General features: G+C 38.9%; 1 long non-coding RNA gene across 1 annotated transcript; it reads right to left on the reverse strand.

Annotated features, from left to right (window-relative positions):
* Positions 1–526: 526 nt before the first annotated feature.
* On the reverse strand, positions 527–107085 carry LOC145429452 (uncharacterized). The gene is made up of 12 exons (XR_013909685.1): positions 106948–107085; positions 106412–106559; positions 78955–79061; positions 39826–39917; positions 30531–30644; positions 28571–28716; positions 25763–25846; positions 23047–23096; positions 4765–4821; positions 3881–3956; positions 3609–3702; positions 527–689 (listed from the first exon to the last, which is right to left on the reverse strand). It is a non-coding gene; the product is annotated as an uncharacterized LOC145429452 (long non-coding RNA).
* Positions 107086–132080: the final 24995 nt, after the last annotated feature.

Raw genomic sequence — 132080 nt, forward strand, 5'->3', positions numbered from 1 at the left:
GCTGACCGCAGACACAGAGTTTTAACACAAGAGAATATATAATACTGACCTGACATTTCAAATCAAGTTAAATTTCATGCTGGAAGGAGTGAAGCACCCTGTCAGATGTTGTTGGCGAAACATAATGGAGGTCTGAAGAATAGTTTGCTGTTAAACTTCCTATCTTTCACATCCTTGACAGCGGAGATTATTTTGTACCAAAGTGCAACAATGTACGTCTGAATGCAACATCCGACTTTCAAGGATGCAAAGCTTAAATGTTTCTGAATGTACCACTGATGAAAAGAGCCTCCGACCACTGGCTTATAGGTGACACAGCTGCAGTTCCTCTTAAAGCAGAAATACTATTATGTTCTCAAAAGGAGGTCTTTGGGTTAAGGCTTGAAGGTCCATAGCACTCCTAGCCTTTTTCTAGATATCCTATTAAAGATCAACCAAAAGAAATGATTAACTGAGGGTAAAGGTACACATGAGCACTTGTACATAGTGGCAAAGCCTTTGCTCTCTACTGAGGAAAACAGTCACGCGAGTGTATGTGTATTCACATATGAGTGTGCTTTCGGTCAATAGGAGGGCCAGCGACCTTTCTTTGCACCACTTGCCTCTCATCCTCCAGCAGTATCTTTGGCCCGTCTAGCTCCACCTGTAGCTCAGAAATCTCGTCTTTGTTCTGCCTCTTTTGCCTCCTTCTGCACAACAACACAGACAGGAGAGAGGGAGCAGAGGTGAGGCGTGCGGGGAATTGAAGCTGTCTGTTTTTAAAGGTGTCAGCACACCTAACTTTTGCATAATACATATCACACCTCAGAGATGATCCATTAGCAGGTTACAGCAAAAGAGCCGAGCAATAAACTGATGAGATATGGCTCCAACAGACACACAAACGCGTCACACACAAATACACACACACACACACAATATCCTCCATTTTTAGAGCCAGATGAGAGGGTGGGATTGTCCCTGCGGTGTAGCCTCGTGTGTGGCTGCATTTAAAACCCCTTTTACTTCTGGGCTCTGACCCTACACTGCCTCCAGAGAAAGTGCAAAAGACAAAGTGTGCGATAGAAGGAAAAAAGAGAGAAATAGAGCAAAAGATGAAGACAGAGAGAGAGCCAGACTGAAAAAGGGAAAAAGCAAGCCACCACACCCCTCTGTACTTCCAGACACTGATTTATAATTTTAATATCTCTAATTTCCACAGCAGTGCCCATTTTCCAAATGTCATTTTCCAATTTATGTCAAACCGTGTGACCATTTTTCTTAATACAGCTTATGACAAGCTCGGTGGCAAGGCGGATATGCAATTCAGATTGAGTGTTTTACAGGCACAGCAGCAGACACACTAGGGTGTTTGTGTGTTTATCTTTATCAGTGTCTGCTCAGTATTTTGAAGGGGAAGCACTGAGAGCGTTATACACTCGGGAAAAATTGGGTTTGCTACAAAATATGTGCCTTCGGGGAAGAAAACCATAATTCTGCCATAAATCTAATTATTACAGTTATCATAATAAGAATTATGATGGTGGCAATGATAATGTATTAAAATATGCATTAACGTTAAGAGCTTGAAATGGAATGTGGGCTGGCTTTATGGCCGTTACATGAATATTGATGTTAATTAAAACAGAACCTCTCTTTTTATGTAACACTCCATCTTGTTGTAATGGTAAGAGTTGTACATGGTGGCGAGTCGGATGGAGATGAAGTCATTACTGGCTGGTTTGCCCCACAGAGGCAGTCTGGAGCTCCTCTTTGATGTGCTAGGGTCTTTCCAGGCAACCTCTAATCTCTGTGTGTTAATCTGGATTTTCCCATCATACGTAGAAGACTGCAACTGAACATTAACGGTTGGGGGAAAAAACCCTCAAAAGCAAAACTAACTTTTCTCGAGGTTGGTCACAAAAATTGCTGCAAAATATTTAAGCAGCCACACGCATGATTTTCAATGTTTTGATATAACATTTAGCAGTTTTAATGATGGCTACGTCACTGATCTATGAGCCATTCAAGCATTTAACTGAAGAGATGAACCAGTGTTGTGTCTCCACACAAAACAACTCTACTGTTTTGTTGTAAGCAGTCTGTCAAAGAAAAAAAACAAAACACAAACTGGTTCATGTTTCTTTAACTGCCACAAATGAAAGAATATGAGGTATAAAAAAAGAACTCCCAAAGAACTATTACTTGAAAACTTGGCATGTCTTGGCTTTGAGTTCAGTCTGTTCTTAAAGAAACTGAGGGGATTGGACAAGTGTCAGGCTTAAATCAATCCATCTATAGCAGATTAACAGTATCTGAAAGTCATGTTGTTAAGAAAGAGGAAAAAATCCAAATGCAAAAAGACCTGATACAGGACCAGAGGGTTTATCTGACCCTTCAGATGATCCATTTACTCTTCACTGATGCCTCATCAGAAATGGTCTCAGTGGAAGGGTTGCTATTTCCATTCTTAAGGAAGGAAGCAAGTAAAGGCTCAGGCCAAATTACACAAGAAATGTAGGTCTCATGGATTGATAAATCCAGATATGAAGTTTTCAGTTTGTAATCATTATTAATATATATACAGAGAGGAGGTTAGGAGATAAGTACAACAGTGAGTATCTACAGACATCTATAAAACACCGCTCTGTCTTGGTTTTCCGTGCATTTCAGTCAGTAGTTTTAGAGATCTTGCGACTGTCAGATTTGATTCACCATGTAGCACCATCTAAACACCATCTGATTTATAAAGGCTTCATTTGTAAGTATAACAATGATCCCAAACCTGGATAAAAAGTCATGGATTGGCCTCCCCACAGCCCAGACCTCAGTATTACTGAAGCAGTGTGGGATCATCTTCAAGGAGAACAGAACAAAAGGCAGACAACATCCAAAGAAGCGCTTTGAATGCCCTTCAAGAAGCCCAAATAATTATTTCTGACTACAAGAAAGCTTGGCTAAGAGAGGCTGTGCTCATCGTACCACACATTGACTTTCGGGCATTTTAAAATTGTATGTTTTAAGAAATTGAGCTATATATTTTCCTGGGTGGCTCAGGAAATATTCACAGGTGTGTAGGTCTAGAAAGTCAATCCCATTTAATAACTGTTTTATATGCATTTTATGTTTTAACAATAATTCTGGGTTTTTATGGTAATAGTTTTAGTTTTAGCAGTTTTAATACTTTCTGCTTTTTCTAGTTGTCTTACTTTCTTTCATTGCATGTACTTCTTTGACTTTATATAATTAAAGAAATTCCTTCTCTATTTTCTAGCCACCCTTAAACCCACTAAACTGTGAATTAAAACACAATTTCATGTTGGGGTGTATAGTGAATATTAATATACTGTATGCAAAATAAATGTGCTTACTGCCAGCTGCTTGTTGGTAAATTGACATGCGTGTGAAAAAAGGACATTTAGTGAGCAGAAATAAATAAAATTTCTTCATTACGTCTCATAATTCCTTCAAATGGTCTTGCAGTTTTGATACGTCATGTAATGATGTACTGGTACTTCCATTAAATGATAAAGGAGAAAGTAAATTGCTTTTATAATAAAACCAGCTTGGGGAATCTGTAACAACAGTGTAAAGAGGCCACAAGACAATTAAATGCTTATGAGAATTACCTCATTAAGGTTGACATTCTCCACATCCAAGACTACTTGTATATACATTCCTTGAAATGACACCTGACTCCAGGCTGGTGGCTCCTCAGTGTTGCTGGGTTAAAGACAAGCCCAAACAACAGTTCTTGATCAGTCTACAAAAGCCAAAGAACTGCTGTGGCTTCAAGCATGTTTAAAAGCATTAATAATAGGTGGGATCTAAGTAATAGAATAAGGACTTTCTATGGCATTGTGGTGTTACGATCTGCTTATGGTAATCTAAACAGTCTCACCTCTATCCCTCATCTCCCCTCTGAGCCAAACACTTATCGACTCTCTGAGTAGCGGCCCGCCAGCACATGTTCCCAACTATTGAAAAAAAAGGGTAAAAATAACAGGAACAAGTTGTCGGAAATGAAATTTCAATTCATCCAGTCCCTTTATACACTGGTGCGAGAGCCTGTCGTTGAGAGGGAGGGATCAATAGTGTTTAGACAGCGGGGCAGATTTTCTAAGCGCTGGATCAATAGGAAGGAGAGAGGAAAAAATACCCTGGCTTTTCTCTGGCTGTTGTAGTAAATACGAACAAATCAGTGGCCTTAGGCTAAATGGATTGACCAGCTGTTTCCGAGTTCTGTGTTGTAAATAAAGATCCATTCTGAGGTGCGTAACTGAGGCTCAAAGGCAAAAGTGTCACTATTCAGGTTGGGCCTGCACAGGTTGTGCTGGACCACACAAGTGTCCTGATCAGAAGGTGAGGAAGGCCAGGGAACAGAGGACAAGCCAGAGAGCCGAGGACAGCGAATCACAATAACTTATTAGGGTGGCTCAAACAACCTTTCATACGATTTAAACTTCAATAATTACATACACGGGGAGAACATAGTTACTTTCTTTCTTTATTTTATACATCTGGTTAAGTTTGAAATGTCCAACTTTTGCCACTTTTTATCTAGACCTTCACTGCATTACATAGCACTGAAGTGGGAGGCATTTTTCCACATGTGTTGCACATTTTATTGCCTTCTGAGAAGCATAGCAATACTCCGCTTCACTAATTTGAAATTCTATTGGTGCATTTACTCTTCCTTTCAATCACAAATAAATGTGGGAATGGCAATTTTATTTCTAAAGCACATTTTATTACAAACAAGCTCAGAAGACGTGAAATTTTTACCTCTACTTGCATGTGCCAGCGTCTCTCTCCCATCCGGTAATAAACATTGTACTGCTTCTGCAATGGAAATAGAACATATATTTATAACACAAGTACATAAATATAATCCAAACACCACACAAGTTTGTTGCACTCGTTGGTTTAGCTCTAGAGACAGTGCGGCCATTTTTTATTTATTCATTCATTTATTTAACTGTAGGATCAACAACTACTCGTCCTACATCATTTTACTTACATAATGAAATAAATAAATAACACAGTACTAGTTCTTAATATTATTTTGCAAACCAATAAGTTTAAGCAGGTGTACTGTTTCAAGCTGTATATTCACATTTCCTAGGACATTTACATTTCAGTTTCAATAAAAACGGGTGTTATGCAACTTTGTAACACTGATGATATAAAATGGAGACAGAAAGCAGCACTTCTACAAAAAAAAAAAATCACTATTATGCTTTGCAAGTATATGACTAACAAAGAGTGACAGAAGAAAACATAAAAACACAATATTTCGACTGATTAAAATAAAAGCTACTACATGAGGAATGTACAGACTGGTTCATGACCTAGGCATCTATGGCAGGTTAAATATCTCCACCAATATACTGAGCTAATCAAGGGGGTGAGATCCTGACAGGATGACTGATGGCCCGATTGCTTTGCACCACCTCTGGACTTATTAAAGAAAAACACCACAGGCCATGCTTTCACAAAACTCATTGGTCAACCACAGTGGAGAAAGTGATGGGTGAAATTCATCACTAAAAACTATCGAGCCCAAACAAAACACACATTGGGGCACAGAACTACACAAGAACCTCTGGTCATCAGGGTACTGATTGCCTTCAGACTCGGGGAGAAGACACTTTAAAGGACATGAGTGTAGGGAAAAGGATGGCTGCCGAGTCTCGCCGCAGGGTTCACAAGGAAAAATAGAAGAAAGAATTCTTAGACTTTGCTCTGCAGCACTTGGAAACACCATTCGTTCCTCAGAAGAAATGTGGCTCAAATTCCCTTCCTCCAAACATTTTCTTATGCTCAGAAGAGTAACTGTTGAAACTTTATCAAACCGACGCCTGGAGAAAGGAAACCATATATAACCACATTCTCTTTCACTACACCAATCATATTGTTTACTAAGGTATCTTTTTACTGTAAGAAATGCACAAAGACATCACAGAAAACATGCTGTAGAACCGCTGGAACGTAACAGTCACACAATCTTCACGAGAATACATAAACAGAGCAGCTAGACATGTTGTACAACTCATTTGAGGGTAATTTCACAGTGTAATTGAGGCTTTGTGTGTATATGCGCCTGTTTGCAAGTGCTGCCTTTCACTGATTAAGGTGACCTTAGATTGTGCACTTACCGAATCTCGGGCTGAGCAGCAGAGGTTAGAGCACAACTCATTGGCTTCCTGAACACATTACCTTAATGATGCCATTCCTCACGCCTCCATTTCAACACATTTAGAGATGGAGCAGTTACATCGTCTATTAAGACATTCAAATGTCTCCCCTAGCTATTTACCCACTGCTCGAGCACAAAAGGGTAGCCCGAATTAACTGTGACAGCGCTGACTCGTTTCCCTTTCCAAACAGACAAAATACATAGAAAAAGTCATCATGCGGGAAAGGTCATTAAAAATTTAGATTACAGCTTCCTTGCTTTCCCGAAAACCCTTGTCTTTCTCTGCCTGTTAATGGGATTGTTTTAATATTAAAGTGTTCATTATGACAGATTGTGAGGCTGACTCTCAATGCTGCTTGTTTTCCTGTTCCTGGCATGTGATCAAACCTCATTTACCCGACTGGGGGATTGAATGAAATGTGCGATTATTAACCCTGTGTCTGCCTCTGGAGGAGGGGGTGGATGTTTGCCTCCTACACATTTTATCTTTTGGTGCACCTGAGTTTAAGCTGTTGCCGTTTCCTCTGTTCTGTGAATATTTGTGAAAGATTTTTTTTTTTAAAAAATGCTTTTAAACACACAAAATGCATATAAAGTCTGCCAGAAATGTATTTTTCTTCTTCAGTTCTTGTGGAGGTTACTGTCCAATGAGCAGCACATCCCCAGTGAGTGGTCTTTAATGTGCTCATGCCCCAGCAGACTACCTGCTCCATATTCTGGCCCGAGTAAGCAGCTTCCCCCTCCTGTTTTGAGGTATTTGGGGGTATTTTTGGGAGGAGACAAGGGCTATTGAAAGTGTTTATGTTCCTGGCTTGTACAGAGGGGTCTAATGTGTAACACAGAGCACTTCAGTATTCAGACGCCTGGGGCTATTCTCTAAGTGGTCTTTACTTTGAAAACACAGGTGCCCTCCAGGGCTTGATGAGTGGTTGTTGTGTGCATGTGTGTCCATGTATGAGGAAGCAGTAAGCTGGGAGGGCAGATAAAGGGGCCGCACTGTTTTATCCATACATCATCACTCCATGTTATAATTTGATTCAGTATGGTGGTCTTGCAGAAAGCCCTATGCTATTATCTTTAATAATGCAAGAAGGGATTAGGTACTCACTCTCTTCTGATAAATACAGACAAATCAGTTAATTCCACTGACACTCCCCACCAACTGCCACAACGCATGCACCAGTCCAACTCTCTGATTTGTTTTCTTTTGCTCTATAAAGCAGAATAGTTTAGTTTTTATGTCCTCCTCTAAACCAAAACCATACAGTGCACAAAAGATTTGTTATTGTTACAGAAAACTGTAACATAACTTAGATTTTGATATTTGAAAATCTAATGAGGTCTGGAGGGATCTCATAAATTAGAAAAATAAAGCTGCGCATGCTTCGCTGGTGCCGCTGCATAAAGAAACAGCAACATTTTTCATAAAATTAATAGGAGAGGTTTGACACGTCTCTCGCTATAATTACCAGTCAGGCAACCATGACCAAACAAGAAAATGCATTTTATGCCATACTGTAATATAAACATGCAGCTGTCGTGTAAATACAGCATGACTGCACACATATTCTGACAGTGCCCTAGCGGAAAAGTAGTTTAAATGAGGATAATGAAACAAAATATGAGTTGGCTATGCATTTCACAGAGTTTATGGTGTCAGTGGGTGCAATGCTGATGGAAAGGCCTCATGGCCATTTTAAAGGCAATAGACCACTTAGCAGATCTCAGCTGGTCCTGATGCCGGCAACCTTGATAATGAGGAGCAGCTGGAGCAACAGTCATTAGACCTAGCCATCTCCACCTTCAGGAACTATCTTTTATTTCCATAAAACCTTTTATCCATTTCTGTCGCTGCTGCTATACTGTCTAACACCGACCCAGGGCCATTAATGACTACAGCAGTATAGTAAATGTCATTACATAGCTTGTCTCATCAATACTTCTAAAAACAGAACATCAATGGCAAAAAGAGGCAGAGCAGATATAATATGTTTCTGGTGGTGTCACAATCTTGTAGGTCTAATTAAGCTGGAGTTCAGCAGAAAGGCAGCATGAGAGGAGAAGAGGGAAGGAGAGGGTGACCCAATTAAAACCAAATCGAAACTCAGATTCACTCTTCAGTGTGGCTCACGCACAGACTGAGTGGGAATCTGTGAAAACAAGGAGAACAAGCTTTATTAGTCCCTAAAAAGCTCTGTTGCTACATTAATATTCCAGTCTAATGAAAGCTTAGTTTTCCCCATTTCCCTACACTTGCCTGTCAGTGTTCAGTTCATAAATATTTTCTTATTATGATCGTGACGGGGTTTTTTTCCCCAGATATGAAAAAAATAAATAAAATTCAGAGCCAATTATCAGAATGACAGGTGAAATGGGAGCGTGCTGAGAAGAAATGAAGGGTTGCCATGGTGATATAGCAAAGAATCATAGTGGATACTGTATGTGTGGTCACGTGACCGATGTCTGGCTGAACTGCAGCTATGCTCGGGCCCCTGCACACCAAAGGACACTTAACCTCAATCGCTGGTAGCAATCACAGGCCGATCAAACTGAATTTATTGGCTATTTCTGTCTCCGGGTCAGACCGCCGTAGTGCCTGCAGACTCGACCGCATCCAAATTCAGAACGTTCTCAAACCTTTTGACTAATGACAGCTTTAGAGGGCTGGGTACAGAGCTAAGGCATGTTCATGTATGCATTTATAGAATCTACATGAGGAAAAAAAAAGTCATCTGAGTTTTTATATAAATCACAAAAACCTCTGCAGAGATGTAAACTATAAAATTATGGTTATGGTTTTGATGGAGTTACATTTAGGTAAAAAGAGAAAGGCTTTTGTCGGTGAATTTTGTAAAAATATCTGTATGTTCTGATTTAAGAGACTACAGTCCTGAGATAAAGTATTTGCTGTATTTCTGAGTTTGTCACACTTAAATGTTTCAGATGATCAGAAAATTCTGATATCAGACAAAGAAAACATGAGTAAATACAAAAGCTGGTTTATAAATGAAGATTTCATTTATTAAGGGGAAAAAGTTATCCAAACTTTCCTGGCCCTGTGTCAAAAAGTAACTGCCCCCTAAACCTAACAACTGGTTTTGCCACTCTTGGCAGCAAAAAGTGCAACAAAGAGTTTGGCAGCGCGTTATTCACATTGCTGTGGGGGAATTTTAGCCCACTCTTATTTGGAGACTTGCTTAAATTTGGCCACATTGGAGGGTTGTAAAGTATGAAGAGCCTGTTTAAGGTCACGCCTAATCATCTCAATCAGATTCAAATCTGAGCTAGACTACTCTAAAACCTTCTTTTTGTTTTTTTAGCCACCAGAGGCAGACCTGCTTCAGATCAGTGTCCAACTGGAGAACGCAAGTGAGTTTGAGCTTCAAGGCACAAACTGATAGCCAAATGTCTCCTTTAGGATTTCCTGATAGAGAGCAAAATTCATGGTTCCATCAATTACGGAAAGTCGTCTCCTTCTTGAAGCAGCAAAGCAGCTCCAGACCATCACACTTCCACCACCGTGTTTGACTACTGGTATGACGTTCTTTATATGAAAATAAATTAACTGTAATTAACCACATTTTTTTTGAAAGCTGAGTTCAATTCCACTAGCCAAATCTACACCTGCTTACTACCAGACCAGTTGAATCAACTAATCACTTAAACAGATCCTCTCAGACAAAAAGGAAGAAGGCTAAAAGATCTAAAAAAAAAACCTAAAAAAAAAACCCCAACACATCATCCTATGATCTAAAGAAACTCCAGAAAACACGAGAAACAAAGTTACTGACATCTATCATTGTTGAAAGGGATATAAAGCCATTTTCAGGGCTTTGTGACTCCAGCGAATCACAGTGAAAGCCTTTATCTACGAATGGAAAAAACTTGGAACAGGGGTAAATCTTCCCAGGAGTCGCTGGCCTACATTTATGCACAAATGACTCACCCAGGAGGTCACAAACAAAACCAGAACAACATTTAAAGAACAGCAGGCCTCACTGGTCTGAGTTAAGGTCGGTGTTCAACAATTAGAGAGAGATTGGGGCAGCAACGGCATCCATGGGAGAGCTCCAAGGTGAAACCCACTGCTGACCAAAAACAAAACAAAGGCTCGTATCACATAAATAAAAACAATAAATTTAGGAAAATATTCTGTGGACTTACAAGACAAAGGTTAACCTTTTGTTGAAGGCTTGAGTCCTGTTACATCTGGCATAAAAATGACACAGCATTTCATAAAAAGAACATCATACCAACAGTCAACACGGTGGTGGTAGTGTGATGGTCTGGAGTTTCTTAAGACCAACACGGCTAACTGATGGAACCATAAATTTTGCTCTCTAACAGAAAGGTTTTGGAGTGGTGTATTCAAAGCCCAGAGTTAAATCATATTTACTCATATTTAATTGACCTTAAATAGGTCGTTCGTAGTTGAAAAACCTGAAATAAAACAATTCTGCAAAGAAAAGTGGGGTAAAATTCCTCCACAGTGATGTGAAATATTCATTGCGGTTCTTGCTGCCAAGGATCACACAACCAGTTATTAGGTTTAGGGGGCAATTACTTTTGATACAGGGTCAGGTAGGTTTAGTTTGAGCTTTTTGTCCTTAATAAATGAAATCATTGTTTAAAAACTGCACTTTATATTCACTAAGATCATCCCTGTCTAATATTGGAATTAGTTTGATGATCAGAAACATGTGTGACAAATATGCAAAGACATCAGGAAGGGGCAACTACTTTATCACAGCACTGAATATATGTGTGTATTTGTGAACTGTGTCCCACTCTGTGATCCCCTTATTAAGAATACAAACCTCTATGCATGGACAAGGATTAATATTTGAGAATGTGTAAAATGGAATTGGAAATGAAATGACTTGGATCAAAAGTTAATTAAGAAGCACCTTGCACAAATATATCTTTTTAGATTGCGCCTGCTCTAACGGTGCTTTAGCATGTAAGGCTTAAACCAGTCTAACTGAACCAGTCACCAGCAGACTTGCATTAAAACTGCTCTAAAACTAGAACAGAACCACATGCTGGTGTTTCAGTCTTTGTATCTGCCTCAATGGAAAGACAAAGTCTGCTTGAGGATGCACTTAAAGTGCTATTTTTTCATACTGAATCACTTAATACAAAGGAAAAGAGTGAAGCTCAGAAGCAGCGTGGTAGGTTTTTAAAAATAACTCATTATTACCATATTTATAATTTTAGAATATGTATGCACTTTATTAAAAGTCATTCAAAAGTGAAATTCAACATACAGAAATGCAGATGTGCCACTGATAATGATGCCAGAGTGAAGTGTGTGGAACAGAAATTATACAAATAAATGAATAAAAAAAAATCATCCAACCAGAGCAATTATGGATCTAATCAGAGCTTTCTGCATGAAGGTACAGTTCTCCTATCTCGCTCCCATTTGCATCATAACACAGTGTGCAATATTAATTTCCGAGTTTACTGCTTATTGGAAGTGCAAACTATGAAAGCCATTAAGGCTCCAAATAGGAAAGCAATTTGCTGTCACATGGATTCGGCTCTATTAAAAAGAAAAATCTTGTTAACCATTTGGAATTAGAGTCATTTGGCAAAAGGCATTCTGCAGCACTCCAGTAAAATAAGTAATTATGCTTCTCTTCGTTCTGTCCCTCTCTTTCATTTGCACAGGCAAGGTGGGGAGCGGTGGATGGGGAGAGCGACTGGATGCAAAGGTAATTAAACTTGTTGGCTATCTGTTTGGATAATGTAAGGATCAGGCCAGTTGAGAGCCTTGGAGGCAAAAGCAAGATGAGAAACACATCTATTTTTCTTTTTCAGTCTGCCAGCCCCCAGGTTTACTTTCGTCTGGTCCATATATCACCTATCCCACAATCTAAGCAGGCAAGCAGCCATTAAGAAGAAAAAAACAAACAAACTAGATGTGACTATTCCTCAGTTTACTTCAGTTTCATTCAGGTTCCAACTGAGTAAAATCTCAGCAGTTCTCAATTGTGAGTAGCTTACTATTTAAATTAAACCATCTCCACAGGTCTTGATGTGTTTGCCGTAAACATAATGCGTACTTTAAATTCTGCATGTTACATATATTTGTCATTTCTGCCGTAACTTTTCTTTGTTTTGAGAAAAACCAGCGCAGCTAAATTGGGATCCAATAACAACATAGTTGGAATTCTTTTTTGCTGTTGTGTATATATACCAAACAGCCATGAGAACAAAACTATCCTTTTAATTAGGTCCTTATTGTAATGCCAACATATGATCTCTGGGATGCCCTGTGGGTTCTGAGGTGGTGCTTCCATAGATCAGACTGGTTCCGACATGTCCAACAAATGCATAATAACGTTGCGATCTGGATAGTTTGACTGCTATTACCGAGTCTGATTGTATGTCCAATAGAAAATTTGGGCCCATACAGGTTACACAAATCTGAGTCTGAATACAGTAGAAAAAAGCCCTGCAGGTAGCTCAATTGTGGAAAAGCTCCAACACTATGAGTCTGATGTTGCTTTTCTATAACACGCAACTGTCCAAAAAAATACAGCAGCACTGACAAAGAGGAACTGAGAAGCCCAATGACGGATCAGATAATTGGAACTGAAATCAGTTCTCGCTTCCCACCTCCATCACTTGGGCCCTTTCTTGTTTTTCAACAGTTTTTCTATACGCTACTCTTGGAGAGTCGGAAAAGGATCCATTTATTTGATAATGATGATGGGTGGAGAGCACTGTTGGTCCAAAATCTTTTCTTTGAGTTCTCTTGGTAATTGTGATTGTCACTGCAAATATTCCCCGTCGTTTTGATATTAATGCAACCATTCACCCCATGGTAGTTTTTTCCTGTAGAATGAGGCATCATTACCCTGAACTTAAGCATTACAGTTAGTTCTGCTGGGTTGTATCAGTGTCCAGTAGACTTATTTTTGCTTTTAGTAATTTTTTATCCCCCTGCTATGATCTAAATACAAAAATTCCTAGGTTTGGTTTAGGAAAAGGATTCTGGTGAAGTTTTGGTGTGAGACTGGGCAACTTCACTTATTCTATCAAATCATTTACACTTCAAAACATGTAATCTGCCCACAGGTTCCTAACCCTTTGCTTGGCTGATCATCAAGAGAAGCTCCAAACGCTGTAATTTCTATGCCAACCAGACTCATTTCAAGTCAGCTGTTACCCTGAACCTTTGGTTTAGCAGTATTTTCTGGATACTATCATAACCTCTTAATCATCATTATTCCAGTTCAATAGTTACTCTACTGATGGCTCCCTCACTCCTCCATGAGACTGAAAACAAAAAATAAAAAAATAAAATAAAGGCGATTTATGGGGTGGCATGTTTAGCCTCAAAGGTGTTTTATGGTTGGACCTGGAGGGCCTATTTAGGAAGCACTGCGTGCTCTGTCCTGACCACAGGTATTGATCGTCAGCAATGGCCATGGCGTGGCTGACTAGTTAAAGCCCTGCATGTGCCCTCACGGGGAGATGAAAATGAGGCCTTTGTGTGTAATGATCTGTGTATGAGCAGGGAGGGGAGGCCACAGAGACAGAGGAGGAGAAATTAAATCATTCCTTTGCTCTTTCAGGAGAGGCACTGCACCAAGCCATGCTTGGCTGCTTAATGTGGGATCTGTTTTTGAGAGGAAAATTAAAAAGAGCGAAAGAAGGGAGTTAGAGAGCAGAGAAAAGAGAGATAAATGGCTGGATGTGGAAAAAGTAAATGAGAGCATCCTGATTCGGGGAGCTGTGTGTGGATGTCCCTAATGGGGTAGGCTGATGTGTGTTGTCTGGTAGCTGACCACCACAGTTACAACTACGGTTACACTGGCCTCTACCGATCTCACACCAGGCCCTGCCAGCATAGAGATGAACGCACTCAATGGCAATTAGCAGAAAACGCTGGTGCATAACAAGTGCAGTGGAGACGCTGGTCTAATTTGAGAAGGGGTGAAACGATGGATAAAATGCTTTTAATCATATGAGGCATGTTCTTGTCTGTGAGGCTCTGGAGAGCCAAGAGAGAAGATACACATGGTTGTGAAGCCACACAAGTCTCACAATAGAGAAAAAAAAGCACTTCCTCAAATTGGTCAGTTTGCAAACAGCCAGGTTGGGAGAGCTGTGCTACATCTCTACGTTACTGTGAAGTCATTAGTCACAAAAAAAAGAAAAAAAAAAGAACAAATATTGATTCACTCGATTCCACTGTGAATATGACGTTTATTGATGGGCTAAATTCATGAGTAGTCTACAAGACATGTGAATTGGACAATCAAGCAGTGTCAAAATGACTGGAAAAATAGGCGTAGTTTGGGAAAAGAGTGGCACTTCCTTTACAACAGTTGAATGAATCACCTTAAAGCACAGTGATGGTAGGTGTGAAGGCGCCAATCATTGACAACAACTGACACTGTACTGTATTCACTGCTGTAAGTAAAAGGATTCAAAAGATTTTTGTGGCACATCCTGAACAAACAGAACCAAAAAAGGCAAGAAAATAGGCTGGAAAACTTTATCCTCTTCCTTGAGTGAAACACTACTGATGTGGGGTTTTTAACCTTGTCATCTCTTAACAAAAAAAAAAGAAAAAAGAAAAGAACAAAACAACAACTGTGGAAACTGAACTGCTAGGGTTGCACAAGACCCTCTGCATGACCCCCATCCTCAAAGCCTCTAACATCCACCCCACAGGGGCGAGTGCCTGTTCATTTTACCTCACAGGCCTCATTAACGCAGCCCTCTGCCATCATTAAGACGTTTGTGGTTAAATTAATTGAAAGACAGATTAAAAATAAATTAAGAAAAATGCGTTGCAGAATGCCTACGTGCACTTCATAAATCACCGGGGCAAAGCCAGGAGCCGGCTTCCCATAATTAACTGCAGACTATTTATTTTATCCTGACGGTATAAATTAGAATTCAGACGCACAGATTATATTAGGGCTGTCTGCCATGCGGAACTGCTGAGGGGTGTGCAGAATATTTTAAGGATACAAAGAGGAGAACAGAGAGAGAGAAGAAGAGAGGGAGAGATAATACGTAGAAAGGCAAACAATATGTAAATGCATACAAAGCAGAAAGATAACATTTGCGTCCCATAGAAAAAGAATTTACTCAGGCAGTGCATAAAGAAACAGCAGACAAAGCAATTAACAACGGCAATCAAATGCATGATTAAATGAAACAACAAAAGCCTGATTAAATGAACTGTGCCAATTGTTCCATCGACTCCTCGTCAGTAAGAGCAGGATACAAATTCAGCTGCAAGTTTAACCAACGCTCCTTGTATACACCGGTGATCAGTAATAGAGATTGTGACATAATACTGGCTAGCCCTTCTCCTCATTCTTCCCTGCCGTTTTCCACCCTCCTGTACTCCAACCTGACCACTTCATATGCAAATGAAAACTAAACCTCATCTGCCAGTCAGTCTCAAACACCCCCCACAGACGCACTTGTGTCTTAGTCTCTCTGTTGCTATCTGTTCGTCTCTCTATGCTACAGTCAGTACTAGCCACACACTGCCTCCTCGTGGGCACAGTGCCCAGGCTGGCATGAAGCCAGACCTGCTCTGCCACACTGGACTGGCAAAATGCTGCCCCTCTCTCTCTCCACACTCCAGATTCCCCACACATCCTTTCATCAGAATGCCTGCGGCCCTCTCCTCTTCCTTTCCCCGTCTTTATTCTGCACCACAGCTGAGATCAACACTTTGAAAGTGTGCCCTCCAACCACCCAGAGAAAAATAATGCTACCACTAGCACTGCCAGGGAAGAAATAAAGAGCTCACACATTTGAATGCTTGGCTATTATGCAATCACATTGAAGGCAAAACCTAGTTATCTATAAACAATATTACATCAAGGCAGCGTATCAGGTATTAGGTGCATAGTAGGGGGATATGAACAGGCAGTGTGAGCCCTGAGATGTATTCAGCTTTGTACGTTTTTATGAATCAACACAAAGAAGCAACTTGATCGTCCTTGTTTGGTTTGACTGTACACTTCTAGGTACGACAATATGATGCGGGACTATTTTTGATTAAAAAAATAAAATATAATGTTCACAGCTGCCCATAGCCAGTGGTATATAGAGGCTGAATTTAAAGACAGAAGATATTTAAATAATGATAATAGCCCATGTAAAAAAAAAAAAAAAAAAGTACACTTCTTCTAATAAAAAGTGGCAAAAGAAAAATTTTATGTCAGCAAAAGTGTATGCAAGTTAGCAGCTGCCATTTGATTTCACAAGTGGTGCAATAAAAACTGTCTTTTCTACAGTCAGCTTCAAAAATCAATTCATACAGACTGGATCATACTTTTATGTCATGTCTGCAGCGGACTCCCTGATTTTGTTATAGTTATTGTAGTTTCCCACTGCACCTTCAAATTTCCTGCTACCCGTTTCCCACTCGCTGTTGATGTTTTTAAACTCATCACAAGTGAGCGAAGAGGAAATTCTGGCATTTATAACTGGACACAATAACAAAATTAGGTAGTGCATCTTTAAGAGGGTTCCCCCCCCCCATTGTCTCTGCAAGTCTGCAAGTTTCCCACTGTGACAGCCTCTCAGAGGGAGACTTGTGCACCGTGCTGCTCTCAGCACAGAATCCATTTAAATCCTACTGTTTCACAGGGTTAGATCTACTTCCCCTCTGAGCATAATGTCAATTTCAGCCGTGTGTGTGTTGTATATTTGTGTTTTGATTTTGGAGAGTTCTATATTTTTCCAGGACTACTGGAGGGGGGGAAGGCGGGTAGAGGTGGAGGGGGGAAGGCGGGTAGAGGTAAAGGTAGAAAACAGCAAGTCGTGATCAAACTGTGCCGATGGTGGCTGGTTTGCTGGCTGGCTCGGTGTCAGTTATGCGAGGTGTATTTTAAGTGCACACATTGCACGAACCAATCACTTGATCAGCTACCAACATTGCTGGAAATGCTACATGAATTACCGAAACTTTACCCGGTCGTCGTTTGCAAGGCTTATATCCCAAAATACTAAGAAGGGTTTTAACAGTCATAGCACGAAAAAACAACCAGTCTGCCTCAGATGTATAATTTGGTTTCCCCGGTGAGTAAAAAGCCTTGGAGGCGAGTGCATACGCAGCAGTCATGTTTGTTAAGATACATGGCTAGAGTCGGCCTTTCTTCTTAAGCACCAGAAAAACCAGTAAATCACCAGCAAAGAAAATAAATATATACTTATTACATTCTGCACACTGCATATATTCACCTCCTTAACATATTGCACAGGCACAGTATAAATGTGCAGTGCTGCACATGGGCAAAAACATGCCATGAAAAATGACAGCAGGGAGGGGTAACTGCAGACCTGGAATATAATGGTGCGGTGGAGCGGAGGAGAAATAATCATACCTAGTGGTGGGGGGAAAGGGGGTGGGGCGGCGGGAGGAGCAATAGGAAGATGAGCCTGTGCCCTGTAGCAGGGAAATGGAGTTCCACTGCTCTGCTGCTAGACGCCTGATTCCCCAATAACGCTGCAAAAGAACTCCCTTTAGCATAAAGCAACAGCAGGCAGCATCTGTACTCAAGAAATACATTTCCCTAACACTTCATAACCACACGACGCACATATTCATGCTGCAACACAGACCATGTATTTAAAGCCGATACTGCGGTGTCATTTGAAAAAAGACAAAACATGCTTAATACAAATCAAAGTAAACTATCAGACAAATTGCAGCAGTGACACTGATATTCCAGCTGGCATCAATCCTTCATAGAAAGATACAAATCAGTCAGCAGTTCCCTCGAAGGCCTTTAGGTGTCTCTCTTTCACTTCGCATTGCCCAAGCACTCTCTCTCACTGAACGGGGCTCCTCTACTCCCATCTGCACATAATATATACACCATCATTTGAAAATGGCAGCTTTTTGAAAATTCACCTTGATTATCAGACATTAAAAGTGACTTCTCCAGAGCTGAGTGTCTGGCTAGGGGGATGGCTGCAGACAGCAGAACAATGCAGCAGGCTTGGTATTAATGCCTGGCTGTGGTGTGCAGGGAGGAGAGAGGAGCCAGCCCTTTGTTCTCTCCTACAGCCAATTATTTTTTACGTGTGCCTCTTTTCACAACAACAAGAGAGAATTTAATTTTAATGCACTCTCTGGAAAGAAGGGGGGGGGGAGCATCTAGCTACACTATTCTTAAACAGAGATGGAGACTAGCGTCAGCAGTTAAGTATATATGCACACAATTCTGCATGAGGCAGAGACGGATGACAGGGGCAACAAGAATGACATCAACCCAAACACGCACAGCAGCATGAATCCTCTCATGCAATATGCTAAAACACACACACAGCCTCAGTCCCGAATCCATACCAAAACACAAGCGTATGCAGCCCCACCCTTACGAAACAAAGACCAAAATAAAAATACCCTAAAACACCATTATTTCATTATACAGCATAATGGTGCCGCTGGAAGGTGGGGAGGGTTGCATATTAGCATGTGCATACCCAGGACATGATGATAAAAAAGCATGCTGTAAAAAAAAATATATATATATATATAAAAAAATATAGCAAGGATTCCTGATCAAATGGCATGAAAAATAAAAACCTAGGATCGTTGTTGGAAGGTATGTGGCCAAATATTTTTCTAATTGGAAGGGCACTTTATCTTGCTGTCAGAGAAGCAGTAAAAAGCAGCGCTGTTCCCAGAAGGAGAGGAGCACAGCTTGCTGGCCTTTTATTAGTGCTGGAGCTCTGATATATGCCTCTGCTGTGGGCTTTCATCAGGAACCTGCACCTAAACACATAAACAGACGCGCACATACACGCAAAGCATAGTTACAAAGCAGCCAGTTTGCGGAAAACCCATCTCAACTACTGTTAAAGAATTCAGCTGTTATATTTTATAATGTCCAATCAGCATACACTCTAAAGTAAATTACAGCCAAAAACTTTTCTACAACTAACTGATGATGCCAACAGTAACTGGGAGCATTGTTCAGGTTTACAGTGATAATCAAAAAATAAATAAATAAATGAGTTTAAACAAAAACAAAAAAACAAAAATGAATTCAAATCCAAAAACAACAGAGCAGTGTGAGCACATAAACGTCTCTGTGCAACCACTGTAAAATGGTAGTGCAGTAACCCAGCAGTGTAAAAATGATTAAGTCACTAGAGAATAAAAGATCACAAAATAAAGCAAACACACAGAAGCACTACAGCACAAACTCTTAAATATGCAGTTCATGCATATTTTTTTTTCTACACAGAAGCACTAAAAAAAAAAAAAAAAAACCAAAACAGACTCATACTGACAGACGCACGGGCACATACAAAGACAGTACGACGGGCGCACACACACACACACACAAACAGAACACATGCACAGGCACGCACATACAGCCACACTAACACCACACTGGCTAAATTAAATTTCAGTCCTTGGGCAGACAACTAAACTGCTTGTGTGTGGGACCTACTCTACAGCACAGCAAAGCCAATTCTCAGGAGACGGCGAAATTAAAGGGCAGAATCCTGCCTGTTTATGGTTCTCACTCTCTTCTTCTCTCAATCAAATGTTTTATTAGCAATCATTGGTCCTAAAAGTCATGTTCTTGGGAGGCAGCTGGCATGATGACAGCAGCTGCTGGACAGACAATACCACTTCAGCACAAACCGCTCCTAATTATTTACAACTGCGCGAGAAGCCAGAGAAAATCTCTAATTAACCACAAGACAGCCGTGTGACGAAGGGTTATCCATCCTGGTGCTTCTGTCATGTAAATGTTTTCAGAGAATATCAAATGCAGTTTAAATAATCGTCAAAACTGAGTGTGCATATTAGCTGCAAGTAGCAGCTAACCAAGCAGAACATGTATAGCAGTTCATACAAAAGCCCAGCAGGCCAGAGAGTGTCTGGCTGAGCCAAGAGTAAATATAAAAAAAACCCAACAACAACAACCCGAGAAACCGCAATGGGAATAATAATGTGAACAAAACACTACAATAAAATAAGGCTATATGGAGGATGCCCTAACACAGAAAATCACTATTTTGACTCTCTTGTGTAAGCAGCTGGGAGAACTGTACCTGCTGAATAAGGCAGCCTTGTTGGGCACTCTGCATGTCATGCTAAGGTCTTTGCTCAAGTCTGAAGTCAGAAGAAAGCAAAACAATTAGATTTCTACTGTCCTTGCTTTACAACAACAACTTTTATTTTATATTTTACTTTCTTACAAAATGCATTTATGGAGATTTTCCAATCCCTGTTGCATTGTTAGATGCTATAAATCTATTTAAATTAATTCAGTGGTTATTTTCACTTAAAGGAAAAATAAAGGAAAATGAACATGCGGTATGAAAAAAAAAAGAGGCAAACACAGTGGGTTATGTTTGTTATGTTAACCATCTGTATGTGAAAGTACATACATATGTATGCACATTCACATGCACGCGATGACCTCCTCGATTTGCCTGTATATTGTATCACTGAGGCATCTCTTTCCCCCTCCAACCCCCACCTTTCACTACTCTTCTCTCCTTTGGTGTCTGGAAGCAGTAATCTGTTCCTGAGCTAGCGCTGCTGGGATTAGGCAGCGACTGGAGATAGGATATATGCGTCATTAAAGCAGGAGGGCACAGTGTTGCAGCAGCACAGACAAAGTCAACAAAGGTGACACGAAGACGGAGGAGACGAATACCAGAAACCCACATGTGCCCACACACGTGTAAAGAAAAAAAAAAAAATGCACATGTGCGTGAATGAAAACAAAACCTCTACTGTATGCCTGCAACAGTGTGCACGCATAAAATCCTCTTTTCTCTCACATACAATTTCCTAAACCTCCAGTGAATAAAATAATGCAGTGTTGCCATAATGGATAACTGAGAGAGAGGCAATGCACTAAACCTAAGGAACTAATGTGAAGACATGTACAGTATGTATTGCTGTAGACATCACAAATAACTATGAATATTCTGTGCATGTCCAGGATGACGACACAGGAAAAATATTCAACATAATTTTAGATGCCAGAATTAGATTTATGACCTGTTTAAGTAAAATATAACACATTTCCTGTAAAATTAGCAGTAAAATTACAATTTACCTCTGTTTTAAAATGCTTTTTTAATAAGAAAATTGCTCCCAATCTGTCCCTCTTATCCTGGCACTGTATAACTCCGTCATATCTTTGCGGTAGCTAATCCTCATCGTCCTTACATTCGAGCCCCACTAGGGGACTTTCTGCAGTCTTTCTCCCAAGCCGTTACAACTGAACAACAAACTCACTTAAGTGCAAAATGACAGTTGCAGTTCATAGTCTGTGATCTATTTGGAATTACTAGGACTTCTTAGGATGTTTATCTGAATCACTTAAGCTGTGCCATATCATATTTTCCGCAAAAATACCTATATAGTTTTTTTTTGCAATAGGAAAATATTGTATTGCGAAATCATCATAGTAATGGCATACCCTTAAGTTCCCTAAAGCATACAACAATTGAAAAACCCAGGCATGTCTGAGAGAGCCACAAGAGCCACGTCTCAGCCTCCAATGACTATTCAGAACCTAACAATGAGCTACTTCCACAATCTCCAACAAAGTACTTTGCAAAATATGCAAGAAAACCGTTTCTACTGAAGGTGGAAACAACAAACTTGTTTCACCAGTTGAGGCAAAAACACACCGTCAAGTACAAGCAGGCTATGGAGGAGGAGATGCTAACAGCTGGTGATGTGCAACCTAAATGTGAACAAATGACCGACTGTCGCTGTGGCACTCACTAGCTGCACTCCATATGACAGGAAGCGCAAACAGAGTATGGAAATTTATGATGTGGGAACGTGGTGGAAAAACAGGGCTTTAAGCAGCTGGTTAAAAAGCTCGACCCAAGACACGGCATCGCAGGTAGAAAATATTTTTCTATTATTTTATTATGTGACAATACTGTGCAGCTTCTGAAGAGATACAAGGTTAAGTTAGTTATTGTTAAGCAGTTCATTTATATTTTTACTTAAAACTTAGAGGGAAAACATTACTTAGGCTACTTTTACGCTTGACTTATGTTCTGCCACCAGATATAATGCTGTCGCCACTATTGCACTATAATGCAGCTGCTGCTGGCACCTTGTTTCAATAGATTCATATTTCAAATTAGGAAGTGTGTCGTCAATGACAGTAACTCAATGGAAAAGAAAGATACACTTCATTTACTCACACTGCTGCTGCCTGCAAGCTGCGAACATCAATAACATTTTTTGTTTTTTCAGAAATATTGTATCTCGAATTTTATTCAAATATCAATACGATCTTGAGGTTATATCGTCCAAACCTATAAGTCTAGCTATAAGTCTAAGACTTATAACTATATAAGTCACAATCATAGAAAGTGTTTCCTGGAAGTCATCACTTAATGAGTACTGACAGCGCAGGCAGAAAAAGCATGTGAACTTCTCTCCTGCTGTTTTCTCCAAAAGCTATTTGGAGTAAGGTGTTCCAGTTACTGAGGTGCTCTAATAGAAAAGAATCGGAAAAGAAATTGTTTTGGATGAATTTCCCTGAAATTCTAACTGTTTAGGTCTAATCTCATTATACGTTTTAACATGATTTACTCCGTGGCCAATTTTTCTCTTACAAAATTGCTTCCTTGAATTATTTTGATTTCTAAAGATAACTGAAGTAAGCATGACTTGTATGAGAAACATGCAACTTGGGATGGGATGGGATGTTTTCATTGAGTAAATCATAGTATTCCTATGTGATATTCAACATGTACATTTTATTAAGTTTTTCTATTTTTCAAGTGTTCAAATGTTTCAAATTTGTGAGACCACTTAAATGTTCTACAACACGTCTGGAGTTATTTTTTATGGATCAAAGAAAAAGATTTACCTTTAAGAAAAAGAGCCTGCAGATCACCAGCCCCACCAGCAAAACACCACCTGTTAAAGAGGAACCACCATGTTTTAGAGCTCCTTTGCTATCTTATCGCCTGGATGCCCTGCAATCAGCGAGGGAAAAGTGAATATCAAGAAATTTTTACAGGAGGATGACATAGTAGTAGTCCACGGCCAGAAGGTTGGAGGAGGTTGGTGATGCAGTAAGACATAACAAAAATATAAATATAATAACATTTTTTTTAAAAAAGAGAAAAGAATAGAATGGATAAAAAAGAAAATTTGTGTTTTGAAATGTCAACTCAGAGTTCTGACCTTAAACTAACTGAAATGCTGTGGCATGACCGGAAGAAGGCTTTTTGGTCAAGACACCCAGAAATATTCATGAGCACAGCTGAACAGTTTTGTAGTGAGAAATGGTTGAAAATCTCACCATGTCATTGTTTAACTCTGATAATAAGCTACAAGAAACAAATGATGGCGACACTGCTGCTAAAGAAGGTTAAAAAAAACCCCACACTTTTTACAGATTGCACTGCAGTTGCTTGATGTATTCACTAAAGAACAACTATTTGTTTTACAAGTTTACTCATACTACATTAGTCTATAATCGTGATTTAAATGATAATCAGACCCGATTTTATCACTAATTACTGGAGAAATTCTGGTCATTGTAAAATGTTCTCAAAAACTTCCTTGCAGTTGTCTTTAAAAACTGGATGAAAAAAACATGGCTGTCTACAAACAGAAAGGCGGGGGAATACTGTATTATTCTGATATCCTGAGAGTGCGACCTGGTGATTTACTCCAGTCAATGAAAATTAATGGCAATCTCATCAATGTACCTGCCAGTTCCTGACAGAGTAAATGCCTGTTTTAAATGGAAAAAGTCACAAACATTACACTCATGTGTGATTTAAAATCTAATTTCAGTGTAATCTTCCTCAATGAAAAACCAAGGGCATTAAAATGAAGTTGTCCTGGTCCTTTTCATTACAACAGCACAATCAGACAAACAGTGAGGGAAATGACAAATAGATGAGGTGGAAAGTGGAAATGCTGGTTTTTCTATATCTTATCTAGTAGCAATGGCTGAGGCGTTTGAAGCCACCAAGAAATACAGAATACATACAAAAAGGTGAATATTTTGTAAGTATTTTGCAAAGTGTGCATTATTTATTGTTTTTCAACCCTTACCACATTTTTTATAACAATGGAAACAGTTTTAACCACGTGTCTCAAACTGTGAGCTACTAGAATTTTTTCTCTTTTTTTTAAATGTATGAATGATGAATTGCTGCTACAGTTTTAAACAAAGTAAAATAAAGCAAACTGATTATTATTGCACTGATAGCTTCTCTTCAACATTTTAAAATACTCGTGTTTCACACCCTGTGGAAATTCTGTCATTACCGTTTGGTCTACAGAGAAACTAAAACTTCTATTCCTCTGTTCAGACTATCATAATACATCTAGAGCCGATTGGAACTTTGATTGCAAGCACCTCTTTGAGCTACTCGTGCAAAGGTTTGGCTAATGCATATCTGCACAGCTGACAATGAATCATTTTGTTATAGGCTTCACTGAACGAACAGCTTGGCTGCTGTTGCTGAACTTTTTGTTCGTGCTCAGGGGATACTTTCTGTAAAACAGCTCATGTTGCTATACAGGTTTTCACTGGCAAATGAATGCAACAGGTTAGTAGAGAAAACTGGTAAATGTAGTTTTGCAATGAAAGAGATGCAAAATCCCAGATTAAAAATAACCAGAAGAGAACTCAGTGACTAAAAGTTTTCTAAAGAACAATACAGTGCATGGTCAGCATCCTGTTAAATTACAGGCAGATATTAGCCTCACTTTGAACCTCGTATGTATTACCAATAGATTCAGGTATAACCATCCATTCACCACTTGCAACAATTTTCATTTTCAGAATTTGGCAGGAGAGCAGATTGCACTGCAAAACTCGTGCTGAACTTCTTTCTCAAAAATACTATAAGGCAGGTTTTTAATATTTCCTGTATGCTCATGCTGCTGCAAATAACCTAGAATCTGTGAGAAATTCCATGTATTCATTGATGAGATGTACTGAGAAAAAAAAAGTATTAATAGAACAAAAAAAATAATACAAATAAGAAACTCCCAACTTCTCACTCTAAAAAAATTTCACACTCAGTCCTTGTCCTTGACAAGAAATACCTGTGATTGGTCAAAGACTATTGTGAAAGGCCACATTTTTCTAAAGCCTGAAAACTGATGCAAGAGGAGATGCTGGAGTCTAAAACCAAACACAAAAAAAGATCTATCCATGTTTTAACTAATGAAAAAACTGAAAAATATGGTGAATAGTAAAAAATCGTTTGTAAGTCTTTTGTAATTAGCAACATTTTTATTCTTTCAGCATTTTGAAAGTAACATCAGAAGAGCAAGTAAATCTTACCCCTGTAACCCAAATCTATGCTAATACATGCGAGGCTCTTACTAAGGCTAGACAAGCACTAAATATTGCCAGATTCGTCTATGAAAGTGTAAGTCCAATGTTAAACTAGCCAAGTATAAAACAGCTAAAGCAAGCAGTATAATCTCATATCACAGCCTGTTTTCTGAAAATTGTTAAGTCTGTGTATTCCTGCACAAGGGGATGTATTCAGAAGCATGTGCATGGAGCGTGCTGGTCAGAAACTATGGTGGTGAATTCTTCAAGATCTGACCTGAGAGCTCCACTTCTGCTGCTTACACTCCATTAGTGCTTCGATTCTCTGCTCCCATTTGCACCAGGCACCCATTACCTGCAGCTGACAAAGAGAAAAGATGGTGTCAATGTACTGCAGAATATTACAATTCAAATGACCTATACAAAACAGCACAAGTGCATGTCTTTGACATTTGATATTTGGTTCTCATCCTCTGTATATGACTGACAGCGTTTGTTTCAAACGTTAATACAATTAAATCCGATTTGAAAACAAACAAACTTAGCACATTTGCGTTTGGTTGATTATTTCTTTGTTGTAACAATGCTTCTTTGCAAGAATCTGGAAAATGCATTTGTAGGCATAGAGCAGAGTTGAGTATGTGGGTTGTGCCCATTAAAATCTTCTCTGCCAATGCCAAACAGCTTGTTTGGTGTCATTTATTGGATTAGATGATTGACGTCTGAAGAAACGGAACATAATGGCAATTTAATATTTTATTCATTTAACAAACAGGGACATATGGAAGAACCATACATAGCCACAACAGTCTGGCACCTCCTCCACATGCTGGTGACCAGCTTGGTCACACAATGCTGCTCGATGACGTTTGTTGCAAGTCAGCGAATGTTTTTGTGCTAGTCACTATGGCTCAAACAGCATGCCCAAGCTGATCCCACAAGTGTTGAGTGGGGTTGAAGTCAGGACTGGAGACAGGCCATTCAATCCTCTTCACTCCCAGATTCTGGAGGTAGTTTCTGATAAACCCTGCCCTGTGGGGACAAGTGTTGTCATCTAGGAAGATAGAGTTCGGTCCAAGACTGTGGAGATATGGGATTTATACTGGTTTCAGTCTCTCATTTCGATAAGTCTCTGCATTGAGATTGCTGCCGAAGATAGAATTTGGATTCGGTGCTGAAGTTAACGTTCCCCCCCATGTTTAGGTGTCAGTGCACATGTTGGCAACACCAGCACAAAAGGGCCAGATAGTGAGAGGCAATGGCAGACCTCCTGGCAGTCCTGTGAGACCGGAGTTTGGCTGTGTGCACTCTTTTCTGGATTGTCTGGGTGGAGACTCGTCGGCCATATTATCTTGCAAACCTTGACTGTAAATCTATAGAAGTCTGCCTAGGGTTCCCAAGTTCTGAGAGGGTGAAGAAACAGTCTTGTTGTAGTGCTGTCTTCTTGGGACACTTTGCGGCTTGTCTCTGACATCCCCTGTTATATGGAACTTAGCCTTCATTTTGGAGATGGTACTAAAGCTTACTCCAAGTAATGCTACAACTTGGTTTTGAGGAACTGTAGCTTGAAGTTGCCTTATGGTATGGCCCTAACCAGGTCAGTCAATATGATGTTAAGATGTTTGGCAATGGCAGAGACGATTTGGCAAGTTTTTCATGAGTGCAACCCAAACACTCAACTCTGTTGCTTAACCCATAAATGCATTTTCCTTACAAATGTGGCACCATTTACGGGGAAATAAACAGGCCTTTCAACAGTATAATATTTATTCCCATGAAACATTTTTACAACAAAGATAAAAAAAATTCTTTACTTTTTGTGCTAAGCTCATAGTATTGATTTCTATTTATTCTACCGTAACCCTATAAAAACTGATTTCAAGTTTAATTCAGTTTAGTTCCTAATGGACATAATTAAATCTACAGCAGCCAAGAATCTAGTGAGCAAAAAACGCCAGAATTTCAAAATAGACAGCCTGCAGTTCCCCTACACCACTAACAGATCAGCCCAGGCAGGTGCTTAATTTGACTAAAATTGAATTGGTGGTCAGATTTCCTTCTTTTTTTAATCCAGTCTTCCAGATGAAACTAATCTGCTTAATCAACTGGGATAGGCCAGTGTAGCAAGTCGTGACTTACACCGTCTAAAACCTAAAAACATACCCCAGAGGAGCTGCTGGAGTCCGGATTCCCTCTCAGACTACATGAATTAAAATACGTTTTATCTTTTTTTGATGAAATGATGAATGTGTTACATGTTTTAATTCCAGAAACAAATGACAGTATGTTACTCATATTGTGTTTCAATGAGAGAGACTAAAGGATTTGATAATCATGAGTGAAATGGTGGGGGATTATTATGGTCAATGATGGCTGTAAGAGTAGTATGAAAACAAAGAAATTACGGGGAGCAGGTAAAACAAACAACAACAACAACAACGTTTCCAGCTGAAAACACTTAAAGTATGACCATACAATACAAACAGTCTGTCTCCTGAAGATTAGCAACAAGTGAAACAGTCCCCTCAGAACAGTCAGCGAATAAGATTTTTTTTTTTTCTTAAATTTGTATAGTTTTTTATTTTTAGAGGTGGCAAGAAGCATTTTATTCTCTATGGCTTAGAGAATAAAACCAAAGGCATCCATAAAATCCAGAAAGTTGGCTGCATATATTTGTGAATTTGACTATTTGCCAAAATGCTTGTTGATTCCACTGCTACGGTATATATCTTCTATATTATATGCAACTGTTTGTGAGAAAAATTGCACTCTGCATGAATACATTTAAATTTAAAGTTAAAAAAATTTGCATTCTTAAAATAACGTGCTTTTTAGTCCTATAAATATACAAACACTTTATTTCCACAGCAAAGCTACACAAGTCTAGGTCAGATGACATCAGAAAACTGCATTTAATCAATATGAAGCAACAATGGGATGCAAATTATTCAATGTGCTTATCGAAATGTTGTTCTTCTTTAAAAAATGACACAGATAGGTACATGAAGCATAATGGGTTTGAGTCTGAGGCCTACTGGGAAAAAAAATTACACAAAAAACCTTTGCTTAGCAGGGAACACTATACCTGACTGTGCCGCTCCTGGGCCTGCTGAGTTGGACTCTGTAGCTGCTTCTAATTTTGCTGCATACGACTGTTCCTCTCGAGATCCAGTCAGCTCTCGTGTAGGTCGGGCAGCAACTGAGAGATCCTTGCTTCAGGATGTCCAGCTACTAAACCACAAAGGAGGCAGGGCGCCGAGAAGAAGGGAAAAATCAATCGAGTGCACAGAGACTACACTGTCTGTGCAGCCAAACTGTTCACTCTGTAGCTAAGGCTAAAATGCACCATGGTTCCGATTCTCCAAGGTAGATACTCACATGCAGGCAGAATCCTGTGCTTCTTGGGCAGGCCTATGGCTTTGCTAATTCTGTCATGACTATAGCAGAGGATGAAGCTTCATTTTCTTATTTAAATCTAATGCCTCTTTAAACAAACATTTCAAATGCACACACCGAATTAGTAAACAATGCAATCCAATGGCTTAGATGGAACCTTAGTCGCTGCATTGCCTTAGTCTTCAAAAAGGACAAGGCTAAAACTGTCTGAGCAAAGATTCTTTCACACAAAAGATTTCTGAACAAAATAACTTTTAGAAGATAACACAACAGTGTTTAAGTGTAACAATATGTGGAAATCCTGAAGCAACACACAAAACACAACTGCTTCAGCATGAAGTCTCGCAAGGATAAGACAGACTGTAAAACAGGACACAAACAAACATTTCCCTGACCAGTAAGAGTGGCAACCATATTAAACAGGCCGCTAATTAGTATAACCTTCTTGTGCTAAATCACAAGAGGTGAAGGCAAGGAGGGGGGAGAGAGAAAGAAAGAGAGAGAGCGAGAGAGTGAGAGAGCAAGAGAAAGAGAGGAAGAGGAGGGAGCTTGGGTGAAAGGAAGGGAGGATAGCAAACGGAAGACAAACAAACCTAGATCGTAGGCTTTAGACCAGTCTGCCTGATGCTGCTGCAGTGTCGCTGATGCAGAGGGAGTCCCAAGCAAGATGGAGACTCAAACAAGACCCAGGACAAACCATACAGAATACTCCATGAAACCAATCAAATACAAGAATTAAAAAAAATATTTTATCCCCATTCCTTTTTCTCGACGTAGCTCTGATCTCATCTCACTGTCCATTATTGCTTCTCGGAACAAGTCAAACAAGTCTGACGGTTATTCCTGAATTAAAGATAAAAATTATGCAGAAATCCATTTCACGAAATCGCTTAAAACGTGTCTCATCCGTTAGCACTCTCTTTCTGTGTGCGATCCACACCGATAACCCTGGTCTTGCTTTCTTTCTCTCACAATCGCTCCCTCTCTCTCTATTCTCCCCTCCTAAACTGATCAATACTTCATTTAAATCATGACATTAGCACACTACTACAGGAAAAAGAGGGCGAGAACAAATACAAACGAGCATCTTATTTTAAGCGACACAGTAAAGGATGTTTTATGTCCGAGGACTTCAAGATATGTTGAAAATATAATGCGAAAAACCGAGTACATGCAAGAGTATGGGTTGTACTGCTGTTTTGATTTGAGGTCCAGAGCCTCACACTGATCAATACACATTTAAATTGAGGCTGAGAGAACCATCACAATATCTCATCTCATCAGAACAAGGCAAACATACTATCCCAATTATCATCTCAAATGACTAGTGTCAGGGGACACCAGTCGGATGCTGATAGAAGCATATTTCATATTTATTCAGCAGAATTTTTACATTAGCACCTGAGCGCATAATTGCCTAATATATATGCACACTCACACTTTTATCTATTCACATAATTCACAATGAGCACAATCAATACTGCCCTTTCCATACTGCACCACACTCATAAAGTGCGTCTGCATTAGATCATATAATAAGCCGTTCACAAAACCCCAAGCAAGACTGACTAATTTCCTGGCGCTCACTGAAATTGTGAGCCATAGCAACTGGCTAATCTTCCCGTGCGTCATTAAACCCGGATATTTACCTGAGCAGCCTCGGAGTCACGGGCCTGATGACAGGAGCAGCACATGCTGTTTCAGTCTGTGGACAGTCTCATCCCTGCTGAGTGGCTGAGCAGGGGACGACCAGATCCGGATTTCTCCATTCCGAACATGGGTGAAGAGAGCCGAGAACACAAGAAAAAAGAGAAGAGACAGAGGCATACCGTAAGCCCAACACTAGGCGGGATGTGGTAGAAAGCCAAAGTCGATCAGTCAGGCGAACAGCACTTACATATAGTCTGGCGCCAATGTTGACCAATGAGCAATTAGGTAGACAAGACTAAAGTTATTGATCGGGGGTTCAGGCGCTTTTCTCTGGGCTAACTAGCCTGCCTGAGGTTGTGTGATGGCTGCTACAGATGTGGACTACAACACAGAGAAACACAGTACAAGAGAAAGTGGGAGGAAGGGCAGGGCAGGTCTTTTCCTCTCCAGGCCTTAAGCCTTTGAGTTAGACAACAGACATAATCATTTAGACTGCTATTGATTGCCACAGGCTTAATAAGGCTTTGCATCAAGCAGTCACATACAAAAAGAAAAGGCACTTAGAAGAATCCAAACATCCAATCAAAGATATTATAGAAAGCAAACAGCTACTGTCACTGATAGTTTGCTAACACTGTGAGTGTTGTGTTTCTAATTTCCAGGATAATGAGAGAGATTTAAGTCAAGAAACCGGAGATCGTTCCCCAATACTTAAAGTTGGGAGTAAAGAAACAGAAGAGAAGTTGCATTTTAAGGTCTGTAGGTTCTGATAAGTTACCTTCAAAAGACTTAGCTTCAAATTGATAACATGACAGTACACCTTTACCACATTCAGGATAACACCGCAAGATGTAAATGTATTTTATGAACTTCATAATATCAGTGGAGCTTTCCCACAAAAACAGATGACATAGAATCTCAGAGGTATTTCAACAATGATATAATTTTGGCCTCTGTACACCACCGCAGTGGATTTTAAATGAAATTGCCAAGATGTGATTAAAGTGCACTTTAAGCTTTAATTAAAGGGATTTAATGAAAGTATTACATTAACTGTTAAAAAAAACCTACAGACATTTTATATATAATCCTAGAGTTTCTAATTTTTTCAAAAGTAAAATATAAGGATTGTTTTAAGTAACTAGATTACAATCTTTTGCAGTCAATGACTGCCTGAAGTCTAGAACCCATGCTGGATTTCCGCCAGTAGTTTTCACTTGCTATAAAACCTCTCTATTTACATTAATGAAGACATCTACTAATCGTAGACAATTGTGATAATTATATGCCTTAAAGTGTTCTATACTTTGACGGATGTTGTAAAGGGATTTTTCTTAATCAAGGAAAGAATTCTGCGATCATCTAGTTTTTAGCCGTTTTCTCCACTGTATCTTTTCAAGAAGGTACCAGATTGTTGATTTGGGTTTTCAGCCTAATCATCTCTGCCATCACTTGCATCCACATCTATATTATAACCTCCTACTGAGGGTTCCAGTGTAAAGCTATGAAAAACAAGTTCAACACTTTGAATCAACTCTAAATATTCTAGCATCTTAATTAATAACAGAATAATGAGGGAACCGGTCATATGTTGCCATAAAGCTCTCAAACCCCTTGAACTGGGGCTGGACCATATCACAGCTACCAGGGCGAGAGGTGGGGTACACCCATGGCCATCTTGACTTACTGATCCTAAAATCGATCTCATCACTCTCATACCTTTCTGATCTTTTAAATTGGTACATTCCTGCAAGATCACTGAGGTCTGCGGATCAATTGCTCCTGGCTGTCCCGAGGTCCAGATTAAAGCACAGAGGAGATCGGGCCTTTGCTGTGACTGCTCCTAAACTGTGAAATGAACTGCCCCTTCACATCAGAACCTCCCCAACATTGGACACTTTTAAAACCCATTTGAAAACCCACTTTTATTCCCTGGCTTTTAAATCAGAATGAGTTTGTATTACTATTTTTTTTTTTTAAATTTCTCACTCAAATCTTCTAATTTTATGATTCTTTTTCTTAACTCTTATCATATCTCCCTATGTTTTTATTTCTTTTGTCTTAATTATACAGCACCTTGGTCAACAGTTGTTGTTTTAAATGTGCTATACAAATAAATCTGACTTTGACTAAAATCCATTGGAGACAAAATGACAAAAAAAGTGTCATTGTCCAAAAACCTGTGAGTGTATGCTAACTGTGTATGCTAACTGCTAAGCAAAACAAAAACAAAACATTCACGCAACATCTGCAAAAAAAAAAAAAAAAAATCACTGACACAGGTACTTTGGCTTTTATTTATCTGTATGAGTGTCTTTTATGTTTTTCTTTCTTTCTTAATTTTTTAATAGAATTTACCAGCAAAGCTGTTAAGCAAGGGAAAGTTAGAGCTAATGGTATTATAGCAAATACCACTATCCAACAGTAAGGTAATTCCATTTGCTCAGCCCATATAGCTGTATTACCACAAAGCACTTTAATTCACTACATTGAAAGCAACCAAAATCATACTTTGCCTGCTCACTTGAGTTTGTTTTTCCTTTCTTATACAATTTCAGCAGCAGGGCATTATAAACCTGTTCACTGCCATATGTGTCTTGCAAAGAACTAGGAAACACATTGAAAGAAATGATTTCAAAAACACATTTCTGTCCAACTTCCCTTCTTAATAGACAACAAGACTATAAAGGCTGATCCATCCCTCTCTTTTGGCATTTGATTTAGCCATATTATTAGATGCCTTTATTATTTTATTATTTATTTCTATCCATCAATCCATCTGTACATCTTTCAATGCCAAGGACAAATCAAGACTACTGAACAGGATTTTAAGAATGAGTATTTTAGGAAGAGGGGTACGATTGAAAAACATAATTGTAAAATATGGCCATACAAATGTTTCTGTTATCCTTTTAGCAGATAAGATTATCATGTTCATTAAGAAGATGATACTGAGTGGTTGTTAAATATTTGCCAGAATGAACAAGCATTATATGCAGAGGTAATGTTTTCCTCTTTTGTTGTCGCGTGTGCCTTTATATACACTCCTTTCTTGCTTTTTGAAAATCAATTCCGCTATTTCAAAAGAGAGAGGCATGATAATGAAAGGGCACATAAAAAAAACTCTGAGGCAATTGCTCATTCCTCACACCTTCCATTTCCTCTGCATCAGAAGGACACCTTTAATATTTGGACTTTCAACGTCACTCTAGGCTAAATCCCTAGCAACCACCATAGCAACATACTCTCAGTTCAACGTGAAATGCATAGTAAGTTCCCTGCTGCCACCAGCCAGTGGAAAGAAAAAGAAAGCTGAAAAAAAAAAACATAGATATGGTTGAAAGACCAAAATTAAGTGGTTCAGAAAAGATATAACAATAGCACAGAAATATTCATATCAATAATCACACATGATCAGATTGAGTGAAGTCAATCCCCCCCCCCGCATATACCAGTTCTTAAGTATAGCACTGCTGCTAAGCAGAGGGTGCTATGGTTTGTGTGACTGTGTGTGTGCTTTTGATTTTTGATTGTTTTTTCCAGCTCATCTGGATAATCATCAGACACTTCCTCAAAAAATAAATAAATAAATAAATAAATCCCCATGTATGCAATGTGTGAGTAAACCTGTATAAATGTAGGGTATTTAATCCGTATTTTATTTGTGCATAGCTTAAAATATTCATATCATATGTTAATTAAAATATAACAATATGATATAAGAATATTTTTGTGTACAGATATCGTATCGATACAGAGACATCAAATATCGATATGGCTGCATCTCAGAGAGACTGCCAGAGTCTTCATCAATCAGCACAACTCAAGGGGACGCACCTGGGTGCCAGCTGGTTCTATTCTGGTGATATTCACAGATCACAGACTGCTTAACAATCTCATTCTGCAGCAAAAAAAAAGTAACTGCTATAAGATAATAACCTTATCTTACTGGACAAAACAGATATTGACAAAGATTATCTTTGCAGACATAATTTGCAGTTTAAAAAAAGGTAATAAAATACAATATTTTTCATTGCTATGCTTAGCATTTTGCAAAAGGTTAAAATTGTGTGTTGAGTCCCACCTCTATGTTTAACCTCTAGAACTAGTATATCACCCTGAACAATATTTTTAAATTTTTAAACTTAAGTTGCTGCTTGGAGATCCGATGCCCAAAAGGAACATTTTTAAGGGACGGGGCTAAAAGTCCAGTCAAGGGGTAACAGGAGCAAAACTTTCTGTTGTTAATCAAGAAAACTGATTCCTAAGGGTGATTTGTTCTATGATACGTGTCATCAACACTTCAGTAAACAATAATCTAACCAACATACCATGTGTCATTCTTCTACAGCCACTGTACTTTCACACTATGCAAAAGTCTTGGATAAAATAGTTCTGCTCATGACTCTTTAAATGGACCTTTAACAAAATTAGATGCTTTCCTGTTTCCTATTTTCTTTAAAACTATGTACCTCATCTTGTTTCTTATCAATCACAAGTTGTTAACCACTGAGCCCACCTTGGATAATCCTCCTTTCTGAAACATAGATTTACAAAACTGAGTTAATTCTTTATTTCATATGGCCCAAAATAAATGACCGAGACCATAAAACTCAACAGGAAAGTATTCATAGAGATCGTGTCAGGAACCCTGGTTTCCCATGGGCTTTTATAGGACCAGAAGAATTTTTTAACCCCCTGGTGGCCTTTAAAATAATCCATATTTAAGGCACTTCAACATTAAACCTTCTCAGACCCAAAAACTACTTCCATCTTTTATACAGTCTTTGATTTATGTATACATCTATAAACTACCACTTCCTCAGAAACACGTTAGTATCACTATACCTCTATATAAAAGATTCTATGTCCTACAAGAAAGGCCCCTGAGCATTTATTCTAAAGCCCTTATGTAAATGATTAACTCTGACATTGCCTTTTCCAAAGTCCAGGATGAGAAAAGGTGGGTTGGGCCTGAGTCTAATAACCACACCATAAATATTTCTATAATACTAATACAAATAATACTATAAATACTACTACAATACACTGATGGCAAACCACCAGCACAGAGACCTGGGTGAAGAAGGGAGCTCTGTAAAGACAGCTGTCCATGGCAGTGCACTAGGAGGGGCAAAGGGCCTAGCTATCAAAATAAATGATTAATACACAATATATTCTATATACTATAAAATCAGCAGAGAAATCTGATAAAACAAAAATGTAAAAATTTTGATTTTCCCCAAAGTAGTGTTTAAAAAGCATTAAAAATTGCAAAGTTAATTAACATTATAGAAAGTGTCATCAGAGAAAACTGTTAAGTACACTTGCCTACTCTTTAACATGTTGGTTGATGTTTCTCCCTGTTTAACTTGTGATTGTTTATAACCATAATCTCTGCAATTAGGATTTTTTTTTCTTAAGATGTCAGGATTCTTTGAGGCCATATCTCCTTCTTTTGGTGTCTCTGAGATTTATAAGTGTCACTTAGTGTTAACTTGAATCCCACCTTCTTTAGCACAACATATTGTCAGCAATATAAATGTTTACTAAGAGAATAGTGAATTATACCACAGGAGTTGTTTTAGAGGATTACCGTTGAAACCATCTATATAACTACTGTCATTTTTAGGCACAAGGCTTCCCTGGGTGAGAGTTTGGTGGTGCTTTCTTCAAAAGAGTTTTCCCTTTAAAACACTGAAAAGGATAAACCCAGCCATGTCCATAAGTATTTATGGCCGGCGAGGGCAAAAACACACTCACCAAGGTGCTCTAAGTAGCTATTAAACAAGCGTGGAGGTGACCCCTGGTTTTAAGTGGCTCTGTATCTGACAGTCAAAGCCACAGAGGCCATTCTTTAAATGGATTTCCTAAAGTTTAATTCATGAAAATATGAAGTGCTATTCATGGGCAAACTTGTGCAAGAATGCACCCTGGTCTCAGGTTCGTCCAAATTCCTGCCGTTTCTCTATGGAGGGCTTGATTGGTTACCATGGTTCAAAAAACTCAGCAAACATAAATTAGATATGGAATGCATCCTAATCAACCGTATAGTGATAGTGAGATATTATATGAATATACACATTTGGAGTGAATCTTCTACAAAACTCTAAATATTTCAATGCTATCTGGAGCACAAGAATTTCAGTTTATAGCGTCCTATTATGTAATGGTGCAGTTCCAATACATTGTATTTAATGTACACTGTATTTCGATTGATAGGTATATTACTATAAGAGCCAATCATTACTGTTTCAAGCTTAACAACATTAGCAGCTGCACTTCGAAGATGGCTAGCTGTTAAATTCATTTTGCCATACAACACTGAGCCACACTGCTCTGAGTAGAGATCTAAATGAAAAAGCAGTGTAGATAAAGATAAAAAGCACCCTTTCCCCAAAACCTTTAGCCTTTGTAGCAACGGGGGCTTTGTGAACCTAAAGGTGGCCTCAAAACCGAGACCTGAATCAGCTAGATTGCATCCTATCTTTAATGAATCTCACAAAGGAGGATTATACTGACAGGCTTATTTCCACTAACAATGCACACCCGCTGCCAAATACAGACATGGATGCTATTCATGCGACTGCTGACCCCTTTAATCCAAGCACACAACAGCTCTTTAATAAACCCTGTCAGTACAAAGATAGGTCAGTGTCCATAAAAGTGACCACCAGAATATTTTCATGGTGTCAGTAACTTTTAGATTTCTTGTTGATATAGTTCCACTGCATACTGAGAAACCATTTCTTGTGTTTTTGACTTGGTAACTCATCTTTGTATCTCAAACAACGCGATGCAAGGAACTCAATCAAGCCGTGTGAACTTTGCAGAAGAACGGAAATATTTGCCTTGCTCCAACATTTGATCTCGAGCCCCTGACAAGGATCTCAAACTGTCTGCAGGCAAATGAGAGCTGTCTGGTATTTCTTGGGCCAATGCTAAATCAAATTAGTTAAAGCCATGTTAATTTCAAGCAGCATTTCATTAAAAAGGAAAGGATAATCACCAACAAAGACTCCATGTCCTTCTGACTAATCTAATAATGCTTCGTTTGTTTACTTTAATCACATATGGCGATTAAGAAGCAGAGACGGGGCTAAATCATGTAGACAGAGGGATTTCATAATCTGCCTGTCATGGCCACCGTCTGATTTCCTTCCATTCGTCACAGTATGTGGACGGATGGGCGGGAAGTGTTTCGACCCTTGGCTGGTGTTTAGAGAGGTGCTCTAACCTCATGATGGGACTGCTCATCTTTAGAAGATGAGGGGGTTCAGGTATCACTTTACCCTGAAGGGACTCAATACTGGAGCCAGGCCACTGGCTCTCATGATATTAGCTTTGCATTTTGGAGCCAGGATGCTAATACAATCTTTACAGAGTTTTGAGCCAGAGACAGAGGACATCTGTATATTGTTAAATTCTGTCATGTCACTTTCCCATCTTCAGCTCAAAGTAAACTCCTAAATTGATTTACTACATAAGAACAACCTTTACATTACATGTTATTTCTAACCATCAAAACATGCTTGCACTGAACCATCTTTACTTTTTTACTTAACGTTTATATTTTTATTGCCACTATGGTAGATGCAGGAGTATTGGAAAAACTATATATTTATTTATAGGGTAACCATTTTATTAACCAAGAAATTGCATTGTGGATATTTCTTTATTTGAGCTGTTGTAAACGCCAGTTACTTATACAAAGCAGCTTCAAGATTTGCTCCTTTATATAGTTTACTGTATTTCTTTAGAAATTCTACCAGATTTTTAACCAGGTTTCTGATTCTTCTGAGCTTGCCGTTTTGCATTGCTACGTAAGAGACATTTATGGTGACTAATTCTGCAACTGGGACTGCAGATGGGGAGACTTTGCTGAATAAGGGACGGGCAATGAAAACACTAGAATTTTTAAAAAGCTCATCAGATCGTTCTCCCTCAGAAAAAAACTCATTCCTCATCAGTGGGTACGATCACTTGAATGGAATCAATCAATTGTGTTCCGCTTGGCTTTGCTCTTCTTTGCTCTTCGTTTCCAAATCCAATCTCTTCCATGTCATCTCAGAGCACATTTATAAGGGCCCAGCCTCTTGATTATCTCCCTCCCTCGCCTCAACTCCCCCGCTGCTGCATGCTCCAATGTATTAAATTAAATGAGGTGTCTGTCCAGGTCACCCTCACCACAGCCTCCCCCCACCACACCACCCCACCGCCCCCGTTCTCACTGCTGGTAATCAAGGGAGAAGACCCTCCCTGCTAGTTTTGTGCCAGCCAGGCTGCATAAATTAGCATTAATGAGAGCTGGAAAGACCGGCAGTAAAAGCAGGGAGGAAAAGGACTGAAAGGAGCAAAGCCAGAATGGGGCAGAGAGGGAGAGAAATGCAGCTTCAAATTGAACACTCACAAAAGGTTACATTTCTCTGTCGTCTCACCATCTTTCTTTTTATGCTCATCTCTCCATTCTGTACCTTAGCCTCTGTCTTTCCGCTGGCTATCTCCCACAGACAGACTCAACAAAGCTCTGAGGAGTAAAACAGCAGTGGCTAGGGTTCTGGCAATAAAATGAATCATAGATGAGGCTGTGTGAACACTTAACATAATCCCATGGCTCAAGCTCGAAAATACTGCAGGGCGCTAACGTCTTTGTTGTTCATCAAATATTGATGCATACATAATTATTTTTAAGCATAAGTGTGCAGATTGTGCAAATATGTAAATATATCTCAGTGGCAAAAGGCATTTTTAGTATTGGTTTTATGTAAGCAAATTTGATTCTGGTGGATCGTATTAGTCTTACTTACCTAGGGGATACATATAATTATCTTGCCATGATACAGAAGTGCATGTGTGATGTGTTTTACATTGACTGTAAACCGAACACATACAAATACAGCCAAAGTATGCTATGATGATCCTGATGATACGGTTGCTGTTAGCTCCTCTTTCTTATTGCAACAACAATGACAATTACAAGAGAAAAGAAAATCACTGCATCACGTAATTCCTCTGCTCCCCAACTTTAATTGGTTAATGCATCCTTTACTGCTGCACCACTCCACTTCTCTCAGTTTCCTCCTCCACCTCATGATTCCTTTCTTCTCCCCTCCACCCTTTTTCATCTCCTTCCACTCCCACCTCATTTAATATCAAGTTCACCCTGGTAATTAAAGTTGAACTACATGTAGGTCTCTAGCTTCAGGGTGGCAAATTGGCACAGTCAGCCAATAACTGCCCAATGTAGTGTTGTCTTTAAGTTTTAACGCCAGCTGGGAGTTTATAACATCTCACCTGCAACTTGGTTTTGTTCCATCTTCTGCAAGGTTCACAGTATAACAGGAGTGTTTTGTCTCTGGTGAAAATCCTGTGACTTTTGGCTTCAGCTGCAGAAGATCACATTGGATACGACTCATGTCAGAAATTTTGAGGCAAGAATTCAGACCAAAACTTATTCAAACAGTAGTATCAGACTTGGACATAAGCAACATGAAAGCAGGATTCAACATGGTTGTATAAATGTTTCAGGCTGCTGGTGATGTTGGTGTAATAGTGTGGTGGATATTTAATAGCACAACTTTGGTCTCTTAAGCATCATTTAAACATAAAAGCCACCCATATCCTGATGGGTGACTTTTCTGGCTTCCACTGTCAATTCAACAGATCAACTTTGTGATGCTGATGAATAGGAGAGATCCATGCAGTCATCAAACTTTGTGATGCCATCATGTCAATATGGACATAAATCTCTGAAGAATGTTTCAAGCACCTTGTTGAATCTCTGTCACAAAGAATATTAAGATACTAGCAAGATTTACCTAATAAAGTGTTGAGTGAGTGTATATATCACTTCTCCAACATGATCTCAAATCAATCTCAAAATGCTAGCTGAAAGTCAAATTAACAATTTAAAAGTAAATACAAAAATCACAGACAGTAATGAGACAGGACAGCTGTGGACGGGACAAACTAACAGTAAACATTCAAGTCGTGCTGACAGACAAGTAGAACCTGTAGTGTGTGGGCTGCATGTGTAAACAATCTGGAAACTTTGGTAACAACAGTCAAACATGCCAAATTTACTAACCTGTATATTCTAATTATTCAAAATAAAGGTCACACACATTCGTGAAGTCTCCTGGGAGAAAGCCAGGAGAATCCAGAGACTTGAGTGTTAGCAGATATGTAAAAAACGGTTGCTGCATACAGAAACATACAGAAAAAACTAAACACACACGTTCTGGTGGTCTTGCATTTGTGAATTGCTAGATTTTTAATGACTTAAGCTGCGTTCATACTGGAAACAAGCTGCAGTAATGTGCCAACCAACCAAACCATATACATCAACGAAAGAAAAAAAGAAAAATAAGTGGAAAGATCATGATATGGTCTCCTTCTGTGACCTATATTAACCATTTCTTTCTTTGACATCAGATTTTGGTAAAATATATGCTCAATTTAGCTAGTTCACTAATACAAGATTGATGATGGCAGCTGGAACAATAACCCATCGCCCAACCCTCTACGAATGCAAGTTATGAAAGTCCAGAGAAATCAGGGGTGTTTGTTTAAGCTGCTGGAGTCACAGCCATAAGCAGAAACACAGGACTTGAAATTTGATACTTTTAATATTTGCATATAGTCACATGCATCACCAAGACAGACAGCACCTGATACAGAGTGAACATCTAGACTGGAATTCTAGAAAACATGCCATCAGTTGTTAGAGGTAGGTACTGTGCATATATCTACAGGCAGCTATTATCTGGTTACACACATCTCTTGACAGCAGCTGTAGAATAGACTGCTCTTGGACTCCACTATCGGCTGTTATTAAGCAGCAGCCCATTGCCTGTGCTTGAGCAACCAAGGATAATAAAAATTCCTTTTCTTTAATTAACTTTTATGACCAGCGAAGAGGACACAGTGACACCTGTCTTCTGCAGTGCCACAAATTATTTCTTCCCTTTCACATTTGTGCATATTGTGTGTGTGTGTGTGTGTGTGTGTGTGTGTGTGTGTGTGTGTGTGTGTGTGTGTGTGTGCGCGCGCGCTCTGAGACATCACTGCAGTAAACATCATAAAACATGGATTCTTTCCTTTAAATCTCCCCCTCAATTATCTCTATAATAATAACCAATACACATGTTCCCCAGTACATGCTGAATAAGGATGGGAATCATTATGATTTTAATGGTACACCTACTATTACTGATACTGCTTATAGATCCAGTATTTTAATGACACTATTAAAATGGGTTGTTTTTTTATTTTTTCTTTGACAAAATGTGCATTAATATTGCTTGAATATTATTTAAGGACACCCTTTTGATGACACAGTACCTTTCCCTTTATTTGTAAAAAAATATGCAGTTTCTACACTGAACAAAAATATAAACGCAACACTTTTGTTACTGCTCCCATTCCCCATGGGATGGACGTAGAGACCTAAAATTCATTCCAGATACACAATATAACCATCCCTCCAAAACAGTGGTCACAAATCAGTCCAAATGTGTGGTAGTGGGCACATCTGCTATATTGAGATAATCCATCCCACCTCACAGGTGTGCCACATCAGGATGCTGATCTGACATCATGAGTAGTGCACAGGTGTACCTCAGACTGCCCACAACAAAAGGCCACCCTGGAATGTGCAGTTTTGTCTCACAGCAAAATGCCACAGATGCCACAAGCAATGAGGGAGCGTGCAATTGGCATGCTGACAGCAGGAATGTCAACCAGATCTGTCGCCTGTGCATTGAATGTTCATTTCTCAACCATAAGCCGTCTCCACAGGCGTTTCAGAGAATATGGCAGCACATCCAACCGGCCTCACAACCGCAGACCTCGTGTAACCACACCAGCCCAGGACCTCCACATCCAGCAGGTTCACCTCCAAGATCGTCTGAGACCAGCCACCCAGACAGCTGCTGGAACAATTGGTTTGCACAACCAAACAATTTCTGCACAAACTGTCAGAAACCGCCTCAGGGACGCTCAACTGCATGCCCGCCGTCCTCATCGGGGTCTTGACCTGACTCCAGCTCGTCGCCGTAACAGACTTGTGTGGGCAAATGCTCACATTCGATGGCGTCTGGCACGTTGGAGAGGTGTGCGCTTCACGGATGAATCATGGTTCACATTGTTCAGGGCAGATGGCAGCTGAGAATGTCCCAGTTCTTGCATGGCCAGCATACTCACCGGACATGTCACCCATTGAGCATGTTCGGGATGTGCTTGACCGGCGTATACGACAGCGTGTACCAGTTCCCACGAATATCCAACAACCTCGCACAGCCATTGAAGTGGAGTGGACCAACATTCCACAGGCCACAATTGACAATCTGATAGACTCCATGCGACGATGTGTTGCACTGCATGAGGCAAATGGTGGTCACACCAGATACTGACCGGTTCTGGGTCCCCAGACCCCCAATAGCGCAAAAAACTGCACATTCCAGGGTGGCCTTTTGTTGTGGGCAGTCTGAGGTACACCTGTGCACTACTCATGATGTCAGATCAGCATCCTGATGTGGCACACCTGTGAGGTGGGATGGATTATCTCATTATAGCAGATGTGCCCACTACCACACATTTGGACTGATTTGTGACCACTGTTTGGGAGGGATGGTTATATTGTGTATCTGGAATGAATTTTAGGTCTCTACGTCCATCCCATGGGGAATGGGAGCAGTAACAAAGGTGTTGCGTTTATATTTTTGTTGAGTGTATATTATTATATAATTTTAAGTTAGCAGTGTAAGGAGTCAACATGTACGTCCACTCTTACAAAAGAACTGCACTTGTTAGCATTAACTCCAGTTAAACATAGCAATGCTATCTCATTGTTCTGGTGTGTGCTTTACGTTTGTTACAACTGCTTCCAGTACTGTTCTCAAGTGAAAGCATTGAGAGAGGAGCATGTGGTGCAGGGTTCAGCTGTAGCAACCAGGAGGAACTGAGACAAACAAGCCGTCGATGGGCTGCTCTTGCTTGTCCAGTTGTTGGTCCTTCTTGATAGTCCCAGAAAAAAGTCCTAACATAGAAAGAGCTCAAGTAAAAACAAGTGCTACAAAGAATGAAAAGTTTCCACTGCAGCAACTATCTGTGAACTCCACTGTTGCTCCTTTCCGTGTTCCACCCCACTTTTCAATCAGTCAGTGTTCAACCTAAAAATGATGTCATCCACATCAAGCTACATGGCGATGTTTTTTTTTTGTTTGTTTTGAAGAACTACAAAAAACGTTGAATATGTCGGCTCTGGGTAGTCATACATCTGTGTAAATGTACACAAATAAATGTAACTTGAGGAGGTTTTTGCACAGACACAGACCCTTAATGACAAGACAGTAGTGGATTAAATGAGACTTTGCACTTGTCATATACTCAATTTATCAGTCAGAAGAATTGAGAAGGACTTCTGTAGCTGTATTATATAAAGAGCCTTGACAATAGTAGTGCTACCATAGTTTTTACTAATAATCTACTACACAGTCATCGCATGTAAACAAATAATTTGCAGTAGATGACACTAATGAGAATGCATTTAAACAATAAAGCAAAGTTTAGCAATAGCTAAAAAACAATCTTAGCCTGACACAGTCAAAAGCATAGCGGTAATTCTTTCTTACTAATATAAAAACTCAAATGTCTTTTCATCATCAGGAACACCAACTAAAAACTATTGAGAGGAACCACTACTCCTTTTTCAGGTGACATTCATCTCTTGCACATTGTTTTGCTTTTCACGATAAAGAAAAACCTCATAGCTCGCAGAGCAGCGGAAATTAAACCTGTGAAAGATGTCAAGGCTAGGTCTGAATATATGATATGGTTTGAATGTGAAAGAACCTCAGTTTTCAGCTTGGGTACAGAAAACTTCCTGACACTAGTTAGAATATATGTTAAAGTATATGAAATAAGTGAAACATGAATTCATTGTGTTGTTTTTTTAAGGGCATCTTTTGATATACAAAGATTGCAGCATATCCAGGGAAGTGAAGTGAAACTACAATGTACAATCATGTGTTGGTGGTTTTAGAATCTAGGTTTATATTAGTATATCAATAGCCTTTAATTAAAAGGAACAATTGTGAACAACGGTGATTCCTGCAGTAGCTCTCAGTAACATATTCTAAAAGGTATGTAGGAGTACCATGTTGAATAAGGTGGTTTAAAGAAACAAATTAATGTGCATTTTAAAAATATTTAATTTACCTAACAAACTGAAAAAAGGATACAAAATTGCTCCGTTAATAGATTTCAGTTGTGTTTAAAAAGAAAAAGTCACCCACGTTGCTGTACTTGACACCAGGAGGTTGCTTTTAAAAGCCTGAGGTAAAATACGTCCCCTTGGACACTTAAACCAAGCACTGAAACCTTGAGGTTTCAGCTGGCCACAAAACACCAGATCCTACACATTCACAGAATGAAAAAACTCTTTAACTTGAGTTGATGATTGTAAGTATTCTGTGAAGCCATTTTAGAGTGTCCTTGTAATGCAGACTTCTGAAATTCTATGGCAGTGTCGAGAAAGGTAGGGGGTGGGGCCTTGATTGATTGCCAAGGATGAGTGATTAGAAATGTGAGCTGCAATAATGGCCTCTGCTGCCAGGACTGTTGAAGGAGCCAACCACAGTGTTGTAAACATTTCACTGCATCCCAACATGCTTTACTGCCTTTAAAGGGAGGGAGATGCACATTTAATACTAAAGCAAGCTACTGCCAAGGCTCATTACTATAACCCTGTCCCAGAGCATCACCATATTTAGAAAACCATCAGCAAGTCAGATGGTCCTTATCATACGGGGACAGACGTACCCACCATATGCAAGACAACCATGCACATAATGCACAAATACAGAGAAACAATAATACTGTCTACCCACTGTCTGTTTAAAAATTTATTGCATAGCAATTGAATAACATCAAGCCCTCAGAAAACTGACAGAACTGGCAAATAACACAGCATCTTTACTTTGTTAAGTTAAAGTTAGAAGAAACAAATGTAATTTATTTTAGAGTCTTAATTCCGGTAAAGATGAAATCAAAGGCTCAAGTGCTGCTCCTTAAAATGAGATAGTTTATGAATGTCACTGTGACTCATTTCTGAAGTGCATACTATATGTGCCCCATTTTTAGCAAACAGTTGAACATATCAGCTGCTTCCAATGTAGTTGGGACACTGACTGTTAATTTAAATATCTTTTGGAATCAGTTAGTCAGAGCCAGTCAGATATTCAACAGAAATCATTTGAGAGAAAAAAATCTCTTCAGCCACCCGCATGGTCCTGCGTACAGCTAACATGTACAAGCAAATATAGTGTACGTCCATAATACTCACAGTTTAGTTTAATCTTGAGAGCACAGCAATATCTACAAGCTGGTTGCTATAAATATCATCTACTTGTCTTGATGCATTCTCAATCATCCAGGAAAGTAAATCTCCAAAAGTTGATTCTGTTCATCTGGATGTAGCGTTTTGTGGGAGAAAAGTTTTGTCACTCATCAGAGTGACTTCTTCAGTCTGAGCTGACTGCAGGTTTCCCCAAATCTTATAAACAGTACATTTGCATAATGACTGAAACCAGCCCACTGAAGGAACAATGGGCTGGGAGGTCAGTTCCTTAATCATAATTATGCAAATTCTCATGACCATTGATCAACAACCACTGACTATAACCCACTGATCAAAGACCACTGATCAATGGCCATGAGTCCCATTCACAGAGAGTTGGGGAATGGCTGCAATCACAGCATTGTAAGATGGTGAAAGATGTACCCTTAGACCCCCTCCTCGATTCAGAGATGGTCTTTCCCTTTTCACGTAAATGGCCTCCTTGACTCCGCGCTCAAACCAGCGTTCTTCCCTGTCCAGGATGTGTACATCCTCATCATTGAAAGAGTGTCCACTGGCCTGTAGGTGTGAACAGTCCTGGCCTGATGAGGTAGCGCTTCTGTGTTGTGCCACCCGCTTCGCCAGAGGTTGTTTGGTTTCCCTGATGTATAAATCCTGGCAATCCTCCTGGCACTTAACAGCGTACACTATGTTACTCTGTTTGTGTCAGGGAACCCGATCCTTGGGGTGAACCAATTTTTTGCGCAGTGTATTTTGGGTTTAAAAGCCACAGAGACCCGGTGTTTAGAAAAAAATGCATCTCAACTGTTCCAATACTCCTGACACGTATGGGAGCTAGGGGTGGGGGAAAAAATCGATACTGTGTAGTATCGTGATATTTTGTTTGCTAATAATGTATCAATACAGGGACAGCAGAAATCGATATTTTGTTACAAAAAAAGTTTTTGTGCTCTGACTTTTTCTGAGCAAGAATCCTGACATTCCTTCACTGTCCAAATGTGTTTAACTTTTTTTGGCAGCAATAAACATGACAGTTTACTTATTTTAATTTAAGACATGTTTTATTTTAATTAAGTTTAAAACTTTTTTATTTAATGTAAAATTATATTTTGTTTTAATTTACTTTCAAATTCTTCAGTTGCTGAATGGGCTGCATAGTTTTCATAAATTGCATAGTTCAGAATAGCTATAATTGTACCAGATGGTTGCATTCAGTTAAGTTGGGCTAGACTGTGATACAAACCGTTCAGTTTGTCAACAATAAAACTGACTGAAATGAGAGAAAGACTGAGTGCGAGACTGATATTAGATAAAATGAATATTGATAAAGTTTACCTTTATGTACAGAATCTGAATATCGCAGATATTTTTAAAAATCGCAATAATATCGTATCGTGCGTTAAGTATTGTGATAATATCGTATCGTGGGATGTATGGTGATTCCCACCTCTAATGGGAGCACTACAGGTTTTCGCTTGGGCAGCGGTTGTCCTTCTCTCCTGGATCGGCTGGAGCTTTCTTTAGGTGCCTTTCCAGCTTTGACAAAAGTCCAGCTGGGATAATCACATTTACTAAGGGCCTTCTTGATGTGCTGTTCTTCTGCCTCCCTGGCCGCTGTGTCAGTGGGGATGGTGTTCGCATCCCAGCCCATTGTTCCTTCAGTGGGCTGGTTTCAGTCATTATGCAAATGTACTGTTCATAAGATTTGGGGAAACCAAATCTCAGCTGAGACTGAAGAAGTCACCTGGATGAGTGACGAAACGTTTCTCCCACAAAACGCTACGTCCAGATGAACAGAATCAACTTTTGGAGATCATCTACTTGTCTTTCTCTTTTTTAGCAATAAAAAAAAGTTAGCTAATATAACATGACTCTTGACTGGGAGCAGGCCGAAATCTCTGGGGCTGAAAAATGAAGCTAAGAACAGAAGTGCCAAAAGTGGTTCCTGGAGTGGCCACTGGAGGCTGGCTCCAAAAGCTACTCTACTTTCCCCAGTAGACTCCCACATTAAAAAGCCAGAGTTAAGGCAGCCTCAACTGGTTATCAGAGAAACAGCAGCCTGGCACTGGTTTCACTAGCACTACTGTCGATATGGAGAAATGCAACAACAAATACATAAATGTATGACAAAAAGGGCAGATTTCATAACTGCATACAGGAAACTAAAAATAACTAAATAGGGAATTTGTGATCGCCATATTATAAAGGACAAAGGGCATCTGCTATTCACTTTAATGAATGTGCAAGCTCTCACACATAGATTAAGTTCTTACACTAAGCACATGCACGTGGGAGTGGATTAAAACAACAGTATGCCCCCGGGTGAAATCACTTAGCTAATTATGGTAAAAGTAATAAAGCAAAGTTCATGTAAATGGAAGATAAAAATCCTGGAATAGTGCATACATAATCAACCCACAACACTGACTAACAATGGCCAGAAAACCTAGGAAACTAATAAAAACCCCTACACAGTTCAAAGCACATCTCTGTTTGAATCAAACAGACTAGGGTGTGTATATTAAGGTCAGATGTAGCAGGAATAAATGCTCAAGACCACTGAGAAAGAAGTGTGATATTCATTAAATGTAATCTAAATCAAGCAGGTTTGGGGAAGCTGCTTGATTTAGATTAGGATGGCCAGTCTTTGCTGATGTTAACCACTAGACACAATCATCTTTTACAACACAAAGGAAAAACTGTTATGGTATTGGCACTCCTGGGTTAAAAAATAAATAAATAAATAAAAAATCACCTATTCCTGAATTACTTTGGATCAACGAACTAACCTCGTACTCATTTAATATGTTTGCTGTCATCAGTCCACCCATTTGCTTTTCCAATATATTCTTCAGAAGATTGCAAGGCGAGCTGGAGTCCACCTCAGCTATTGTAAGGCAAGATGTGGGCTAAACCCTGGACAAAAATGTGCCTGACATTTATATCATCTATCCATCCATCTACCCATCCTCTTCTGCTTATCCAATTTGGCCTATCCAACCCCACTGTGACTCCAGGTGCCTCAAACTAGATGGTAAGTACTGTAATGCTTGGTCAGGTGGGTTTGCTGGTGTTAACACCGAGATGCTCAATAGTAGCACTAGCAAAGTAGCAAGGCGGTAGCCCAGTAAACCATAACCAAATGTGCTTTTCTGTCGGAGGATGCACTATTAAATGGTTAAGCTGTTACTGTAACGTACATAATAAAGGCAGTAGATTTTGGTTTTAAAGATAAGGTTTGACCTTATTTGACCTTGAAGAAGAAGTCCAAAGTAACATAACATTTAGAATCCCCATAAAACATTCCCTATATGCCTACAAATAATTCCAGTAAGAAACATACAGTTGTTTTAAATAGCTCTTTTTAGCATTATTACCACTTTGACCTTCAGACCTATTGACAATGAAGGAGAGGTCAGAGATCAAATGTAACATATTTTAAATCTTCATATGTTACATTTGATATTGTACCTTCTTTATGTTGACAATACACAACACACTTGTAAGGATCACAGTTTCTAAGGTATATGGCTTTTTGTAAATTTTAACCAATAAATCATTAAGTTGACCTTGAAGACCTCGGTGAATCTAAGGCAAATTTTAATGCATTGTTAATAGGGCTGCCACAAACGATTATTTTGATAGGCGACTAGTCACCGATTATTTTTGCGATTAGTCGACTAATCAGATCATGCGCCCATTGGACGTACAACGTACAGCTTATTGCACCAGCATGAATCTGCTCTTATATAACTATCATTAGCTTACAGCTTTAAGTGTTTAAGGTATGTGCTAACTAAAAATAAAGACAAGATGATTGTTTGTTAAATTTTAATGAAGTTTGCAGATTGTTTCGGTGGAGTTTAATAAACTCAGCCATCTGCTCCTTGCTATCTAAAATATAACACAACACCGGAGTATATTCTCGAGCATCTCACACTTCTGATAATCAGTTGTCTGCTTGACGTTTATTCAGCTGTGTAAAAACTATAACTTTAATCTCAGCCAAACTGATTTACTTAGGAACAAATAAAATACTGAAAAAAGCCAAACAATATCATTTTTAAGTTATCTAAGTGACTTATATATGTTTAACCTGAGTAGCGAAAGACGGCAGTGGGTTTGAAAACGATTTGCCGGCTAGTGAGCCTTGCCCCCGGTTAGCTATCGAGCTGGTGGGTAACAGATGTCTCCGAAAACGTTGTGCGCTTTTGAAAATATGTGGTGGCAGATATTTGAAGTTTACACAGCTGCATTCTTTGGCACTCTAGTGTAGTTACTGTGTGTGTGTGTGTTTATAAGTAGTTTTAAACCTTGTGATCCACAAAACAACATAACAGTAAAAGAAGAACTGACTGCGTTACAGTCAGTGCTGGAGCAGCGGCTTGGCTCATGCGCGATTCATTTTCTAGTTTGGACGCATAGATGGGAACATCTCCTGCCCTGATAGCAGCGGGGGGAGGACTATCCTCCGCCCGTGAGCGCTTTGGCACGGGTGAGGTGCCCACGGTAGCACCGCTGCTTGTTGAGAGTAAGAGCGATACGCGCTTTCACGTCAAAAAGTCGTCATAAATAAGTCTCCAATAATACAAGTCGCCAGATTTGTCGCTAGTCGCTTTTTAGGAAAAAAAAGTCATTAAGGGGGTCTGAAAACTCGCTAAATATAGCGACAAAGTCGCTAAGTTGGCAACACTGACTGGGCGCTAACCGTATCATTCAAATATATTGAATGTTGCAATGTTGACAAAGAGAGGAAGTGACGTAAGATTTGCGAATGCGGGGTACCGATCGGGTTTCCGGTACGGATTGGGTAGCGACAAGGCCACGCTATGAATCCTGGGACACAGCTTCTTCTTCGGGGTTTAATGGCAGCTGGCATCCTTGTACATGCAGTGCTGCCATCTTCTGTTTCAGTCCGTTATTACACTCTTAAATCCTACTACTTATTCCTGCGTCTTTTGGGATCTTACAAAGTTTCAAAACGACGCATCGACTATTAAATTGGTCGACTAGTCACGATTACGTCGACTATCAAAATCGTCGACGTAATCGTGACTAGTCGACTAATCGTGGCAGCACTAATTGTTAACATGACCTCACTCTGCACCTCAACAATGTTTTCTTTTTTTATTTTAAGTTTTCATACATCCTTGTTCACCAAAATGGTACTTTGTAGTACAATGGACGTCAGACAAGTTTCTGTTGCATGAAAATGTCACGTCATGATGAGTCTGCCCAAATGTCAGCATCTGACAAAGTTGGGGGTAAGAATTTTGTCTTTTCAGCTGATGATCAGTAAGATCGAGAATTTTACTTATTTACCATACCTATAGGACTTGGAAGTCTGGAACATTTATTGTTTTGAAAACATAAGATTGGCTTACTAACTCTAGTGTGAAATAATAAAAAAAATGCGTTGTGTAACTATGGTGAATTAACCTACACTGTATGTCTTTGTACTCTGGGTACCATTCAATTTCTTATTCAATAAACAACAGTGATAGTTCCACAGTGCTAATGCCGTAAAAATTCAGAACTGTGCATACAATCACTAAGACCATTTTGACGACTTAAGTTTGTGCTACAGATTTTCTTCACTAGAACAAAAACAACACGGTAAATCCTACAGCCCAAAATGCAGGGGCTGACACTGCTCCTGAACTCTGTATATTGTATGAGAAGTGTATCGAAAGACAGACAGAAACAGACAGCTTAATGACTGCAGATAAAAAGAGAGGAGGCAGAGGAGTGAATGAAAGCAAGAGGGAGGGAAAAGGTGTACGAGATGGAGAGAAGAAATTAGGTTGTTATGTATATTGCTGGCAATTCACACATGCACATTCCATCTGAGATCCCATCAGCTGTCAAACTGAGAAAGCGATGGGGATGTGGGAGTGGCAGGAATCTCAACAAGGCCTGAACTTGGCGCACCACTGAGACCTAATCAAAACACAATCACATTCACTGCCAGAACAGACGCACACAGGCCCGCACCCATACATTCATTCTCTCCACACACATTCACACCCAAGCAAAGTCCTAGTCACTCCCTTTCCTTTTCACACAAACACTGTTTAACAAATGTACACATAATCATTCACACACTCACAGAAAAAACATTAACTTGTAGTCACACATGGGCAAACACATTTTGTTCCATGCAATCAAACTTCAGCCTATTTCAAACTATCCACTGCTTCAAGGCAGAGAGATGATGTATGAAACTGCCCAGTTAAATACTGGCTCTTATCTTGAGCTATGACCTGTGACTTGAGTTTATCTCCATTATGCAGTGGTTCATTTCAAAAGCTTCACCTCTGTTGGAGGTTATTGGTATGGGAGACACAGACAGGAACTCTGGTTGCATATAGGGATCAGCCAAATGTGTCTCCAACTGAACTGAGCCTTCCCCCTAATACGCAATCCCTCTAGACAGTCTAGGCGCTGCAGTAGTCGAGCCCAGAGTCCACTCACTCAGGTGTGAAGGCATCACGGCTGACCAGTTCCTAGGTCAGCATTCTCATCGTTAATCCACACAGATAGGCCAAATGCTGACCACTAGGAAGTAATTGCTTGGAGTTGGCCCTGCCAAAAGCTCTCTAATGCAAGAATAGGTGTCTGAATGTTAAGAACATTTTTTTCCCTTGTGATTTATTTGGTTCTGCTAAACTTAGAGATTGCCCTGGGTAGATGTTACAGATAAGATTAGATCAGCTGTGGTACGCTGTAGTTGTGATAAAGCTCCAACTTTACACACATATTAAATGTTTATTTTTCTATCCTATCTGGGGGGGGGGGGGGCAAAGAATTTTACTGTGTGCCAAGTGCGCAAATATATTGCTCCAATGGGTAAGAAGTACTGACTTTGAAGCATTTTCCTATTTTCTACTTTCCATTGAATTTGGCATCCTTTCCTGAGAGAACAAAGGAGGTGAGTTGCCAAGGCTCGGTTGTGTCAAGAGCCCTATGAAATACTCCTGACTACAGCAGGAGAAGAGCAGACAATAGAAAACCACACTAAAGATAAACCAATGACAAGATAGTGGAGCACAACAAACTTGACTTTATAATACAAAAACACCATAAATAAAACAGAATACAGGATGCCCTTAAAAAGAAAGCAAACAAATGCACCCTCTGTCTCTTCCTTTTGACATGATTTACTTTGCTACAGTTATACTGATAAGTGGATTTGTCAGATAGTGAAGAAAATTCAACCCATTTACAAAAACAGACATCTTGTGGGGAGTTTGCATAGAGCGTTAGGCGTTTGGCACAAGTGCAGATGGATGACATATCAATGAGACGTAAGATAACACTGGAGATGTTCCCCCGCCAAATCTGTGCCACTAAAATAAATAAATAAATAATGAATACAGCTACTGTATAGAGTGTTGGCCCACTCATTATTATTGTATCTGCCAGCTTCAACCTGGTTAGAACAAGAACACACAACTATAAGTAAAAGTATAGGTTCTTCACCTCACTAAGCAGACTTTGGTATGATAGTGGAGTTTAGAACTGGCAGTCAGCCAAACTATAAGTGAATGAGCTCTGATCTTCACTGTTAGAGTTGTTGTGAAGGAAAGGATAAATGCTGGAATCACCCATTGGCTTCAGGCTGTCCTGTGGGGCCAAAGAGCAGTCTGGCTACACAAGGAAATGAATGGTAGGAGAAAATAACCAAGAAGAATACTACTTTTTTCAGAGAAGAGAGCAGTGAGTTTTTAGCACAGAGACACTTACCTGTCCTTTTCGAGAAGGATTATGGGGTTTATGTGCAACAGTGAAGCTTCAGATATACGAGTCCACAGACAGAGCACCAAAGTTTGATATCAACTTAACAGTGACAAACCGTACCATGGCTTCAGAGATTACAAGGGAGAGGGAGGTAGCAGGGGTGGGGGTGGACAATTTCTGACACAAAGTGCAGCGCTGCATACTTTAACATTGTTCTCTCTCTTAGTTTATTTTCCTCTCATCTACTCTTTCCTTCTTTGCAGTCCCTCTCTGTCAAGTGGCACAGAAGCGAACGAGCCGAACGTCTCTGTCTGCTTACTGGGGCAAGTGAACATCTGAAATGACAGAGGGTGACGTTGGCTTGAGTGCTGGAGAAGATGCCTCAGAGCTAAGTGAAGGACCATTAGGGAGACAGTGATAAGATGCATGCATGCATGCAGGGCTACTGAATGTTCACCTTGAACAGCCTGGTGTCATCTTGTGCTGAGGAGGGCTATCACATGGTGAGAGCCCAGCATCAAACTCCAATCAAACTCCATCAAAGCTGAAAGCAAAATCAAACTGATGTCTACACATGCCAAAAGGTGCTGTGACCCCCAATGCTGTTATTATTCATGCACAGTGACTAGCTATTACTGTGATGCCTTCTCACTTCAGCTAGCATTCCTGTATTGGGCAACTAAGCAAAGAGCTTTTAAGAGCTAACTGATGAACTGAAGACTGCTTGTCAAAAGAGACACTTTAAGGTCAAGACAAAGTGTGAGAAAGGTGGCATGCAGAGATGAGCATAAACATTACATCTTTATAGTTAAAGTACACCGCTGTCTCATTTTTATTCAGGCACAGAACCACCAGAACATGGATTTTTACATTTTGGAGGGAAAGTGGGTTTGATGTATGACATTTTGCCTGAGTCTATATGTCTGGTAAATTAGCATACACACAAGTAATGCAGATGATTTCTATGTCAAAGCTTTAAATAAAAAAACTTCCCTTTGAAATACCAACAATTGAAGGCCTGTAGATATCATGTATAATAGATATGCACTTTGCTGCTTTCTACATACCTAGAAAATACTGCAGAAACATATGTTTAGGTTTGTTTCAAAAGTTACTATGATGTGTACAGAGGGGGGAAAAAAAAAATCAGTGTATTTGTGCGACAAATGTTGGACCCAACTACAGGGAGTGCAGAATTATTAGGAAAGTTGTATTTTTGAGGAATAATTTTATTATTGAACAACAGCCATGTTCTCAATGAACCCAAAAAACTCATTAATATCAACGCTGAATGTTTTTGGAAGTAGTTTGTAGTTTGTTTTTAGTTTTAGCTATTTTAGGGGGATATCTGTGTGTGCAGGTGACTATTACTGTGCATAATTATTAGGCAACTTAACAAAAAACAAATATATACCCATTTCAATCATTTATTTTTACCAGTGAAACCAATATAACATCTCCACATTCACAAATATACATTTCTGACATTCAAAAACAAAACAAAAACAAATCAGCGACCAATATAGCCACCTTTCTTTGCAAGGACACTCAAAAGCCTGCCATCCATGGATTCTGTCAGTGTTTTGATCTGTTCACCATCAACATTGCATGCAGCACCAACCACAGCCTCCCAGACACTGTTCAGAGAGGTGTACTGTTTTCCCTCCTTGTAAATCTCACATTTGATGATGGACCACAGGTTCTCAATGGGGTTCAGATCAGGTGAACAAGGAGGCCATGTCATTAGTTTTTCTTCTTTTATACCCTTTCTTGCCAGCCACGCTGTGGAGTACTTGGACGCGTGTGATGGAGCATTGTCCTGCATGAAAATCATGTTTTTCTTGAAGGATGCAGACTTCTTCCTGTACCACTGCTTGAAGAAGGTGTCTTCCAGAAACTGGCAGTAGGACTGGGAGTTGAGCTTGACTCCATCCTCAACCCGAAAAGGCCCCACAAGCTCATCTTTGATGATACCAGCCCAAACCAGTACTCCACCTCCACCTTGCTGGCGTCTGAGTCGGACTGGAGCTCTCTGCCCTTTACCAATCCAGCCACGGGCCCATCCATCTGGCCCATCAAGACTCACTCTCATTTCATCAGTCCATAAAACCTTAGAAAAACCAGTCTTGAGATATTTCTTGGCCCAGTCTTGACGTTTCAGCTTGTGTGTCTTGTTCAGTGGTGGTCGTCTTTCAGCCTTTCTTACCTTGGCCATGTCTCTGAGTATTGCACACCTTGTGCTTTTGGGCACTCCAGTGATGTTGCAGCTCTGAAATATGGCCAAACTGGTGGCAAGTGGCATCTTGGCAGCTGCACGCTTGACTTTTCTCAGTTCATGGGCAGTTATTTTGCGCCTTGGTTTTTCCACACGCTTCTTGCGACCCTGTTGACTATTTTGAATGAAACGCTTGATTGTTCGATGATCACGCTTCAGAAGCTTTGCAATTTTGAGACTGCTGCATCCCGCTGCAAGATATCTCACTATTTTTGACTTTTCTAAGCCTGTCAAGTCCTTCTTTTGACCCATTTTGCCAAAGGAAAGGACGTTGCCTAATAATTATGCACACCTGATATAGGGTGTTGATGTCATTAGACCACACTACCTTCTCATTACAGAGATGCACATCACCTAATATGCTTAATTGGTAGTAGGCTTTCGAGCCTATACAGCTTGGAGTAAGACAACATGCATGAAGAGGATGATGTGGACAAAATACTCATTTGCCTAATAATTCTGCACTCCCTGTATACATAATAGTCAAACATTTGCATACCACTCCATGCTATGGACTCAATACGTTTTTTTGTATTGGTACAAAATATGCAATCCAATTAGTTTGAAACTTCTAGAATCAAAATGGACGATGTGACATATTCTTTCTTTGGACGCCAACCATGGCCATGTTCAATCGTGTTAGCTACACCAGTTCGGAGATACAGATTTAGACAGCAAATAGCCTCAGTTTATGCCTGATGGATCGAACATGCATGCTGACAGCTACTCTCTCCCTTTCTCTCTCTTTCCTGCGCCTTGTCTCTTCCGACCAGTGTTTGCAGAGTTGGAAATTTCTTAAATAATTCATGCTGTTAATAACCAGCACAGTCTCTATGGCACAGAGCAGTCCTGTTCAAACACAGCTATGCGTGTGTGCGTGTCTGTGCAGCATAGTGAAAGGAAACAGTGTTTGAACAGTGAGGTGAAGGTGTATGTATGAATGTGTATGTGATTGCAGTACGAGTTATCACAGACTAGGCAAAATTGACTGATGTGATAGTTAGGGTGGTTATAGGGTGGGCTTCTGTGTCAACACCGGGGAAACCGCAGATTTCTTCCAACAGCGAATGAGCTGAAGGTCACACACCGCACGATCATAAGCAGAAGGCTCGTTGGAACATTCATGATATTGCAGACAAATAGCAGAATCAATGGCACTCTGTAAAGAACACAACAAGTAGAGCACTAATGACAAAGTGACTTAATGAAGGTCTCATCTTCGGTATTGTGGTCATTGTCAACATCGTATCATTATCATCGCGCCCTATTCAAGGCTTTAGCTCTTCGTCTATTGTCTCTTTGTTACAACTGGACACACTGTCTGCCTGTGAGCTCGCCATCTTTTCAGCCTGTCTGTCCGTTTCTCGAGACGGGAGGTGCAAGAAACAAGTGGGGGCAGACCTTCAGCAAAGATGACCTTGGCAAAAGTCTGATGATTTGTGGAGAGCAGCAATATCAATAATAATGAAGAAATTAATAAGCTGGTGCGCTGGCCTGAGGGTTCGGCTGCGGGAGATGGTGGGGGGGACAGTGGCTGACTTTAATAGTCGAGTTGCCGGGGGGGGGGGGGGGGGGGTCATGGCTGGCAGGAAGAAGAGAAGGGAGAAAAGGGTGGGGGGGTCAGGGTGGTGTGGAATAGGGGGTGGTAAGTGCATGATTTCCTTAGCAGCATTGTGGTGCTGCAGTCCATGCTGTCACACGTCAAAGAGGGAGCAAATCAAAGGCAGCTCTTTTGATGAATATAAAACAGAGAGTCCTGCTGAGAAGCACTCTCCCTCCCTCCCATTCTAATCACAGAGCTGCAGAGGCGGCGGATTGCACCAATCCCCCCCCCCCAGCCCAGCCCAAAATGAAAGGAGAGGGGGGACACGGAGCACACACAATCACAACAAAGGCTGCTTTATAATAGCAATAAACATTTGTCCTTTTGAGACATCTGCACAGACTGATTCTACGGTGTGGTAAGATGCAAGAAAAGCTGTAACGACATCATCAAAATTTTAGAACCTACCAAACCCTGAAAAAGGTCGTCCTTCTATATCTAAAATTGTGCTGCATGCGTTTTTAAGTTGTTGTTTTTTTACCCTGGAAACATCAAACACTTCAATACTCTATCAAGCACTGAGGCACATTTGTTTGCAGCTTGTAGTGTTTTGATAAAAATGCCTGACATTTAACAGCCTATTTAAGCTTTACTTAACAGAACCTAAAGTATTAGATTGTGCTAAAAAAAAATTCCAGTGTAAAAAAATTGAACCATTATGAGGGAAAATATGGAACAAAATATGCTCATTTATTCTCAGTGTCTTTTAAAACCAGCAAAATTGTATTAGGAGTAGCTAATAATATCCCTTATGACAAAGGATTTAATTTAATTTCTTTAATGCCTTATTTTACTATTATTCTTACCCAAAAGTCCCAAATGCAGCAGTCCTAGACACTTTAACCTCCTTTCCAACCTTCAGTACTTCTTCACTTTTAAAAGTATATTCCACCTGCTTCAATTAGTCACCACTAAAGTGTTTTGGCTATGTAGACTGTGTCAAAAGATTTGTGTAAAGTACTTAGCAGTTATTCCATTCACATTAACAGCGAAGTAGGAAAAATGATTAATCCAGAATAGCAGATCAGTCAGCAGAGGACAGTGTGTTGAGCTGTACATTAGTGCTATGTTCAATGCAGCTGAGTCTACATGGACCGAAGAATTGTCATCACTGTATTCCAGCAGATCTCAGCTTCTGTAGCACTGCCTAGATCCACATCCCCTGGGCAGTGTTCCTCTACTGCTCCCCTGGCAGCATTTGTGTGTGACACCAAAGCCCACTCCCACCCAAGCCCTGAGCCTAGAAAGTGACACATGCATGGGTGTCGCTGCCGTTTCACCTCCTGCCTGCTGAAGTATGAGGCAATTTCCTGCGAGCGGTGCAGGGTGAGAGAGAGAGAGCGAGAGTGAGTAGTGGGCTAGGCACAGCACAGCTCTGCTGCTCTCTTTGATACTGTCAGGGAAGAGTAATGGCTCTCTGTAGCAACAGCCACCACCAAACTAATGTAGTGTGACTTTGGTTCTTCTTTCCAATGCATTACCAGCATAGTGAGAAAGAAGGGGACAGGAAGAAGAGAGTCAAACTGTGAAGAATGTGGGAGTAAGGTTAGGTCTACACAGGGCATGACAGAATCTTTTCAGCGTTAGCAGTCAATTTCCTTAAGTCCTAAAAAACAAAGAAGTGACAGGCATGTTTTTGTAATAAGAACATATTTACCAATTTGCTCAACTCTTGCCTTCATGCAGAATGCTATTCAGACTATTCTACCAGGAAAACAGGCACAAGCAAATTCCAGTCTTGTTAGGCAGGACAGCTCCAACTAATCTTTCCAATGATTTGAAGGTCACAGCGCTTTAGTGCAGAGAGCAGCTTAAGGGCCTCATCTAATTGGGCAATCTGCTGTCTCAGCAGCTATTATAGCCTTGGTCATTTTGTCTGACCTTGCAAATTTAATGACAGAGAATACAAAGCTGACCCATCATTTTTGCAAAAAATGTATTGTTTTCAAATAAAAACAAGAAGAATGAAAGAAAGATGCTCTATTTGAAGATCTGTGTACCCCTCTAGTCTAGTAGTTAGTTATAGATGCATTCTTAATGAAACTCAATTACAGTACAATTTGTAGACATGCAGAATTAAGAGCTGATTCATGCACAAAATTATTATTCATTAGAGCTAATTAAATGGCATGGTCTTTAGGCTGACTGCCAGATGTGTGGCGATGTCAGAGATAGTGAGTCTTCTGTGAAGCCTAGAGAGACAGGCTGTTATTCAACTTGGCCTTGGCTCCCACACTGAGCCTAACATGCACAATCATTAGAAAACCATCTAACAGGCAAGCCTTTCTTTATTTCTTTAAACATGGCAGGAAGTTTGCAAAATGAGTTAGAAATTAAAAGTATTTTTAATGTTATACACTGAATATAAAGTTTCATCGCTTGTATTATTGGTAAATGGCCTGTATTTGTATAGCGCTTTTCTAGTCCCTAAGGACCCCAAAGCGCTTTACACAACCAGTCATCCACCCATTCACACACACATTCACACACTGGTGATGGCAAGCTACATTGTAGCCACAGCCACCCTGGGGTGCACTGACAGAGGCGAGGCTCAAGGCCTCGGACACAGCGACCGAGACTGTCCAAGCTGGGGCTCGAACCGGCAACCTTCCGATTAGAAGGCGAACTCCCAACTCTTGAGCCACGATCACCCTATTATTACGACTTGTGCTGTAATTCTAAATACATTGTTTGTTCAGATGGCAACGCAGTTTGTTGTTTTATCTGTTTTAAAGACCTGTTAATGTAGTTTATTGTAAAAGCAACTTCTGAAACACATATTTAGTCTTGCACACATCCTGATTGATTACACACAGACTCATCTAACATAAATAAAGGGGAAAAAGATACATGGAAAGACAAAGAGAAGCAGAAACAGTGCAAAAGTGAGGTGTACAAGAGGTGTAACAAGGCAGGGGTTGTCTGGAACCCGTGGCCTAGGGCAGTACATGGAGAGAGATGAGCTGGTGTGCACACTGCAGGGTATTGTCTGTAAACGTTGGGGCTCCTCTAACAACTACTGAGGCTAGGTTTGCTGAACAGTGGGTCACAACCTACTAGCGTTTGGTGTGTTTATCTGTGCGTTTCAACAATGTATTTCCAAAAAACAGCAAAGCAAGCCAAAACAGCAGACAGAGAAAATAAACGGGGGACATATAACAAAAGAAATAAACCAGACCCTTCGTTTTTACTGTAACAATTACTGACACACATTAATCAATGAATGTTTCTTCTGCCTCCTTCTACCGTGAACTGTGGGGCAGATGTGTTTAACAAAGTGCAGCCCTCCCAAGTACCTTCAAAACAGGACCCTTGAACACATAGCACTGTTCACCCGTTATGAAGCCACTGTCTGTGCCTGCCCTCTGCCAAGGCCTCCCACCCACACTTTTTATTTGTTCAGCGTGCACAATGTGACCTGGCCGCGCATATACCTGTGCTTCTCTTTATCTCCTGCTTCCCTGAAGAGAGCTTGTTGAAGCTGTGTTTCCACAGTATGATGTCCATGTTTGAGGAGATTTTTATTTCTAAGGGGTTATTATACCATGCTCATTATTTCTGACCTGATGCTAGCCACAACAGGCACAGCACACTGCTTGAAATGGATGTTCTAGCTCTTCCTAAACCTTGGTATTAAGTAGCCTCTTTGATCTCTCTCCACTGTGACAAAACAGCAGCACCAGGCCTCCTAAATGAACCACTCAGAACTCAAGCAGCGCGCAACAACATCAAGTAGAGCTGGGAAGAAAATATGCAGATCCTCTAGGAACACACCCCAAAAAGGACCTAAGTATAATTAACTACAATGAGCTGGAGGCAGATGTGTGACTCCAAAACATAAAAGAAATGCCTACCTTCAGTATTTTTCACAAATTGCACTGAAAATTAGGAGTTTACTTAATGGAAGTAGAGCATTTCATCTGTTAAAGGTTATTTGTTATCTTCAGGCACCCAGAAAAGACTTCAATTGTCTTGATCTTCACAGGTTTCACTGCCAATCATTAGCATGCTAATCTTGAGTGATTTTTCAGACCTAAAGGAAGCACATGGAAAGTCTTTGTCAGCCCAGGTTCCTGAAAGACCTCTACATTACATATGAGATAAAAGCTTTTTGAACTAAATTACAATACATCCTCCAAACACGGGCTGTTCAAAGCATTCTGAAGTAGTGCAGGTGTTCACTGGACACAGGAGAAGTGAGCCCAAAGGCCTTTTTTGTGATACCATAATTCATCGCAGGTAATAAGCTCTCAAATTACAGACATAGAGCTGAATTCAGCCAACCCTTTACAAAAAGAAACAAACAAAACAAAAAAGAAACAAAACAAAAAAACAAAACAAAAAACCCACACATTAGTTTTGCCTTTCCTGAGTCTTACCAATAAGCAGATGGGGCCTGCAAGATTTACCAAGTAAAACGTAAGACTTTTAACCCAGACAAAATGTACTTTAAGAACTCCACACCAACCAAAACACAAGAGCACAATGAAAAACCATATCATATCAATATTCAATCAGTACAACCCAAAGATAAGATAAGAAGCATAATATAAATGGACAAATTAACCAATTAAATGCTAAGTGATTTAACACAATTTAGATTATTGCTGTAAACTTCCCCGTTCAGATTGTAAGCTTGATGGTGCTGGCTGAAACTCTACTAAGTCAATTTTGCGTTTAGTTTCGAGTTATATACTTCCCCAAAAAGTCTGGAATTGGATAATAAAACTTCTCTTTTTAAACTAAAGAGCTGGCTTTGGGGGACAATTTTTTTGGTACCTTTAGAAATATAGACTTTTAGTATATTTTAAGGTCTTTTTTTCCTGGAGAATAAATCTAGAATAAAACTACTATCTTCAGCACTGTAAGACCTACAAATACCTTCTAAAATGAAAAAACCTGAACCAAAGAGAATCCAGTTTGATTTGTGTTTAAAGCTACGCTAACACAAAAGCAGACAAAAATGGCTAAAAATGGCATAAAGGTAAATTGGTGGATAATTCTCATACTAGCTACAGTAAGGCTAATTTATTAGAAATATATATCAAACATTTTGGCTTGGTGTCAGTCATCCACATCTAGCTGCTACCTCACCAAATCTTTTGACTAATACCAGCTCAAACAGTTCTTCCAACCAGAGATTCACTAGGCTAATTGCTAGGGATCACTACTTTTATTTAACAAGAACTCAAAATCATAATGACTCCTTATTACAAATTCTATCTGCAAATGCACAATGGAAATATCAAAAAGTGCTGACAGGGTGACTGGGAGCAAAGATAAGGCTCCATGGTAATTCACCTCAAAGCAGTGCCTCTGTGAGGACATGCAATGGAGAACTAGGACTGTAACACGTGTGGCAAAAATAAATACGGGGCAACAGAAATTCTCATTTTCCAATTGGGATAATTCACTGCTCTGAAATTGAAATGTATTATTGGTAACCATTCCCAAAAGGAAAAAGCACTTTTTGGGGGTTGATTAGCCCAGTTGAAGGAATACCAGTGCAGATAGGATAATGTAGTTTGCTAGATTAGAAATGATAGCTACACGGTAAAATGACATAAAGGAAATAATAAAATATAACACCTAGTGGAACCACGATGAACGTACACTGAAAATGTGCACTTCAGTAAATAATCAGACAATGTCAATTATGTGAAAATGGGCTGGCTATGGAGCATTTCTATTCCGGCACTGGCACAATCAACCTTTTAATGGCAGGCTGTTAGATAATAGCTTTCTGTCTGTTGGCCTCCAGTTTGAGGACCCAACATATCCTTTTCACATGCTACAGAGTGGCAGTGGTAGTAGACTGTTACCTGAGTGTTTAACAGATCCATCACAGTGTTCAGAGACTGATGAAATCCACACTGCCTCAGGAGTAGAAGTGAGTAAGTTAGAAATCAAGAAAACATGGAATATGCTAAGATTCAAATGTGACAGCGCCAGACAAACAAAGGCAACTGCCTGCACAAAACCTTTATAAATGTACAAAACATGCACTCTGTTGCTATGGTCCAGTGCCAGACATCACAAAATATCCCCAGTTGCTGACTGAAGCTTTTACTATTTCATTATTAGCCATAGTTGCTTCCTTAATGCTATAATGGCTACTTATGCTATTGGGTAACTGCTAATAGTTAAGCAGCTAATGCTGAGGTGCGTGCCAGTCAGGTTAACACTATTTAATACTTCAAGGTCTTAGAGACCCGACTTTTACTGAAAACGGAAAAGAAATGTAAAATTCCTCATGAAGACTTGATCGGTGTCGTGAAAGTCAGCTACTTCACTCACAAGTTAGGGGTGGTTCTGCCTGCAGCAATGCTGTATAAAGTAGTGTGTCAGCTGGAGGATGTAAAGATCAATAACGGTATCAGTAATGATGCAAATGAGCATCTAATCTGACACTAATGTTTAGTATCGATTGGCATCTGAAAGTTGATTTGTTTGACAACGCTAACTGCCAAATACTTGTGACCATCAGCAACAATTTCTAAGAGACAACAGAAGAATAATGAGTTTCCTCCTTTATGCTCAATACCTGCCAAAAAAGCACAAGTTCAAGGATCCATTTTGCTCACTCACATATTTCATTCCATACTTTCCCCTCTCGCCCCTACTAACCTAGCCCTCCACCTACAAAGCCCATTCTTCAACACAACTGGGGAATTTCAATCCTATTTCACATCCTAGAACAAATTCCTTCCCTGATTACTGATGCATTTCAAAGCAGGCATCATTATATTTTCAGACCACTTTCTTTTAAAAATGTACTGAAAACCTTTATGCTGGTTCCCAGGGGCCCCCTTCTCTTCTTCTGTTATGCTCTTATTAGTCTGACTCTCCTACTGCCTGCTGGGGGATCCACATTGCTATTCATTTTCTGTATCTCTGACCTCTGTGTGGATGGAATTCATCTGGTCTATCCCTTGTTCTTTACATTACTGTGGAGACAAGCAGCTACTGTCTGGTGCAGCTATTAAAACATAAACACCATTAAATAAAAATGTGGAGCAGTGAGGGATGTGGAAAGAGCCAAAGAGAAGCATGGAGGAAAAAAATGACTTTCTGCTGTGCTTATAGTCCAGTGTAATTGAATTGCAGTCTATTCTGTAATGAGTAATGTTATGTATGAAGTTAGGAAAGAGAGCTTTTACAACTTCCACTGATACACATATTGAATGCAAATATTTAGAATCTATCAGCTGGATTATTCCCAACGCAATATTGGCTCACCTGTTTGGCTAAATTCATGTCATGGATTCTCTTGGGGGAAAAAAAAAAAAAGAAAATGTAAAAATACAATAAAATAAATAAATTAAAAAATCTTGTACAAACTTTTAAGTCCACGAGACCTTGGAAAATTCTAAAACTCTGCACTCCAAAAGACTTTTTCCATTTATAAATTTTTGAATGGCCCTGAGAGCTAGATTTCATCATTTTTTGCAACCCTTCTCCAAACCTCACCAAACTATAGGATGAGTGTTCCACCCCCAAAAAGGTAAATTTTTTTAATTGTATATTTTTAGAAGAACTATTAGTTTCAGTGACCTAAAGCTGTTGTCCAAGGGAAAGTAACTATTTATTTCAGAAACATTTAAATAATTAAGCTGTTTAAAAGACTGCAACATTAAATAAATTCAGAGAGTTTAAATTTTTAAGTCGGTATGTGTACATTGTTGACTCAAGATTGTTTTCTGTGTGTTTTTCTCTGTGTTTATGATTTGCAAAAGAGACTGAGAGACAAGTTATTCATTTTAATTGATGTGGAACCACTAGTAGCCTTTAAAGGACATTTCATTAAAAGTCAGAAAGAAAAAAAAAAGAAAGAAAAAAGTCTGAAACATTAATTAATAAAAATTCGCCCGACAGCAGTCTGCCTTTAATCAACCCAGAGCATAGGTAGGAAAAGAGCAAGAGACAGAATGATGACCAGTGGAGGTAAGGAGGAGCTTTTATTGCCAGAGTCTTTAATGCAAACCACGAGTCACTTGCCCGGCTAGGAAACCCTGCAAAGAACTGCTTGAGTTGATGAGCTCGTCCAGCTGAATGATATACATCGCCAGGCATAGGCGAGAGCTGTCCATTAGTTACAAGGGTTCCTGTAATGCTCCACTCCAGTACATTATTTCCAAATGCATCAGTCAGCGTCATGCAACACAGATAAATTCTAATGGTTAAGATCTGTAATGCATAGCCTCACCGCTGCTATATTACGCTACAGGTTAGGAGGGCAGTAAGAGAGAGGGGGGAAAAATGTAATTTATTTTTCACTGTAGCCAGTATTCTTCCCATTAGCTTCAAACGTGAGATAAGTTATGGACTTTAACGAGCACCTTTAGCCACCAGAGCACGCTGCACACAAGACTGCCGGGAGAAGAGGTGTGTTGAGGGCTAAGGCAGGAGGGACTGGCAATCTGAATGGATGGCATGGATGACCCACTACATGTGGCTCACAGTCCTCGGTGTGATACAAATGCTAATTATACCAGAAAATTAATTAAAATCATTCAACCATGAATAGCAAGAAATTCTTGTGACAACTTAACACCGGTCCCATATAACGTATCTTATATGAATCATAATTTAAAGTGGGGGGCTTCATGGAGGCCATTCACATAAAATGAATGACCACCTTTGTTTTTTTGAATCATGCAGAGGCGGCCTTGCCTCATGCCTAAATACACATATGTTTGTAGATTTGCTAATCCAATGTCATGGCTGCAAAAGGCACAGCTGTCCTGACCTTTCAAAAAGCTGTGGGATCACTTCCTGTGTATCAGACAGGCAAAGGCAGGAGGTATAAGTGTGCACACACACACACATGTACGCACACTGATGTCGCCCTAAAGCTAGGACAACCATAGTACACTAGAAAAGGTCACACGTTTCTTAATTTCCTAGATTGTGTGCTTCCGTTCATTAAATGATCAACTAAGCCTGTAAGGCTGTTTCTCACAACCTCATACATAAGTCCAATCTGATTTATGTGTTCGTTATTGACCTAGCAAATATTAGGACCGCATAACTTCAATATATAATGTATAAATAATCTACAAACTATTGTTCAGGCACTGTTACAGAGGTTCAGGTTGTTATTACTAGAAGATAGAGCTGGGCGATAGAACGATAACGATATGTATTGCGAAATAACCTTTTCTCGATAGAAAAATTAAACTATTGCGATAGAATAAAAGAAAAAAAAAAAGAACAGCCAATCCAAATTAAGTAGCGCAGAACCGAACCAATCACAGCGTCACGTCATGTGACTTGTTACATGCAGCACAAGTGCCAAGGCGCACATGTGTATTTGTTTGGGAAGCAGCCAGCCGGGCTGCCCAAGTAAAGAAGGAAATGAGTTTGCGGACTAGAGAAAAATCAACAGAGAGCGTGAGCGAAGGTTACCGAAGAAAAAAAACAGATGATGGTTCCAATGCCGGAGAGATTGTCGAACGGAAGAACCATAGAAGTTCCGTAGTGTGAAGGTATTTCGGCTATTTCAAGTCTGACAAAAAACAGAGTAGCGCGCACTGTAAATTGTGCCGAAAGCAAGTCTGGAAATACAATAAAGCGGTGCATGCGCAATCTCTGACTGGAAGCGCTAATTCGTCATTCGGCTTTTGTCAGACTAAAGTAACTGTTAAAACTGTTTGAAAAGTTAAGCTATACAACAAGGAGAGATTGAGAATTTCCTTTTAGTTCTCAGTTTATTTGATATTGACAAAAGTTAGTCAATTTTGTCTGTTCTTCTGTAAAACAAACTAAGATTTATTTTTAGAATTAAAATTTTGTTTGTAAGTGGAACTGACAATTTAGTAGTCTTTTGTTTGTTCTATTTTGAAACTTAAACGCTTTAGCGGCTGCGTTTTGTGTAGTTTGCAATATTTGCCTTTATTTATCTGAAAAAGTCTCATGTTCCTTACGTACATCTACCCTGTTGAACTTATTATGGGAAATAAATATTTAAATAAAAACAAGCTGCTAATTATTTCACATTTTACTTGTGAGCAACGGCACATTTAAATCTTACAAATATAGTTATTTGGCTTATATCGTGATATATATCGTTATCGCCTGAAATGAAAAAAAACATATCGTGATATGAAATAAATCTTATCAAGGTTCAAGGTTCTTTATTATATCGCCCAGCTCTACTAGACGATAATAGTTTGAATGATTTTAAGATGAAATAACATTTCAGCATTGCTTATACATCTCACTTGTTTCTACTCAGAGAGAAAGCTTTTTTAAAAAGTTATGTGGGAACACAGAATTATTGCTGCAATATTACATATTCACAAATGTGAAACAATATTACAATACTGTGTGTGAAATAACGTGAAGTAATATTACAAGAATTTATCATTAATCTGTGATTGCTTTGTACATTTCTTTATGTTTCTGCATTCAGCAAAGGACCATCTCACTTTAGACTTACAAGGTATGCATTCACATGCCGTCTTTGCCTTCTCTGACTTTTGTCTTTAAGTAGCCTTGAGCTACACTGTTTATCCCTCAGAATATATCTTACTGTCAGCATAAAATAAATGTATTTAAACTCTCACTACATGTTCAAATTATAGCTCTATTCAGTGAGCCATTTTTGTCAATGCTAACACATTTGAATGTCAATACTTTAGTGCTGCTCCCTCATTCCACTCATTCAAATAAACAGGTCAGAACCTTTTTGTATATGTAATTAAGTATACAGAGACAATGCATGTAGGATTCTTCAAGCAAATACATCCTTCAACCGATAACCTAAAATTCTCTCAGTAAATTTGTCGCAGTTTTCCAGATTTTAAAACCTAATTGGTGTTAGCGCATAAGAAGAGACTACACTGGCAGAGATCATGAAGGAAAATAGCTATTTATTTAATCAAAAGCTAAACCAACTAAAGTTAATGTCCAATTTCAAACTTAACTAGCTGTGTGCTCAAAAGAAAAGACAGCAAGTCTGCAGCAGGTACTACATAGTCTCGTCGTACATCCCATCATGTGCCAGCTGTGTTTATCCCAGTAAAACTGCTGAGGCTTTAATGCAGATGAATTATGAAAAAACTACAAGAGTCTTAATTACTGCACTCCCTCTACTCAGTCTGAATAATGCAAGATTCCGCTTACAATTACGATAATGTGCACTGAATGCAGTAGTCAACATAACTGCTTAACACAGCGTTAGTCCCCTTTGTACAGGTGTGCATTTCAGGATTAGACTCATCAGAGTGCATGTGCGAGTACACAGATGAGTATGCTTCTACTAATGTGGCATGTGGTGCATGCTAAATGCAACCATTTAGGGACATGTGGCAGTGGACGTGTTTACCCTCTGGCACTTGTCTCCGGTTCATCGAGGGTGAGAAGGCAGGGGGGCTGTGGTAGCATCTGCTGGTAAGAGCAGAGGGAAGTGCAATGAGGCAGAAGACATGCACAAACACATCCACACATGCACACAGACACATGCAAATACCTGCACTGCAATAACTGCCACGACGAATGTGAAAATATAATTAGACAATGACAGATAACACAGAGCTTGGCTGTCATGTTGACAAAGCAGACTTTCTGAGCTGCCGATTCAGGCACAGGCAGACAGCGATCTTATCGACTGTACATCTCACTAAACATTGACAGAAAAATTCTAAGAAGCAGCGATTTAAATTTAAAGTTGGCTAAACTCAACTATCTGACTTGTAGCCATATATAAATGTCACGTTTGGCATTTTTTTACTTGCCACAGCAACAGGGTAGTATAATTCTGCTGTTAAGAAAGGCACATTGAATTCTGACCTGATGATGTTGAGGAGGAGGCTGTATGTGTTTCACAGCAGGATCTACTCACACACTGAAATAAAGGCTTCTGTTAAGCTTCCAATATCAATGTCCAGATGCTGAAATTACACTCAGTGTCTGTAAAAATGTGGAAGCTAAGCAAATTCCAATAAGACTATATTAGATCTTTCTTTTTGATGTCTTTGTCATGACCACATTAAATATCATTTCAGCCTATCAGCCTATATTTACACAGGTACTAAATAAGGCTTTTCCTCATACACCAAAAATAATACCAAAAAACGCTACAAAAAGACAGGACTTTTAGGCATTCATTCTTTATAATGTATGCATGTACTTATGTTTGCATGCATGCGGATGAGATTGAGCGAGAGAACGAGTGAGTAAGCAAGAGAGAGAGTGCATCAGTACACTAGGAAACATGTTGCGTGGGCTTTATGAAAGCTGAGAAAGCCCAACACAGTGAAACATTCATACACATGAGGTAATAGCTAGCAGGTGACTACTTACTCACGTTTTGCTAAAACAAAATTCAACCTCTTATAACATTTTTAGAACCAGATACCTTTTCAACCCCCACCAGATCCTAAAAATCTTATTGCTAAAATTTAAACTATATTTAACACAGACGAAATGCAATTATATCCTTAAATTGAGAGAGCACACTTTCCCCCCCTCCAACAATACATGCTTTTACATAGGCTGGGTGACATTATTCATGGATGGCTGGATTTGTGGATAGATCCATTTGCGTCTCTGTGATTTCAGATGCTGTTAACCAGAATGCTAAAACCTTCATGTTAGTGGAACAAGATTGCCACTTTTATGGGAACGTCTTGTGCTGAAATAAATTCTCACCTCCTAATGTGTGCTGAGAGATCAAGGGGTGCACTGAATGTGGAGGGAGCTGTCAATGAAAGTAACAATCTAGCCTTGCTTCTCATTTATGCTTTTCCTTTAAAACACAATCACTCTGTACCATCATACTGTGGTTGCAGGCTACAGCTATGCTATCACATTCACCAAGCTGATAAATATTCAGGATTATAGTGTGCCCAAAATTCATTTAATTTCATCAAACAATCATATTTTAGGAATTACGTGTATTAAAAGATCATTTTACACAGATTTTAGAGAGCCAACCTAACTGTGTACGATCTAGAAGAATGCATTACAACACATTATCTTGTTCTTAAAGACAGAATATAGTGTTTGATTATATCTGAGTCCAAAACTTATTTATCACAATTATAGTGAAAAAAATCTGGCAGAAATAAATCCACAACAGCAACAGAAGACAAGTTCATCAAAACGGAAACATATAACAAACATTTTCCTTCTCAGTGTGAAAAGTTACGTGAAAATACAGGGAAAAAAAAAATTAACCCCTCGGACCTAGATAAATAATCTGATGCCTTGCCTTGTTGGTTTTATTAGGAGGATATTTAATACTCTTATGGAAGAAACCCTTTCCTTTTCAGCTATAAAGCTGCTCAATGAAAAAATAAAAATAGGAAGTGAAAAACTATATAGATCCTAAAAATCTTATTGCTAAAATTTAAACTATATAATACATTCAAATGGACTAATCCATTTTGATTTTATTCATCCAAGGACATTATTGTTACCATTATGAGTCATAACATGTTTATAACAAGTATAAACAAAGATTTCCAGAGTATGTAGCTGCAAACAGCAATGAAGGGGCATAGCGTTTCAGCTGGGCTAAGTTGCCATGACAACTTGATATGACTATGACAACATTTTGGCTGTAAACAATAACAGGCGTAAAACATTTTCTTTACTGCAGTGCCACACCAGAGGTAAGAAAAGTATGCTGGTGGCAAGTCCATACATCATTTGGTTTGGCTGTAAAGGTCCCAACCAACTAGGCCTGTATGACAAGCCGACATGTCTCAGACTTAGCACACATATTACCACACAAGAACTGTTTAGTAAAAACAGGTCACTGGTTAAAAGGCAAAAATATTTTTTTTCTTTTCTTTTTTTAATTACTATTAGAAATACAATGATGTGCAAATACAGTCCCGAATCAAAAGTTTAAGACCACTTGAAGAATGGCAATGGTTATGGAAAAAACAAGTCAAGTGGAAGACCCAAAAAAAGTTCACCAGTACTGAGCCAGAGGATCCAAACGGCTGTCCGTCAAGACACTGGATGATCCTCGAACCAAATTACGCCCGTTACTGGTACCAACTGCAGCCCCATAACCATCAGATGGCATCTGAGACTGAAGGGCTTCAAAAACAAAAATGTCTTCAAAGGCCTCGTCTCCTTGAACGCCACAGAACTGACCGTTTGGGCTTTGCAAGAGAGCACTAAACATGGGACACTGAAGGGTGGAAGAAAGTTTTATTCTCTGATGAGACCTTTATGGTCCTGATGGTTTCTTACATTACTGGCATGACAAGCAGATCCCACCTGAGATGTTTTCTACATGCTACAGTGAAGGGGTGCCATAATAGTCTAGGTGCCTTTTCCTTTTTCCTTTAGTGGAACAATGGGGCTTCAGGAGGTGCAGGGGTGTCAAATGGGCGCTGGCTATGTCCAGATCTTGGAAAGAGCATCCTTTGTGAAAATTTTTGTAACAAACCTAATGAGATACTTAAATCTCATTAGGTATCCTAATAAGCTAACAAAGGGAAATGACTTAAGCTAAAGATAGCCAGAGTTCAGAGTCAGCCACAAACTGGTAGCCTCGGTATGAGCAAAACATCTAAACGGTTATGGGGGAAATTATGGAGATGAGTTTTAGAAAGAAAAAAAAAAGAGAGAGAAAGAAAAATTAACGCAGATGTCCTGTTATCTAGAGAAGTTATAAACATATTGGAAAATGATGTAGGTACCCGACTTTTGGCTTTTTATATCAATCTGATGTAACTGTAAAAAAAGTCGGGTAATGGTGGGCGTATAGCAACTTTTTCCATGTAATTATTTTCCAATAGCAAGGCACTTTATTTGCAACTGATTCATTGAGAGAAGACCTATAACTTACGCAAGTTTGTGGAAATGTTTGACAATTTATTTTATTATAAAATAGAATTCTGCATAGAAGAAAGGTGTCACTTATAGCTCTTAGAAAGAAAATCATAATTAGCAAAAAAAACGGTGTTGCCTTTTTAGGCCAAATGCTTCAATGTTCTGTGCTTCAAAAAATGATGTCCACATCCACATTACATATTACAACTTTGGTGTTGCACAGATGTGTTTTCAATTTTTTTCCTGATTAATAGTTTAACTTGTCTGTGATAAACAGAAATGTAAATATATAAAATACATGACAACTTTTGTTTATAAAAAATTTAATAAAACCCAATATGGTGATATTTCCATGATCTTTAAACTGGGTTTACACAGTACCTAATTTTGAAAAAATAGCTATATGGCCTAAAGGTTACGTGCATGAATGTATATTGGGGCAAAGTTAGAGTCAATAAACCTTGCGGGTGCTGTCCCAGTCGATGTAACAAATTTCACAACTTTTTAGCAAACACTTTCAATACTTTAGTTGTCTACAGTTTTGCTGATTGCCCTAACCAACTACATTCAGTCAGATGACTACTGTGATAATATTGTACTACACTGACCGTGTTTCTCTTTGGTTCAGTCCCGAGCAACATACTGACAAAGTGCTAAAAACTATTTTAATACCCTGATTTGGCAATGAATTTTACAAAGTTGTAGTAAGTAAACAGATGATTGCTGTATAATTTAATTATATATATATATATATATATATATACTGGAAATTCAGAATCACTTTAAATTATAGCCTGTACAATTGTAGAGGTGGGGATATAAGTTACTAGCTTCCCCAATGATGGATAGACATATTTAATCCTCCGCTTCATACTGCACCAATGAGAAAGGTTCATCTGGGTAGATAGGGTTAGCATCTATGGGGAAGACTGTATGCTAGTTTGGAAGTTAGTTACATGAAAATGTAATATCATTAGACAATAGGAGTTACTTCGGTATATTCCTGCATGTTATATATAGTCATGGAAACCTTCATGGGAATGCATTTTATTTTTAACGCGTTTTATATTTCTGACAATAGCACTTGTTCAAACTATCCAAACTATTACAATCACATTTTTTTATCTTAGGTATCTGATATAAGAGTTAAAAACTTACAGTACTTGTATGTACCATTTTGCTGAAATCTCAGTGTATTTGCATTCACTAATAATAAATCACACAACCCTGTAATTAAGAGGGCTAATTTATAAAATAATTTCATGCGAACACAAGCTGCAGTGATTGTGATGCTTAAACAATTTTAAAACATGATCACTTTGCTTATTAAAGCAACCAGTTTGTGAAATCAGCCGTACATTAATGCAAGTTTTCTAATGCATATTCATCTTACGGCATTTAAATGGAAATATTACCCCGCTATATGTGTCATTCAATAGATTAAATGCCCTGTGTAATCCCAGAAAGCCCTGAGTACAGTTACATGTCCAACTAATTGCCGCATGAATACCATACATATTGAAATCTAACCTTGGCAATTTCACAGCCTCATTACGGAGCAGAAATTATGACTTAAAAAAATGCAAAACGAGAATCGTTACAAGATGAAAAAGCAATGGAAAATCATCTGACAGTCTAATTTAGAAACGTGCAAGCTGGAATCAGCGAAACGAACCATAACAGCGTGCAAGACAGAATTTTAACAGCCGAAAGGTAAAATTATAAAATAATAAATAATGCGATGGGAGAGTCAGTATTTCCACACGATAGTTCTCTCATCTTCTATAATCCAAAGTCGTCATACAGCAACAGAGATGGTGAGACATTCATCAAAGCATGTGTATATATATCTGTGTACATTTGTTAAACAAGCAAGGAGAGCGACATGCTGACTTACATAACAACCTCCTTCATCTCTTTCTGCTTCTCATGTGCCCTAATGGACACAAACACACACAGGCATACAGACAGACACACACACACACACACACACACACGTCCACTGCTACACAATAATTGTCCAAGAAGGAGGGAACAGATGCCCCTTCAGGCTCAGGAAGAGGTGGCACACTCACTGTGCTTGTGTGCAATGGGGTAGTCTTGGAATAAACACCTTTCTACAATCACAATCTCAGCTGTGTCTAAGCATAAGGAAACACAGAAAGATTCCAACTTCCAGGACAGAGGCAGCTGATGCAAAAATATGACGACATGACATCTGGAATTTCTGTGGTTACAAGGCCTGAAGAAGAATTCAGAAAACAAACATCTTTTTTTTTTCTTTTTTTTTTTTAAAACATTCTAGTCCTCAGTGAGTTGGAGTGCAGGGAAGGATGCCTTTTATCCAACGGTGTCCCTGGTGGCTTTTTTCCTCCGGAATTGTCTCGTTAGCCATTAGCCTCATATCAAATATGCAAAGCAGGCCAATCGTTACAAACGAGTCGTAATAGAATAATTGCAGCAAGCAGGATCCTGCTGGGGAATGAAAAGCCCAAACAATTGGCGTGCAATTTATATCACACATGAGGATGTCTGGTCCTACTCTCCCTGGATTCAGCCTGGATGGCTCTGTGCTGGGCTTGGCTGGGCTGAGTGGTGGCATCCCAGGGTACTAGTGGAGACTGACTGGAGCCCACACACGCATGCCTTGAGATACAGCCTCTCTCTCCTATGTTTCTCTCTCCTCTCCATCCCACCCAGCACTCGGCTGCCTTCATCCAACTGAGTCATGAGGAAATCCTCCACAAGAGGAAAAAGCTGCCAGCTTCAATGGCAAAAAAAAGCATTCTCAAAAGCGGGCATCAAAGAAAAGGGAAAGAGTGAACAACAAACGCTCACACAACAAGACAAAAGGAATAGTCAGAAATCGCTGTCGCTCCGCCCAGTCAAAATCTTCCGCCTTTGTTTTTTGCCTCTCATTTTATTTAGTTTCGCAGTTGTTTTAGAGAATTAGCATCTGGTACTGAGCCTTTGTAGAGGGATTTATGTGCCCCCCTACACATTTCTCCCATACCACCCATTCCCTCCCTTCGCCTTCTTATCCCCCCATCAGTCTGCCAGACAAGTTTTTTCCCACCCAGTCAAAGTACCCAGCCAGCAACCCCTTTTGTGGGTGTGCTTGTTTAGTGTGGGTCTGGTCTGTTAGAGTGGTGCGTGTCGTGCCAGCCTGGATAGGAGGAGAAGCGAGGTGAAAAAACTCTTTGTAAGTTATGGGAACACTATGAGACAGACGCAGGCGCTCATAAATTATACGGCTCATTTGCATATTCTTGGCATAAGACATTATGCAAATACTGGCCAATTTGCATAATGAATTCCTCTTGTTGCCTCAATTGCCCAGTTGCTGCTTTTTATTTAATAATAATAAAAAAAGTGTGAAACAATAATAACAGCATGTTTGAGACCTATGAATCACTTTGGCACTGCTTCCCTGAAACATCAGATTTAGAAAAGACTCAACTTTGATCATACAGCTAAGTAATTATCAACGATAAATTGTGTCCAGTATATAAGACGAAAGAAATAGAGGCAATTTAATTAACGTAAAAATCATATGAAGTCACACAGCACCCGAAGCATCCATAAACTTCTCGCTTAATTATTCTATTCTTATTCAACACTTAAAGCAAGCCACTGCATTGCTAATTAAGAGCAGCGAACATACCCTCCTCGAAAGGGAGGGTCATTTTTATTAAATAATTAAGCTATTTCTATCTCGCGCCTTTGAATCTCATCTGCGCCGTACCAAACGACTAGAATAAAAGGCAACGAAAGAGAAAGCAGCTGTGTCCAAGATAATTATTTAATCAAATATGCGCTGCTGATGAAAACGCTAATCACAAACAAGAATTAAAAGATCATTAGTGCTAGTTTACCCAGTGCTTTATCAAAAATGTCGGAATACATAGTCGTTTGGCTGTTACGCTTCTTATTCGTGTCCGACAAAAATAACAGCAAAACAGACGGTAGGAGGCAGGATAAATGATCGGGAAGCAATTAAAGAAAATTACAAACCGAGCAAGCGAGAGAGGAAAGAGAGAAGTGTGTAGTGTGAGCGAAAAGGCAAGAAGACAGAATTGAGGAAAATATAGCAAAGAAAGAAAAACCAAAGGGTGGTACGGGGCATAGGCGGCTCTCTGATTGTTTATAAAATGTTAGGACAACACAGTCCTGTAGGATCAAACTGTTTAATGTCAACTTCAATCAGCTACAGGCTGATAAACTGGGATTGAGATTCTTCACTGTGCACTGTGACACAAATAGCCACAGCTCGCCCTGGTTTTGTTGCACTACATTAGGGTTGCTATTTGTTGGTCGAAGCTCTATCACCATTCAGTACCAGGGCAGAGGAAAGGCAAAGCAGCACTGATGCCTGGCACGTGGGTTACACGGCGGGGCACAAAACCTGCATTCGAAATTCGGCTTCTAGAATCAATTAACTCAAATGTTAATTAATGTCTAGCCACAGAAGAAAAGAGGGCGAGGGAAGCTGGGTGTACTGGGCATGTGGAAGAAAGGCTAGGGAGAGGAGGAGGGTGAGTAAGAGAGGGACTGAGATAGAAAGGGGATGGGCAAATAAAGGAAACAAGGAGCGAATGCGGTTGATGGCAGAGAGAAGTTGGCACAGTGCCATCCATTCAGTGGTAGCACCAAGGCGGACTTCTGTTCGCTCTCTAGGGTAGGTAGTTAGATGTAGCCAGGGAGACGGAGGATGCTGCTGTCATTTTGGTAGCATCATAAGGTTTTAGTCCCTCTTTTTTCAAGTTTTTTAAAATTCTTGTTCTTTTTATTTATTTATTTATTTTATTTTTAATAATGGCTTGTTTAGTCAATATTAAAAGTTGGAGTGAAGATAAGGGCCTTGAGACGCACATTCGTCATTAGTTAGGACTATCCAAGGAGGACCTTGTGAACATCTGATGAAGATCTGAAGATGCGAGTTGAAAGAACTCCGGGAGCTATCAATAAGATGGATTAGGTGTTGCAGCATGGCACATTGATGAGAATACAAGGGTGGATATCAGGTACTTCGAAATACAGCAAAAAGTCTGCAGATCACAGACTACGTAAGACAGGAAGTCCATTCGAGACGATTGGTGCCAGGTGCACAAGCGTGGGAAACGGTGGCAGCGACACATGGGATTAATTAAGAAGACGTAAAATCGAAAGCAAAAACAATAGGAACTCAAGGATGTTTTGTTGTTCTAGTGATAAAGGGGGGTGTGGCGGTGGCACAAGAAAAAGCTCCTCCCTTACGCTCCTTCTTGCTCTCTCCCTCTAACCATCTGAGGCACCGCTCTCTATGCCAGCCAGCCAGCCAGCCATCTGGGCAGGAGATGCTATGCCAACTCATTCATTTAACAGTAAAGGATATATCTTTTGAAGATGGCAAACCAACCTCGCAGCTGGCATTTAAAGACTTGGGTAAAAGTCACGTGTTTGGAGGATTGCCAAGGAGTAATATGGCACTTACGGGTCTCAAGTGGTGTGCCAGCGGGAACGTAATGGCATCTGGCACGAAATCCAGCGAAGGACGAAGGAAATATACCACGATAAAGCCAAGTCGACACAAACGGATACCCTTCACATACCGGCTGCCAAAAACAATAGCGAACAGAACAAACAGAGAAATTACGGTATCAGATACGACTAATTGGAGTAAAATTTACTGCGTTAATTAGAAACACATTCAATCAAAGGAACGACTTCTCAGGGGATCAAAGAAAAGAAAAACACAACCATGATGAAGCCAGACGAAAGTACAGAACTGTTCAAGTCTTGAAGTGAGGAGAGTGCCTCTTTTTGTGCCAACTCCCTTCGCTCTATACGCAATGTTTTCTCCATTGTAAACTACCATTTCTTATTGCACTGGTTGGCAGCCACAATGAAAGAGTACTACTACTGCAACAGACAGTACCAATCTGCCAATCGCTCGCAAGAGGAGGAGGGGGTAAAGAGTAGACCTAAGGGGCTATGCCTGAAGCTCAATAGCAGCTGTTTACAATGTCACAGACACAAAAGAGAGGCAAAAAATGCAAACACGAGGATGCATACTAATGAACTGCCAAAACAAATTATAATCAGCAGCCAGACAGCAATTAATCTTTTTCTCTTTGTTTTCAACTTGTGGTTATCAAAAGTAATAACACGTTCTGTGCCCCACTGAATATTTTACTACTTCTAAGAGAAAAAAAAAATCTGCATAAAAAGATCAGAATTTCTTCATGTGTAGCAAGTCAATCAATAGCAGAGAGCAATGCCGTCATTCTAGCGATTCATCTACATTCCCAACAATTGTAACAGACTTTAATTCCTATAGGCTCGATATACGTGGCAGCCTGAGAGCCAAGCGAGAGAGTTGGCATGGAAATGACTGGAAGTTATTGGAATGGGCACAGAAAGCATGGGAACAAGGAGACAAGCCGAGTTCAAGAAACACCGAAGGGGAGGTGCTGGCCTGGCTGCAGCCACACTGGGGGTAGTGAGGCCGTGGGAACTCATTACATCTTCCACACCCACACTCCACAGCTCCACGACTTTTTTTTGCCCCCTTCTTGCCCACCACCCAAAAGAAATGAACAAACTCCACCCTTTGAGGATATACCCTCCCGCACTAAACTATCATAAACAGATGCAACGCAGACTTACCAACTGGTTTGAATCACAGTTTGGGGGACTCTCTGGGTTGGAAGGAACGTTTCTGTTGCTCCAGCGCAGTCTGCTGGCATCGGGCACAGAGCCAAGGATGGGCATCGCTGCGAAGACAACGGAGGATTTCGTTAAGTTCGTTTTCGCGATTAATATGCACAATTGGAATTAAAACAGTAATTAGCAACGCATGGATATTCATTCACTGGCACCAACAATTATTGTTAATTGTTTCCCTGGGATTTATTTGGAAGACGGGCATGGTTGTGCAATATGAATAATTAAGGAACTCATCCAAAGGAAGGGATTATAACATCTTTGTGCTTGCTACCCAATACTGGCACTACCAAGATGTCTGAATCTTGTAGTACCACCACTGAGGAAGGACTGCTTGAAAGATGGCATCTTTTTGGGCATCGCAAACGCAACAATCATGATCGCAAGAAATGCGATTAGCAATTTATTTCATAATTGGTGGCGTATTTCCTCTCCATTCATCACATGGAGACACATGGATCTTCTAATCTTTCGGCGCTAATGAACTTTGGATAATCACCCCTTTATTTAATTCCATGGGGGATGTTAATTGTGCAGTGTCTTCATCACACAAATGGATTACAAAAAAAAAAAAAAAAAAGGGCTTGCACGAGAGAGCAGAATGGAATTGGGGGTGGAGTGTGTGTGTGTGTGTGTGTGTGTACACATGTGTGTGAGAGAGAGAGAGGGTAAGCAAGAACGGAGATATTTTTCTTCCTTCGTTATATGCCAGTAGTCAAATAATGCCACAGTACTCACAAACAAGCTGAGAAAAGCTCCAACATTGCCAGTGATGTTTAAGTGCTCCCTCTTGGAAAAACCTGGTCTCTTTGCTCTCTGCATGCTCTCTAGAGCACCAACTCTCACATATGAAGACATCTGCCTTCCCTGGTTCTGGATCTTACAAAGCTGGAGTGAGAAGAAACCCTCCTGGAATCTAATTTCAATCAAACTGGATGCTATGCGTGTTATTCAAATGATTAGTGCATTAGCGGCATTAATCTTTGTAAGAGTGGTGTTGGTGCCCTGTCGAAGCGGAATGCAGAAGAGACAACAGACACTGTGGCAGGCACTTGCTAATGTCTTCTGTGCTTAATCATTCTACAGCAGAATGGTTTTATGCATGTTTCATTTGCATATCATTAAACCGCTAAGGCATACGGGCAAATGGCAGCATCGAGTGAGAGAGTGGAAACAGAAAAGCATAAAATATAAAGAGGGGGGGGGAAAAGCAACTCATTATGCGATAACAATCTTCAAAGCTGCGCGCTTCGTTTCTGGCAACCTGTCAATTCGTTTAATTCAACATTAATTAAAAAAAAAAAAGTCAGTGCGCTCAGCCTTTTTAGCGAGGATTAATTGAGCACCTTGCAATCCGTGCGAGAAGCCATCGCAGATAGACTGAATGTCTGTTCATGTAGAACTTAACGGATGTTTGTGGATTTTTGAATGGAACAGAAATTAGATTTTTAATTGCGATCTCAGACTTGTGATCAGCAAAGGCGGGGACTGAAAGAAGCAATTTGCTGTGATTTAATGTGATCTTGTGCAAGAGCTTAAAAGTGTTATATGAGTGAGAGCAGGTGAACGCAGGTGTGATTTGGACACAGTCTAAGTGACAGGGACAGGACTAAAACATTGTCATACTTGAAGAGAATAATTGAGACTAATCCTGTTGCATGTTTTTTTTCCCCATGATTCCCTAACATAACAAAACTTCAGGTTACATCTCACATAAACATATCTAAAATATTCACACAACTAAACTTGACACTGGTTATTCCTTTGGAATCAGGCCTAATATATGTGTATTAATTTGTGAGAACTGAGCCCCCACCACCACCACCCCATTCTCCAAATCCAGTGAATTTCAATATTTTATAGTCACACAGGACACAGGTAGAGAAAAGTAATTAAATGTGAACCACAATCATTCCACTATCAAGATTAAATAATAGCAAGCAAAAGCAAAAACCTTTTAAATCATAAAGACCCATAAAGAAGATTCGGAATATGCGACCTTTTTGAAAACAAAGCAAGTAACAAAATTTAAAGTTCAGGTTATTTTTTAATCAAATAGCTTTTAAATAACAAAATAATATCCCAGTGAGTTACAAAATTAACAGCTTGGAAAAACAATCCAGCGACAGTCAAAATGTGACTGCACAGATACCTGCATATGCAACTGCGGATCATCCCCTTTTCCATTTTGTACATCCTTGCTTAATTCTTCCCCTACGTAAGGCAAATCCCCCCCCAAGCCAGAATATTCAAATGAACTGAGCTTCACGCCTCACACAATTAGCCATGTTTAGTAATTTGAGACATGAGTGCCGCAGGGACGAGGGGGAGGGGCGGCACAGATGAGGAAGCAGGTTGGCAGGGGAAGCCCAGTGAAGTGGGCGGGTATAAGCCTGGCGCTTTGTAACCATGGCACATGCAGATGTCGCTATAGTTCTTCCAAAAGCTTCTACCAACCGAGTGGGAACGAGGAATTTATTTGGCATCACATACCTCCACCATGCGTTTCTAATGAGTGAAAACTGGTGGAGTGTGGGAATCAGGCTGGCAGCCAGGGCCAGAGGTACTGATATGGGTGAGACCAAGCTTAGGGGAGATCCCACCCAGTATGAGAGAATGTGGATGCAAATAACGAAGCGGGAGAGGTTAAGCAATACCAGCGAGGTGTCAGTGTATTTCCAAGCCTGTCATAAGACCTAGACATTATGCAGGGAGCTGATATTAATATGCATGCAGGCCCTCTTTATTATGCAGCTCAGCATGCAGTAATATTGCTAGGCTGTTCGTGCCATGCCTTAGTTACTCTCTTAGAATGTTATCTCTCACTGAACAAACACAGCCCTCATTTCTTCTCCCTCCTATTAAAATGTTTAATTACAGATCATATCCATCGAAGCCAATTTGAAAAAGAAACAGAATCTCAAATGACGAGGCCCATCACTGAGAGGAAGCAAGATGACAACACTAAATTGTCAGTAAGATGATACAGTCTGTATATTATAAATGTAATTTCACGGCTTCCTTTAGCATCCAGAATTCATTTATTTGATAGCGGAAGTAGCAGATGTAGTTAGTTATTATTTCTTTAAAAATACTAACTTTTATACAGCGTATAAGAAATATAATGTCACATATATATATATATGTCACATCCTTTCAATCAAAAAATTATTGAAACAAACTACACAGCATATACTACATCCGTACATTTTTACTTGATAAATGTTTCCCAAAATTTCACATGCAATTACTGTGCTAAAATTCAGCATAACTGAAGGTGGTCAAAATATAAAAATCTATCAAACACAACTGCATCTGAATGTAAGAGACTGGAGCTAATCACCCTTCATTTCCTTGAATACAACAAAAACGTGTCACTAAGTTTTCCACAAAATATACACATTGCAAAGTTTTGGACTAGGCTATATAACAGGAAACCTACCTGTTATCCATCTTTCATTTATAAGGCAGCTACATATATAACTCAGTGGGTCAGTGTAACCTCACCTAAGAATTTGCATAGCCATTATTCTTACCTTTATGAATCACATAGACATGTAGTCAGTAAGAATGAACCACCTAGATGTCTGAATTGGACCAGCCAAGCTTAGAAATAGCATCTCTTTAACCACTGTCTTGTCTGCAGTCTGCAGATTAATTGGGTCCTGGTAATTCTATCAGATTATTATTAATACGCTGTCATGGAGGCAATCGTGGTGACCCCCTGGATCTAGCGGGTTCTTTATAAAGTGGTGTGAAGGTCAACTGTCAATCAGCATGCACAATATGATAATCAGTCAAGTCAGAACGAGCATGCCATTAACACCAGCAGTAATGGCTGACGAAAGAACTGTCATAACAGCAAGCCTCCGGGGACGAACACTTATAGATTGGCTGGGAAAGAGGGAATGAGGAATCTCAGTCACAGAAAGAATGTTGCATTTGTGAAATCCTGTATTTGAGACAACAGATGTGGCTGTAGCATTACCAACACCTTTAACTAGCTAAAACACATACTAGATACTAGTTCATATCTAGTATCCTTTTTAAGTGTTTACCAATATAACAATTTTATGTGAAAGGCCAACTCTTCTTCCTTCAAACTGAAGTAAAATTACTTTGCACTTGACAGATATGTCCTGTGTAAAGAAGACTGGGAACTCACTGTACTAACTGAGCAGTGCTTAAACCATACTATGGCTGTCAGAGATATAAAGATGTACCATCTGAGTGTGACTATTCTGCTCGGTCTACTGAGAAGCTGCCCGTTTCAGAGAGGGCAGACTTCACTGCCCATGAGAAATCCACTGGATACTAAAAAGAGTAGGCCATCCTATGGGATACAGTCACTAAATGCCCTTCATGAGTCCTGCATGCTCCATGAGATTCAGAGTGTGTGTGTGTGTGTGTGTGTGTGTGTGTGTGTGTGTGTGTGTGTGTGTGTGTGTGTGTGTGTGTGTGTGTGTGTGTGTGTGTGTGTGTGTGTGTGTGTGTGTGATTGTTAGTAAGCATACAATTTACTGTCTGTGCAACAGAAAGAGAGGAAAGATATTAGAGACCAGGCATAGTCCCTGTACAGGTCAGAGTTTAACAAAGAAGAAAGAGAAAGAAGTAAGTGAGAAGGGAAGACGAGACAGAGAGAAAAAGACAGTGAGCTGGAGTTGAAGTGAATGCATGAGATGAGACAGTGTGAAAGAAATGGTTTGTCTGTGCTATGTCCCACAGGGCCTGAACTGGGCGGCTGGCAAGGGAGCCATTACATGCATGTCTCTGACAGCTCACTCTCTCATTACGCTAGCAGACAGTTAACACCACCATCCTTACACCCCAGCTTTGTAATGTAGTCCATATCATCGCCCAAATACACTTTAATAGTTTTAGTGCCTACTTTGATACACTGTACATTAAGAGCTACTTATAAAGAACGATACTTTAAATTTGAGCTCTAAAGAACCACTTAAAGCCTGGACCATACTTAAGTATTGCCTTGGCATAAAATACTAGAGTAGCCATGGGTGTTTTCTAACAGATAAACTAAGTTATCATCACTCTTGGTTCCCACAACATAAATTAAATGATCTGAAGAAAGAAAATAAACCATGTTTATCAGAATGTACACATCTTTCCAAATTAATTACAATTAATGACAAAACGAGAATTATAGAGCTCTACTTCAGTCAAAATGCACTACTGTATTTAATACTGCTAATTATTCAGAAGGTTTGTCAATATCTAAACAGAGGAGTCAGATATATTGTCAGATGTATGCGACTCCACATATTTGTTGAACATAACGTGTAGGGCTATATAGAAAACATGTCATCACAGACAGCTGCATGAAAGATTTCACAGGACTCTGTACTCCTGTGAAAAACTAAGTACACACCTATTTCTTCAATAGTAAATAATAGGCCAGGTGCTGCAAATCAAATGCACCTGATTATTTAATCATCAGCAAATGTGAGCACCTCCAAAAAAGCAGAAGTTTTCTATTACAAAATGTTCCCTGGAGTGGACGTCGCAGCAAACTCATCCCAAGGTCAGAGAGAAATCGAAAAAAACAAGCACAATGTGTTAGACTATAAAGGCCCAAGGTAGCATGTTACTTGTTAAGGTTCATGAATGTTAAAGTTCATGACTGTACAATTAGATCAAGATTGAAGAAGGATGGCTTGTTTGGGAGAGTTTCCACAAGAAAGCTTCTTCTATCCAGAAAGAACAGCACAGCTTAGGTTTAATGTGCATCTGAAGAAATCACAAGACTTCTGGAACATAACATGATTGTATAGATGTGTGGCCATAGTGCAAAGCAGCACATTTGGTGAAAAACAAACAGAGCGTATTAGTTAAAAACAACGCTCACAGGACCTGGGCACCTTGCAGACACTGAGTCAACAAGAAATTTCTCTGCACTCCAAAGTACTCTACAGTCAAATGTAACGCCATCTGTCCACCAGAAACTTGGTCATGCAACAGGGTCATAAGTGCATCGGCAAATCTATTTCATTAGATTTCATTCTAGTCAATGGATAGAGAAAAAAAAAAAGAATCAGTGGTTTGGCCCTGTTAAATTCCAGACTTGATTTCAACCTAGCTGAAATACTGTTTTGTCATCTTAAGAGAGCTGTGTATAATTATGCCAGCAAATATCACTGACCTGAAACAATTTTGTAAAGAAGAACTGGGCAACATTTCTCTAGAATTATGTGAGAGATTGATAAAGTCATACAGAAAAATATTGCTTCATGTTTTGGTGCTATAGGTTGTACAAGCTACTGAATCACCAGGTGTACTTTGTTTTCTATGAGTCCTGTGAAAACCTTTTTCACATGACTGTAGGTTGTTCAGAAGAATCGCTTTTTATAATTTAATTTTTTACAATATTTTGTAGTACATCAACTATAACAGCATCAAACAGTGTTTCACACCAAGTTACCAAGTAATTAGTGAAGTGCTTTCATGAAAAGTAAATTAATAACCCCATCACTTTCCCTTTAAACATAACTTAGTTTTTGTATGTTTATACATCATTTTTGGCTCCTAAAAATATGTTATTTATATCAACATAAATAATCAGAATTATTCTTTTTTTTTTCCCTCCAAAAAATAAAACCTTTTAATATGCTGAAATGCTTTTACATAGATCTAAATGCAAATAACAACCATGTCAGACAGAGTCTGCAAAGAGCAGGGGCCAGAGATATAAAAAGAACAACAAATTACATCTGCTTGTTACATGTCACATAACAACCGTTTCAGGGTCAAAATGTTCTTTAAGAACTCAGAAATAAACAGTGTCACACCACTGAGAGTTAAAAGCGTGTAAATTCTTTCAACTTTAATAGTGTAATTAGTGTAACTGTTATCCCAGGTGGTACAATCAAGATTTACCATTTACTAGGTTCAAGAAGTTAGAGCTAAGAAATAAATCTGTTTAGTTCTAGTTCATTTCTTAAAGAGGACTCTCCATGTTGTGGCAAAGGTATTCTTACTGAAACAAAAACTTGCAGCTATAGCTTTGGTTGCAAACAAAGTTCCAAACTACGTGTATCAACAAGGATAGTAAACTTGGGTTAGTTCAAATTTAATAATGAGCTCCCACCCCCAGGGTAGATAAAAAGACTGCTCTGGATTTAAGTATTAGGTTAAGGGTTAAATTGATAAAAATATGCATGCTGTGTGTCAGTCAAGTGTAGCAACTGCAAGTGGCCAATCAAGGGAAAACATACAGCAGGACATAAATACTGAAAATAATAAATATACATAAGGTGACTTTCATAATAATGATTCTGAATTTTGACAATGACAACAGCCAAATACTGCAGCTTACTTTTGCCTTAAAACTGCCTTTTTTATTCCCAGATTACAATTATTTGTTCTGGGCCTAAAGCAGCTGTATCTCCCTTCCTCCACCTCTTTTACTCAAGTTTTCTTGTATCAATTTATCTGTCAGCAGTAAAATATACTGATTCTGGTTAAATTTGTTCCTCTGACTCCATCCATTCTGATAACACATCAGAATAAGGCTATGTCTAGAAAGCAGATCTTCCTAAACTCAGCACGTTGGATAGACATCCATAGTTTTGCTAGAACGAGATGTTCCCTTTTCGGCACGCCATACTCCTCTAATAATACTGAAGTCCAGCTAAAACACTATGAGCCTGTGACACTGAGAACCCTTAGAAATTACATGTTATTCACAATTTACTGTACTGTCTAGAGACAACCTGTCTGGTTGAAATCTCCCCTGTCCCTCCTACTCAAAATGAGCTGAGCCTGTGAATGTGATGAGAAAAAGGCAAAAAAGCACTTATAAGAATAGAGCTAGGCAAGCACACATGAACATGACCTCTGCTGGCAGTGAAAAAATCTGCTGCCTCCACACTTTATGGCTAAAGGGCAATGACAGATTTAATTGGACTGAAAAAGACATTTCTTCAAGACTTTTTGGCCAATCTTAGTGCTAAGGTTATGAGAACAGCTCAAAAAAAAAAAAAAAAAAAAAAAAGTAGGACCCATTTTTTTCCTGAGCAAGACCATATAAATCTGCAGCTGCATTAGTACAGTAGTACATTAGTCAATTTACTAATATCAGTAAAGAAGAGTATTTTTGAATAGAGCTGTCTGATATTCAACCTAATGCTTTTAAAACAGACAAGTAAATGTAGAGTATATATGTGTATGGCTCTCCAGTAAATTATTGATTAGGATTAGGTCAACATTTACACAATCTTGCTGTTTAGAAGTTGACACGAGCAGTGGAAGGTTAATTGTCTCTTGTAAGTCATATTAAAAAATATTTAAAGTATACATTGTTCATGCAACTCACTAAACCTGAGCAGAGGACTATAGCACAAAGCCTGTTCCTCACATACATTAGAGGCAAGCTTATATAAAGGTTGCAAAGGAAAGAAGGAGGGAATGGAAATACTGTAGATGAAGGCCTTGTTTGAAAGCAACTGACACAAGAGGCTTATAATAGGGACCTTGAGGTCCATTTTCATTCTTATTCCCACAAGCCAATGACATTAACCAATGTTTTCAGTACAAATCTGTAGAATTGCTTCAGTTAGGGCCAGAACAAAAAGAGAAAATATGCCTTTCAAAGCTAACAGTCTTTTATGCCTTTTACTTCTCATAACCTTCCATAGATTTGCTTACTTGTGTCTAAGCTCTGGGAGGAAGTTTCAATCAATTGATCAAAACGGAATTTTCTTTTCCATATAATTCACAATTTGGTCAATAACATGGTAGAATATTGGTCAACCTCCACAGGAACTCAACAGCTGGACCTCATCTTATCCAAAGCCTTTTAGTAATATTTTTACTTTACAATAAGAAAGATGTGCAAAATCAGACCAAAACAAGGAGTACTATGAACCCGGTTGGGGCAGCATGGTGGAACAGTGGTTAGCACTGTTGTGTCGCAGCGAGAAGTTCCTGATTCGAATCCACCATCTTTCTGTGTGAAGTTCGCATTTTCCCCTCAATGTTTGTGTGGGTTCTGTAGGTACTCTGCCTCCCACAGTCCAAAACAGCTAGAGCCAACTCTCTTGCTTTTCCTTGAAGATCTATGTCACCCTTCTGATAGAAAAGTAATTGTACTGGATATCACAAAGACTTTGTTCCATAGAACAAATTCTTACTAAAACAAATTGGACTCTGTGCGCAATACACGTGTGAAAACAGTTCCAAAGGGAAAGTAATGAACTTCTTTTCAAAAGATACTAGGCCCAATTAATGGATCATTGTTGGTCTTTCCAGTACAATTTCCCAATTCTTTAGATAGCTTCAGAAATTAAGTGAGTGAGGTTATTTGTCACCTCCAAAGCTCTCTTTGCTCTGGACTTCTTGTAAGGTGAGCATAGTGTTCTTCTAAGCGCTCAGTATAAGAAATTGATTTTATCCTTTTCATAAAAAATGCCTTTCAACCTTGCCTTAATCTATGCCTTGACACATTGCTAGCATAAAGACATAAAGTAAGCACCTTGGACTTTTTTTTGAATGCAGTATGAACCTTAAACCCAATCTATGCTCGTGCTGACTTGACCAACCCTGAAAACTATACACAATTAGTTCAGTAAATAAAGAAGATTCACCTCACTGCAAATGTCATAGCCAAGGTCCTGAATGGGTTATAAATAAGAGACTTCTATCCTTTATTTTGGCAGCACTATACATTACAGCTCATTAATAACTGACTATAGTAGTATATAATGACTATAGTAAACTAATATTTTAATGAGAGTTAACAGTTTATACCATGTAATTAATAAAGTAATAACTAGCTGCAAAAACATAAAAGCTTGGTATCTTCTTTGTTTTGAGTTACGGCCAAAAATATGTGACAGTGACTTTCACATGTTAGGCAGTTAATAGACAGCTCAAATATATCAATTTCCACTCTAGCTACACATGTACAAAGAGAATCAGTTAAAATAATTAAAAATAAAACAGTTTATTTAGAACACAGTTTAAATCAACAACAGCACGGTTTGTTAAAACCACATACAAACCATTATGAAACGGTACATTACATCATTCACTTTGAGGCGCCATTGCAAATATTAAAGCTAAATAAGAGCCTTTGATACAAGCCTACAAGGCCCAGGATTAAATTGGATTTTCCCAGCGGTTTCACAATTTGAAACATCCATCATTTATTATTAAAGATGGAAATCAAGGGAAGAAAAGGAAGTATTGCCTTTGGCAGCACGAGGAAGCCCTGTGCTAAACACCACCCAACTTCTCCACAGCCTTACCCTTTCACACACAAATAACTGTGGGTCCACATCATTACCATGCTGGCATACACCTGCTGTGCACCAAGACTGCAAACCATTTAAACAGCTTCTCAGTCAGTGCATTCAACAGATATCCTGCTGCCAACCACATGGGTGACACAAACACAAGAGGATTCTTGATGCCAAGCAACAATGCAGTCTTAAATTCCCGGATAAAGTAAATTTGGTTGCTTTGAACCAGAAGGCGACCACTAGTATATTTTTATACTAATAAACATGCAGCATCTCCATCAACAATATGTGACATGATACATTTTAGTCATTCTGACAGAGCCTTGGCTAGTTTTAAGGCGATGTCTTACTGGTAAATCTTTTCCAAAGCAGTGATGGTATTAAGCTGCTATTAAGCTCCTTTATGCACCTTGACTTTGCGCCAATCTTTATATTTAACCCAAGTCAGGTCGGATGTGAGCTAGACACACTTGTGCCAAATGTTGGGGTGTTTAATAGATGCTTTTTTTTTTTTTACTACAATATGACCTCTGCCTGTTTTTCCTTTTTTAACTAAAGGGTGGTTAACTGATGGTATAAGTGGTGCGACGTAGTAGCTGTGTTTAATGTTTAAATGTTGCAAGTTTGCCATTTAGCAATGGTCAGTAAAAGCACATAGGTGTGTTTTAATGTGCGGTGGCATCCAGATATGAGTATTATACACAAGTTGCAGAGGCAAAATGAACAGCTGTACAACTGCAGTTAAAAATGTTAAACCTTTAGCTCTTCCTTCTCAAAGGATTTCAAACTTTCTCAGTATTGAGAACTTTTTCACATCTGGTGAAGTAGCCCTTTACAAACTCATGACTGTATTTTTGAGAGGCTACTAAAATAAGCTGCTTGTTTTAATGTTAAACATTAATGTTTATTCTATACATTTCTACATGATGTTCTTTTATCCTGCTGTCTGAAACTGAATCTGTATTATCGTTGTTTCCCAGAAAGCTGGCAGTTCAAAGAACAAGGGTAACTTGTTTATTTGAAAATATAATGTCAGTATTTCGTATCCCCAAAGACCTTTAACCCCACATTACCTAACACTTTTTTCCCCTCTATATTGTGTCATTATTTCATGCATTTAGAGTTGTATCACACATTACTGGAAGTAAAAGCAAATCCAACAGGTACTCAGTGGCACTGAAATTTCGCTAATTCCATGCAAACTCCATGCATCAACAAGTTCAGCAAGTTTACTTGACCAACTACACAAGTGGTCATAAAGTTTGGCTTCTCTGCACATTTGATGAATACCAAAAGCCATCATTGTTGCTGTATAGTTGTAGGGTCTTTCTGCACCATTTCTATAACAAAACTGCCTCTTTTGAAGGAAAATTAATTTTAAAAAAATATCTGAGCTTCAGGTTTACTTAATAAGTTAAAAAATAAAGATGATTTATATGGCAATAGATGCTGAGACAGCGATATGTACACATGCATGATGGATATATAATGTCAGGCAGAACACGGGTTGGGGTCATAAAGCTTCGAATGGCCCCCACAGAAACACAGGCTGGTAGTGCACCTCTCAAAGACACCCTGGAAATCCGTCTTAATAAAAGCTCCTCAGTGTCCTTTTGTGATCCTGCAGTGTATTATCAATACACTGCAGTTAAGTGTTGCAATTAGACCAGCCTTTTTCATGCAAATCAATTTGACAGCACAACAATCAGTTAGTTATGCTAGCCCCTGCTCTCTCATTCTCAACTCTCTCCTTCACTCCCTTGGCCTCTCCCTCCCTTCCACCTCATTTTCTCAGGCATTTGCAGAGGTTGCCACATTTGCATTATTTATCATAAAAGGATAGAATATGCATAACTCAAGGCAAGAGTGTGGTTATTAGTACCGTATAACAAATGTTCAATACAAATTGCAGCCATTTGCCTCACTCTTGCTGAAATGCATTCCCAAAAATGTAACAGGATAATACTGCATTTTAGCTAATCAACCATGGGGCATGTTGAACATTCAAAGCCAAGTAAACAGGTCTACGTTCTGCAGTGTTCACGGGCTACATATTGCATTCCCACCTCCTCTGTGTGTGGAGACCTGATAGTAATTTACCAAAATCATGCCACTTGACAGTTGCCACTAGTCTCTAGCCTTGACAGGATTTTAGCCTGAAACAAAATTCAAATAAACACACACAACTAAATTGCATGACTAATCATCACAAATATGTGTGTCTGAGACCTCTTGAGCAGCAGCTTCCACATACAACCATTATGATTCATGTGCTTTTGGAACGATGGTCACTGAGAATATTAATAGATACCATTTACTCATAGGAGGAGTCCCATCAAAGTCCTGCGTGGAGTTGTCCTGGTATGATCAATGGATGTGCTTTTATTACCATTGAGGAATCATTTACAAGGCAAATACGAAAACAAGTTTTGAATTATGATTACTTAATCAAACACTGAATCTGGAGTTTGAGTTATGTACAAGCTTTAAATCTGTGTTTGTGACAGCTTGCAGATTTTATTCTTTGTGTAGCGGTGTTCATAGTAGGATAAAAGTCTATATGAGCGTATCTGTTCCACATACCCAATATACTGAGCGTGTGTATGTGTGTGTGTGTTCACAAGGTCTTTTAGTCTCATTAACATGCCAGCCTACTATAAAAAAATGATCTAAATTCATCTCTTCATCAAAGTTCTTAGTTAAGTACAGAGGCAAGATGGTGAGACAGTCTGGTAAAATCAGAAGGAAATAACTGCATGTGATCTTTTTTCTAAGGGTCAAATAAATTAAATCTGACAGAAAAAATATCGAGGGAGAATTTAAAAGAGATTTAAAAAAATGGAGCTGTGGGCGAGAGATGAGAAAGAGAGCATGCGTCTGTGTGTGACAGAGAGAGAGAGAGAGCGAGAGAGAGAGAGAAACTCAGGAACTGCAGGATGGTCTGTATGCCTTTAAACTGAAGTCTCAATCTTACGTAGTTTTGTTCCTTAAAAGGAAATCAGAGGACTTAGCTGAGCCATTGCCTTCAAAGTCATGAATAAACATTGAACTGCCTTTCTGTGCATACATCATACATCACAAGATGACACTACCTAATGGAGGAGGAATCCTTGCCCTCCAACACATGAATAGGCAGTGAAATTACCCACATGCCGCAGCCGCATGGTTCTAAAATGGACCGCTAAGGGAGAGAAAGGAAGGGGCTAATGGGAAGAAAGGAGGACTAGTGAGAAAAGAATCTCTCAGTAAAGTGGATCCCTGTAATAACCACTTTCTCTCTGCTCTGATAGACCCATGTTAAATGCAGGGGGGAAAAGTCATATATACTGCAATAATCATTCATAATTACAATGAAAATTGACTCTTTCTGTTAGTCTCCAAGGGCAGTTTCTTAATTCTTGGAAACTACTTGCCACTTGTGAGACCCTTCCTATCATTTCTAAAAGTGTCGATTTTAATAGCATATTAAGTGGAGGTTTCTATTTAAGAGCAGACTATTAACAAAGTTACAGTGAGGCTTTTATGCTATTACTTATTATGCATATATATCTGAAGCCAAAAATCTTTATGTTCTTTACAAACCATAGACTGTATGTGAAGGATGGAAATAGTGCACAGGTCAGAAAAGTTAAAGCTGCATTCTTTCTACTGGCCAGCAAGGAACAAATTCTCTAGTTATACATAGAGTTTATTTGTAAAAGAGATAAACATGGTTGTGTTGTTTAAACAATGCTTAATTGGTAATAAGAAGCTTAAAGTGTGCTACCGTTACACCACCAGCAGCATCTTTAACCATTGATACAGAGCAGGATGGATCTATGCTTTTATGTTTTTTTAACCTAATTCTGACCCCACCATCCAAATGTTGCAGCATACCTTCTGCATACCTTGGTTGCAACAAGTAGTTACCTCAGTTACTGCCCACTTATCTACTTGAAGCACTCTGGCAGTTCTCCTCATATCTTTGGCATCAACAAGGGATTTTTGATGCTAACTGTATAATTTCTTTTTCAGATAACTCTATAAACTCTAGAGATGGTTGTTTGGGAAAACCCCAGTAGCTCAGCATTTTCTGAAAAATGCACATCTGGCACCAACAACCACACCACAATCAAATACTCCTAAATCATCTTTCCTCTCCATTCTAATTGGTTTAAAGTTTAGCTGGTCCTCTTGACCACATCTACATGTCTAAATGCACAGACCGGCTGCCAAGTGACTGGCCAATTAGAGGTTTGCATTAATAAGGAGTTGAACAGATATACCTAATAAATGTGTCCAGCAAGTGTATATATTAGATATTGCATATTAAGTCCGCATATGTATGAGGGCCAAAAGCTCAGGCTTCACACTCTAATGCTTATTTTCTGACAGTTAATTCTACCCTTGGATTTGTTATGATGTCATAGGGTGGGAGCATCCTTAATGTGGTCAAGAATACATATTCCAATGAGGTAATTAGCCTCACCCACCTACTGTTTAAACCTTCTGTTTGCAAGGGACAGCCAATCAGAGAAAAGTTGGCTTAAAGTGAGAGTGGCAAAATCCAAAAATCAAAATAGGGACCTAAAATTAAGCAAAATAGTCCCCCTTTTTGTATGTGAAATATGTTTATTAGTATATATTTACCGGTGTGGCTTGGTGCAAAAAGTGAAACTGCTGTGAGACAATAGACCAGCTGCAGAAAATGTCATCCACTAGCTTATAATGGAGGCCAATTGATAAGACCTGGTGCCAAACCCAGAGTGTAAGGTGCAAGTCAAAGTGCTACATCTGGTGAAGAGGGCAATGGCAGACTGCACCAGGGAATAAATCAGAAACAATTGTTCTGCAAATCTATTTTAGTACTTCAATCTGCTTTAAAACTATTACATTATTTTACTCCTTATGAACCAACAACAACAGTCAGAAAAACAGAAAATATTGCTAAACTTATAACAAAAGACCACACAGGCAAATGTCTAGTTAAATCTTGCGTTGATCAATGAATAATTTGTGATAAGGGTATGAAGAAAAGACTCCTCAGCTTGAACTCCTGTATGTCCTCCATTTCCTATCTGCAAGCGTGGGTGCATCAACCACAGAGACCCTAAGGCAACTATGCACAAGACATTTCCACAGAGGATCACTTGGAGAATATCCATCAGGCTGAGATACTAATTAGTGTGAGTCCATGTATGCATGTGAGTGCATGACTGTGCATGCGCATGTTGGAGCAGAGAGATGTACACCTAGCCAGGAGTGAGAGCAATGTTGTGCAGCCAAGTGCAGTAATTTCTTTGATCATTTTTAATGGCCATTCTTTCATGTGAGGCTGCTGCTCACACACAGCTCACTGCAGGTGTCATCTCATTCCTTCAGTTGTGGGATTAGTATGCAGCAGGCAATAAAAAGCCAGGCCATTACACTGTGCAGCACACATACATAATCTCAACACAGTGGGATCATTACCTTTTCAAAGGATTATATCAGCTCACAGTCTACAGAGAGAAACAAAGAAAGCGACAGAAGCTGAGCAGAAGAGGAAAAGGAACCAAAACGAGACATAAAAAAGAAGCAGCAAAAGAGGCAGACGCAGTTACAGAATGCTCTATCAGTCAGCAATGCAATTAATGGAGGATGGACAGGAAGGTAGAGAATGATGGTTCAGTCTTCTATTTAGGGTTTGCTAGCTGAATTCAGACAGAGTTCCCTCTTATATTCTGAAATGAAGTCAAATATTCTCCACTTAACCATTCTACGGTATTCAGCAGACAAATTATTATTTGCAATGTACCATATCCTGTGCCAACTTTGTTTTCTTATTTCACATACTGTATGCTTACACTGTGCCAAAAAACACCAGAGAGGTTCTGACTGTAAAGATTCTTCGGCAGTCCATCACAAGGAAAACAATCCAACCAGGTCTGTGTAGCAAGTACGATCAGACCAATGCACTGCCAATATCCTTGCCATATAGTCCCACACATAATCAATCGAATACACCCAACACCAATAACTCATGGGGAGTATTTACCCATTCAGGTCAAAGAACCACCCTACCCTCATCCCTACTGTGCCTTTCACAAAATCCTGAACAACTATAAGCGAAACAGACAGGTAAAGGTTTGTAACAAGTACTAAAAGCCATTTTTATGATATGTGAATCTGTATAAACCAGCATGTTGTTTTATTATTAATAGTTCTCAGGAGGATCTGCTAGCTGAGAAAGACTGTTGGCTCATCTCATCCACCCTCATACTGTATCTCCCATGGTGGTATGAACCTGGTGCAATTTACGCAGTTTTTATGTATTCATTTAACTCCTATAACCTGCTCTCCCTTCAGCCCAAAGCCTTTCATCCAGAGAAAGGGTTTAATGTATAGTATGTCTACATGACGGTATGCAGTCCGATGCCGAATGCTGTATCCAGTGCACTTTTAAATAATGAAACGTACTCAATAATTCAAGGGCTGCACAACAGTATATCACAATCCTAAACGATACCAAATAATTCAAATGATTTATAACTAGATCATAAATCACGGTTTCAAAGATAAAAAAAAGTTTCTATTGAACAACATTAATTTCTCTGTATTAACAAAATATTAAATAGGAATGTGTAATTTATACTGCCAAGTACTTGCTCTTTGCTCTGATGCATTTGTGGTCAATACATATGACTTCTATGTCAATGAGTATGCAGCATTTTCCAAAAAGTTGGGATTCTGTGTAAAATGTAAACAAAGAAAAGCACAGCAAATAATTTTAAAAAGTTAGGACATTTCTATTACAAATTCAGTCTGTTTCAGAGCCCATAATTGCTGACAATGATTTTAAGAAATGTTCATGTGCCCATGCATTAATATGCTCTACAGAATTAGATCCGTTTTCCATACAGTAGCAAATGAAGATGTGAAAAAAAAAATAAAAAATAGCCATTCAGTTGGTTTTCAGCCGTGACCCGTGCACACAGAGATTTCTCTGAGTCTTTTGCTAATTTTATGTGCCACACATGATGAAATCCCTAAAATCTTGGTAGTTTTACAATTAAAGCTGTTACTCATTGCTCAAATGCTAACCAGTACAGTCTTTTGTTGTCCTTGTTCCAGTGTTTTTGAAACATGTTTCTGGTCACATCTCTGTACTATTTTCAATTAAATGTAAGTTTTAAACGATCTGCAACTTACTGCATTCTGTTTTTATTTAGAGTTTCCATTGTTGCCATCTTTATGTTTCAAAACTGGACGTGCTGAGAAGAGGTGGGTCAATCAAAACAGAGTTAATTATTAATTCACTTTGACCTGAATTGTTCAGAGATGTCAAATCAGACTGCTGTTTTGCCACAACTTTCTACATGACCAGATGTCTTTATGCAACTACATGTATCGCCCCCAGTGGCCGTTAAAAAGAATGCATGTTTAAAGCATTTTAAACCATTACATTTGTTTCACTTTTTTAGACGCAGAAGCAATGTCCATCTTTTATACTGTTTACAACTTCTACCCAGTGTTACTTCAGTTCCGCCTGGCTGTAAACGGTAACATTTTAGCGAGGACTTGTGGAGTTTGTGCCAGCATCTTGCTTAGTTCTGGAATGATGAAGTAAACACTGTAGCAAATTTCAGGGGTAGATAATAATGATGGATTACAAAAAGAAAATCCACTGTTAAAATTTTTACATTCTCCAATCTTTCATTAGTCTTTACTCCACAAGAAGGCAAAACTTAGTACAATAATTAGCTGACTCCAGGGACATAAATACTATAATTCTTCCAGTTTTACATTACAGCAGAGCTGCTAAGCCCTGGTATATGTAAGTAAGCCCATTAATCACCAAGAATCTGATAATATCAATTATTTCAGTAAACAAGGAAGTCCAGTTCAAGGCCTCACCCTCCACTCAATCCTTGCATTAAATCACCACACAGATGGATTTAGTAGCTAATTGGAGTAAAATGGAGCTTTGTGAGGGATAATTGAGGATTTCTTTACCATGTGTAGTAGTGTCTGTAAGTACACAGTCAATTTACAAGAGGAATGGGGTGTGTGAATCTTCACAACTGTTAATCGCACTACATGAATAATAGCATTACAGTTTTTAATGACCAAATATATTTAAAACAAACAAATAACACAGTTAAACATAAAGGAAAACATTCATATTTTTTAGTCAATATTGCTTCATTTTGTTTTTTATGCTTTTTTAGCATCTTCTAATATACATTATCAGTACTGTACAGGACAAACACGGTCATGCCATGATTTTTGGTGGCCTTTAGATAATCTGAACCATCTCCCGCTCCTCACCACTGCCCTATTTCTAAGTGAAAGTGAATTATTTGAAGTAAAAACATCTCCAAGAAATGTCTGACAGGCCTTCTGATTCTCTGGGTGAATAAGGGAAGGCTCCCACTGGTCTGATAAAAGGCTTGGGTTTCTACAGCAAATGATGCCTTTCTCCCGACTTATGCCTACACTCTGCTTTTAATTGGCCTCTTCTGTAGCTGCGAACCCTAATGACTTTGTTCCGGGATTAAAAGCCTCAGAGTGTTCAGGCAAGGCAAGGGTCCTAACCTTTTCTTGCCTGTTTCATCTCTCCTGTTTCAACACTTCCTTGCCCATATTTCTCTTATAAATTCCATCTACAGCCACAAATTCTTTATTTTCCCCCCTTTTTATTTCTACTGTTTGACTGTCTATTTCAATACACTATCCCTGTCCCTGTGAACTCTACTCAGTGCTTCTAGGAAGGCTTGATGAGCCAAGTACTGGAATATAATTTAATGCACTATAATGAAAATGCTGTCAAACATGATACGATAACATCGTTCCATTTGCATACGTTATGTAATGTGATGTTTCATTCACTAATCGAGTTTGATTCTGCAAATACAGAAAATTTAACATAGGCATAAAAATACAGGAGGATCTTCTTGAGAATAGCAACCTACTTAAATTACTACTTAAACAGAGTAGAAGGAATTTCTTAATACTAGGCAGCTTAAGTTCCAAAAACACAAGTTTGTCTAAGCATGGAATCAGTAACAGTGAAAGAAGACTATTTTTTATACCCATCTTGTATGGTTTAAAACATATTTAGGTTTGATGTACATTTGCGATTCACTCATTCCTTATTCCAGGATGGCTGTCAATCCCCTGCTACCCCACCACTACCCAATTCACCTCTCTCCTAGATGCCCAGACAAGGCCAGTGCTGAATGATAGAGTAATCGATGTGAGGCCTAATCACCCAGCTTAACTCTAATACCCTGGACTGGTCCACATCATTATCATATCAGCCTCCACACATTTCGAGGTGACATGGTTGGCAAAAGATTAAGGACAATCTTGTAAAGAGGCACCGCACTTTTCAATGTGCTGACCAACCACAAGAGGCCTTGGGAAACTGGAAGGAATATGAAGGAACTGAAGGTAAAAATAGCGATAACGACCAAAAACACAGACCCATAAAAGGACCTCTAGTCTGTCTGAGGCTGCCAAACCGATATGAGAAAATCATCTATGTGGAAAATCAAGCAGGGACGGTATCTCTATCAGAGGCACTTGTCCGTACAGCAAAGACAGTTACTGAATGCCTAAGATAAAGAGTTTGTGCAATTAAGCCAGAGGAAGTTGCAGAAACTATCTATTAATTACTTTGCACAAATTGTACAAAATGGTAACCAACAGTAAATAAGGACAGAAGAACAAACAAGTCTGCAGTTCATCCTGGGAACTCTGGACATCTGAATGAGATGATATGTTTAGGTATCCACTGTTAACAATTCCTCAAAATATTAACCCCAATGACAACTGACAGTAAAACATAAAAACATTCAAAACAATCTGAATTATTCTGGTTAGGCAGAGATGTCTGATCATAAATCATCTGTATAAACTGTCAGCTTGTCTTAAAACAATGCCAGAATTAAGCAACCTTATGCATATCTCATTCAGTTAGTACAGTCCTATTGTACGGCTTGGCTACCAAATAGAATATCGCTTTGTGTGTTTTTCTGTATAATGAAGTTTGAATTTCATAGGAAAATAGGAACAGAAAAAGCCTAATTTAAGTAAAAGGACAAAAGAATCTCTTTGAATTTTATATCAAAGACAAAAGTAGAGGAAAACATTAACAAATCAGACACAACTGCAAAACCTTAATGCCTACTTAAACTGACACAAAATCACTCAGTTTGCTTTTATCAACGTTGAAAATAAGCACATTTCCTAAAATCCTGAAGGGATGACTAAAAGGCTTTATTCGCAGCCCATCTATTGCTTAGATTTAAAATATACTTCCGTTTCTATGTTGGCAATCAAGGAAAACACACAAGTCAATGCATGATATCACTTTTACAAACTATCTACAGATATAACTCAAAGTGTTGGTCCATCACAAATAACAATCTGGATGTTTTTTTGATTAAAAGTTAGTAAAGCAAACCACATTAAACTAAAAGCTTTAAAATTAATGTCTGTCTCTCCCTCTAGCCCAGTAAAGTGCGTAACACAGAGCTACCACTCCCCATCATCATAAATGTTTAAGATGGCTAACAAGTGTGGTGTCAACAGCTCCCAAGATAATCAGTGTGTCAATCAATGACGGGTGTGAGGCCAGCTTTTAGAGGGTCTCTATGGTGGCCGCTTAGAGCATGCTCAGTTTAACAGCAGCAGTGGGAGAAAGTAAACACAGTAGAATATAGAGTTGACGATTGACTCCCTGATCAATGCCATTGATCAAGTAGTCCGCAGATTCTCTACTTCTTTGTGTAGGCTGCTCATATTACTGTTTGTCATCCCGCTATCAGGCTTCGAGCTCAGGATCACAGCAACTTCCTAATCAGTCACTACCAAAATGCAACCACCACACTAGAGGGAGACAAAGAGGAGGGTCAAAACTAGGTTTATGCTTAGCTTAGAGATCCTGGCAAAGATATATTAAAATAAAGCACGCATGCACACACACACAGGAATACAAACATAACACACCTATCGACTGTGTCAGTTGCTTTTTGTCTTTATTTTTTCCAATTTTGGCATTTTAGCATTATATTGACATTTATTCTTGATTATTTATTCTTTAAAAAAAAAAAAAACCTTCAGATTAGAGCTATATCTCTGCTCTGATTAGATCTCAGCACTAATTAATTTATTTTTTATTTTAAAGCTAAATGTTTTGCTTTATTTTCCTTAGACGATGGTGGAGACCAAAACAGAGCTAAGCAAATTAAAGTAAAGAAAACACTTCAGAGAAAGAACACTTGCTCAAATTAAAGTAACTAAACTAGTATCTGCAACAATCAGCTAGAAATTCAAGATATCAAATCGATAAATAGTCAATGTTATTTGATTTTATCTATCTCATTACATATCTCAATTCATGTTGTCTTCTGAAACTTTGGGTGTTTAATAGCATTGTAAACTAGTAAGTCCAAATATGTTATGAAACATCTACAGGCACACTAAAGCATGCTCTCTCAACATTGTGATGCCTGACACCAGTCTCGTGGCTATGTCCTGTCTAGTTGGTGCTGTTTTGCACTCCACCAAAGTAAAGCTACATCAATAGACAGCCAGCTTTAATGATTTATTGACTGGTAAATATACCATGTAATGAATCTGAACAAAAGACCAACAATTTATAGCTACAGTGACATAATAACAGTCACATTCTGCTACACCTACACAGTTTTGAAAAACACTTATGACATTGATAATTCCTATGCAGGATTTTGTTATCTGCAAAACATATTTATCATTCAAGTGTTAAATTAAGTTACAAAAAAGAAAGAAAATGACTCTTTTGATAACGAGATGGAAAATTGTCACAAATGCTCCAACTGTGAGAGGTATTTGCTTTACAAAGCATCTCTAAAGGGGTGGACAAGCATACTGACAATTGGTAAAACTTAAACAACATGGCAAACTTGTTGGTTTAATTCTGCCTTAATGACAGGCTTAATCTAACACATTAAGCATTGCACATGAATAGTTTCTGGCAGTATTCACTCTGAAATGTCAGCCTTACATAAAATGAAAGAAACCTCACAATACAAAGCTAAACTCCCCCTTGATATACAGATGAGGATAAAATTATTAGCCTTCCTATAAGATGTAAGTTTTTGTTTAAGTGCTTTTTTAATAGAGCAAGTAACACAGCATTTCTAAACATACCAGTTTTCTTAAGAAAACATAAGTTATTTCAATTTGCACAAAATAACAATTTCCTTAAAAAAAAAAAAAATATATATATATATATATATAAAAGACCAGCATCAATATTATTAGCTCCCTAAAAAAAAACAACGACCTTTTTTGAAGCCACAGCACAAATCACTGCTGTGCAAGGTTGTGCTTTAACTTTGTAATGATCAAAGCTTGTAAAATAAAGTTAAAAAAATTTAGGGTTATCTTCCAATTTGCACACAGTGTTAAAACCTCAGGAAGGTTTTGAGCTATCACTTAAGCAAAAATCAGGCCAAAAAAAAAAAAAAAGATATCAGTTTATACTTTTCTGGATGCTCACAAAGCAGGAGATGGATATACAAAGTTAGCACAGCATTCCCAAGTGTCCAGAACTGGAAAGACACCTTGTCAAACAGAAGTATGCTATTAACAACCTGGAGAAAGGTTATGCATACTGGAAGCACGTCCTCTGGTCAGATGAGATGAAACTAGAGCTCTTTGGCAATAAAGACACCGATTATGTTTGGAGAAAGAAGGGAGAGTTGGATAACCCAAAACACACCGTCCACACTGTAAAGCATGGTGCTGGGATTATTATGCTGTGGGATGTTTCAGTGTATCTGTGAAAGGGGAATCTCGTCAATGTGGAAGCAATTATGAAGAAGAAGGATATGTGAAGATTTTCAAAGAAATCCTCAAGCAGCCAGCAGCAAAACTGGGTCGACCCCAAATATATCCTGTTCCTGATGAAGAACTACCTCCAGAAGACCACAGTGAAAGTTACTGACTGGCCTGCACAAAGTCATGAGTTGAATTTCATCAAAAATATGTGTGGTGAACTGAAGACCAAGGTCCATGCCAGAATATCCTCAAATCTGGAGAAGCTTGAGAGATTCACCAAAGAAGAATGAGCTAGGACTGCTCAGGAGACGTTTGTGAGACTTGTTGAAAACTACAACAAATGACTCCAGGCTGTTATCCAGCATGAAGGATACACAATTGACTATTAGCATCATAGTGGCTAATAATTTTGATCCCTAGTAGTTTTTGGTTTTGTGAAATAAGTTTGTTTCTGTGCAGTGAAAGTGAAATAATGTTAACATCCAAAATAAATAAAATAACATGGCTATCTTTGTGTCTGCAATGTAGGTTAGTACATATTAGGCTCTCAAGCAGAGACACAATGACCACTTCTATTTCTTGCCATCAATTGAGCTAGTAAGTGGCAGTGAGGACAAAGAGAGAGTGACACATGCAGAAGCATGTTAGCTTTTTAAATATTCTAAAAAACCTCCAATCCAGCTGTAAACAACTTGACCAGGCAAATCAATCCAAGCCAAAAATACTGAAAACCAATCATACAGTCCTCATATAATCCTATAATCTAATGCCTATTACTAGCCAGTCAACTAGATCCACAACAGTGGGTTTCTACACCGACACACAGTTCCATCAATTCTACATTGATGATGAATTTTTATTCTTGCTCTTTTCTCAATGCATCCATTTCAGATGAGATGAAAAAGTAATATTCCAGCAATAAAGCTTGATTTACATCCCCTTCACTGTTCTCCCTCTTCCTTTTTTATTTGATCATTTAGCCAGGATCATATAACTGTATATCAGACACAAATGAAATCAGGTCTCATGCACATTAAGGCCATGTCTTTCTGCAGCTAACATCCCCTCCAACCCAACTCCCCAGCTCCACAGCAAGGCAGGGGCAGAGTCCCATTCATTTTCAGGCCCATTTCCTCCTATGATTAGGCGATCAATCAATCTCAGCATTCAATCTCATCAGGCAGACGGGATTATCTGCCCATCTTCCCCTCTGCCTCTTTCAACTTACTCCATCCCACACACACAGCAGCACATTAACATCAGATCAAGTATCAAACAACACAAGCAGTCTACCACATCCTCTGACCACAAACGGACAGCTTCTCATCTTAGCCGTCTCTGGCTGTCCTCAAAACATGTGCCAAAAAAAGAATTTAAAAAACAGAACAACAAACATAATGTTGAGCAAAGCTTTCGTTTTGGGATCAAATGTAATTACAGATTAAATTGCTTAATTTGATGATTACTTAACTCTACCAATTTATGACATAATTTGTTTGTAAACAATCACAAGCGATCAGACCATCTTTACTCTCTCTCCCTCTGTACATTTATATATGAAGAAGTAATAATGAATAAAATGAAAACATAAATTTAAATTACTTTTTTTGCCATCACTAATATTTCATGTTTCTATTCCCCCCCCCCCCATAAGCACTTGGTAAAATGGACGTTTTCCTCACAGCTGAAAATATTTAATGAATTTTCCCTAATGGCAAAAAGCTTTTTGATGTAGCAATGCTTATTCGTAAAACAACACTGATGAAACTGTCATGCTTTCAAGAGACACTACCTTTTAGTAACCACGTGCTAGATTAATACATTTGAAAGGCAGCACTTTCTTCCATGCTCGTGCCCCTGTTTCTGGAGGCAGAATAACCCTCAAACCTAATTCAAAGCTACCATAGTAATACTGGCAAAAAAAAAAGTCTGCAACAACCACAGTGTCACACTGACTTTGAGCAGCACTGTGGACAAGCACAGCATCCCAAACAAAACAGAAAGTACACATAGCTCCTTTGCAGCCTCAATTTCGTCACCTCAGCTTTATCTATGCACTGCATTATTTAGCAGAAATCGCAGTGAATGGCAGCAACTTCCTCTGCCTTTACTTGTTTATTTTGACAAAAGAACATTACGCAATTGTATTTTTCCCACTTTTTATGAAATCTACCATCATTATTTCATTAATCTTGCAAAAAAAAAAGTCAACTTTCATTGTTATGTTTTTTGTTAAAGCGCTACCATTTTGCATTCTTATGCCAATCTTTGTTGCACAGGACTTTTTTAGTTTTTTTTTTTCTTTTTTTGCTGTTAGCACACACAACAACAAACCCAGCTGAGCCATTAAGGTTTCATCACCGTTGTAATAGAAATTTGTGTTAAAGCACAGAGCACTGAAAGTCTGGGTTTATGCTTTTCCAAATGAAAGCTGAGCTCAAATCTATATTACTCTCAAACTCTCAATCAATCATGTGTGAAGTCTATCTGTATTCCTGTGTGAGATTAACTGTGAAGTATCTACGTGGTTATTATGGTCAACATGCCAAAGACCATCCTGCACAAGATGTTGCTTTTTTTGATGGGGAGCTACTAAAATAGTGTTAGGATATCAGTGATGTTTACTGAATTAAAAAGAAACATCTCACACATGTGAACATTAATATTTGAAAATGCGAAACATATTTTTGTCAATAGCAGTCCTTACAGAGGCGTGAAAATGCTTAGGAATCTTTCTCTGGGCTCTCAACTGTCCCAAGAAGCTGAATCTGTTGCAATAAATGGCCTTAATAACATACTTTCGCCTCAGCCATTATTCTGCACGCCGTTGTTTTTAATTACATGCCGAGACCTTCTAAGAGCCACGCACACTCCAAGCTCACTTGGCATCCTCTTTACTGGCAACAATTAATCTAAGGTGTGGCACAGCTTTCCTGAAAACATCATAAACCAAACCACCAAACCTACAGTCTGAAAATCTGACAATTTATTTAGGTCTGCTTACATTCTTTTAAAAGTGTCCATGTAATTTCTACTAGCTTCTGGTTTAGACAAAGAAATCATTGTCATGAGCACATCTTAAATCAAGAAATGTGAAAGAAATGCAAAAGAACTAAAATCACATCCAAGTTATCCATGTAGAGCTTCCCAGTTTCTTATTGGTAAGTTTTAAAAGTTCAGTAGTGACATTGGTTAAAGTTCAAATTATCTGAATGTTTAGTATCGTGGTGACATAAGTGACATCTGAGTGGTGTTCAAGTGAAAGAATCACTGAATTAAAAAGCAAAGGCTCATCACCCACTATCATTATAAAGCTGCAGATGGAGATGCAGACAGCACAGTCTGATGTTGTTATTGTCTTCCGTGTGGGTGAGTAATAATAACCCAGGCTGGGGGTAAAGAAGAGGCTATATGGGGAAAAAAATCTGTTTGACTGCATCATATCCTCTTGCAGAGTAGCCTTGACCTACTGCCTGATTTTGATAGAGCTGCTGTCTATTTAATTCATATGGATACACTAACTTTCCCCAGAATGCCTTATCTCAGTGAGGACCAAGTAATATATTTGGGATTGGATTAGAGTGATCCCACTGAGAGAGTAAGGTATTCACAGGTGACAAGGTGTGCAGACCACCAAATTGATGAAAACAACAACACATCAGCACCTAACCTTGGAAAATTTAGGATGATTATAAGGAAGCATTAACTTTAGAAAACTAACTTTGCAATTCTATAAACCAACATGCCTGAAGTTACAAATGTCAATCAAAGACTGCCTATATCTTTACAATTATGCCTACATATGGAAACTGCCCTTTGAAATAGTAACAGGAAGAGCACAGGCTTCCAGGGATGCTTACTTATAAGTATTTGGTAGCTTTATAGTGAAGAGATGTTAATGTATTAGAGGTAAAATTTAATCAGGTATGGAGTTTACATTTGCAGACTTCAGACAAACTAGTTTCAGGTGGACCTGTCACTTAACAAAATGTGTCAAGTAAAGTTTAATCCATTAAAAATACCTTTATAAAAATAAACAAAATCAAAACACATGGCAATAAAATAACGTTTCTCATAAAACCTTTGATTAACCTGCAAAATACCTTCTTTGTATTGCAAGGTCAGTTGTATGTGTGGATTTTAAGTACAACTGCAAGCAGCCTAATAATATTGTTCACACCCACCACATGCTATCTCTGAGAAAGACCTTTTTAAGCATGTTTTTACATGTTTTGTCACTTTACAAATTTCAGATGAGTCCCTTGGCGACTGACTGGACCACCCCTCTTATTTCAACCTTTATCTACGTTTATCACCTTTGCTCACACATGCATTGTCTTTCTTCTACTTACTGTCATTCCTCTTCTCTCCACAGCATCCCTCCACTTCTCCAGGATATCTTCCACTAGCTTCCCACTCTCAATACAGATCAGTATATCGTTTGCAAACATCATAGTCCATGGAGACTCCTGTCTGGCCTCATTGGTCTCCCTGTCCATCCTTAAAAGGGGTTTTCATTTGGATTGAAGTAGCAGGGTAAATACCAAAAACTGCATTCAAAACAATTATTTTGTGCAGTTATTAGTTCATACACATTTGGATTACTTTTCCGCTGATCTCAATCATGTGCAAGATTAAATGTAGCTAGGTGTCTTTAGCTAGCTCATTCGTTCCATCTACCATTAGCTAATAAAGGTTTGCTAGCCCTACACTAGAGACAGAAAAAGCTACAGGCTACCACTTCCCTGTTTTCTTAAATTGAAAAGCCCGCTCCCTCCTCTCCCGCAGTGTTGTTTAGCTATATTTACAAATAAATTTGAGCACTGGGAGAAACAATTTGGCTAAAGAGAGAAAGACAAACAAACATACAAAACTTAGCCCGACTTACCCTGCACATGTTAGCCACATAATTGCAATTGCCTTTGATTTAGATTAAAACTGTGATTGGGAGATGATTGGTGAATATGCAAATATAAAAACAGACGCAATATTTTTACCTGCTATTTGGTTAATGCAATTTATAGTGTATATATTCTGTATTCAGTTATGAAGGCTCTAATTGTTGTTTGCGAGCTGCCGTTTAGATACTTGTATGTGCCCGGGGCTGTTGATGGGTCTGTATGCAATGATGGGCATAGCTGCGGGAAGTTTATTGTTTTTTTTTGTTGATGAGTGAGTATAGGGGTGGGATTTAATAAGTTTTCTTCGTCCCACTCCTTTTTCAGGCAATTTTTGTTTTTTGTTTTGTGCATTTTGTGTTCAATATAGGTATTTGTTGTGCCTGAAAATGAACAAATAAATGAATGAATGAATGCTTGTATGAGCCAACAGCGGAGAAAGTCGCTTTAGAGACAAGTTATCGCTAGCTTAGAGATACCCTTAAGTGATTGGTTGACACTTGTGGAGGTGGGCAGATGGATCCGAATATCGATAGCATCGATACCAACAGTATCGGATCCATACTAATGCAATTGGCTCAATATTTATTTATGTCAATATACAAGAAAAGTTGAAAGATTTTTATTTATTTATTTTTACTGTGTTAGCTAGTTATTGTAGATAGTGAAAGAGTCAACACTGTCTGGTTGGTGTTCATTAAAATGTATCGTACAGCACTATCCCTTAGTGATTCCCTAACCTCCAATGGCTCCAGTAGCAGAAATAATCTTTCATATATACAATACATGAAATTATGATTACTTTGATTTACCTTTTTCAGACAATTTTGCCACGCGAAATTTGATTTAAAAAAATTATAAATGTAAAGATATTGTGCAGGTATAAAGAAGCTGGGTTAAAATGCAAATAAATACTGTCTGCGATGGATTCAATTTGGAAAAAACTCAAACAGCACTCTTTTTGTTGGGGGAAAATGACAGGCCTTGTTAAGGAGTCCCTGAGGTTTTTTGTATTCTAATATTAAATAAGTTTTGGGCAACTTTCAACAGTAAAATTTGTTCTCTATTTTAATTGAAAAGTTAGAATAATATATTTTATGTATTCAAGAATAGGTAAGCCACACAATGGTGCATTTTCAAGAAATACTATGTTAATCATCAATAGAGATTAAAATTGCCAGAAAAGTGGTTTTTGCTGATGCTATTCCTTATATTTACACAGAATGACACAGTGTTTTATTTTATAGAAAATCAGCTTTTAATGGAAAGTATTTATTTAAAACATTATGACAGTCTGTGAAAACTATTTTAATAAGTCACTGGAATGCACCAGACATCACTTATTTTATTATGTTTCGTTTAGATCATGTGAAACATTTCTTGAGTTGTTCAAGGCTGAGTGATTATGTAGCATTTATTTAAAAATATGAATCTTTATTAACAAGAGATGGAATGCGGACTATTTTTGTGTGGTTTTGTGGCAAAAGATTGAGAGAGTGACTGTAATCATCACTCAGAGGACAATTTTCTGGAACAGATGGCTCTTTATTTGTGTTGGTTTTGCAGCAGTCCTTCTTTTTTGGCCTTTTCTTTGCCCTGGCACCATGCAATTTTCAATAGTGCAAATTATGTCCAAAGGGCGGTTGCTAATCTCATCTTTTAGAAATGCACAGCAGATCTGGTTTGTTGACAGGGTAATGGTTTAATACACATAAATAAATACATCTGTGTTTACATCACAGTCTACATCTGTGAGGATCCATAATTAAATCAAAGATCACATCTTTGGCAGTTATCATCAGATGTAAGTTAGCCAGTCCACTGGCACACAGAGGCTAAAATTTAAGAATCCAACATTTTTTTGAGTATCTCTCATGATTTAAAGAATTATTTCATAAATGTAATACTATATCTTGTATAAAATCTACATTGTATCAGTGCTAGAACTATCTAAACATAGTATTCGTCTGAGTTTTAGTTTGAGTATGAAGCTTCAGAAGTTCTAAAACATTTGTTTGTTGAAGTAAGGAGACAAACTAGAGTAGGATATAATGATGTTAAGAACAGTTTGATTTGTTGATGTTAATTAATACTGATGAGTGAACTAAAATCATCAGTTTAGTCATACATCTTGTAGAAAAGACTGAACTCCTCGGGGCTGGTGTGAATTATCCGTCCAGAGAAAGTGGCTAAGCAATTCTCATAATATGAATGTGACTTGGTAACATCTTTGTTACAAAATAAGATTATTAAAAATATGTCCCTTGGCAACTCATTATACCATCAACTCAGGCCATTTTCTCCTTAAGCCTTTAATTAAATTTGAATTATTACAAAAGTACAGAACAGTCAACAGCTACATGACTTTGAGCTAGAACTGTGTTGTGCCAGCAGGCGGATGACTTATTGTCGGTTCTATATATTTTTTTCTAAGCTCTCCTTGGCATGCTTCCTGGACTTTATAATGTTGACATTTACTTCTGTGTGTATTCAAGATATTCTTTATGTGCCTCAGTTTCTCTATGCCTTTCAGATGCATTTATAAGTCAGATTCTCCACAAAGTGTTTTGTGAAATTTATGAAGGCGGAAGTCTTTTAAAAGATATAACGTAGATATTTGTAGATTCATAATTCTGGACTATTTTTTACAATGCAACAGAACTAGGCCTGCTCATTGCATGCAGTTATGTTGATTTATTAACATGTAAGTTAACTGTAAGTCCAATTAGGAAAGAAGTCAGTTTGTCAGCTGCACTGCCATAATAAGGAAAAGAATTTCACAAAAGACAAGGTTGGAGGTTGTTCTTCCCACTGAATTCCTGTTAATAGTTCCTGCAGTGAAAACAATAACAACAACAAAAACCCTCTAATTATAGTATTAGTTAATTAGGTAGGGGTTTTAACACTTTTTGTCAATGAGAGCTGGGAATTAAAGCTAAAGGGTGCAAACATCAGTGCATGTGTCGTTCAGTCTCATAATGCCTATTTTACATGAACAATGAGTCACACAGGAACACATTCAGGCTTCATAAGATTATCCACAATAATAAATTTCTGGAGGTTATTTTTATTTAGAAAAATCAGAACACCCAGATTGATCATATTTATGAAACAAAGAGAACCAGAACTGATTATTTTCCCGTCTTGTTCATTACATTTTTAAACTTTTTCTTTTATTTTTTTGCTTGTTCAACTACAACTGTGCAGTGGCATAATGCAAAGAGGTGGATATTTTTCTTCTTCTTCTACTGGGATCATTGGAACAGTGTGTATAAGACAATGGTCATCTGCTTCATCTAATATGCAAAAATAGTGAACATACCTCACTGGCCTTTGGGTAGTAAACAGGATTTACTCTTTAAACAAATCTGAAGTAGTGGATGAGTTTCTCAGCAATTACAATCCTGTACTATAAATTTAGATTAAGGTCCTCTTTCCTCTGTATTGCACATCTCGTAACTGTATTGCAAACTGTATAACATATGTCATTTATATCTCGCAAATATAGTTTAATCATATAGTTTATTTTCATTTCACTGACATATTGTGTATGTGGACCCTGAGCTTTGTAATGTCATCTCTCTATATGCTTGTATGTGGCTAAGATGATAAAAACCTCTTAAATTCCTCATTCTGCCCATAAATGAATAGAACACGGGGTTCTACAGACCACCGTACAATAAAGAAAGCCATTTGTTCCCTCGGGCCATCGCAATCATGGACAGCTAAGAGAATTAACAGTTGATACTGTTTTAAGTGGGCTATTATTCCTGTGAAATTACCACATTAAAGAGTATCTGTACTCAGATCAATCAAAATCTTAAATTTGTGTCATTAATGAGGAGGTAAACTGTTTTGCTCTGTCGATGGTCAAAAAGTGCGATACAAGTAGAAGGCAGGTGACTTTGGGTCATGCTCAATTATGAGATGCACTCAGCTGTAGTTTTGTGCCCACCTTGTTCGCACAGCTTCCTACGCCACAGTCAGTATCTGCCCTCTGTTGGTACCCTCTGTTGAAGCACTGTTTTTCCACCACTACCTTTTGTTTACATGGTGATTTATTGGTTTGAAAATTGGTTTGAACATTTCTCTTCAGTCCACACTACTTTTAAAATACAGTTGTCTTCCTCCCTGATTTCTGCGGAGGGAGGTAATGTAAAGTGAAAAAAGAGAAGGTACATATACACACAGGCATGTAGCAGCATTGTTGAGGTTCAGGTTTGTGATAGAGTGGAGTGCCACAGAACGATTATAGCAATCCCTGACAGGGCCCAGAAATTAGCTTGGGAATTTAAATATATGGGAAAAAGGATGAGGCTGTGTAACATTTTGGAAGGAGTGCCACCACCTATAACGCTATTGTAATGTTTAAAAAATTACGTGGTCATGACTACATGCTCAATAACTGTAGTCGTTTAAATGAGCCATATTTTGGAAGCAGGGATAGATCATGAGTTGAGATATACTACAGCTGAGAGAGAGAGAAACCCTGCAAATCCTCTAAACAGACTCCAAAATAAATCTTGGTCTAAATCGTTCCATTAGTAAGATGGAAAACAAATTTAAACGCCATCACTGCAAGATTTCTTCATGTTCTTGATAAGGAGAAAAGTTTTTAGGTTGCTCTCCTAGACTTCAATATAGTCACTGTTATGAGAGCAAGCATCCGGCTGCCAATGGGGAAACGTCATCTGTGGGCACTTTGGCAGCCCTCAACTGTGGTGGTTGCTGCTTGTCAGCTATAACAAACAAACCTCTGGGTGCTTATAAGAGAGATCGGGCTGTGGTGAGCAGAGAGGAGCATGACATAAGTCACAGCTGAAGGGTGCAACATAAGCAGCAGCTGTGTTAGATGTGGCTTCAGTTGTCACAGTTGGGAATGTGGTTGCAGCTGCCGTTATCAAGAATCTGACATTTCATGATTGGAAAGTCCAATTTGTAGGAAGTTTGGTTTTGTCTCTTTATTTTGTTTTTTGGCCTTTTTCCTTCAGAATGTTTGATTTTAAGTGAAATAATAAAGTCCTCGCTTCAGTGAGAGGAAGAAAAAGCTGTGAGAGAGCAAGTAGACTGTAACTCAAGCCAAATTAAATTCAGATGACTGGTCACTCAAGAAGATGTCTTCTATTCAGCTCTTAAAACCTCTGGTCATGTGTTGTCCACCTCAGTCATAAAAGGTTGTGTAAAAGATTTCGATGGATTGGGCTGAGTCTGAGAGTTTATCTCTGCATTCATCATATCACCTTGGACAAATATTAAAACATTAATGTGCCACTTCTTTCTGCATGCAGGGCTTCCCACAGCGAGTCTTCTGAGATTCTCATCACGAAGTTCATGAAGTTTATATATGTACACCTTTATCCTGAAAGGTTTTCCTAACTTGCTGCTGTGGGAGGAAAAAGATGCTACCCATGTCAAGACACACATATACACAGAGGGTTCTTCCAAAAGTCAGCGCACAAATATTTGATTAACAGTAAAATTGGTGATGAGGGGGACATTAAAGGGGCATTATGGAATATCACAACCCCATTATGCTTTGTAAATTAGGAGATTAGATGAAGTGGCTGATGTTGAGAAGTCCTACCAGTGGCTAAAGGCCAGAGATTCTGATGATAGAAGTGGAGTCTTAAGCGACAGATCCAGAGGAAAAGGGATCTAACCCAGGGAGAAAGTAATCAAGGTGCCTGCTATGCAAAGTTTCTCAGGGCCAGCACATAGATGGTATGGCTAGAAGTCACCACCAAAACTATCTCTAAAATCCTGCGGACTTTAAGTTTCAGCACGCCAAGTCTTGACTTACAAACTCAATAAAGCATTGGCTGGACTGACAGTTGTGATAGCTGTAGCAGTCCTAGCAAAGAGTAACAGAAAAAGAAGCAAGAGAAGATCAAGGAGCTGAAGGAACATCCGGGACAGATGTGGAGTGTAAAGCCCAAAGCAGTCCCAGTGGTGATGTTAGTATACAGGCTGTGTTCCTCAAACTGGAAGAGTGACCTAAGATTGCACCAGAGGTCTCTGTTCAGAGGAGAGAGGTCCCATAAACAGTGAGCATGCTGCACGTATCCTTCTGTTTCCTGGTCATCTGATAGAGGACATGAGTTTGACCAAGACACATCACCAGTAACGCACACATGCACACACATTTGGGAGTTATAGGGAAAATGTCCCACTTGGTGAACCCTGAGTGCTACTCATCCTGTGTTCACACGTATACGTTAATTAGATGCTACATCGGATTAGGGCAAGGCAAACATTTTTGTTTTTCAAAGTTGTATTGGCTGTCCTTTCAGCCTGCTTGTGATTAGTGCAAATTTACATATTGTAGGATGATATGTTCGTGTGTGTGCCTGTGCGTGTGATAGAGGGGTAGATTATCAATCTGCTTTATATTTGAAAGTAATTAGAATTCTTCATTTCTGAAGCCCTGCAGAAAGACACAGGGTGGTGGTGGTGGGGGTGACAGGTTAATTGAGGAATAATACCCTTCAGAATGATGGATTTTGGTGACTTGAGATGTCAGAATCCATTATAGGAAATTTAAATTTGCAATTAAAGTGGGAGGCTGGGTGCAGAATTCTTTCATTTTAATTCCCTCTTGCCTTCTCCCCTGTTATTATTAATGTTCTGCATTGAATGTCCAGGCTCTCTCCTTCAGCACTCACCCACTATCTAACACAGTTTGCCAAAATGAGGCTTAATTAATGAACTCAAACATACAGTAAATCAAATAGGTTCTTTTTGTCTTTGTAGAAATGCTGGACGAGCTGGATATTTCATGGCTACTTCATGCAATCACTGAAACGTCTCATTGTGTTGAGAAAAAAATATTAAAAAGTATTCTGGCTTGAATATAACTGGCCTCAGATGTGTGATCGTTGATGAATTTATTTTTTTATTATTTCTTGCCTTGAAACTTGTTTTTTAAAGAAGGCTGAATTGAGTGGTGAAGGGCAGTCACTGTAAGTTAATGCCAATAAGCGAGTGACTGCTGGAAATAATGTTTATTTACTTCACCTGTTTGAATAGCTCATGTCCAAGAAATATGAAACTTTAGATGGCATATGTGGTCAATAAAGTGAAACCTCTCCTGCCTGCTATAGATGAAATAGTTTGCAGGTGTAATATTGCACATCACATTCTTCTTGGTTGTACAATGGTTTATTTTAGATGCAACTGAGAAATAAAGCAAGATTTGCTCAATTAAATGATTCAGTATTTCAGTTAAAGCTTTTTTTTGTGTGTCCATCTAAATTGTGACACGCCTCCGATTACATGAATTCAAAGAAAGAAAGAAGCAAAGAAAGAGAAATGACTTCCTGCATTAAACCTGTGCTTTGAAATGTTCAATAATATGATGAAAGGAGATGATAAACTTGCGAAAATTATTTTATATATTTTTTCCTCCAACATATACCACAGGATTGAAAAAAAAAGAACAATATTTGGCATCCACTGACAAAAAACGAGGTGATGGGTAAATAAATTCAGAATCTCTTTTCCCCCGTGAGGACTATCTGCTGCAGCAGCACATTAATGCCACTATCAGCTACTATATCACCAGTCAAAGTGACAAATGGTAGACAAGTGCCTCTCAAATATTCAGCCAGGGTGGAGTAGTGCAGGGGTGGTAATGGGATATAGTGTTTTCCTCCATTTGGGGAAAGGACATGGTGTAAAATGTGTTTAGAGAAATGGTTGGAGTAAAAGTTGGAGAAAAAAAGAAGAAGCAGTGTTCAGAATCTGTATGTTTGCATGTCTACATAACCGTGTTTTAGCCCACAGAACGAATGATTGTCTTATTGTCCTTTATCTGCACCCCCCCAACCACACACCTCCTCATCTCCCACATCATTCGGACAGCTGGAAACAGAATTCATCCGATTCGTTCTGCTGCTTTTCTCTCTCCCAACTGCCCCATTCCCCCCCACCATTCCCCCGTCCCCCTCGCTGTCGTAATAGGATCTGCAGGAATCATTCAAAGGCTAGATATAATTTACTGCTTGCCGTGCACAATGCCCCCTCCCACTCTCACCCCCTTTCTCAATCGCACAAGGTGCCCTGCGGATGAACTAATCATACTTGAAATATTATTTCTGCTTCTTATTCCACCATTTTATGAACAGCTCCTTTTTATGGTGCAATGGATTTAACCCCTGCCTGGTCACACTCACGCCAGCCTGCGCATGCAGAAGGAGGGTGGGTGAGAGGTGTGGGTGGAAAGAGAGACAGAAAAGCTTTTGTTTTGGTGTTTGTTGTTTGTATTCGTACATTTGTGTTTTACCCTAACTTGATTTCCCAGCCTTCCAAAAACTAAAATAAAGAGGGATTACTAAGGGAAAATGTGTGCAACGTAGCAATGAACCTCACCAAGAAAATCATAAAAACGAGATCAAACAAAACATACAAACATATCAAAATGCATTCCATATTTCTCTTTTATCCATTTCCATGCCCATTTCATTCATATACACCACAGTAAATGTCTCTGTGCTGATACAGCAGATGTGCTGTGGTCTGCTTTGAAAACTAGATGATGAAAATACTAATAAAGCAAATAAAAACTGTTGCCAGGAATTATATTCGCTTGACCACCTTTATTCTTCAAAACAGACTTAACTCTTTTAGACAAGCGTCTTCTTTACGTAGCCTTCAGTAATATTTCTCCAGGAGCTTTGAAGAGCTTTGAATTCTCCATTCAAAGCTCTTCTCTGAATTTTGGTTGTCTGTAAAGATGATCCCACACTGCTTTGATTAAGCTGAGGTCCAGCTTCTGGGAGGCCAGTCTATGACTGATAAAGTCCTGTTTTGTGTTTTTCTATCCAATTCTACTTTTACTGCATTGGCAGTGTGTTTGGGATCATTGTCCTACTGAAAAATGAAGCTGTTGCCAATCAGATGTTTCCAGATGATCTAAATCTGACAGTATTTTTCTGCATTCACTATTCCATCAATTCCACTGACTGAAACTGAGCTCCAAACCATGACAGAGCCTCCACCATGTTTTACAGATGGCTTCCGACACTCACTGTTGTGCATCTTAAGTATGTAACGTTGATAGCAGCTCTTCCACAAACCATTTCAGATGAGGCTTCAGTGAACAGCAGATGGATCAAGTGAAGAGTCTTATGACAGTTCTCTGCTGTTCTTTAATCTATATGTGTTTCTTAAGAACGTGACTTTCACACAGTGTTTAACTGTTGTAGATATATTTATTTAGGCCTGCCACTTCTTTTCTTCTTCTGCTGTTATAAACGAAATTAAACTAGAACTTAGTTCCGTTTAAACTAAAACTTGTTTCATTCATTTTCTTTCAGGCCACACTTCACACATCAAAAAAGGTTGTATTAATAGAGTGCCTAATGATACAATTTATTTTTGTATCCCATGAATAGACAACAATGGTTCATCCCAAAGAAAAAAGGTCCGGTACAAGGACCGGACTGAAAATGAATGAAAAATCCAACAAAACATTGAAGATCCAAAAGGGTGTGACGTTTTCTGATCATGACCACTTTAAAAAATGATGAGAGAGTCCTTCAAAGCAAAATATAAAAAACATGAAGGGTGACTCCAAACATTTGGACAGTCCTGCATATCTTTTCTGTTTTGTGTAAAACATTATGATGTGCTATAGAGCAAGTCCTGCCCTCTCTTTGAAAAACAAAGGCTAGTCTATGTTTTTGATTTTAATAGTCTGTATATGAGACACTTGGGGATATGAAATTTGGTTTTATTGCAAGACACAGAGACAAATTACAGCTTGGTGAATGTCAAATTTTAAAAAGAAAAAAAAAATAAAGAAATTTTATTAGTTTTGGCATGTATTATTTACTTGGTGTTTACTTAATGGCTCAAGAGACAGAGACAGAGACATGACATAAGTCACATATTAGATAATGAATAAAAGAAAAAAAGAAGGTAAAAAGTTACAGAGAAGGATGAGAGAGATAGAAAGGCAAAGGAAGAGAGGAAGACAGAAAGCAGCTCTGAGCTGTTCACTTGTACTTAGGGAGCACATTTACTTTCCATTGATTTCCAATGCTTTAGTCAATTTCCCGTCACTTTTTATTGCAACTTCATGTGATCTCTGTTTAGCTGCTTGCAGGAAGAAGGAGAAAGTTCCAGAGTCTATAAGACAACTCCTGCAGACCCTTTTGGGGTTTTTTCATGTGCTTTGTTTTTTGCATATAAAGAAAAAAAGGCATCAGGCACTAGTTATTATTCAGTACACATCAACTATAAAAAAGACAACCAGTTTAAAGATTTTATTGTGCGCATAACAAAATCGTCAGTGTAGGAAAGCAAATACAGTAAAAGAAGATATTCAAATGAACTGAAGATTAGACCAGATGAAACTCATATATCTATACATTAAATACACAACAGACACAGAATCTTATAAGGCTTTAGGAAAGAAAGAAAAAAAAAAAAAAACAAGAAAAAAGTTTTGCTGCTTCTCTTTAACTTAGTTGCAATTCGGGGCTTCTTTTGCGAATATTTTCTCTGTACACAGCATGCAGGTTTGATTCGTATTCCATTTGTTTCTTTCAGTCTCCCACATCTTTCATTGCTTTTCTTTAATGCAAATATCTCATTCACCTAGTTTTTATTTTGGTCTTTTTTTTTTTATGTCGTCTTCCATTAGAGAGCATTGCCTGCTGAATATTTGGTTTTGAAATAGCGCAACTCGAAACAAAGGGCAGTTTTTTCTCCCAGCACATCTGCTTGCAAAGGAGACAGAGCCTTAACACCTGGAAGTAATAAAAGACCAACACTGTGTGAGAAAATAAGGTAGGATTATTGTTCTGTGTGAGGAAGAGATTAGGTTCAGAGAAAAGACAGGGAGGCATGCGGCTACACTTTCACCTCAAACAACGGGACTAGAAAGTAGTCACTGATTAAAACTGAAATGAGGGGAGAAAGAACATCTGAAAATGAAGCACGCTTTCATGCCGAGACAACACGCAGAAAGCTTTATCTTAAATGGAAATAAAATAGACTGGAATATTCCAAAGCTGCTGCAGTACTATTACTCAGTTACAATGTCATTATCTTACCACAGCTTAAAATGATACTAGCAGAGAGAAAGCTGTGTTCCATTGTCCCAAATATGATGAGACTCATTTGTTTCATTTTCCCTTTCCCCCCCTCTCTTCTGTATTGAAGATGTTGTGAATTTGTCTTCTTTCTTTTCTCCCAACCCAATCAGCCTGTAATTTTATCATAGAAAATGGGAATCCCCAGGACGTTATCTTACTTTTCATCAATACTGTCCTAATTGACTTCCTTTGAGAAGGATATTTATTATAAATATCTTACAAAAATGAACATTTCTCACTGTGTCTTCTAAAGAACAGTCGAATGAATCCAGACTGAAATGAATTTCTAATTATTTGCAAGCCAAGACGAAGGAAAAGACAAAGCAAGCAGGAGGCATTCCTTTGCTGGTTAATTATTCCATAGCATCTACACACCTATTTCCACTTGCAGGCCAAGCTCAAACTGCAGGGATGTGATAATCACACAGGGGTAACAATAAATGTGCCTTTTCCCAGATATATGACCTAATAGTTATCCTGCAGAGGGTGAACTGGCCCGGCAACATCCCACATACTCCAAGCAGCCCACAAAACAAAACAGTTCAAACTGGGGGGAAAGAGAGTAAAGGATCGGCACAATCTCTCCATTTCTCATGGCTCTGCCTTATGTTGACTGGAATGACATTAGATGCCAGTGCTTGTTTGTGCTTTAATGACAAGTAAAAGGGGACTGCTGTCTCCATGGCAACAGCCAAGGCTCAATACATCATACCTTATTACAATAGTCAAGCGGGGACGTTTGTATATCAAGGGAAGGGGAGAGGGGAAGAGTGCATTGTGGGAAGATTGCCCAGCATTTATTATATGAGTTTGATAAGTGTAGCATTTAAATGCTGCTCTTATTAATTTCAAGCTGCGGCAGCAGGCAACAGTCCGAAATGGCTTTCCAGTGACCTTGGCTTGGTACGTTGAGAGTGTCGTGTCTCTAGGAGGAAGACGGAGAGACAGATAAAGAGACCAAAAGATGGGCTTTATTTGCTTAAGTGAGTGTTGGGGTTAGCGATGGGCTTCAGGCAGAATGCTGCAGATTAATTGGGTAATGATTCACAATTGTAAGAATTCTAGCACAGCGTACATTCAAATGTAAAAGTCAAGCTACAAGGACTTCGGTGTGTGGCTCATGTTACTATGTAAGTTGTGTTTTTATAAACTAATGAAAGGTCAGCCACCTAAGTGCCAGAACACAGTAAAGCTGTCTATGTTCATACTGCCCTAACATGAAGTACACACACTCTTTCAATGTCGTTTGAACCTTTTAAATATTTGTGAGCATTACAACTCCAACATGTTATTATAACAGCTGCTGAATTTACACAAAACCAAAATATTCAACTCAGATGATAACCCGTCTGGAGTGATTGCCATTCAAATGCCTTTCTGTAGAATAACGCTCACGCTTGTTCTTATGGCTGTCGTTGCCCCTTAGTCCTGTGGGAACAATGAGCTTTTCAGTCATTTAAAAAAAGAGGCATCTATAATTATGGAATATTAATCATGGGATAATCACAGGACAAAAATATATGGCGAAGAGAACAGTGTCATTCCTATTTGTACGTAATCAATGTTTAATATTTAACACTCAACAAGCTCTCATGCTGAAGGCTTTAATGAGGACTTGTCTCCACGTAAGTCCCTCTTCAACATTTTCAGCTCTTTCTCCAATTGACATTTACTGACCTCCCGCAGAGGACAGACGTGGGGCAGACTGTTCCTCCCACTGGATCTGCTAGAATCTCTGAAATGTGTTCATGGCGGGGGGTTTCTTGAAAAAGGGTTAAATTGTTAATGGCGCATGACTTGTTGGATTTTGCTAGATGCCTGCTGATTAAATTTTAATTTAATTAGCATGCATCTTATTAAATTGTGAGCCTGCGAAACACCAGTTTGCCTGACCTTTCTTTTAAAACTTCTTTATCACAAGAATTGACACGAGTAATGAATGCGCAAGAAAAGCTGTTCTGAATGTTCAAATTATCATGCTCATGAGTACCACTGAGACACGGGCCAGCATATAATTCATGCAAAAATACTGACTTTCAGCCAACATTCTTGCTTTATGAATACAAACCGCAATGTATTTTTTATGAGCTGGAAGAAAGACAGAAAAGCAAGTTCATTGCTTGGTAGGTGTCCAGCTCCACTAACGTATGCCTAGCTACTGGAGTAATTACTACACTTTTGTTTTGCCTATGTATTATTCAGTAGATACAGTATGTATATGTGAGATGTGGTGTGAAGAAGATGTGGCCCGGGCCATTTTCAGTGGTGGTAGTGTGCCCTCCCTCTCACTGAGAGGAGCTCTCATACTGACTGAGGGCTGTCTCAGGCATCTACAGCACACCTGGTCTCCATTATCTCTCCATTTCACAGGCTCGCACCCCCTAACAGGGCAGCCTGGGAATGGGCCTGGCTCTTTCATCTTCCCATCATTATAGCAGCCAGCTCAGGGTCAGGGCCCAGTCTGACAGGCATTCCAGCGGCAATACAGTACAACTGACTTTGGTTAACAACAAAAAAAACCCCCAAAACCAAACCAAAGCCAAAGAAATATTAATGACAAATCTCAAAGCAATTATTACATTAGGAATTCTCCTCAGAGTTGACACTTTCTTCCCAGTGATTCGTGAAATGTGACGCTGCATCTCAAAGCGTTGCTTTTCTTTCACCCGTGCCTTGAACACAAGCTTCCTTTGTGGTCAGTGCACTCTGTCTCACCGGAGCACACACACATACAGAGTTGTTCTACTATTTGCTGACAAACACAACGGAAAGACTACAGGATCCTGTTATTTCCCTTTCCTTTTCTCTAGCAAACCCTTCAATATAAAAGCAGTGTTTACAAGTGTGTGGTGACATCATGCTGAGTGTTAGGTTTACTCTATTGCTTTAACACTCTTAAATCTTGTCCGCAGAGGGACATTTGAAGACAGATCAAGGAGAAGCCAAATTCTTTTCCTTCAGCTATTTAACTGTTAAAAGGATTTAACAGACCCCCTCAGACAATCTGTGAAACACATTTATGGAGAAAGAATACACCACCTGATGGTTCAGGTCTGACATGGTCCACCCATTATCATTTTGCATATGAGAACAAAATGAGGTGTGATAATTGATCTCTCATGTACTCCGGCTCACTCTCTCACGATACTATCGCGGCAGCTTTGTTTCGAGACGAAAACACTTTCAGGCAGAACTCACCCGAAGCCTTCTTAATGCATCATCACTTTGAGGTTACAGAAATGACACTACAAGAAGCACTTTGAAGTAAAGTAAAATTATCCCTTATTTCTGCCCCAACTAATGATTTATTAACATGTAAGGGGGAAAAGGGTGGGGGGGGGGGGGGGACAAGGGAAGGCAAAGGGCAGACGAAGGATAGAGCAGGACGAACGCATTCCCAGCACATATTCTCTTCATTACCAGTTGGGGGGCGGGAGCCGATCATTCAATTACTGGCTGCCGTCACAGGCTAATATTCCTGCCTGTCAGGGCCCATTCGGGCTCAGTTTTGGTCAAAGTCCTTCTGATGGACCTCATTTCCCATTAAACAGAACCAGAAGGTGCTGTGAAAATGGCGACACCTGATCCTGTGTTCAGGAATGGGAAATGATTCAGAAATGCCTAGAGCCTGCCAAGACACCCTCCACACCTACCCCATCATGAATCCTAAGGGGTTTGAATGCCAGCAAGTTTGTAGGCCACTGACTAAACCATGACAGGTGGGGGTCAACACTGATGTGTATGCTGTGTAGTAGACAGTCTTTTTTTCCTGGGGTGTACAGTGTGATATAAACATATAACAACCTATTTTTAATATAGAATTACCCCCTTTTTCAACGAAAATTAGAAAAATAGCTACTTTTACATTTTGTATTGCATTTCATTTCGCTTTGATATTCACTCATTTTATCTGGTAAGTCAGGCTGAATGAGTCAGACCTGTCCTCAAGGCTGTAGTTTAATTTGTCTTTGACACTGATATCTAAGAAGACAACGTCACAAGGCAGAGGTACACATCGGAGGTGGAAAACCAGAAAGGGCTGTAGGTGTGTGAGGATTATGTGGCTGGTTTTCAGGGTTTAAATTCTAAAATTCTTGTTCGCCACCGTTAACTCTTATTTCACCTGACTGCCTGTCAGGGGTTAACCCTTGACAGTGTCAGTGCAGACTGCTCATGTGTAAAACAGCTCAGCTTTGGTAGGTCTTCCATAGGCTTAGCTGTAAATGTCCACGGCCTGCTGTTGACACACTTAAATTTGCTACTTTAATGCGGTTTACACTTGCTTTCATGTTGAAAAACTTCCTACAGCCTTTGGCATTTCTTGTCAAATTTTTCCTCACATCCTATAATGCCAGTATAAAGTTTAATGTAATTTCAGGATCTTTGTGAACACTGTAAAAGGACATATTGTCCTGTTTTAGGGTGGAATGTGGGATGATCCTCACTTGGTGAGCTTTTTTTCCTTTTCTTTTCTAATTTAAAACAATGCATGAGTTGACGCAGCATAACCACAGCTTTTAAAGTCATTTCTGACATGAATCACCCAACATTTGTTCCATCTACTGCCTGGAAAGGTTGAAAGGTGATACTGAAGAGCTTTGGAAACCCCAGCAAGCTATTATTCCAACAAAGCAAGAACTTGGACCTCAGCATGGTAACACCACCCAGCTTGGGTCAGAGTATACAATTTGAGCCTGTGATATTCTATCCAGTGGAGCAGTGATTGTCTTCTGTGCTACAAAAGAGAACATTTCTGTGGTATGTCAGGGGCTATTTGGGATGTTGCATGTAAAAGGCTGAATCGTCTAAAGAGACAAATGACTCTAGGAAGCTGTCAGCTGCACCTTGGACTGAAATGACTGAGTCAGTGAGGTGCATTGAGAATGATAATTAAATATGGGGCCAAAGATTGGCAAGGTGGCCCCTGTACCTTAGGGCCAGACGAGAGTGGGTTTCCGAGCTCACATTGCCCAGGGCCTATGTTAGAATCAGGCGCTAACCCAATTTCACACTGTGTGACTGGGCCTGGCCTGTTTCAATGCAGCAACTGAGTGTGAGTGCCATCTGGTCCAGGCCTGTGAAGGAAATGGCCTTGCTTTTCACACTGATCGGATTAGGGTGTTTTTAATTCATTCGAGATGTGCCCTTGCGTGTTAATTGGCTCAACATGGCCAATGAATCGCGCCTGTTGCTGCTACAGGATGTCCCCGTCTTTTAACTTACGTTAGAGGTTTGATTCTCCACAGAATTTATTTTCCCCCCCAAGTAAGAGGCAGGTTTTTAACAGTGTTTTTGAGAATATGTTTAATTTATAAAATATTATGCAATTTAGTTCTGTCTGAGCAATATAACAGTTCAGAGGTAAATGTGAAATATTATTTGTTAATTATGGAAACATGTTACAAAAAGTACTTGACCTTCTACAGTGTTGCCTAAAATTACATTTAACATAGTTTGCATTGAACTAAAGTAGCTGCATTTTACAGTTTCAAGGTCAGAATCCCAAGAATGAACTCCTGACAGTCTTAAATAAGCTGCTTTGAGATCCTCTTCAGAAGAACCTGCACTAACCATCCACACAGCCTAACCATTGCCATTTGGTTCTAGTGTAAATATATTATACTAGAACTACAGACTCACTAAGCTGGACAGCTTAAAACAGATCAGTTCACAGATGTAATTTAGCTCAGTAGAATTTCTTGCTATTATCTATCACTGGCAGGTATTTCCTGGCTGGATGCTTCAACTCAGTGTGATGCCTTAAATTCATTGCCAAGGTGGCAAAATCTGCATAAAAATATGAAACTGTTTCCATCCGAGTCTGCTCTGATTTGCTCATCAAACAGTCGTTGATGAGCACAATGCTAGTAGCAATCCACTGTTCACTACTGACTAAAAAAAAAAAAAAGGGTCTTTCAGTGAATGAATGGATTTTTTATTATTTTTATTTTATTTTAGTGTTCATGAAAAACACTTTATGCACATTTGTCAGAGCCTTTGTCATGAAGACACTATTTCAGGAATACACATGCAAATTTTGATGAATAATTAATTGATAGATATAATTTAAAAACAGTTTTCTCTTGCATTTATTCTCATTACTTACAGAGCATCTCAGAAACATTTCTGGGCTTGATTGGCTGATCACATTAGCAGCACAGAGCCACCTCTAATTAGGAAGAAGTTCACAGTTGAAACTTAACACGCACTAATTAGGTTGGAGCACTAACAATCTCGACAGCAAGTCTTAATATAATGCGTGGGCACCCTGATTTTCAGTGGCTTAAGTAATCTGACAAGATCACTCAAAATATAAATTAATTAAAAACTGGAAAGATATAAGAATTATAACTCAGATAATTTTAGAGCTACGGTCAGAAATGCCTTACTGTTAGGTGTGGCTGTGTGCAGGCAGGAATAGGACCCAAGGTGCAGACTCCGGAGACAGACGTGAACTCAAAAAGGCTTTACTTTGGTACTCAAAAATATAACATAACTGAAAAAACTCAAACCAAACTTAAACTGGAGGAATGACAGCACACACAGCTAGGAAACCGGTAGATCACGACACAGACACAGAGAAACACTGGGCTTAAATACACAGAGGGAGCAATCAGGGAATGGGTAACAGGAGGGAAACACAGCTGGGGCAAATCAGGCCTAACGAGACAAGAGGAAGCAAAACCAGACACATTAACATCAGACATGGACTTTCAAAGTAAAACAGGAAACACATAACACAGACTGAATAAAGACAATGAATCATATGCAGGCACTACAAAGGGAACAGAGACGTGGGAACAGGGCAGACACAAACACTGAGTGGACACGGGGATATAGGAACTTAGGATACACATAGACGCGAACTAGACAAGGGGATGCAGGTGATAGGGGAGACAGAGCAACTAAAGAAGACAGAGACATAAGCCATAAGACAGAACTCAAAGAAACCAAAAACTAGGAAGTATAAATAATATCAAAAACTCAAAAACCCTGGGTCAACGACCCAGGCATCCTAACACTTACTGACTGCTACATGTTGACCTAACACATGCGTGGCGGCTCACAAGTGTTGCTTATCATTTGTTTCTGTTGGCTGAGAATTTAGCTTTCCCGAAACAGTAGAGCTTGTCTGTGTCTTCTTTGGGAATGTCCCAATTTCCCAGGCTTCCTGAAGTATCCCCGCCGAGCGAACAAGTTTCTGTACTGTGCCTTAAAAAAAATCATTGTTGCAGAAATTGAAAAGGGAAGAGAAATTTATTTTTTATTTGTTGGGTAGGTAAATAAGCTGCAATGCTGTGAATATTAACCGCCTAATCTAAATCTGGTTGTTTGTGTGATATAACAAATGTCAGCTCTTGTATCCACGGCTCATATGCTGATACAGAATATTCACAAGTATTCTTAGTGGGCCTAGTCTTGCACAATGTGTTTGCTCTCAAGACTCATAAAAGCACAGGACTCAGTTGTACCGCCTGGAAACAAGTTAAAAGTTCAAACAGTTGAACTTTTGTTGAAAGTAGTCCAAGCTAACACGGGGAAAGGGAAAAGGCTGAAAATTAAATGGTTCAAAAGGTGCAAGAGATTAAAAAGGAGGATGGGAAACTGTATAAAGCTACAACTTTAACAGGATAAAAGACAATATAGTACAGATACTAGGTCAGAAAATATACTGTGTATTATGTGGCAAAATTAGGAAAAACATCATTAAAAAAAGCTGAAAACGTGACGAAATGCAGAAATGAGCATAAGATGTTGAAGAGGTTATTATTTGATAAGTTTATCTATTATAGAGAGCTATAATAATTAATTCATGAATAATGCTTACAACAAGGCAACCTCCTCTCTTTCTTTTCTCATCTTTCCTAAGCCCCTCCCACCAGATAATCACCCACAGACACTCCTGACTTTTATCTTTACACACATGGATTCATACTTAACTCTGAAGGCACATATGTTACTTTATGTGTAGACTTTTTTTTCCCTTTTTACTACTCACCTGATCTGGTCAGACAAGATGTGTGATTGGCCAAAGTCTGCGATCCAGGAGTGTAGTTCCCCTCCAGACCAATTACCATTCAAAACAAAAACGCACTATATAGAACACTATAATTTAAAACGCTGCTGTGCTGGCTAGCTACTCCACGAGAGAATGGCTGAAAAACAAACTGTGGCATAGTTGACGTCCACAGGTTCGCATCCATTTTGCTCACATGAAAACGTTTCAGAGAAGGCGCCTGTTTTAGTCAGTAGAGAGTAAAATGACTCAATATTTGCAGAACTAAAATTAAATTCATAAAGAAAATGTATGTTGTATTAAGAATAAGGCTTTATTTCACAATTGAGTGTTAAACCTATAGTGAAACTCTTTTAATGTGTCCACTTGACTATAATGTTGTGTATATGAGCATCAGCATAATGGCAAAGCCTCAGATGTTGCACCTTTGTATCTTTGCCTACTGCCTTGTAAAACTATGCATAATAAAACTGCAGTGATATGTAGAAACATCTGATTAATGTCATAGGCCTGTTAACAGTATTTCAGTCACTTCATTCATCAACATCAGTGACAAACCATTCACTGATGCCTTTCACTGTAGTTTGTGCTAAACGCAGTGTTTTTGTACATGTAATCAATGAATACAGACACGGTCTTGAATAATCAGGCCACATGTTATCTTAATGACCTTCTAGTACCATATTACCCCATTAGAGCACTTCGCTCTCAGACTGCTGGCTTACTTGTGGTTCCTAGAGTATTTAAAAGTAGAATGAGAGGCAGAGCCTTCAGCTTTCAGGCCCCTCTTCTATGGAACCAGCTTGCAGTTGGGATTCGGCAGACAGACAGCATCTCTACTTTTAAGATTAGGCTTAAAACGTAACTATATGCTTTGTCAGAAAGGAAAGGCTGGATCAGGTGACCCTGAATCCTCCCTCGGTTAAACTGCAATAGGTCTAGGCTGCTGGGGGATTCCCATGACACATTGAATGTTTCTTTATAAGCCACCCGCCCCTCCTTGAGCCTGGTTCTGCTGGAGGTTTCTTCCTGTTAAAAGGGAGTTTTCCCTTCCTACTGTCACTAAAGTGCTTGCTCATAGGGGTCCTCTGATTGTTGGCATTTTCTCTGAATACATACATTTTGTATTGCGTTTATTATTGTACTATTATTATGAGTTACTGTGATTTGGCACTATATAAATTGTGAATGAGTGGCTGAACAGAAATATTAATCGTTAACTCTTTTTGATGATGCTCATTACTGCAAATATGAATATGAGAATACATTTGAGGTTCTTTTGTTGCTGGTCAAGGTCTGTAAATTCAGTTCTATTTATATGGCGCCAAATCACAACAGCCGCTTAAAGCTGCATTGTAAGGTAAAGACCCTATGGTAATAGTACAATAATAAACAGAATACAACATGTAAAAAACAAAAGGCTTCTTCAGTAAATATATTGGGCAGTCCTTTGTTTCTGGTTTGATTCATTGAGTGTCTATTAGTTTGCTAAGAGCACAAATATGGTACAAAGGTCACAAAAAGAAAAATACTATGAAAGACTCTCCAGCTACTGCAGAATACTCCTGTCTCTCAGTATTGTATAAATTTTGCATTTGAAGTTCATTTCTCCTAATGTTTGGGATTTTTTTGTGGATTTATCCTTTAGGGTTAGATGGCACTTTTAAATCAGTAACATCCACCCACACGCACACACAGTTATTGAAATAACTGAAACTTTGGTCGTTTGGTGTAAAAGGGATCAAAAGGAGATGATTATGCTTTAATGAAATTCATACAAATATCTAATCCATATGGTCTCTTAAACAACAAAAAATCTGTATTTTAAGGGATGCATAAATCTTTTCAGTACACAAGAGAAAATGAAAATTGTTTGCAACCTTGTGCCGAGGTCTGCCGAACAGCAGTCCGCTGAAAGCAAAGCAATCAAACCCCACAACAATCAGAAAGGAGACCAAACGAGTGCGTTTTTATGCTCATACTTTTTTAATGTATCACAATGAGCAAGAAACATACTTGATGAAATATTTTCAAAGGAGTATATTCAATTACCATCTACAATCAACTTAACTAGGACAACAAGTTTTTGTGACAAAAGTTTCTTTAAAAGTCTGAAGTTCCATGTGGTTGTATGTATGTTAGTTTCCATGTAATTTGGTACAGTTTGGAAATCTTCATATAATTACAGTAACAAAAAAGCTAACAAGACTACAGTATAGAAAAGACATCAAGAACAACATTTTTGGTTTAACTTGCTCTTTTTTGTATATTGCAAGGCTGTTTTTTTCTACCCTCAGATGGGCTGCCTGGAGCCACAGAGCCATGCTTATGAGGCTCGAAGGAGGAGTAATTCAAGGAAACAAAAAGAAAAAAACAAACAAAAAAGAAAAAAAAAATAAAAGGATAAAAAAACATTGTGGCACCAGAAGTCACAAAAGGAACAGAGAGCTCCAAGTAACAGTTCATCTTTGAAGTTGGAGCAAATGGTTGTTTGGTTGTTAGTTTGGTTGTTAATTTTGGTTAATATGCTTTTTTTTTTCTTTTTCTTAGTGTAACTGCCTCTTTAAGAATGACAGCTTTGAGAACCCATCCCCTCTCTGTGTTGTTAATTTCTCTGTTTAGATAATGTAACCAACAGAGAGAGGGGTGAGCCGCCATTTGACTGGAGAGCTTTACTTGTCAACTGCAGACAAGCACGAGGAAATGAAACGGGTAGCAACATGAACTGGAAGATATGAAGCAAGCATCTCTGTCCATCCTGTCCTGAAATTTGGAAAATGTCCATCAAAGAGCAGAAGCGGAGGCAGAGCTGGAGAAATAAAGGACAGACAGAAAGGAGAAAGAGGCAGCTGGAGCCACTTAAGTTCAGTTTCCTCTAAAGACTTTCCTCTGTGTATGACACACGTCCATTGGTTCCAGAGTCCATTCGCATTACAGAGTTGTCAGTAATCAAATAAGGAGGTGGTTTTTAAAGCTGTTTTGAGCCTGGCTTTGGCTCCCATGCCCAGTTTTGTGTGCCCAGAGCCTCTCTTGTCCTCCTAACAAGATCTCCAAAGCTTCCCAGAGTCCTTTATCATTTCTTTTTATTCCTTCTTCATCTCAAAAAACAAACAAACAAATAAAAGAAAACAAACAGTTGATGTCTTGGTTTTAAATATATCTATATCTGTATACAGGTACACTTTCGTTTTCACAGTGGGCAAAAGATGACCTCTACAGCAAGACCTTGTCTTTATCCCTCTCTTGTAATTGTCCATTAAAATCAAGTATCCCAAATGTAAGGAGGTGGATCCCTGTATCCACAATAGCATTGTGTGCCGCAATAAAATATACACTTATCCGGGGCACGTTTTTTTTTCCTTTGTGTTTCAACTGCATAAAGCTTTGGCCACATTCATATATTCAATCAAAGTAAAAACTGCTCAGTGCTTCGGTATCATCGTTCTCATTTCCAATCGTTATCTTTTAAATTAGATTTTCTGAATTTCAGTTATTCACAATCCAGCTTCGTGGTTCAGCTTGTTTTGGTGAGTAACATATAACCAAAAAATAATAATAATTAAAGGCAAAGAAGAAAAAAAAATTGAATTGATGCTGGCTCTTATGACACGCACGCACATACACGCGCACAAACGTACAACGCACACTTACATAAACACACAAACCCATACAGAGTACATGCTGGCTGAATCTAATGTGAAGACCTCAACTGTGTCTTCCACAAAAGAGCCCAAAAGATTACACTTTGGGAAAAAAAAAAGCAAAAAGTATCATTGAGACAATGAATATAAAGTGGCCAGGTCATAATTTTCGTTTTTGTCTCTCAATTTCAGCAATTCAATTTAAAGCTAGTGTTAATTTATGATAAAAAGTAATACACGGAAAATAAAATAAAATACTTCTAAGAAAATAATACATGTCTGAGATTATCTAAAAAATAAAATAAAGCAAACATATTTTGAGGAAAAACTGTACAACTTAAGGATTGGGGTTTTTTCAACACGAGAAAGCACAAGTGAACAGTATTTCAGGGAACTGGACTTGAGACGTAGCAAGCTTGCAGACCAGATCTACTGACTTTCAACAGCATGCTGTAGTATTAACACCAAATACCATTTCTCTACAAGATGTAGCATTTTTAAACACCTTTGAGATTGTGCCTTTTTAGTCATTAGGGCAAAATATATTGACTATACAATAGTGGCCAAAAAAGTAGTTCTCCACAAATTTAAATATGTCTTGGTTTTGGTTTAAAAAAAAAAAAAAGACAAATTAAAATGATGATATCATAAGGGAGAAGGGCGTGGTACCTACGCACATCCATTTCCATTGCAACAAAACGAAGTAAGTGACTTCTTTGGACATGAAAGCATCCTAACAATTTGAAAACAAGAGACATCTTCAAAAATAACCTCCTACTTTTTCCAGACATAATGCTTTGGAATGAAGATGTCTCTACCTGTAATCTATGTGTGGAAGTGGCACCCTGCAGACACATGCAACAAGTGACTGAGCGACAGCACCTCAGCAAAACGGCCGTTATTCCCCTCTGAGACTAGTTGTAGGTCGACTGGTATAAATGTTACTAAACCTATGAGACGCATCAGTACCAGATGTATTATATACATTTTTTGGTAACCACTATTACTTGCTTAACAAGTGAGCAACAACCTTGACTGGATGGAGGGATTTTCAGCAACGTTCCATGCCAGCACAAAATGACATATGGGGGTCGCTTTCTTCAGCAACCAATGATGCAAAAAATGTACACAACAGTTTACAGTCACTTCAAAAATGAGGAAAAAATAGATTGTGACAATTAAAAGCAATCAAATGAAACAGGATCAGTCCTTGCTTAAGAAAAATCCATTGTGATATTTGGAATGCACTGTTCTTTACAAACGTTATAGATCATTGGCTTTAAACATTGGTCTATTCAAAAAAAAAAAGAAAATCGGCAAAATGTCCTTTGGAACATATATTCACAGTCTTCAAAGTTCCGTTTTTGCAACAAGAAAAAAAAAAGGTGTTGCAGAGGCAAGAAATTGGTTTATTGTTTGTTTTAAAGCTTAGCCAAAAGCAAAATGAGCATGCATCTAGGTACTCTTTTTTTTTTTTCCTCAAAATTCTACATTAGCAGCAAAACGTATGTCCTTGAAGACCAGACCTTATACATTTTCTTAAAAAAATTGACATTTGAATGTGACAAAAGTCAAACAAAGATTAATAACCTCTATCTTACAAACTGCAATGGCTCTGTAACGGTGCTACTCCACAATGCAAGGACAAGGGCCCTTTTTGGTTTTTGGTATTTACGTAAAAAAGCCACCTGTTTGCTTGCAAAGAAGCAAAATCGGCAACTCTGATGCGTACTCCTTTATCTTTTAAAACTTTGTTTCTTTCCTCTAAAAACAGCAACAAATTCTCAAGTATAAAGAACCCTCTTTTCTCATCTTTATGCACCAATGGTGAAAGTGTTTAGTCTTTGGATTTTCTTTTTGTCTTAAAGCGTGAGAATTATTATTAGTATTCTTTTTTCATTTTCACTTATGACAAAAAAAAGGTAAAAAAAAAAAAAAAAAGACCGTAGCCACACTACATGAAGAACAAAAGACCTGCTTTGTATACATATCTACAAACACAGGAGAGCGAGAGAGAAAAATAAGTGCCGAGAGAGGAAAACGAAGAGTGAAAAATAGGAGTCAGACAGTGATAAGTGCACAAAGGTAACACAAAAATTAAATTAAATAAAACTTTCAATATTTCACCCATTATCTTTTTCATTTTGGTTAGAGCAATACCAACCAAATCATAAAATTTAAATAATGCTAAAAGAGGATCCTGCCTTGTCAGGAGGGGCATTTGGGTTCATGTTTCCCAAGAAGTTAAGAATAAGACAGAAATAAAGTTTCGATAAATTACCTGTCCATAATCTAGACTATCGGAATGACCAAGACAACATCAAATGAAGTGTCATAAAATTGGACAATACAAAAGCTAAATGTAC

Source organism: Astatotilapia calliptera, chromosome 1 (assembly GCF_964374335.1).
Source record: "Astatotilapia calliptera chromosome 1, fAstCal68.1, whole genome shotgun sequence".
Classification (NCBI taxonomy): Eukaryota; Metazoa; Chordata; class Actinopteri; order Cichliformes; family Cichlidae; genus Astatotilapia; species Astatotilapia calliptera.